General features: G+C 40.4%; 5 protein-coding genes across 5 annotated transcripts; 3 read left to right on the top strand and 2 right to left on the bottom strand.

The window, feature by feature from the left end:
* Window positions 1-5,808: 5,808 nt before the first annotated feature.
* Window positions 5,809-7,540, bottom strand: LOC310965128 (uncharacterized protein). Its single transcript, XM_083938546.1, has 3 exons — window positions 7,359-7,540; window positions 6,553-6,739; window positions 5,809-6,313 (listed from the first exon to the last, which is right to left on the bottom strand). The coding sequence occupies exons 2-3, from the start codon at window positions 6,560-6,562 to the stop codon at window positions 5,985-5,987; spliced, it is 339 nt and encodes a 112-aa protein (XP_083794672.1). The 5' UTR covers window positions 6,563-6,739; window positions 7,359-7,540; the 3' UTR covers window positions 5,809-5,984.
* A 740-nt stretch (window positions 7,541-8,280) lies between these two features.
* Window positions 8,281-24,637, top strand: usp4 (ubiquitin specific peptidase 4 (proto-oncogene); the record flags this gene model as incomplete). Its single annotated transcript, XM_083938718.1, has 22 exons — window positions 8,281-8,438; window positions 9,745-9,872; window positions 9,985-10,115; window positions 10,203-10,329; window positions 10,484-10,629; window positions 11,463-11,524; window positions 12,110-12,250; window positions 13,971-14,088; window positions 14,205-14,378; window positions 14,609-14,767; window positions 16,587-16,811; window positions 17,004-17,087; window positions 17,196-17,290; window positions 17,386-17,562; window positions 17,682-17,908; window positions 18,033-18,239; window positions 18,341-18,411; window positions 18,492-18,607; window positions 18,708-18,857; window positions 22,303-22,406; window positions 22,762-22,850; window positions 23,172-24,637. 22 exons carry the CDS (start codon window positions 8,281-8,283, stop codon window positions 23,292-23,294), a joined length of 3,012 nt encoding a protein of 1,003 aa, XP_083794844.1. The 3' UTR covers window positions 23,295-24,637.
* Window positions 24,638-27,162: 2,525 nt separating this feature from the next.
* Window positions 27,163-29,289, bottom strand: gpx1b (glutathione peroxidase 1b). The gene is made up of 2 exons (XM_083938808.1): window positions 28,998-29,289; window positions 27,163-27,873 (listed from the first exon to the last, which is right to left on the bottom strand). Exons 1-2 carry the CDS (start codon window positions 29,211-29,213, stop codon window positions 27,523-27,525), a joined length of 567 nt encoding a protein of 188 aa, XP_083794934.1. The 5' UTR covers window positions 29,214-29,289; the 3' UTR covers window positions 27,163-27,522.
* Window positions 29,290-32,431: 3,142 nt separating this feature from the next.
* fancd2 (FA complementation group D2) lies at window positions 32,432-52,098 on the top strand. Its single transcript, XM_083939872.1, has 44 exons — window positions 32,432-32,510; window positions 32,991-33,051; window positions 34,082-34,216; window positions 34,304-34,371; window positions 34,453-34,559; window positions 34,679-34,739; window positions 34,917-34,969; window positions 35,074-35,152; window positions 35,298-35,422; window positions 35,526-35,613; window positions 36,140-36,244; window positions 36,333-36,433; window positions 36,564-36,675; window positions 36,788-36,823; window positions 37,639-37,785; window positions 37,916-38,050; window positions 38,147-38,278; window positions 38,395-38,502; window positions 38,595-38,704; window positions 38,811-38,865; window positions 40,050-40,169; window positions 40,327-40,400; window positions 40,490-40,642; window positions 40,791-40,891; window positions 40,998-41,113; window positions 41,696-41,804; window positions 41,912-42,010; window positions 42,927-43,021; window positions 43,104-43,259; window positions 43,405-43,521; window positions 44,463-44,591; window positions 44,681-44,799; window positions 44,954-45,064; window positions 45,655-45,785; window positions 45,876-45,975; window positions 46,401-46,523; window positions 46,760-46,853; window positions 47,982-48,053; window positions 48,293-48,331; window positions 48,423-48,497; window positions 49,653-49,727; window positions 49,910-50,056; window positions 50,134-50,232; window positions 51,527-52,098. Exons 2-44 carry the CDS (start codon window positions 32,991-32,993, stop codon window positions 51,611-51,613), a joined length of 4,359 nt encoding a protein of 1,452 aa, XP_083795998.1. The 5' UTR covers window positions 32,432-32,510; the 3' UTR covers window positions 51,614-52,098.
* Window positions 52,099-56,897: 4,799 nt separating this feature from the next.
* On the top strand, window positions 56,898-129,250 carry tex264a (testis expressed 264, ER-phagy receptor a). Its single transcript, XM_083939654.1, has 4 exons — window positions 56,898-57,381; window positions 71,960-72,181; window positions 120,971-121,142; window positions 127,908-129,250. The coding sequence occupies exons 1-4, from the start codon at window positions 57,124-57,126 to the stop codon at window positions 128,270-128,272; spliced, it is 1,017 nt and encodes a 338-aa protein (XP_083795780.1). The 5' UTR covers window positions 56,898-57,123; the 3' UTR covers window positions 128,273-129,250.
* The last annotated feature ends 14,929 nt before the right edge of the window (window positions 129,251-144,179 follow it).

Below are 144,179 nucleotides of genomic sequence, written 5' to 3'. Positions count from 1 at the left end.
TGCAGCCAATGCCTGAGGTGTAAATTCCTGGCTCTCAAGTTATTAAGTTATTTAGTCTTATTCTTGCTTGTCCTTCTCACCGCAACTTCCAACAATTCCTTGCGAGGGGTTCCACAATATCCATCTGTTTCTCCATTGCGGTCACGGAGCATTTCTGCCTCCCCAGTCCTGCAGCTGACAGCAACGCTGCCGGCTGTTCAGTCTGCCGTAACACCCTTTCAAAATACGATTGCTGGGTCCAAACGCTCCGCTGACACCAAACAAACAACAACAGCCGTCATGTTAGCTCTGCTGGCCATTGAGAGGACACTGGTAAAGTCCTTGGAAAAGACAGCTAGTCTTTAAAGTGGCAGTCATGTTGGTGTGTTTTTATGTTACACTGCTACATGCTTTGTTACACATACCTTGTCTTTTGCTGTTTCATAATACATTTTCTTTTTAGATTTAATAAGAGTAGTTTATGGGAATGAGGGAAGATTACAGTAAGCATTAAGATAATTCTGAATGAGTCTACTTATTTGTTTCCACTTGATTAGAAGACCATAAGCATAATTTAGCTGTGTTTAAGGAGCAGGAAAAACAATTTCCATGCTCAAAACAGTATTGAGGAACTGGTTTCAAAAAGCAATATCTGAATCAAAACATCCAGATATTGAGTCAATGAAAAAGAGAGGTAGACTAATTAAACTTTAAGTTAGACCATGGTCCTTTTTTAATAAAAATTCGGGTTACATCTACCTATTTTGTTCACATTTTTTAATCTGAAGGAATCCTCCATATATATCTCAATTATCAAAATGGAGTGGCTGAAAAGAAGATGAATCTAAATGAAATCGATATTTGGTGTGACCACCCTTTGCCCTCAAAGCAGCATCAATTCTTCTAGATTCACTTGCACACATCTTTTGAAGGAACTCGGCTCGTAGGTTGTTCCAAACATCTTGGAGAACTAACTACAGATTTTCTGTGGATGTAGGCTTCCTTAAATCCTTCTGTCTCTTCATATAATCCCAGACAGACTGGATGATGTTGAGATCAGGGATCTGTGGGGCCACACCGTCAATTCCAGGACTTATTGTTCTTCTTTACGCTGAAGATAGTTCCTAATGACATTGGCTGTATGTATGGGGTCGCTCCCTGATGGTATTGCATGACGGATAAGTATCTGCCTGTATTCTCAGCATTGAGGACACCATTAATCTTGACCAAATCTCCAACCCCATTTTCAGAAATGCAGCCCAAACTTCTAACGAACCTCCACCATGCTTCACTGCTGCCTGCAAACACTCATTATTGTACTGCTCTCCGGCCCTTCGGCAAAAAACTGCCTTCTGCTACAACCAAATATTTCAACTCATCAGTCCAGAGACCCTGCTGCCATTTTTCTGTACCCCGTTTCCTATGTTTTTGTGCATAGTTGAGCCGCTTGGACTTGTTCCCACGTCGGAGGTTTGGCCCCACATATTTTTCAGCCTCCCACAGTCTTAATTAAATAATGGTGCTTCTTTATGAGGCAGCAGTGCAACCTGCCACAAATAGAGACAGATCCAGGAGCCTTCGACCTACTCTCTGAGCTATGACTGGAGGATATGTGACACAGGGATATGGATTTTGTCATATCTCTGTGTCACATGCAACAAAAGTACAACTGATTTGTGCGTCTGTTAACGTTAACTTACCTGAACAAGTTCAAGATCTAAAACCTTGTTGACTCTGTCCTCAATCAAAGAGTAGGTCCCATATTTGGCACAATGGCCAGGAGAGTCTGACCTATGAATGTCGCAAACAGTTTGATTCTACTTTAAGCCTCAAAAAACAATGCATACAAGATAATGCATGGCCGATTGATATGTAACGCATTTTTTAAGTATTGCAATTCCATATTAAAATGTATTGCCGTTTTTGTTTCCTTTTTTGATACTAGATCATGGAAAAAAGTTGAATCCTACGCTTTGAAATATCTCTAAATTGAAAGAGTAAACATACAAGTATTCAGAAATGGTACAAATATGGGACATTTACTCTTGAATATATCTCAATTGATTTCATAAAAATGCTTGAATTATACCTGTAGTCAACTATTAGATACATCTGGATGCTACCAGATGTCATACCTTTAGTCAACTTATTGTGAGATGTCCCCAGCTAAAATGTTTTAGTCATTGTCAGGAATGACCACACTTTTGATTTTAAATATGAGGGTGCAGGTTGCAGCCCTGCATATCGCGGACTGCCTGCTATTTCCTGCTAGACTAAAATTAAGCAACTGAATAGATTCAGGCATTAAGTCAAGAGATCTTTATTGTCCCCGGAGGGCCATTTGCGGTTTAGCCAGAATACACAATACACATTTGGGACAACGACACAGGAAAACAATCAATCAATTCAACAACAAACAAACAAACAAACCGCAACAGTGCCGCACTGGATAAAAAAGTGACCACAGTGCTTTTAATTGTTAAGAAGGCCAATAGCCAATGGAACCCAGGATTTTTTTAAAATCTGTCAGTCCTGCATCTGGCCACATTAAATCTGCGTCTTGATGGAAGCAGTTTAAATTCATATATTTCTAAAATCATTCATGAAGAATCATGATTGAATTACCCCCCCCCCCCCCCCCCAATCAGTAATACAAGTGAAACTGTACTACCTGCAGTCACCAGAGAGAATCAGTCCACCCCCCATCTCCTTCAGTTCCTTGACTATGCCAGCCTGCTCATTCTGCCAGGCCTATACGATGGTAGGGATTGTGTACAGGCGTTGATGGCGGAAGAAGATGCTTGCACTCATGCATTGAAGCCCAAACAGTTTCAGCATCCTTATGGTCTGGGTAGCCATGCAAACCGAAAAGTGGATGGCCCCACTCAGTAATAAGTTGTTGTTGTTCCGGTTCGCGATTCCCTCCCTGGTTGTCCAACTTCCTTGTTAATCCTGCGACACAGCCTTGATCTTGTAGCGGTCTTCCTCTGTCCTTGTCACCTCTGCTACCACCATCTCCTTCCTCTCTTTGCGGTTAGCCTTGGACGCAAAGCGTGGCGCCTCTCCCAATCCTAGCCCTGTTCTTCCTGCCTGCACTCTGCCCATGATCTCCCGGTGTTGAAGCTGACCGACAGCTTGGTCTACCTCGGTTTGGGCGTGCCGCTTGCGGCCAGTTGGAACCTTGGCATTTGCATTCCTTACGGACTCGTCTGTGGACTCCCTCAGCTCGAGTACCAACCTGGTCTTCTCTTGCATGTAGCCCAATTGTATAGATTGCAGTGGCAGCTGCAGCATGTTCTTTCCAAAGAGACCGGTTTCAGATAGGCACCGTGGTAGTCCCATCCACTTTCGGATGAACGAGTTGGCTTTTTCGTCCATCTAACTTGCGGTTGATGAGGGGATCTCGCTCATTTTCAGGGGCTACATTACCCTCCTGTAGAGTGTAAACTGGTAGCACCAAACCTTGTACTTCCCAGGGAGTTGGCTTTGATCAATCCTTGCCAGGCCATCAGAGAGCTGCTTCATGACTGATTTTCCCATCTGTTTGTCAGATAGATCTGCATTATACTGCCTCCCCAGGCTTTTGATGGGTTGCTCTGATAGGAGTGGGATTTCTTCCCCTCCAACAACAAAGATGGTGTTGTCGTTCCTGACTCCTCTTCTGAGTGATAAGCTCAGAGACTTGGAGGGCTTGATCTTCATTCTAGCCCATGACATCAATTCGTCCATCCTCTTCAGCAGTCTTGATGTGCATGCTGCTGTCTGAAGGAGGCTGGTGACATCATCCATGTAGCTCCTCAATGAGGAAGCCTCTGACCAGTTGGCAGTTTGATTCCTCCAACAATTTGCCTTGCCCCAATGAGGATTATCTCAAAGGCTGCTACAAACAGTATTGGAGAAATGGCACACCCCATCGCAATTCCTACTTCAAGACACTGCCAACCAGTGGTGAAGTTATGTAGGGAAAAGTACATCTGAAGGTTATTGAAGTACTGTGCTACCAAGTTCTTGACGCAGGTGGGCATGTGAAAGAATTCCATGGCATAGTTGATCAGCTGATGTGGGACTGATCCATACGCATTGGCGAGGTCAAGCCAGATGACATGCAGGTCGGTCTTCTCCTGCTTGGCCTTCTGGATCTGGTCCCAGATCATGGTGGAGTGCTCTACACACCCTGGGAAGCCTGGGACTCCTGCTTTCTGGCAGTTGGTGTCGAGATAGCCGTTCTCAAGCAGGTAGGTGGTCATCCTTCTGGCTAGCACTGAGAAGAAGATCTTTCATTCTACGTTCAGCAGGGCAATGTTTCGAAATTGGCTGATGTCTCCGGAGTCTGTTTCCTTGGGTATGAAAACTGCAACGCTCTTTGCCACTCAGATGGAATGAGTTGCTTTTTACAGGCAGTTCAGATACCATAGCAGCTCTAGTACCTCGGGGCAGTTCTTACAGAGCTTGTAGGGGACACCGTTGGGGCCTGGTGCAGATGAAGACCTTGCTTTCTCCACGACTTGCCTGACTTTGCTGAGCTTGGGGGGCATGAATATGTTGAATTGAGCTGTCGGCTTTGCTGGCTGAAGTACGTATCCTGGACTTCCTAAGGGGACGCTCCTTTGGGGATCACAGTACTGCTCCTTGACATGAAGTTCCAGCTGCTCCCTGGTGGTCTCAAGCTTGCTGCTCTTCTTCTCCTCCAGCAGTTGTCTGGTGTGCTTGAAGGGATCCCTGGAGAAACTGGCTCGCTCTTTTCGCTTTCGCTGGTTGCGCTTGCGGATGCGTTCGGCTCTGCGAAGCCAAGCTAGCTTTTTCCTGACCTCCTCCCACAGGACTTTCAGATCCTCTGCGTTGGTTGCCTTCTTCCAGTTCTTGCAGAGTTGTCGACGCCTTTGTACTAGTTGGAGGATTTCCCTTTCCCTCCTTCCCTTCTTTCTCCCGGCAGTCCTCAGTTTTGGGGCAATCTTACCAAACCTTGCAGGTCTGGTATATGATGTCTCCAATCAGGTTCAGCTTCGTCCCAACACCTCCACGCAGTGATCCCTCCAGGGTCTTGATCAGGTCCGAGTCCAGCGCGCACCATGCTTCTGCTTCGTTTGCCTTCGGCCACTTGAGCTTGCTCCTTCTGGCTGGTTCCTTGGTCTCTGCGTTTGGCTCCGTTCTGTCTAAGGTGGTGGGCACTGGGTCTTCATGCTCACGTGGGGGCTCATTCTCCACCAGGGGACCTTCCTCTGTGACTCGTGCCTTCAGCAACATTGGGTCCTTCGGCTCTGTGGTTTTTGCCCTGGCTTTTGGTCCCTCTTGTCTCACCTGCTGTTGCAGTGCAAGGTTGCTTTTGGTCCTTCTGTCCGCACCTTTTTTTCCCCTGGTGGATCCGTAACCCTCTGAACGTGGTGACTTTCTCCCATCCACATGCATACCTTCGGAAGGATCTTCTCTATACAATTACTGGATTTCTGGAGTTCTCGTTGTCCGTGTCCATTGCCATCGTCACCGTGTGGTCTGTCCTATTGGACCAATCTTTCATCCCGCCTCTCGGAGGGCCCATGGGTTGTTTTCCTATGTGTTTCTTCCTAGTTAGGTTTGGGTGTCTCTCACGAGAGACTAGTGCGTTGGGTAACTAGCTGTTCACTCCCAGTGCGGTCTTTCCCTGCTGCCATCCAGTCTTTCCTGGTTTTCCTCCAGTCTTCCCTGGACTCCAACTGCCCTATTCACAGTAGTCATTGGGTTTTCCAGAACTTCAGTAATTGCACAGGAAGATGTTACCACCTGCTGGGCATTGCTGCCTGTCGCACCTCCTCCAGTGTCCATGGGTTTAGCCACAGGGTCATCCGCTGCAGGGTCATCAGCCAGGAACCACCATTCTTCGACATTTCACCCCTTTGATCCTGGAACGTCTCCTGGTGGCGGAGCGGTGACAGGGACGTCTCCCTGTCCCCCCTGCAGCTGATGGCTGTTCTCCCCTGTACCTGTTATCTGGGGTTAGATGTTCTTCCCCCAACACCGATCCTTCCTCCTTAGCCAGAGCCAAAAGCTCCCTTTCTCAGCCTCCTCTGCCAGATCCTTTGTTGCCCTCCTAACTTCCTTCCAGCTACTCCTGCTTCCCTCAAGTGGCGCATGGTCGACAAGCCCAAGAAGCCTCGACATACGACCTCCACTGGGTAGATGGCAGTCTTCCAACCAGCTTTCCGACACTCATCAGCGAGCTCTGTGGACTTGGCCTTCTTCCGTTCGAAGGCGGCCTCAATCCCCTCCTCCAGTGGTACTGTGAGCTCGATGAGGTGCACAGATCTTGCCTTGGTTGACCACACAACTATGTCTGTCCGGAGGGATGTGGTGGTTATCTCTGTGGGTAAGAAGAAGAATAAGAATAAGAATTACTTTATTTATCCCGCAACGGGGAAATTGAATTTTTTCACTCTTATTATTAATCATGTTACACACACACAGGCCCGAAATACACACATGCACAGACAGGACCAACTGGCTTTGGCACACAACGAACAAAAAAGAAAAACACTAATTATTGCTGACTAACACAATTTGGCAATACACATAATCCAAAATTAAAACAAGAACTCTTACTTGAGGACATGGAGAGTTTCCTGCAGTGGCTCTTCTGTCGACCCTTAACTCATCATTTCCTCCTCTGGGCCCAATGACATATCCCCAGGTTGGTCCATGAAAACAGAGCAGGACTCATCATCATTGTGAGCAGGGCTGGGCAGTGTCTGTGTCCCCACATTTACCATCCTGAGCTGTACTTGGACAGCTAGGATAAAAAGAGTTTCACATTGTATTATATACATTATATATATTACATTATATTGTGTAAACAAACGTGAAGCCATACATTTAATGGCTACTTGATTAGCTACACCTGTACAGTCTAATGCAAACCAACAGCCCTGCTATAGAAACCTTTACAAAGTTTATAACGTAATGTTCTAAATGGCAGTCTGAGATCTGTTAATTCAGTTACGTTGAATATTGAGGTGATAGTTAGCCTGAGTGAGTTAGTAGCAGTGAGTTGCGCCAGCCTGTATCATGTCTTGATTGTATAGATATTATACATCATTGTAAATGTGTTGACATGCACTAATGTTAAATATAAGAGCAAATTTGCACTAAAGTGTATAAATACACTGCCTATAGTTCCACAATGATATAAGATTGTAACCATTAAACAATAAAAAAAGATCAATATATGGCGCCAATGTTGTTATTGTAGCGTCATTATGAACAACACGGTAACATTATTAGCTAGCTAAGTTAGCATGCTCTCTGAGATGATTTAGCTATCTGACAACAATACACACGAAACCATGTGTTGCTTGTCATTATAGCAATCAGTATGCCCAAGTTAGCAAATATAAGGAAACAAAACTTACGGTGCACAGTTCTTGTTTTCGTGGAGCTGATGCTCTGACGGATCCATGACCTTCACTTCCACCTGCGGCGGCCCCAAGAGCTGCTGCTGCTGAAGCTGATAAAGCGACCGCATGTATTGAAGGGGCCGCACATGTTTTCAGCCTCACCCTGTCCTTGCTTCGAAATCCCATGCTGAATTCCATCACATCCCCAGAATCATAGGCTTCCTTTCAAAAATGAGCACCGGAAACGATTGCGCTTTTCGTTGCAGATGCCGCCACAAAGTCCTGCCCCTTAGCCTGTACACAACTGATCCAGGCACGAAAACTAGCTCTATTCATTTTCCTGTTAGGAAAACGATGTCCTGTCATGTTGGAATTTGTGCATCCTGCACAAACACAATAATTCACCATGAAGGAAACGCGAGAACTAATTCACCGAGTCACAACCACTAAGACTCACTATCAGCTACTACTGCGCATTGAGCTAAGGCAGAGTCAAAGAACGCGACTCCCTTCTCCTACGTAAAATGACGCGTTTGACGTATGATGTTAAATTTTTTTTATTTTTTTTTTCGAGGCACTGCTCAAAACAGCCACTTTTACCTCTGATTTAGGCCCATATGTCTTGTAAACCATATACAATCCTACATTTACTTATGGCCATTTTCAAGTATGGTTAACTGTAAATTTAGTTAAAAAAAATTAACCTGCAAATAGCCCTTTAAAGACTTCTCACATCGTGAGAATGATCTCATTTGTTTTTTGTTGTTGTTATGAAATCAATATGTACGTTTATGTTTATGTATATGTAAAGCTCCTTCCTGTAACGTTATTTATTTTGTAATGTCGTTATATTATTGATAATAAAGTTTGTTTAAAAAAACAGCTCCCGACTCTGCTCATAAATGCGCGTTCACGTTAAACCGGCACAGTCAGTTGCATGATGGCCGAGGGAGGCGGACCCGAGCCGGGTGGCGCGGCGGACTCAGACTCAGACTCGGACCCGGTTGCCGCACAGATGCCAACCCCTTCAACCGAAAATCAAAAACACAATATTGGGGCACTTTTAAAAACACCTCTAAGAAAGGGTGATGAATGGTAAGACTTGGCAGCGTTACCTGGGAGATTCAGCTAAGCGTTAGCTTGCGAGAAACAGGAAATGCTAACGCGCTAATGCTAGCACGCTAACGGCACCGACGGTTGCGAGTCTGAAATCCAAAGCTGCTGTGCTGCCAGCTAATGTTTAAAAGTTAGCACGCTAGCTGATAGCCTGTCCGACTTAAAATGTTCCTGTGTAGAGTGGTGCCTGTAATAATGTTGGTCGTAAACAACTAATCAAGCGTAGCTTAGCTAAGTGGCTCATTTGTACGGTATTTAAACGTTAATGCCTGTTTAGTGACAAGTTAAGGGACATTGGCTGATGTGGTGGCTAGTTAGAATAGGCCCTGGATTCAGATGGTGTGTTCTCCTGCCAGTCATACCGGCTGGTAGCTTATACAAGTAGTAATCAGGAAATGGGCCCTTTTGACAGGAAAGCTTTGCGACGTGGTTATATTGCTTGTGGTGGCATGCCAGTCGGAAGTTGTCAGACAGGTTTTCTTAACTGGCCATTTTCATGTGTTTAGCTAACATTGTTTCAGATCATAAAGACTACTCAGGCCTGGGCATGATGGAGTTGGGTGTATTTAAGAGGCTTCACCACAGCGATAACATTTTACAGCAGAGAAATGTCGGATACGCAACTCATTTCAGTTGCTTTCTTTGTTGAAATAAAGGGGCACCTAGGGAAGAATATGCCACTTTATGTCTGTCAGCTGCTCAGCCCACATGTTCGCATAGATGTTGGAATTGGTCAGTTACTGCCTATAAATAGTGTTCCATGATATGCAGTTAATATGAACGACTACCCCATGGAATTCAAACTGACCTGAATGGTTTTCCAAAAGCACCTTAAAACAGTTGCATAGCTTGGGGGTGGGGGGGGTTTAAATGTCATACACCTGATTTTGACTGAGAAACCACCCATTTGAGGCTATTGCATTAGTTTTGACAGTTAGTCGTCAAACAAAACAAGAGTTCCATGACTTCAGCATCTTGTCATGTGAATACTTGCTAACAAGCCTATTAACTAAAGCAGATTCTCGCTTTGGAGGAGATTAAGTCAAACTAGCTCGCTGTTACTATATCTGCAAATGCCAAGGCAGTTTGGTGTTACATAATGTTCCGGGTTGGCATTAGAATGAGTACAGTGTCTCTCCCAACCTCACACATTGTATCATCTATTGACTCTTTTCTGTCCTTGCTTGATATCATAAATATATGCAGTTATATTTTCAGAAGAATCAATCAAGTCTCCAAAGTGTGATATGTTAGTCATTAACTGTTAACAACCTATTTGTTTTAGGTATCTAATAGACTGCCGGTGGTTCAAACAATGGAAGAAATATGTTGGATTTGACAGCTGGGACATGTACAATGTTGGAGAACGTAGCCTCTATCCAGGACCAATTGATAACTCCGGGTTGTTCTCAGGTACTTTGATACATTGATTTGCTTGCTCATGAGAACAGAACAGATACCACATAGAGTTTAAAAGAATTGTTCTTCAGCTTCTAGTCATCATTTTTTTCATGTTTCCTTAAAGACCAGGAGACTCAGGCACTGAAAGAGCACCTTATAGATGAGCTCGACTATGTCCTCGTACCCACTGAGGCATGGAATAAGCTTGTCAGCTGGTATGGCTGTCTTGAGGGCCAGAGACCCATCGTCAGGAAGGTAATGCTGTTGAAGACTTTAAAAAAAAATGTTTTAACCTCGACCATTCATTTATGGATTGGGATCCTAAATGTCGTTCTTCTCCAGGTTGTTGAACATGGCATGTTTGTCAAGCACTGCAAGGTGGAGGTATATTTGCTGGAGCTGAACTTGTGTGAGAATGACAACATGGACAATGTTGTCACGCGCCATTTCAGTAAAGCTGATACTATAGGTGAGAGTCTACATGAATGTCCTATGGATTCAACATTGCATTGGAAATAACAATGTAGATGTCATACACTGTCAGATATGAAATGTGTATTGTGAAACAAAAAAAAAGAAGTAGAAAAGATAATGAGCAGGCCCTGTAAATCTCTCCTTTCTAGATACTATAGAAAAGGAGATGAGGACGCTGTTCAATATCCCATCAGATAAGGAGACACGGCTCTGGAACAAATACATGAGCAACACCTACGAGCAACTGAACAAGCCAGACAGCACTGTACAGGATGCTGGTCTCTTCCAGGGGCAGGTAGTGTACAGCTGTGCTATTCAATTAACCTTCAGATCAGTGATAGTCTCTGTTCCTCATTTCTTTTGAAGAACATCATGGCTCAGTAACATACTGGTACCCACTTTGCATACATTATTCAGTTACCAACATTGTACAGAATAACAGGAACTCTGAGAGTCTATTGCAATACAATAAAATTAGCCCTGCAGATATATATTGTTACGGTTATAACATGTAAGTCTTGTGTCAGAGAGGTCACGTTTGGGGTTATGGTTTAGATGTATGATCGCAGAAGTTTGTGATGGTGTTGTATTGCAAGGATAATTTAAGGTATCATTAATATCTTCTGTTCCCGTTGGGAATGGGGGAATGTGGGCTGGACTGGGTGCACAAAAAAAGAATGACATCTTACCATACACCATTCAATTCAATATAGCAACACCACAAACTATGGCCTTAAGTGTTACTGTAGAGATGAGTTAATACCTTCTAACCAAAAAAATGAGCGTTGAAAGTTTTGCTATTCCATTATATTGAATTACAATAAACCGTACAGGTGGTCATGCTATTGGGCCCATACTTGTACTTTGTAGTCACAAGTTGCAATGTGAAAGGCATGAGATAAAGGTTCAATTTATCACATCAACTATTGTCCCAAATCTGTAAACTAAAGGTCAAAAACGGATCAATCGCACACTGAAGTAAGTTCAGTTGATAGACCTACCTGCAGCTGCTAAAGCTTGGCAGCACACGTTTAAATGTTGGTATTAAATTTAAGCCTGAAACATGATAGCTCTGACATGAAGGTCAGTTGTGCCAACCTGGCTCTCATTCAGCTTGTTTACCCACAGGTGCTTGTGATCGAGCGGCAGAATGAGGATGGCACGTGGCCCAGACAAGCCTCCCATCCCAAGTAAATTAATAACTTGATGTTTTTGTCCTTCAGTATAAAGAGGAATTGTATCCTAGTATAAAGTTTTAGAACATTTAAATATAGATGTAAAATCATAGACTGTATATAAAGATGGATTGCTTGGACAGCTCCTCAAAAGTGAAGCCCAAACACATTAATCGCACCCTGGTGGCTGGTTGGAGTATAGGTCCTAAATCCCGCCCCCTCTGTGTTTGCGGATGGGACGTAGGCCCTTTTTTCTAATAACTTTGGTTTTAAGTAGTTACTTGATCCTATGAAAACGGGGTGAAATGTCATGATTGACAACTGTTACTGACTCACGATTGGTCCGGCAGGTGTATGGACGGGACTTTGATGATGTGCCCGAGCTCTGCTGCGCAGACTCTGGTTGCAAAATTAAAACTTGGTGGCGCCTGTTTTGGGATATTTTGGCTTCACTTTTGTACAGTGGAGGTAGTTGAGACGTGTTGTCCATCTTTATATTCTGTGTGTTAAAATGATGTCCAAGTTTACACAACATTGAACATTTGAAACAATTGCTACTAATGTGCTTTTCTAAAACATGGTTTTGCTCTTGGTCACCAGATCCAGTACAACCGCATCCAGGAATTTCTCTACCTCCCCAAAACTCTCCTCCAACTCAGCAGCCAGTAGCTCCTCAACAGTAACCAATGGAGACAGCAGCTCTGGATACACACTTAACAACAGCACCTCCACTGGAAACAGGCAAGAGTCCTTCACTGTTTTCCCCATGCACAGTACCGTCCTTTACCTTTGCTTTATGTGGCACAGGACTTTTCAGTGAGAATCACATGGTTTTGGAGCAAACATGTAACAACCAGAACTTAATTTGACTTATTGTTATTTTGTACCAGTTCCACTTCCTCAGCTTCTGTGGTTTTTAGTTGGTACATCTCCAAAGATTATTTTTATGTCCCGACGAAACTTTCTCAACCAATATTTCTTGTGTGTTGAAGATATTTAAAAGGAGATAGTCACACATTAAACTTAACTAAACACTAAAACATTTATTTAATCAGTACATCAGATCAGTCTAACTCAAATCTAACCTTCATCAGAGCATGAGGTCTTTTTTGAAAGAAGAGATCATCTCTTGTCTGTTACACACTACATAATTAAAACAATGTGTGTTCTCTACCCATAATATCGTCAAATTCTTATCTTACAGTACTTCTGCTTTTCATTGCTTTCATGTTTGTCAGTATTTCCATTTGTAAATCTGTTTTGCAACACCGTGTGTCACCCAGAAAAGCAGTGCCTGTCAACAGCCATTTAAAAGTTATTTTGCAATGCAGGGATATACGGTATGCTGGCAAATGTAACCTTCCAGTTGAATTGTCAAATCACTTCGATTGGTTTTATTAATAATATGTATTGGAAGTAAATTAATTGTGGATCATTACTAATACTTTGCTTAAAAGTACTAAGTAGTTGCAGTGTGAAAAGAAATTCTGTATAGAAAAAGAATATGCGTTAAGATTCACCGATAATCGTTTTATAATTGCATCGCAGCCCTCTTAATCATAATAAAACTGCGAGGTGCCTAGAGATTCCCACCCATAATATAAGGTGTACGTAATTTGATATTAAATGCAAAATCAAAGTTTTGACTACATTTACATGTGTGATAGAGACCTCATTTAACTAGACATAAAACAAATCAGTTATTTAACTTTTTACATGAACTGCCCTGGGCTCCTGTGATCATGAGTTTTTGGGCCAGTATTCTTTGTGAGACAAAAGTGTGGTGTTGATAGCCCAGGCGATATTACTCGTTACAATTCACAGAGGTATGCAGTGGATAACCTGTTTTTAAATTTGATATTTTGGGACCATATTTGAATATTTTAAACATGAGTGCAGGGTTTGTACAGGTGCTGGAAATCCTTGAAAACACTTTAATTTTAGCGGGGTGTATTCAAGGTTTTAAAAGGGGTTGGATTTTGAATAAAGTGCTTGAAATGTATGTTATATGGGATGGTATATGTGATATAACACAGATAAAAGAAGATCTTCATCTTTTAGAGACTGAAAATAAGTTTTTCTGACATTTTTACATGCATGCATTAACTTGGATTAACAGAATTCGTAGTTGGGGATTGTATTTCTGTCGATCTGTTAGTCGAGTTAGTTTTGCTTTCATTTTGTCGTCCTTCTGTAGAAAGCTGTCTCAAAACATCATGTTGGATGTTTATGGGACGATGACATCTAATTTATGTGATGAACAAGTGCAATGATAACTATACTGAAAACTGAGTAAACATGTAGTTTACCACAGAGTAAGGTGCTGAGAAATCATGAAAATGCACCTTGAAGTGCTTGAATTTTACTTTGGAAAAAGTATAGGGACCCTGCATGTGGCTGGCTGCATCACAGGACAGTGTGTTTTGGGATGCCCATGGTAACAAGTCTGCTCTTTCTACAGACTGGGGGGCTACAATTCATACAGCCCCTCTTACAACTACAGAGAATCACAGTCACAGCCTGGACTCTGTGGTCTCAGTAATTTGGGCAACACATGCTTCATGAACTCTGCTCTCCAGGTAAAAAACAAACAAACGACTAATGCTATAGTTGCATCTTCCATTTAAAGAAGGTCACTTGCCATGTTTTGGGGGTTTATGTTCACTTAATCAACTTTCATTCCCTGTTCTTTCAGTGCCTGAGCAATGCATCTCATCTCACAGAGTACTTCCTCAATGATCAGTACGAGGCAGAGATTAACAGAGAGAATCCCCTGGGAATGAGGGGAGAGATTGCGGAGGCCTATGCAGAGCTGGTAAAGCAGATGTGGTTGAGCCGAAGCAGCTATGTTGCCCCGCGTACCTTCAAAGTAAGTTGTCAAATTATTTCATCTTAAGTGCATGTGTACAGATTAACCCCTTCCCAGGTCAGTTTAGCCTGACATTGGAGTGTTTTAACCCCCTTCTTGACAAGCTCGCACGACATGGTTGGTCAACATGGCCCGGCAGCAGCCTGGTGAAAATCAAGGGGTTAGAATATATCCCTCACATTCTTAGATCTCCAAACAAAGTTTATCAAAGCTCCCTTTTTTGTTTCCAGACCCAGGTCGGACGATTTGCCCCCCAGTTTTCAGGCTACCAGCAACAGGACTCGCAGGAGCTGTTGGCTTTCCTGCTCGACGGGCTCCACGAAGATCTGAACCGTGTCAAAAAGAAGCCTTATCTTGCTCTGAGGGATGCAGAGGGACGACCAGACGAGGTATACTACAAATACATAGAAATGGTGTGACACTGGTTTTCAAACTTAAAGACATAGATTTAGAAATGTAATTTTAAGCAGCTTACAAAAACGCAAGGGAGGTATAAAAAATACAGTATAGGATAACCAATAAACTCTTAGCTAAATAAATACAGAAAGTATATACTGTAAACAATAAACTCTTGTAAGAATACAGGTAACATAAAATTCACGGAAAATGAAATCCGATAAGTTACAAGGGCTGGTTAAACCTGTTGAAGAAGTCGTTCAGGTCGTTCGCCCTCTCAGTTGTCTCCCCCTGTAGCTCTGGTCTTTGTGTTGTGACCTGTGATCGTCCTCACACCTTCCCAGACCTCCCTCATGTTGTTTCTGCTCCACCTTTCTCCTGTAGCTGTCCTTAGCTTCCCTCACACAGTGTTTCACCTCCTGCTATGCTGCCTTCATGGCCTCCCTGTCCCTGCTCTCCTGAAGGCAGCTTTCTTCTTGAGGACAGCCTTCGCGCGTTGCCCATGGCTTGTTATAAGGGTTACAGCGGACAGTCTTGACAGGGGTTGTCACCGGCTGTTTTTACGTCCGGGGGGTATACAATGGCTGTAGGTGAACCAGGTTGTGATATGACTTCCCCAGTGGGAGGAGGGGAGTCCCTCTGTATGTATCCCTTACATTAGCATACAGGAGGTCTATTGTCCTGTTTCTGTTGGGACGGTCTACAACCTGGTGAAAAAAGCCAAAGTAGAATCCAAAGTTGCATGATTAAAGTCCACAGAGATGATCATAAATGCCTCAGGGTGCTGTGTCTGCAGCCTTTCAGTGACTGAGTGGATCTATTCACAGGGCTGCTTCCGCTCTTGGAGGGATGTAAACACCGACGGTGATCACTTGACTGAACTCCCTCAGCAGATAATATGGCCATAGGCTAGCAGCTTGACGTCCCGGCAACATGAGACTTTCTTTACTCGGATATGTCCTGGGTTACACCAGCGGTTGTTCACATACATGAGCACCCACCTTTGCTTTTTCCGCTTGCTTTTGTGTCTCTTTCGGGTCTCACAGCAGTGAATCCCCGCAGGTCCACGTTAGCATCAGTTACGAGGTGGTTTAGCCATGTCTCCGTAAAGATTAAAAATCTGCTCTCACGGTGGATCCGCTGGTTGTTCAGCGCAAACAGCTCCTCGATCTTGTTCGTCAGCGAGTTCACATTCCCCATGATTATGGGCGGAATCGATGGCTTGTAGCGCCTCAGATTCTCCGCTCGCTCTGCCTTTAGCTTCGCCCCTGCCTTGCAGCCCCTGGGTCTCCTCCTCAGCTCCGCCGGGACGGGGTGTCGTATCCAATCTTGTCCCTTTTGTGTGTAGAGCCAGCACTTCCTCTCTTGAGTAATTGAGAAAACTGGCTCTTCGTTGCATTTTAAGGTTAGAAATATCCATAGGATATATATATATAAAACACACAATCTCTTCAAAAGAAGAGTAAAAAAGTGGAAAAGAGAGGTTAAAATAAGGTAAAAGAGCTAAAAACCGGAGAGCTACTGGAGAGGCAGCCATCTCCTGCAGCGCCAGACGCTAAACTTTGGGCATTTTGAGCATAACTTTTCATAAAGGAACTAAAACGGCATTCAGAGGCTCTGTCTGATGCCTGAATATGGTACTGCTTGAATAATATATATATTGCAGCACTCCTTTTATGCATGTCTTTTGATTTATGAAATTGGCTGCTTTGATGTACATTATTTTATATTTCTGTTATACTCAATATATCACTTTTATAAGGTTTTAAAATGGCATCAAATTAAAAAAAATTCTGTATTGTTGTATTACAGATTGTTGCAAAAGAAGCCTGGACGAACCACCGCTTGCGCAATGACTCTATTATAGTTGATATTTTCCATGGCCTCTTCAAATCAACTCTGGTGTGCCCAGAGTGCTCCAAGGTGTCTGTGACCTTTGACCCATTCTGCTACCTCACACTGCCTCTGCCCATGAAAAAGGACCGTACTATGGAGATTTTCCTGGTGCGATCAGACCCTCAGTCGAGACCAACTCAGGTAAGGTGGAATTTAAGCTCTAGGGTTATTGCTCTACAACAACTACAATTAAACTAATGGTAATAAATACAACTAACGTTTTTAAAAACAGAATTGGCTTTGTTCTTGCAATTGATGTTTCTGAAAGCTCAAGCATTTAACGAATCTGCTCACTGACTTGGATCATACATCTCTTTCTTCTCTGTCTGACAGTGTCGAGTGGTGGTCCCCAAACTGGGTACAGTGACAGACCTCTGTAGCGCCTTGTCCAAACTCTGTGGATTCCCCTCTGAAAATGTTAGAATTATATCCTTTTATATTTCCAGCTCTACATTTTCTTTGTCTCTATCTTGGTTTGAAATGGAAGTAGTATGTGCTAACTTTGCAATTCGCTTCTATGTCTAGATGGTGGTGGCGGACGTTTACAATCATAGGTTCCACAAGATTTATAGACGGGACGATGGCCTCAACCAAATCATGGAAAAAGATGACATCTTTGTGTATGTCTTGTTGTTGACTGAAAGATGAGATGTCACTGTGGGTTCTGTTTAATACTAGGTGTGTATAATGTGTGTGGTGTTGTTGTTATTTGCAGGTATGAGGTGCAGGAAGAGGACAGCGAGAGGATGAACCTGCCTGTATATTTCAGGGAGCGCCACTCGAAGCATGCTGGCAGTTCCACCATGCTGTTTGGCCAGCCTTTACTCATCACAGTGCCCAGACACAACCTCATAGCAGACGTTCTTTATGACAAGATTCTAGAGAGGATTGGGTAAGGACCTACTGTGCGGATTGTAAGGAAGGGAACTACATGCCAGTGCAGTGACTGTTAAAAAAAAAGTGAGCTCTCGGTGCATGTGCTCGTTAACCAATCTCCGTTCCCTGTTGCAGGCGCTATGTAAAACAAACCCAGAGCCCTAATGGTGAAAGTCGGGCCTCAGCCTCAGCAACCTTTGCCAGTTGCAGCCAGGCTCCTGAATGTTCCACATCGTCTAGTCAAAATGCCACTCTGGGTGGCTGTGGCAGCCCTCTGTCAGATGGGGCCTCGTGCAGCACCAGCTCCAGTAACGGCAGCAACCACTCAGGGACCTGCAATGAAACTAACGGGGTATATGATGGTAAGCAGCTACTGTTATCTGTCGCCTGATTTAAATAAATGTAAAGGCAACATTGATTAGCCATGCAAAAAAAACAAACAAACTCCAAAGTGATGAGATTCCATTTTTTTCTGTTCGGGTGAAGAGGAAGCCATGGATCACAAGGTGAGTCCAGAGCCAGAGAATGGCCAGTCGGAAGAAGAAAACTCTGACTTGGAAAACGGGTCTAAAGGCGACATAGTCAAGCAGTGCTCTTCGCCAGCCAAGCTCTTCACTTTCAGCATTGTCAACTCTTACGGAACAGCTAACATCAGCCCGCTGCTCTGTGATGAAAATGTCCTCAAACTGAATCGTCAGTGAAATTTTTTTTACTTTTAAACTTACAATTGCATCGATAGTTTTTTCAAAGCCATTGTGTGTTGACACAGCCTCCTTCGCCTCCTCTCTCTACAGCACATTCCACAGTGGCGATCGACTGGGACACAGAGTCAAAGAAGCTGTGTTACGATGAACAGGAAGCAGAGGTTAGTAGGTTCATCATCAGAAAATACTGTGACAAGATATGCAAACAGTTTGTTTATATTTGTATGAATATTGTATGCAGGCCTATGAGAAGCACGAGAGCATGCTCCAGCCCCAGAAGAAGAAAGCTACGGTGGCTCTGAGGGAATGCATCGAGCTCTTTACAACCATGGAGACACTTGGAGAACACGACCCATGGTAAGGGGTTCACAACTACAGCCTAGTTCAGTGTCAAACCACCACTTTTGTCTCTGTTTATCATTTACATAATAAAAATAATAATCTTTTTGTTATGCAGGTATTGTCCAACATGTAAAAAACACCAACAGGCCACAAAAAAGTTTGACTTGTGGTCGCTGCCTCGCATCCTCGTAGTTCATTTAAAACGGTTCTCTTACAACCGGTGTTGGAGGGACAAGCTGGACACAGTGGTGGACTTTCCCATCAGGTATGCAGACAGTATTGCTCATTAACTTTGTTACTCACTGACCTAGGGCTAACCTGAGCGTAACACAAAGTGCCCTCCCTTTTTCCCAACTACCAGAGATGAAGACGATTAGAGTTGCAGTCCAACACAAATTTATTTTTAGTGCAAGGTAGTTAATGTCAGGGTAAGCAAGGCCAAAATAACAAACAAAATATCTCTCCAAATTAAACTCACTGAACTATCCACCAGGAAATAATGTAGAAAAAAATACAGGAATCTTACCAGCCTCCCTAACACCAAACATGAGAAAAAAAGTTCCCAAACAAAATGGCTACTCACCCCTACCTACCAGGACTGCACTAAATAAAAATGTTTTTTTGCTCACAAGAACTTACCAAAGATTTACACTTGACAACAATCAAATCTACAACAACACATTCACACTTGACAACAACCAAATCTACACAACACAATACAGGGCAGCATGGTCTGGCTGGAAGTCAGGACAAAGGCAGAGAGGAAGACATCCTTTTTTAAGTCAGCGTGATCAGCTCCTGGCCAGCATCTCTCACCACCTGCAAAAAAATCAAAAGGGAAACATAAAACACAACAGGAGCAGCACCTCCCTCTGGCAGGGAGGATTAACTACCGAAACACACTCAAATACACACATCAAAACGTATACGACTTGTGCATAGCAAATATAGTGAATATATTTAAGAACAATGCTTTAGTCTGACGATGGGAGAAAGGCACGTTTTTTTTTTTGTCGTTTCAGACGTCCTAAGAAAAGATCTGAGCAGTCAAAATGTATAGACCACAGCGAAGGTGGACAGTCCTTGTGAAGGGCCTTTTTAAATTTTACATTGAACTTATTGAAGCCTAAGATTCACATATTAAGAGTTCTTGGCATTATGACTATACCAGGTGACTAAAATGTCTTATTTTTTGTGTTCATTATCAACATTAGTTATGCAGTTCTTCAGAAAAGCAGTGTTATTGAATGCAAAAATTGTAATTGATTATAATTCTCTAATTGAAATAAATTGGAAAATACACCTTGGGTTGTGACAAAATGAGCTGTAGGTGCAAATTATTTTATTATATTTTAAGAATAGTGTTTGTCATAGATTGTGCCAAAAGAACTGAGAAACACTGCAGTATCACTGGCATTTTTTACACGACGGGGAGCTGTAGTCTGAAACACAGAACAAAGTGACCTGAGGTATGAACGAGGAAATACTGTATTTATTGTACTTTCGAGAAATGGACTCTTGGCTCAGGGAACTGATAGACTCCAAAGAACAATTACACCTCTGTCCTTATCTGTTATTTAACCGACGTCTCTCACCTCTGCATGAGTCATTAACCTGTTTTCACAGGCACGTTTTTCCTGTCCATTTTATATTACAGTAGTTGTGGCTACCTGTCTCACTCTTGGTGCTGTGTACACCTCTGGGGTACTTGATCCATTAGAAATCAGGAGACAGAAAATTACTGAAATGCTGCTATAAAAAAAGTCACTCATGCTCACTAAAGCCACTTCCACATATGAACCGGATAATTGGGTCCAGGCGTAGTCTCTTTCACACATGCAACACACGGCAGGAGATTCTACCTCTCAGATGCGTTGTCATTTACTGTAAATACTCTGTTTGATTCAGACAAAGGGTGGTGCCTGGGTAGAGCTTACAGGAGGGAGGATATGACGCAGATAACACTGCATGGGCGGAGCTGGTTCTTAATTTTATCATCAACAGTCTCTTTTGACATTCTTAGAATTTGTCTGATGAATTTTGCATCTGTCCTCACAGGAAGAAGTTACCAAATCTCATCTTCTCTCCAGTTAGAAGTTTTCGTTGCCGTCTTTGTGTAAAACACCCTTCTTCCTCACCTTCAGAATCTTGTTTTCATCCGCTGTCCGTTGCAGCGCATGAGCCGCTCTATTCACATATGGGCTCGCTCTGAGGTTAAAGGGTCGTACCAGGGAGTTGGCAGGGTAAACTACATTTCATGCCTGGTCCAACTGAATCAGACATTTGCGTTCTCACGTACATCTTGGGTCATTACTAACTTTAGGTTTAGCAGTGCATGTGTGAAAGGGGCTTTAAGTGTAATGTACTCTCCCGAATTTCTGTCTTGATGGCTTATTTGATGTATGTAAATGCCGAAAAAGACCATGGGATGATTTTGCGCCGGAATTACATTTACACTTTCACAAGATCACCTATATTACTACTTTTCTGGTCTTAATTTATTATTCATGACTCGTATAAAGCAGCCAGACACGATTGCCTCTGTGCACTTTCTGCAGTCTCTGTGAACACTCTGTTCAGGTGACTCCTCCCCCTTGACCCTGTTCTGCAGAGCCCACTCCGTTGGCATTGGTTACCTTCCAGAAGACCTTCGAATGCAGGAGTCATCCCAAAGGGATCGATAAAGAGAAGTCTAATTCTGACAACAATGCTCCTTTTTATCTTATTCTTGGCCAAGACACGGTTAAAAGTGAAATTCACAAATACGTCTGTTTTATGTCCACGGCACAGCACGCCCAAAAAAATGTATGCTTCTGATTGGAGCAATCTAAGGTGTTACAACCGTCCCCTGTTACAACTGTACCTGGTCTCCCCTACTACGGAGTATTTTTCAAAGGTGGCAGTAATGAAGTGCGCACTTATACAATCATATCAGCCACAGTAAATATGAGATGTGGCCTAAAAATCCACGGCAAGACGTTTGTGAATCTGACTAGAGAGTCGGCTCCTCATAAGTGCGGACCAGAGAAGTAGTTCTGCTTCTATCCGGAGCAGTTAGCCGCTACGGGGGTCAGCTGCAGTTCAAGACGGTGTGTTTTCCTCCTTCACCGGCGAGAGACCCCTCCCGCACAGGCAAACACAGACACATACACAACACGGCAGTAGCGGCTCGCTTTCACGGTCCTACCTGCGTGGTGCAGTAACGTAATCTTTTTTTAACACTCGTGTGATGTGTAGTAACGTATTACGATCCTCTAGTTGGCCAGAAATCAGCCTGTCTACCCAATTTAGCCTGGTGCTTGGGTCTTGCTAGCAGCATGACTATGTAGGGAAGTCCGGCATCATCTACGTAGATAAGTTCATGAAATCGCTAATGGTAACCAAATCCTAGCGTTCAGAGCTGAGCACAGCTGAGCCAGACAGTGGTCAGGGCTCTTGTCTGAATGCATGTTCACCATTGTTTGATACCTTGGTGTCTTTTAACATGACTATACAATGTTATGAAAACATTTATTGGTCAGAAAAGACAGAAAGCATAATAGGTCCTCTTTAAGGTTGGCTTTAACCTCCACTAGGCCCATATTCTGTATTTTACATTACATGTGACTACGGATCTAGTTTTTATTTGTTGGCAGTTTTAAGTTTAATAACTCAATTTCAGTGTGGTGCCATTTTACGTTTCGGTGACTAATGATATTTTATTTTTTCAGGGATCTGAACATGTCCGAGTTTGTGTGTGACCCTAAGGCCGGCCCCTACGTATATGACCTCATCGCTGTGTCAAACCACTATGGAGGAATGGGAGGGGGTCACTGTAAGTCACTGTTTATTATTTTCTCTGTCATTTTTATGTATTGAATAACACTTTGCCTTTTTATTTTCAGCAGGTAATGCATCCACTCGCTAGTTCTTATGCCAACATAGTTTGTCAGTATTCACACCTCTACACAACATGTGTCAACAGATGGTATGCTGAACAACCGTTCAGTTACATTTTTAATATGGCCAAGTGCGTTACGCTTCTTTGTTCTCTGTCACAATGTTAGGTCTTTTGTTTTTAATATTTGCTTTGACCATTCATAGTGAACTGGTGTGATATTTGTATCTCTTCCTGGACGAACGAATGAACTGAATAGCTGTTTTTTTAACACTTCCTTTCCCTCTAACAGACACAGCTTATGGCAAGAACAAAGTGGATGGAAAGTGGTATTACTTTGATGACAGCAGTGTCTCCTCTGCCTCAGAGGACCAGATTGTGGTGATTAAAATCTTTTTTTTTATTTTTTAATAATTATAGTAAAACAAAAAGTCCCCTTACCCATCCTTATCCCTCCTAGCTCCGATATACTACAAAACAGTTGAAACCCATAATATGCATATTTCTTGCTAAGATACGACACAGACACAGTCCTTATGAACTAAGTTTTCAATGACCAAGTGTTATCCCTTGTGTGTTTTTTAATCATTGACTGATTGATGAAGATAACCCTTCAGCCTTCTTGTCTTTCTGTCGTTGGTGTCGAGTGTCCCTGTTTTGTTTTTGTTTGTAGTGTAATCCTACCTTTGTCAACCCTTGCAGACTAAAGCAGCATATGTGCTGTTCTATCAGCGCAGAGACAAGGAAGCCCCTTCTGAACCTCAGCCTTCGGCCTCGCTCGGAGGACCCCCAGAAGCAGCCGATGACCACATGGACACAAACTGAGGAGCCCCCGACGCGAAGGGACACGCACTGAAACACCTACAGCAAATAGAGACACTCGGATGCACATACAAAGCTATTTTAGTGACAGAGGACTCCACAGATTTTGACATTATTAACCCTACCATCCCCATATTTTCTTTGATTTCTGTATCGTATGTTTTCAACTAGAACCAACAACCTTGTCAGAAGAGTGACCCGAGAAAGACCTCCTCCCAGCGGGCGGTCTACTGATTTCTGATTCTAGTTTACTAGTCTGGAACTAAAGAGGAGTATAAATGGATATAGATCCTCTCACTGGATGAGCAGAATGTTAGAAGTGCCCTCAAATGCGTAGATAAACAAATGTTTTTTTTTCTGTTGCCCACAACAACAGTCAGAAATATTAAAAAAAAAAAAAAGCCAAATGCACATGTTGTTTCAACCAAAGCGTTCCAAGGTTTTTATGATAAAAAGTACCAACTGTTAGGACATTAGCAGTATACTGGCATTGTGCCTAGATTTATCCCTGATAATCTTGCTGTATTGAAGTAAAATGCGATTTTTAGGTAGGATGTGCACACAATACAATACAAAACATGCCATGCTCGTTGAAAGAATCCTGTGACCTTATTTCACCTGTGTGTGTAGAGTGGATCACTGATGGGATCCTGCTGCTACAGACGAGCTGTGGCAGTTGTGCTACTGGCCTGTCGGGTCTGTGTTGCATCTAATCCACAGACGGTATGTCTAGTTTCAAAGTGTATAAGATCTGTATCTTGATATGAGTTGCGGCAGAAGCAGCCTGGCTCTTGATCAGCCATACCCCCCCCCCCTTTTTTTTTTTTTTTTTTTTTTAGGGGGAAGCACAGAATGGTGTTGTCTCTCGGACCCTAAACATAAGGAGTCCTACCCTGCTACCATTATTTGTTTTCCCTTTTTTTGTAATCACAATGCAAAAGCGGCCTTTTGATTCCTGCAACCTGTCTAAAGAGGAGGCACTTTGAATTCTCCATGAGTACATTATCTACCTGCTTCTGGTGTATCTAGAATGACAGAATTGTTTGATTTGGCCTTAGCATTAAGGGTTATGGTCTGTCATACACTTCCAGGTCATTTTAATGTGTCTTATAAGCATTTTTTGATTGCTGCCTGTTCGGACCCCTAGCTCACCTGCAATGGCTTGTTATTATTAGTATTGTACATTAATGCAGCTGTGTATTAAAATGGCTATGTTATTTGATATCTTCAAAGCACACTGGGTGAAGCAAAATAAAGTGGTGCTCTTATTCATGAAACTTGAACTTGCTCCTTGTCATTAGGAACAATCTACACGTGTCATCAGACTCCCGCTGAGTGCAGGCATGTGGATCCAGTAGTTTTCCTTCCAGTGATCATTGTACACCACTCGGCTGTTAGGTAAAATAAGGGGAACCTGTTTCTGTTGGTAGCATAAGAGAAGAATCCCTTTGCTTTATCTTACTGGGGTGTTTATAGACAGAATTATCCAGGAAGCACAGTTATAACAGGTGTCTTGTATGAGTGTGGCCGAGTATAAAATACATTAACTTATGCTCGGTCTCATGGGTTTTCTTGTGAAATCAGATGGCAGTTATGACTTAATGATCTGTTCCCATAATGCTTGTTCTGTGGCATAAATTCTGCACTCATGCTGTTGCATTACAGCATGTTGATATAAAGGGCCTCCAAGTGTCCTTTTTGCTGTTTGTCGTTCAGAGATGATTTAACTAAATATAATCATTTAAGCCTATGCTTAGAAAAGCTTTACATCATATGTGTAATCCTAGGTGCTTGGTTGAAAACAAAATCTGGCTGCTAAAATGCGGTGAATCTTGTTTTCTCCCTAAATCACAACGGCGCTTCAAACTCAAAAATAACCGAAGATATGTAAATAATCATACTTGAAAATAGGTGTATAAATTCTTGTCGTCATATTTATCTTATTGCTGATATCCACAGTATTTGTTTATTACTAATAAATAATTGAATTCAAAGTACAATAAAGACTGGAAGCCTCAACAAGATGCTTTGTTTGGACTATTTACGTGCATAAAAATAGTATATGTGTACACAAATATAATATCCAAACGGGGGTCCCCAGTTTGCAGAAGCAGACAGAACAGGCATGAAAGCTAAGCAATGTACTGCTGTGGACAGGGGCAGCAGCGAGAGGTGTTACTGCCACCTAAAAAAAAATCCATTTCAGTGTAAATGTATGCTATGCTTTACCTTGCTGTCAGGCAGCACTTTCCTCCAGTTTTCGCATAAGTTTCCCCCACTCTCTTTCAGCCGTTCGGTCTCCCTCTGAAAAAGTTCTTCTTTTTCTGTGTACTTCGGCTCCTCAAGGTATTGAATTATCTCCACAGTAAACGAAGTCAATAAGCCTGTGAATGTTCTCATTTGTCCAGGTCATCGTTATCCCCAAAGCAATTTCAGTCAAAAGCAACTGGACTTGGTTATTTGTCTAGGAAGACGTTTCACCTCTCATCCAAGAGGCTTCATCAGTTCATGTACGCATCTGACCAGGCTGGGACTGGTCCAACTAACTGGTGTGGAAATCCAGGTATAAACTCTCACAAGACCGATGATGTCATTGGAACCCTTTGTGCTCCAAGTGCCAACGACCAACGTTAGAGTGGCAGTCGTTGGTGGGAAGTTGGTTTTCGGCTTTGTTAGTGCTCTATTGAGTCTTAACAACAGAACAATAGTTATTTGAGGTTAGATTGTTGAATCTCCTGAAGGGATGAAAGGGCAGCATTGTAAATTGGAGATAAGTGGTGTCTCAGAACTCCTTCTCTGTTTAGCGATGGTTTCTCTACTTTTACATAGATGGCTTCTTTTACTCCTCTTTCAAACCATCTGTTCTCTCCGTCCAGGATGTGGACATTGTTGTCGTCAAAGGAGTTGGCTTTCTCTTTGAGATGTAAGTGGACAGCGGCGTCCAGGCCTGAGGAGTTAGCCCTCCTGTGTTGGGCCATGCATTTATGCATCTTATGAGACAATTGTGTGAAATGTTATAGAGTAGGAATTATTCAGTTGTGGCCAAAAATGTGTTTTGTGAGGTCACAGTGACCTTGACCTTTGACCTCCAACATCTAATCACTTCATCCATGAGTCTAAGTGGACATTTGCGTAAAATTTGAAGACATTTCTTCCAGGGGTTCCTGAGATATTGTGTTTGCAAAAATAGGACGTATGAGGTAAAATTACAGGTTTTGCCAATGGAGTTTGGTGGCTTTGATGAGAGGATAGATAAGTGCTTCAACCCCTGCATAATCACCTGTCTGACAGCAAGGTTAAGTTGGGAAAATATTCTAAATATAGTGTGCACTTGAACTATATACTGCATATATAAATGCCTGTCCTCCTGTCTGCTTCTTCAAACTGGAGGCGTGTTGATCGCTATCCACTGTAGGTAATACCATGGACTATAGATAAGTGCCTCATACAACCCCACAACAACAAAAAAAAACTAGCCCTTTAAAGTCAATGGTAGTTGTGAAATTACAGTTGTGCTGTATTTCAAAATTGTTACATGCAGGTGATGCAACCTTAATTACATGCCATCATGCTGACTGACTGAGAAATGAACTCTGATCTGTGGTCTGCTGTAGGAACTGGTACCGCACAGGTAGTAATCACACTATTACTTCAAACCCGGGATTATGTTACATAAGTGATGGATGGATATTTTACCCATCATAACTTTCATTTTAAGGTTACATGCGAGGGGGAATAAAAAGACGTTTTCATATGGGACCTTAATAAAAGATCATGTTTTTCAAAAATGCTGTTTTTAAAATTCAACCTGTACCATGGAGTTTGAAATAAAATATATCTTTTAAAAAAAACCTAGGATGCAGTCAGGAAATGTTTGACAAATATATTTATTGCTCCACTTAATGCATCGAAAACACAGCTGGGCTTTACATGCACACAATGCAGCTGAGACATTCAGCCTTTTACATTCATCAGATACCCTCCTCACAACTAACTTGGTTTCAGAGGATGCCTTCATATAGTAAAAGAGCAGAACACAGCCATCGTTTACAATAGAGCACAGCTGGTCTGGAAAAGTGTTTTACACCATCTACAGAAGCTATGGAGGGAAAAACAATGAGCCCAAGGATGTTTCCCCCTTACGAACTAAAGGTTATACGTATTGTGCTGAAAAGCAGGTACAAGTAGAATCTGTAGGATGGGCGAATAACATGTTGGAGGACGGGATTCATTAGTTCGCCTGGCTGAGGAGCTTCTTGATGTCTCCCTCGATGTCACTGGTGAGGAACCTCCTGCTGTAGCGCTTGAACGGGACTCCATCCGGCCCGATAAGGAACTTCTCAAAGTTCCAGGCCAAGTCGTTCCTGCAGACCGGACTCCAGATGATTAACTTGGGATCATTAATCAGGGTGGTTGGGTCGTCGCTGGGGAAAGGGAGTTTTTCCCTCAGAAACACAAACAAGGGATGGGCATCTTTCCCGTTCACATCCACTTTCTCCAGGAGCTGAAACTTTGGCTCAAAGCCATTTCCTGGACGGATGTACTTCAGAGACACAAGGATTTCTTCATTCTTGCAGTTCTCCTGTATGGGTTGATCAGAAGATTGTGTGATTATGTGACATATGAGAAGTTTTCTTTGATACAGTCTAACATGGCATTACATCTATACAGACATTTATTACATCATTATAAGGAAGTTTTCTGAAGTAATCAGCAGAGGCTACTGTCACGAAACAATAAAGGTTTGAAGTTAAAACGTGTGTGACGGAAAATTTGACTGTCTTTCAGCAGTCGAACGTTACAATTTCAATACCACTTTGCATATTACAATATCATGAACTTCTAAATTGTTGAATATTTATGGCTAGTAAATCATTTGCTGCTTTACAGATCAGTAATCTGATGAGAAAACCATTACACAATTAACTTTTGATTTGCCAGGTTGTTTGGCTACAGGTTGACTTCAGGATCACATCCCTTGTTTGACTCAAAAGTTGCAACAGGGTTTGCTTTATCTTTTTATCTGGCTTTTTATTAAACAGAAGAAACCACTCCCCCTTGCCTTCCTGCTGATTGTTTGAACCATTATCTGTAGCTGATAGTGTTGCCATAAAAACTGAGTTGATAAATAATATATTTGTTATTGTGTTTATTATAATGGTGGAGCAGAACAAATTGCACAAGTAACAAGGAACAGCTTGCAACTAGTAGGCCCATTGTTACAGTTGGGTGACCAACTGACTCGTACCACCATTTCCTCATTTCTAAATATCCCTCATTGCTGAAACTTCTCACCGTCAACAGAAAAATGTTCCCTTGAATTTCAGGTTTACTTTTTTAGTTGTCAACCATTGGATTAGATAATGTGGTAATTTACTCAGATAATACTACTCTCTGTAGCAGTTAAAATGTATGAGACTAAAGATAAACTTGGATATAAACAAATTGCAAGCATGTAGGCCTATAATTAGTTTTTTTTCTCTGATAAACATTTGTTTTCCTCAAAGTAAGCAAATTATATTTAGTAAACAAATACACATAAAAAAATACATCAATAGAAAACAATGTAAAACATTCTTGCATCAAGCATAAGCTTATGTTTAAATAGGCAAAATAGAATAAATACAAACTAAATACATAATATAACCCCATGTGGGTGTGAAAGTCGATGAGCAGTTCTGGTGGATGTAACGTTATTTTCCTCACCTGGTGACCGAACTGGTTGCAGGGCACTCCCAGGATCACGAGCCCCTTAGCGGCGTAGCGCTCGTGGAGCTCGTTCATCTGGGTGTAATCCCTGGTGGTCGTACCTCAGAGAGACGCGACATTCTCAATGAGGACAACTTTGCCCTGCAGGGAGGAGAAATTGAACGGTTCTCCCGTTATTAGTTTGGACGTCAGGTTGTGAAACTTCGTTGCCATTCTTGAGATCTAGAGTATTATTCCCTTTGAGGTACAGTGTCCACTTCACTTCCGATCGACTCAGACTTCTGGTTTCTAGTGCCTTGAGACAACCTTTGAAACATGGTCAAAGATGTTGTATTTCACTTTCAAGATAGTTCACACCCTGCAGCCCGCGGGACGGCCGGTGTGACTGTTCCACTGTACCATCACATTAATATGGAGTGAATGGACCGAAATGTAATAATGAATCAAATTGATCAAATAATAAAATATATTCTACATAGAATGTTGGACTTACTATGTTGACTTACTATGCTAAAATAAGTCAAATTATGAGTTAGTATCCTAACTTTCTACTACTAACTAACTAACTAACTAACTAACTAACTAACGTTCTACTTTCTAAGCCCTAATAATCATATAATTATAAGTATCAGGACTTGGATATACCAATTAATTTTTAGCATTCTGTCTCATTTTTTTATTAGTTAGTTAAAGGTTTAATATTGAGAATGGGTATTCGTGTAAATTTGTATTTTATTTTATTCTTTTGTTAATTTGTATCCCTTTATTTTTTTCCATTGAAGGGCCAAGGTGCCTTCCTGCCCAGGTTGAGTAGTAGTCAACTACCTACTAGTAGTTTATCTCATGACAGGGGCAGTTTACTAATTTATTTGCTGCTGCACTTTAGTTTGAAACGCGCATGTTAATATCTTTTGAAAACAAAACATTAATTAAGCTCGTGAATAACGACGGTACTGGTCTAATGTTATAATTAAACCAAGCGAGGCAAAGACGGAGGCAGTGAAGCATCTTGATCAACGCTACACTCTTTGATGTGACTGCGCAGGTACAGCGCTCTGGGGTCGTGCCCATAGACATAAAGAGTAGACGCCTCATCGAACGTTGGGCCTATTGGCGCTGACGAGCGGTGGAGCCGCCATCTTGGCCCGGTCGCCCGCTCCACTCAGTGTAAGGACAGGACACGGTTCAGCGTATTTTAATATTCACAGTAGGATTAGCAGTAATAGAATATTCTGATATATGATATATGTGATGTATGATAGGTGTTTTGCAAACACTATAAATATAAACACAACAAGAGAAATCATTTATAGAGTATTAATAGGCTATATTTCATACATGAATACATAAATCTCTCTCTCACTCACTCTCTCTCTTTCTCTCTCTCTCTCTCTCACACACACACACACACAAACACACGCACGCACACACACAAACACACGCACGCACACACACACACACACACACACAAACTCAGAGAAAATTAAAATACATATAAATCAAGAGTATCAATACAATTAGGTCAGAGAGAGAGAGATGACATTTTGGACACATCTAAATACAAGTCAAACAGACACACTTTCATTTAAAGCACTAAAAAAAACAAGAGCCGAACCCTATATGTTTATAAATATTCAGAAATGATCCATGCTCTGCCAGTCGCATAGTCGTGGTAGTGGAGAGGAGAGGGAGGGTCCACATTTGAGCGAGTGTGTGTGGTATAAAAATATATATAACATTTTGTTAAATCGATCATTTTCACACTGTTTTGTTCTTGCACAGTTACCAATTTGAGTGTAGCTCTAATTGGTAAAGAAAGTGATGTTGTAGGAGTACTTTGTATAGTATCTAAAATGACTGTGTCCTTTGTTTTTAGGCAAGGTCTAATTATGTGAATGTCTTCTTTATTACATATTTTAATTATGTAGTAATTGTATTTAATGTGCAAACAAAAACACGGGGCATAGTTCAGTAATATCCATTTTAAATTATACAAACCATTTAAGATTTTTCCTTAGTTAAATAAATGTATGATTTTTTCTTTTCAGACTGTTTCAACTTCTGTGGTACAACTGAACTAAAAAAGCCTGGACCCATCAGTTCTGGTTTACAAACATGTGACGTTCGTCCTGCTTTAAGTGGAGATGTGGAGAACCAAGTCAAAATGTATGGGACATTTAGTTCAGCTGTGAGAATATCGGGCACAGAGTGGAAATACATGTTCACGCCTGCCTCGTAAATCTCTAATTCATTCTTTATAATAAACCCCACATCATGTTGCTCCTGTTTGATGAAACAGTTTAACAGCAAAGGATATTGGTCAGATTCTGTCACTTCTCCTTTGATAGTCTAAACTTTAAAAAAAAAAGTGACATGACATGAAAAATTATCTCATAATTCATGTCAATGTCATGTTCAATATTTAAAAAAACAAAACTGAGAATATCTGAGGTGACCTGAGATGAACTGTCTCTGAAGTGTCTTCCTCTCATGAAACCACAGCACATCCTCCGCTGACCTACTGCTGGAAATGTGCAACCATTTACACTGGACCACATGTACGACAACCCCTCTCCTCCCTGCTTCTCCTTTCATATCTACACAGGCACACACACACACACACACACACACACACACACACACACACACACACACAGGCTTGCACACACACATCTGGCCGGGGGTAAATTAACTAACATTCCCACAGAGGCTAATCTCCACGCCTCTACTGTGACAAGATAATAATAATAAAATAAGGGACAGCAGCTCCTCTGGCAGCTAAATATGTATCTACCTGCCACAGCCTGAGGGACTCACTGTAACATTCAAAAATGCATGGATTTATGTATAATTGTTTAAAATTGTACTGTACCGTACTGATTATGAATTGTAATATTGTAATATTAGATTAGAGCAGGAATACGCTGCTTAGTGCTCTGGCATCTTGTTCCTTCTGCTGCTCAACTCAGAGGCTCAACGAGTCACTCATAGAACTGATCTGGGAGAAGGACCGATCCAAGATGGCGGCCGCATTTCTCGCGGCCCAACGTTCGATGCGGCATCTACTCTTTATATCTATGGTCGTGCCTGTTTCCCCACACGGCGTATCCCGGAAATAGTCTTCGTGAGCAAACAAGCCTTCAGAGCTCTGACCCCGCCCACCAACGGCCCACTGTTAGGTGTTAACCAAAGACTATAAACACAGCGCGGTGCTGGGAAAGTTAGAGACCGTCTGAAACACGATGTCGTTGTGCTGCTGAGAGACGGATAACTTCGAACATCTCAAAATATATTTCATAAAACAGACTAACTTTTAAATGAGTCAAATATTAATCATAAAGCTGCTTCATCCGAAAATTCTGGGACCTTTGGAGCATTTATGTATAAACTTTTATGTGAACTAAACGGAGATGATCCCTAACGGTTGATGACGCGCACAGCAGTTTGGCGCGGGAGGTTGTTTTGTAACTTCTGTGTGTTGCTCGTAAAATAGCCGTCTGTCTATCAAACGTATGTCTCACTTTTATAACTTTTATCATCCTGAAAGCTAACGACATGACTTCGATATAACGCCACACACTAGTGTATGAGAATGGCATGTTTGTGTTGTACTGGTTTACTGGACTAGCTTAACGCTGCGCTGTAGCCGTCGGCGAAGTCCACTTAAAATACATAACGTTAGCTTTTTTTGCTACTGAATATAATAGAAATACTTTATTAATCCACAGCTGGGAAATTGCAGTGTAACAGTAGCATTACACCCAGACACGTCGAAACAGTAATATAAGAATGCAATATAAACTATATCTGAAAAAGAAAATGTATAAATAAGCGGTCTAATCGTAGTGCAAATGTAAACATAATATAAGTAGCAGTGGACAGATTGAGAAACACATAAGGTGCTATTGTTCTGAACAGTTTGACTGCTGGACAGACGTGTATGCCAGCCTGGTGTAGCTATTAAAACACTTGTCCCTTGTGTTTCATCAGATGATGCGTAAGAAACGACGCTCCTCTGTGGTGGAAGGAGAGGGAGCTACTACGACCACTAGTAAGTTATCACCACGGCAGTTCATAACTTTGTCATTAACGTCACCGTTTTTCCCACTAAAGTTCCCCAGCTTGCTTACCAGGGAGATAGCTCCCCAGCTCCCTGTTACAATAACGTTAACTAAATTATTTACATTGAGAGCAAAGTAGGATCAGTGTCACATGACTAACACATAATCTCACAGGGCCATTGCCTGTTTGACCTCACACTGACATGATTACACCATCATGGCTTAAAGTTCTCAGGCACTATGCTTGATTTCAGGCATAGAGCGTTTTTTAAAATTAATTTAATGCTTAATGCAATACATTGTACACATTTCCTTTCATACTCTAACCCAGGTGTTCCCATCCTTCTCCCGGAGGGCCACTGCCCTGCATGTTTTAGGTTTCTCCCTGCTCTAACACACCTGAGTCTATTAATGTGCTTGTTATCAAGCAGATGAAGCTGGTCACAGGTTTGATGATCATTAGACTCAGGTGTGTTGGAGCAGGGAGAAACCTAAACCATGCAGGGCAGTAGCTCTCCAGGAGCAGGATTGGGCACCCCTGCTCTAACCCCTATTACTATACTAGGCAAACACACTGTCTCATCACCCTCATAAACTGATAACACCATTTCTAGAACGTTATCTATATGGGAAGCCCAGTGTTAAATTCAATTCAATTTTATTCATAATTGCCAAATCATAACAAAAGTTATCTCAAGACACTTTACACATAGAGTAGGTCTAGACCATACTCTGACTTATTTATGATTTACAGAGATCTAACAATTCCTCCTAGAGCAGCAACAAATCAGACTTTCTTTAATAATAATATCTTTATACAGTATTTATCCAGCAATCTTGTGCAACGAGAACCTTCCTTTTAACAGGGTTTTAACACCAGCTCTATGGACGATGGCCATCTGTCTTGACCGGTTGGGGAAAGAGAGAGAGAGATAGACGAACACCAAAAACAGAAAGACACAAGACAGGGTTCTTGGCTGGATACTGTTTTATTAAAGTTTTATTCTCCTTTCTCTGTAGAGGCAAAGAAGAGTCGCAGAACTGGGCGCCAACCAAAAGAGCATGCTCAAGAAGAGCCAAATGAAAGTGTATTTGGTCTTTTTCTTCGAGAGGCAGGTGTCACCTTGAAACAAGGCGGCACATCCAATGAGATTGGTAAACATTGGTTTCAAAAAAACATACCAGGTCAGTGAATGAAACCAGTTTTTCCAGTTCTGATATTTTGGATCTTTTCCCCTTTAGCTGTCGAACAAGTAGTTTTCCAAAAAAGGATACAGAAACAATTACAGAAGAGTCCCAGATACCCTGGGGTAAGCATAAACACCGTCACTATACAAAACCGAGAGATATAACCCTGAGATATTATATTCCACTAACATTTCTTTGATCAGATTGTTCAGGAATTCATCACTGGATTGGAGTCCCATATTGAGGACGCTGAGCAGTTTAGGAACTGCCTTCTTCCATGTGTCCCACAATTGTCTGATCGAGACTCTAGGTAACTGTTATAAAAATACAAAATGACTGAACTTTAATTTATAAAGGGCACAGCTATGACCTAGTACAAGCTTATGTCTGGGCTTTGTACGATGTGACACGTTTTCTTCTGTGTTGCAGTTGTTCCAGCTCATTCCAGGAAAGTCTGCTGCGCATGCTGTTGGGGATTGAAATGCTGCAGGTCAGAATTTCTGCGTAGATTCTGCCAAAAACTGTGTCGCTTTTCACAAAGGATGTCACACAGTAGAACAAATTAAAGTATTTTTCTGCTCTGAGGCATGCAAATATGTACTGTGCAAAGTGTACATGGGCAGTGCATCTTTCACAAATCCTTAATCTACTTTTCTTTTTCCTGCAGACCTTCATCATTAATACCTTACTCGAGAAACTCCCTGAATTCATGTTAGATGGGTCAGTATTTCGTGGGAGGTCACTTTACAGCATCTTAACCATTTCACACACACTTTTTTTCCTGTTATCTTGTGTTTCTAAATGTCTTGTTCTTTCCATTACAGTACTGGAGATGGAGGGCACAGTATTCCTCACACAATTATTAACCAGCTTAAATGGCTAGACCGAGTTGTGGACAGCAAGGTAGTAATTTCTGTGTGAACAGGTCACAGACATTAAAGTTATTAAACATGTTTTTATTTTTTAGAACTGTAATGTGCTTCTTCTTCATATCAGTCACCACTAACTTCCTGATTGTGACACATTTATTTCTGCCTGTTATTTACAGGAGTTGGCCACAAAGCTCATGGAGCTTGTGTCAGTAGCATCAGTGGAGATTCAGCGTGACATCATCACAAGTTTACCAGAGATACTGGAAGACTCACAGCACAATGATATAGCCAGAGAGCTCAAGTATGTACAATAAATCTCTACTACAGACCTGTTCTTGTACTGTATGTGTGGCTTCAGAGTTGCTGATTATACTTGCTGCTGTTTCCATCCCTGTTCTCTGTAGCGTCTTACTCCAGGAGAACACTCAGCTGACTGTTCCCATCCTGGATGCCCTCTCTAGTCTGAACATCAGTTTCCCATTACTTACTGAGGTAGAGCGCGCACACACACACACACTGACCATCACAGTCTAGTGATGGACAGTTTGTGAAATTCTGGGTGGATACAGATAACAAATAATAATAATATTATTATTATTATAATAATTAAAATAACAATTTGACCAATTGCTGATGCTGATACCAATGTTTTTTTTTGTTTTTTTTTACCCTTTTTACACAACATTTAGCCAGCACAAAAATTGATGCAACACAGTAGATGAACATAATCTGTGAATATCATCTTATTTGCCGAGTCAAATATCAGCTGATACCGATGTTCGGACAATAAGTTAGTGCATCCCCATTAAAGCTGTGACACCACAACCGTAGTCCTGACTACTTGTTTAAAGTCATAGTTTCTGAATACGGGCATTTTGATACTTTCAAAGTATTTATATGGCACCCAGACCTGCTTTTCAATAAAAACGAGATGGAAATCTCTTTTTACAATATGGGACCTTTAAAGGCCAAGTGAATGTCACTGTGTGTTGTTACTTATTACTGTCTGCTCTCTTAGGTCCGTGGAGCCGTTATGGCCACCTTGGCTGCTGTGCAACTGGAGGACTTACCTGTGGTGGTCAAGTTCATCCTGCACTCTGTCTCAGCCTCTGATGCATCTGAGGTCAGAGCTCAGTCATGTCCACAGCATTTTGCATTTAAAAAAGATAACATAGTAATTATGCTCTGGCATGTGTTTTGACCATGTGTAGGTGGTGTGTAATCTTCGTAAAAAACTGGAGTTGGAGCAGTGTGTTCTCCCACCTGTGCTGCAGGCCTCCCAGAGCCGCATGAAGAGCAAAGGATCAGCAGCGTAAGACAACACAGATTCCATTTCACTCACAACTATCAGTACCTTTATTCAGGAACATATTCTGAAGTAGGCCAGTCGGTTGATGTTATATTCCTGAAGATTTAATTTAATAAATGTGTTTTTGGAGCAGGTCCGCTTCCCCTACAGTAGCTGGTAGCAGCCAGGACAGCGTTGCATTGATACTGGACGGCATCAAGTCAGCAGTACGATTCCAGAAAACTATATCTGAGGCTTGGCTCAAGGTGGGGAAAAATTAATCAGTATTTAATAATAAGTAATAATGATGCTTTTAAATAACAGTCTTCTCAATGTGAGTGTTGCTAACTGAACTTTTATTCTGCTGTTTTTCATTAGTCAATAGAGTCTGTCGATGAAGAGGAGGACCATAAGGTGAGTGTCATCTCCTCAGTTCAGGGAATCCCCAGTATACTGTTCTGCTGCTGCGTTCAATTCCAAGTCAGAAAACACCTATTTAACAGCGTGGGGAAACTCTAGGCAGTATAGCCATTTCAAGCAATACCAGTTGATGGTTTATTTTGCCACATGTTCACAGATGGAAGATGGACAGTACTGTGTGTACGACTCATTTAATGAGACCCAATTAAGACAGAGCTGCTAATAAACAGTATAGTTCTACAGCTTTCACTACTGTTGATGGTGGACAAGCCTTGTTGGGTTGTTAGGTTGGTGATGTTCATCTGACATTCCATCTCAGACTTCAGGGCAGGCGTTACAGTCTAAACTTCCACCTGGGTACTCAGACTTTATCTAGTTCAACTGAAAAGCACCACATTCTGTACCCACACAAGTCTATAAAATTAAGAACACGTGAAAAAAATAGCAAGGAATTTGTAACATTTTTTAAAGTTGTAAATAAAGTCTGGGAAATTATTAAAATGTTTTTTTATCATTTGGTAGCATATATCATACTGTTTACTAAGTATCATCTTCAAGACCATTTTAAATTGAAGGAGATCCAGCCCTATTATGTCCGTGGGGATGTGAATCTCATGCTGTGTTTATATTATCGGCGACACAGCAACATGCTACAAGCTATATCCAATAGAAGCTGGTGACATGTAGCCACAAAGTGACGGCCAGCAATTGTCACTGCATGACATTGCTAGGCCGTTTTGAGCTTTAATAGCTCTTAGTGTGAACACAGCATATGCATCTCTCCCTTCAAATGTGCTCTGCCGCGTCAGGTTCTAGATGTGCTGGTGCTTTTAATCCTTCACTCCACCAATGCCAACCATAGCCGGCGGGGGGCAGAGAGGGTGCTGAAGGTGAAAGTGAGGACCGGACTGATTCAGGAGGCTCTGTTCCAGAGGATCTTCAGGGACTATCATCAGGTTGGTCAGTCAGCGGAGGTACAAGTTTAGATATATAGACAATAGCACAGTGCACTTTATTTTTTATGCTGATGTAGTCATGCGTTAGTTTTTGAACAACAAGTTGTATTAATTAATGATGATACTCTAGGTCATGCGAGGGTATTTCCCCTCTATCCTGGCTCTGGCTCAGAGCTTGTTGCGCTCCCCTGACCCCTGTGTGGTGCCTTTTGGAGGACATATGTACCGGCACTCGTTCACCGCTTTTGACTCTTACTGCCAACAGGTGGGTTTTTTTTTTTTAATTTATTGTTTTTTTTAAATGTGCACATTTTTCATGCAGCCAAGTCATTTTAATTCTGTCCTTTATTGTGGTTTATAGGAGGTGGTGGGCTCTTTAGTCACCCATGTGTGCAGCGGTGTGGGTGGAGAGGTAGACATGGCTCTGGAGCTGCTCTGCAGCCTGGTTACAGAAAAGCCCTCAGAAATGTCCCAGTATGCTGTTTTTGTGAAGGTAAGGAGGTGATGCATATATCTGCTATTGTAATATATTCTAAATGTTATATGTTAGCACAATTGATGTATGTATATGCAGCGTGTAGCCAGCAGATGGTGGTGGTTGTGTTACAGGGAATCTTGGACTACATGGACAACCTCACACCCCAGCAGATCCGCAGACTCTTCCACCTTCTGAGCAGACTGGCCTTTGGGCAACAGCAGCGGGGATCTCACATCCAGGTGAACATGAACAAGATAATTCAGGCTTTTTAATTCAGCTTGTCATCCTCTCACCCGCCGACCTCCATCTCACGTTCTGTTCTTCCCTTCAGGATGACATGCACATAGTGATCCGCAAACAGCTCTCCAGCACTGTGCCCAAGTACAAGCGTATTGGCATCATTGGTGCTGTAATGGTTGTAGGCAGCATGGGGGCTTTAAGGTAATCGCTGTTAGTCACAGGAATAAGAAGTATTTTTCTTGTTCATTATGTCGCTTTATCTCTCTCTGTCTTGATCACACTCTTTGCTGCCCCACCCGCCCTCCAGATTTAAAGTGAAGGAGTCACAGAAAGGGACGTTACCCCAGGAGACACTCAGACAGGTATATTAGGCATTAAAACAATCCCAATGAACAATGTATGTATGTTGCAAAGATATTTCCATATGATTTTCTCATTGATTAGATTTTTATTTTGTTCATTTTCATTTCAATCACATTTTACTTGTGGCTTACAGTTATTATATTTTTCTATTTGTGTCAAGGTAAAAAAAAAAAAGAAAAGGCAAAAGCCTGTGGCTAAAATTCTTATTTTGCATTTAATTTGGCTTTATTAGTGGATAAGATGGCTTTGGTTTATATTGGTTGATTCGTGTACCCACATGTCTTTCCTTTACAGACATACACACTTTTTTCCAGTTCATGCAGTTGTTTCCATGCAGTATAAATGTTGTATTTGCCAATTCTAAAATAGTGTATTTGAAAATTTCTGCATACTTTGGTCCCTAAACAGTCTAAGAATTGGATACATTTTGGTCTGGATGGAAAGCTGAGACTATTGCGGATTCAATGAGACCAATTTTATTCATGTTTGATGATGTTCGTTCAGATCATTACATCTGAAACTTGACCTCGCTTATACTTTAGTTTTCCTAAAATGAGATTTAAAAAAGGTTGCAATATCTCATCTAAGACTACTCGATTCTAAAATAAACCATACTTATTTTGGTCTAATTATGATCACAATTATTTAACATGATTACTAATTGACCTACTCTTTTAACAGTGTATTTTCTACCAACTTACTTTGAATATAATTAAACTGAAAAGTAAATGTTTAAAAAGAGAGAAATTATATGTATATATATTTAAATAAATAATATATAAATAACACATACATTGTAAGATCAACTATGTTGTAACATTATTGCACTTCCACATATTCAATATATAAAAATAATACCTAAAAATAAACTGGATCAGATATGTTGTGGTGCTCTGCCACATCTTACTGAATACTCCTAAAGATATATTCAACATATATTTAACATATTCCAGTCAGGATATATAACAAAAGACAAAACAAGAGCATCATTGCGAAACAAAACTTGCTAGACAAAATCGAAATTCAAAATAATATTTGATTAATTACCCAGCCCTACTTTGTCTTGCTTACAGTATTGCAATAAAGTGATTTATAACCCCTGTATCATGATTTGTATCATATCGTCAATCACTGCAGTTGTCTGGTTTGTAGATAACAGGTATGTGTGTATCGCCTGTTGCAGGTGACAGCCTTGTTGGAGCTGGTGAAGTCCTGCAGTGAAAGCTCACCTGAGGCGGCAGCACTGTACTTTGATGAACTGGCCAACCTGATCCTGAGCTCTACCCTAGACCCACAGGTGCAGGTGTGTCTCAAACAAACATTTACCATTTTCCCTATCTTAATAGCCCCATATCTCTTAATTTTTGACATAGCCACATTTTTTGACATGCATACAATGTTAAGACGCAACTAAGGCACAAATAAACATTCCAGTCCTGTTATTTTCCTCCTCCCAATAGGAAATGATCGGAAAGAGCGTCCTAGATGAATTCCAGGAGGACTTTGTGGTGGATATAGGGCCAGAAATATTGGGGTTAGTGATGGACAGCTGGCAGCAAAAGAAATTACTCTATTTAAATATAGTAATAACATTTATTCTTAGAACTACTGTCATGAATCCAGTCCTCACAGTTCCCTTCCCTTTACGCCCCGTGTGATGTACAACCTCGAAGACGATGGGGGTCAGGAAGGCATTGTCATCAATCTGTTGCCTCTACTGGCCAAAGATGTCCAGAACAAAGGAGAGCAGCAGAGTCAAACCTTGAAGGCACACAAGTCAGTCAAATGCCACCTGTAACCAGTTCTGATGAGTGACATCAAAAAATATGTAGTCAATGATATATTTCACTTGCCCCACTTTTATTTTACAATATTATACAGACATGCATATATTTACCATGTTTCTGTATTTTTGTGGGGGCAGGCGAGTGTCTCCTCTCTGTCTGTCTCCATTTTTCCGCCTCTTGAGACTCTGTGAGGAGAAGCAGCACGAGGGAGACTTGGAGGAGATTGACGGCCTGCTAGGTGAGGAAGTGGAAGTTAAACGTTTTTCCTAGAAACAGTTTTGGTCTCCTATTTCTATGGATGTAAAAATATGCGTTTGTGTGTGCTTACATGTGCTGGAACACAGGCTGCCCTCTACTCCTAACAGACATGGATGTAGTGGAGAAAATGGAGAGTCTGTCAAAAACTGAGAGGGAATTTCTCTGTACTTTGCTGTTTCACACCATCAACTGGTTCAGAGAGGTAACTGCATGTGATTGATTTGATTTTTCTTAAAAGACTTAGACTTCTCCTTATTGATTCTTTGGGGTGACTCACCCAAAGAAAAACACAAGGGTGGTATAAAAAGAAAATACAGTAAGGGATAACCAATAAACTCTTAAATAAATACAGAAAGTATAAAAAAAAAAACAGTAAACAATAAACTCTTAGTTAAATATATATGAAGTAGATGTAAGAATACAGGTAAAATAAAATTCACGAAAAATGAAATCAGATAAGTTAAATGTAGAGTAAATATAATGTATAAGATAAAATATGTGACTGTGTATGACAGAGATGAGCAGTAAGATTAAATTATTGCACTTCAGTGGTGGATGAAGTTATTGCACAAAGAAAAGAAGATAAGTGTCCAGGTGTGTAATAGTAGATTATTAACTGTACAGTGAGTGGCTCCCACTCCTTCTGTCCTATTTATTTCCTCCTGCCCCCGAGAGAGGACTTGTAGAGGATGATGTCCTGAGGGACAAAGGAGTTCTTGAGCATGTTGGTCCAAAAGCAGGAGATACGGGACTAAAGCCTTGTCTTTCCCCTGTTTTGTGATAGGTCTTAAATGCATTCTGTACACAAAAAGAAACCGATATGAAGATGAAAGTGATGACACGTCTACAGAACATCACCTACCTCCAGACGCTGTTGAAGAGAGCTTTAGCAGGCAAGTTTTTGATCCATCAGTACTGGGCATCTCAGAATTTACTAATTTTCTCTCAATTTTAAAATGTTAAAATAATATATTATGATTTTCTTCAATGTGTGTTTTAGGAACACCTGGCTTTGTTCCACCAGTTGCCAACTTTGACGGAGAAAGCACAGATGCAGTTATACTTAGTTCTGCTGCTCCTGTAAATAAGGGAAAGAAAGGTAATATATGTTGTATCCTCTGAATAAGGAAATAATACATAAATACCTACTTTTTTTAGTGCAATAAATTAATATATCAGTACATCTACAAAATTTCCAATATGTTTACATGTATTTGCAATTATTATTTTTATTTTTGTATTTTACACACCCAGTGATAAAACCAGATAAATGATAAAACTAAAATAGAAAAAAATCAAAAACTGTTACTACATATTCATCCATATAAACACATATATACATTCATACACACGTATAAAAAGACATATTGTACATATAAGCAATTTATGTAAAAAAAACTAATGCAAATAGTGGGCAATAAAAACCCAGGAATCAAATGAATAACAAACATAAGAGGCAGTAAATTCTAAGAACAAGTAAGCTGAAAACAATATAATATGTGTAAGATAGAATTAAAACTAGAGACCATCTTGCAATGGTCTAAAGTGGAGTTGTCAAGGCAGCTTCATTACGTTACCCTACTTACTTTGCCTTTGCTCGGGTCACACACACACACACACACACACACACACACACACACACACCCAATGCCAGTGTTGCTATCAATGCTGGAAACAAAGGAAGACACAAATTATTTTTTTACTTTCAAATTGTTGAAATGTATTGAGTCTGCTGGAAAGTGGACCCCAGGAAGACTAGTGAACTGCTAAGGCATAAGCTAATGGGGGATCCTTTAATAAAACAAATAACCATAAAGATTGGAACAGATGGGAATAAAACAAAGGAAAAGTGACAATTAAAGGCAATGCTGAATAAATCATTTTCCAATTGCTGTTTAAAAAGATTAAATCTAGTTTAAATAAATTCACGAACACATTTTTGGGCATATTGTTAGGATGGGAATGGCCGAACAGTATTTCTTAAATGAAATAATTGTTCACTCACGTGTTTTTAGACAGCAAAGGGAAGAAGAGGAAAGCCCCTTGTAAGAATTCCTCAGAGAGCAGCTCTCAGCTTGAGGAGATGACCGAAGCAGACAAAACTCAGCAGGTAAACCTTTCGTAATAGTCTTGTACGAATCTCTCTTTTTTTATGTATTCAAGCTAAAAAGTTGATTCTGCTTGTGCTAAAGGAACAACCAGAAAAGGAGAAAGATAAGGAGTTCCGGCACGGTGTCAGTCTGGTGTCCTACAGACAGTTTTTTAGGGAGCTGGACATAGAGGTGCTTAATGTGCTGCAGTGTGGATTGCTGTCCCGCTCACTACTGGACTCTGAGCTCCACACCAAGGTCAGAAAATAAATAAGAGGTTTTGTTTTATTTTAAAAGAGAGCAGTTTCATGTAGTTTTATTCTGTTGCACAAATGTGTCCACCACATGCATCAATACACAGGTTTTTGGTATACATCTCCTCCAACATTCTTACATGATTAAGGTACAAGAGGAGGTTCTGCTGGGTCCTGCTGAACTGGTGTTCCTGCTGGAGGATATGCTTCGTAAACTGGAGTTCAGTCTTGCAGCTGGCCCTGCCAAGAGAACCCCTTTCTTTAAGGTACAGAACCGGCGATAATTCAATATGATAACGTTGCACAATATAATTACGTCATCTAGATTTGATTGATTCGATTTGATTTGAATTGATAACAAGCACATAGTAACTCAAATTACACAGGAAATTTGATCTGACATATTTTGAGGCAATATAATTTCAAGATTTCTGCTTTGTTTTTACATCACACCTTACATTACCACTCTGTTATGTTCATTTTGCACTAAAGTTCTTGATTCATTGAGAATATACTCAATACTTTTCATCATCGTTTCATTCATTCGTCAAGTATTGAATCCACACAGGAGTAAACAGAAATAGGCTTTACCATGTGGTTATTTCATACAGACTATTTATTTATTGAATTACCAGAAAACATTTATTTTTTCGCAGTTATTCAAGCATTTATTATATAGGGCAGACAGGAAATGTGCAAAGGGCAGCAGGTCAGAGTTGAACCCGCTGCCTTGAGGACCTCCAGCCTCTTTACATGCGGCGACTGCTCTAACCACTCAGCCACTGGCCGCCCCAGGACAGAAGATTTTGACCTTTCATGGTCATCTTACAACCCTACAATATTAATATCACCCAAACCTCTGTTTTTCATAATTTCTATTAGTTATTACTTATTCCTCTCCCTACCCTGTCTGTCTCCCACTTTTCTGGTCATTACTCATCACTCATCATAGACATACTTCACCTTACATATCATGTTACCCTAGCAAATCGTTGTGTTGTACTTGTCTTAATGTCCTAATGTCTGTATGATTTAAAACTGTCCAAGTGTCCTGTGTGTGTTTTTGTAATGTTATATATTGCAGGTCTTTGAAATCATTCACAACTGTTTTTTGTACTTGTTTTCTTTAATGCATGTAAATAAAATGAAGGCCTGCAGAATGTACATTTTCCGAGACTGAAACTTAATGACATGTTTTTTTTTGCAGGGAAAGACCGATAAAAGCGTGGGCTTCTCTCATCTACAACAGAGGAGCTCCGAGGATATTGCTTCCTTCTGCATCCAGCTGCTGCCCACCCTCTGCTCACACCTGGAGAACTGCCACAACCATTTTCAGGTTCAAACAGAAACAATCTGTAGATAAGAATGAAGACTTGTAGATTCAAGAAATAAAATTAGTTCAGTGTTTGTTTAAATTTTTCCCAGGCTCTGCTGTCAGAGAATAATGGAGTTGTGGACGGACCTGCAACGGAAGTTCAGGAGCACCAGCTGATGTCATCAGGCTACCAGCTGCTCCTGCAGGTCCTGAACACCACCTTCAGCTGGTGAGGAGAACCAGGCCCGCTGACTTTCGTGTCACACATTAAATCTGATAATGCTATAAAATGTAAGAGCAGTATGCCTTTGGAAGAGTCAGAGGGTCTGGCTTCTGTTTAGTTTTGTCTCTGAAATGTATCCATGCATGTGTGAATTTATCAGGTCTGGATTCAGCCAGCCAGGGCAGCGGAGCTTACTGAAGAAGGCTCTGGGAGTTTTGGCTGAACGACTTAAGGGGGGAGGTGCTGAGATGACCCTAGAGCAGCTTGTAAAGTGAGTGATATTGTTTAAGAGCAGCAGAGTAACTGCTTTATATGATTCAATTGGCTCTGGTAGCCTCTCACTGCTAAAAATCAATGACAATATTCTCCAAGTAACTAAATAAAGAGAGCTCTTAAAATACAATTGAAAAATAATTAGTTAAAGATATATATATCTATATGTATTTTAAGAGCTCTCCATTTATATATAAAATCATGCTCATTTTCAGGTTCATACTTTATATTCATACATAATATTTATACTATGTTAATATTTATACTCTGAATATACCTGTGTTCACCCTCTGTCTGAAATGCTGCTTTTGGCGCCTGTCTTTTTAAGTCATGTTCTTCCGCACCTGTGCTCTGGCGTCTCTGCACCATCATTGCGGATGGGGAATGACTGTAAAGGCACTGTACCAACACTTTCTATATAGAGTATAGTTGATGGTAGTTTAATAGAACAAGGGACATTTGCATTTTGTTCTCAGAAGGAACTCTTAATATAAGAATTTTCTAATAATGTCAAGTGCTATCAATGCTTTAATTTGTGTTTTTTGTCAGAATCAACTGTGTCCTTGCTCCCTGTTCTGCTCTGTTTAGACACAGCTTTGAATACCTGGTGAACTTCCGCAGTACAATGCCAGGTCTCAGCACAGCCCTGTGTCTCTCCCAGCTTCTGTCCACTGTATCAGAGAAAGGAGGGAACCCTGCTGCTTACAAGGAGCAGACCGGTCAGTCCGACATATTGCCTCACTTGAATCAAATAAAATTATCAACTGTCCAATGGTCTGTGATGATTAATGCCTCATTTTTCTTTCTAGCTTCCCTAGCAAAACGTTTCCTGAGCCAAGAGTGGGTGACAGCCAGCGGAGAGAAGGAGCGAGGGAACAAATTCAATGAAGCAGTTCACACTCTCCTAAGGTGCGTCTGCATGCCAGACATTGCCATCTTGCACAAAACAAAACAAAAGCTGCATGCAAAATTGATGGAAAGCAACCAAGATGCTTGTATTAGAGCCCAACTTATACACTGGCAATGAAGTAGATCTCATTCATATCAGTATATAATGGCTAATAAGTAACAATATTGTTGTTTTCTGTGTGTTTTGTTTTTTACAATACAAATTGCTTAGGGAAATTACCTCTGGCTCTTTAATAAAAGTTTATTCTCCATGCGATGCAGTAGACCGCAACATGTAGTGTTAAAGCAGCTAGAAGTCTTAGCAAATTTATAAAGCACACTGTGTCCACTTAACACCTTTTATTATTATTATTTAAGCTATTGATATGCTTGTGAATAAGCATCTAAATGTTTTAATTTGCATTTGTCTTTTCTCTTCTCTGCAGAATTTACCTGGAGCATGTTGATGATGTACTGAAGGCAGTGGAGGAAATAGCTGGAGAAGGAATCCCTGAGCTTCTGAATGCATCAAAAGATGAGAGCTCTGCCTCCTGGCTTACACTCAACAGGTAGATCCTCATCACCGTCAGTTCATTGCGCTTAGTTGTCTAAGAGCAGATTGGTAGGTCACTTGTGAGTTATTGATTGTACAATAGCTTAGATTGCAGTTAGATGAATCCATGGGCTCATGTCACGGCCTCACACCAACTAAGACAAATCAACAATAATCACAGTAAAAAGTACATTTATTCATATTGTTATTATTGTGTTGTTAATTCTTCCGTTCCTTACTCTTATTCTTCAGACAAACATTCCTGGTGTTCTACAAAGTGTTGATGTCAGAGCTGGAAAAGGCCATCAGGAAGATTCCTGCTGGCAAAGCCAGTGACAACACCGAGGTCAGCCACTAGGTGTCACACTTTACACTGTGTTCTCTTGCATACAATATACACTTGATTTATTCTGAAATGTTATTTTTTATTGTTCAGAATATGATAGAATATCCACTGTGGCTATACCACTGCTGTACATGTTTTCTATTAATAATCTAGGCAATACAGATTAATTTTTTATTCACAAAATAATAATCTGTATTTTGTGAAAAAAAACAGTGAGCAAAATTAGAGAACACTTTCAGATCCCTCCCAGTTATTGGTGTTAATCTGGCACCTGGTGACAAGTTACTTAATTGTTGGACACACTATTTATTTGGCAGATACTTTACCCTGCGATAGCAGGTTGTCCAGATGAAGGCCAAAGGGATGACTCAGCCATTGCAAGAGAGACTGGGTCTTCCAAGTCTGTGATTTCAAGAATATTGAAACTTTACAAGGACACAGATTAATTTAAGTCCCTCAAAAGAGAGATCTAAACCCCATAGAGATCTCTGGAAAATTCTCAGCAACAAAGTAATGTCTAAGAAACCCACTACAGTTAGTGAACTGTGGAAGAGACTGAAGACGAATGGACCAAGATCAAACCAGAGCAGTGTGAGAAACTAGTGATGTCCTGTGGGCACAGATGTGCTGAAGTCATTCAAAGCTGTGGCCTCTACACGTTCTATTCATTTATGAATCATATAGGGCTGAGAAAACATTGTTTAAATCTTCTCTTCTGACAATAATGGTTACTGTTCTCTAGTTTTGCTCACTGTTTTCTTTCACAAAATAAAGGTTTTTGTTGAAGTGCCACAGCTGATATTCTATCTAATTCTGAACAATAAAAAAACAACTATTTCAGAATAAATCCACTATTTATAATTAGTTCTCTAATTTGATGTCCAGTGTACCCTAAAGTTAAATGTGCCACAGAACACTACTACACATTAACTTAAAAGTGGCAAATCAACAGTTGAATTAATACAAAATGTGTTCAAACTCTGTGAACTGAGAATATGTCTGTAGTGCATTTTTGTGCAAAGCTGTTTCTCTTCAACTGTCCTTTTCAAATAATTCACACGAGTGAGACCATACTTTGTGTGTGCATGTTTTAACCATAAAATTGTGTAACCCATGTCCTCCTTTAAGGCTCAGAGCGAGAAGCTGCTGACCTGGAACCTGGCTGTCAGAGATTTTCATATACTGGTCAACCTAGTTAAGGTCTGTTAACATGATCTAATGGCTATAAATGTCTTTTTGTCTATTTCCAACATTTCGCCAAGTACTGGTTCATATTAAGATATTTGATGAGGGGTGATTTTATAATATTTATCAATTAATCTCATCACCTGTATCCCATCTAATCTTTCGTAGATGTGTTAGTCTTTAATAAATCTGTGTTTATGTGTTTCAGTAAGTTTCAGTTGCTCACATATTTTTCCTCTAATCTCTTCGTACAGGTGTTTGATTCTAGGCCAGTGCTCAATGTGTGCCTTAAGGTGAGTTTGCTGTGCGCGCTGTAAAAGACATCATTTTCAGGTGACGCTGCTGTGACTTTGTATTTACTGATTATAATCTTGTTATTGGTAGTATGGTCGCCTTTTCCTGGAGTCTTTCCTGAAGTTGGGGATGCCACTACTGGACAACAGTTTCAAAAGGCACATGGTATGCATTAGATATTGTTACTTAATAAAGCTAGTAAATGTCATATTAAGTTAAATATTGAATGGTGAAATTCAAACAACACAAAACTACGGTGCACTTTATCAAGGAAGTTAGAGTTTAGACTTTATTGGACAGCAAGTAGGAAATTTGTTTCCACAGTACTGTACAATCTGACACACAAATTGACAGAGGGCAAACACACAATAAACTAACAACAAACAACACCATACTGAGACAGTATTAGAACTCAGGCCTGTTGTTTAGAGCCCTTATGTTTGCAGGGACCCTGCTTCTCCCTGAAGCCCTTCTGCACCTTAGTGTTTTGCACTTGCCCTGTTCTTGATTTGATTAAAGCTACATATGTTAATATACATGCCCAAACATTCAGAAAATATTGTATTAAAACCATAGACTGTATAAAATATGGACATAGTCTCTGTGGTGTCACCCATAGGTTTCTGAAGAGCCGTTGTGAAGTTCACTTTAGCCGGCTTCAGCTGTCACCATCCTGTCACTTTGTCTGCCTCCAGCTAATACAAAAATAGGCAAAAAGGTAGAGCTGAGGCAGGCCGAATAAAGCTCAGTCTATGCTTGCCACCTGTGATGGCACCCACCCTTCACTCGAAGCTGACGTTCCCTTAATTATGCATAACTTTAAGTCTTAATATAATTTAAACAGATGGGTTTTTTAAAAATTCACACCTACGTACAGTTTTCATGAGGAGGGAAATTCGCTATTAGAGACTAAAACTGTTTTTGGTATCAGTTTATATCTGCTGTAAAGTTGGGCATTTTAACATGGGACTCTATGGGGATTGACTCGCTTTAGGAGCCAGCCTCAAGTTTAGGGAAGTGCAGTTTTTGGCATTATTTTACAGCCCAAGAGGTTGCCGCTTGATTAAAACGAATTGTTTTAAGGTACAAAAGCATTAAAAATGTCATAGTACTTAAATAAGATTCAGTTTTGAAGTTGATTCATATCTTGCGTTATATGTAAGTGTACATTTTCTTTTTCTTCCCATTCCCTACATCATTCAAGCATAGGTTGGCACTAGAGCATAGCTATGCACAGAGAGACATTCAGTGTTGTTTGGAAACATGCAATGTGAAGTGCTGCCAGTGGGCTGACTATGAGTGATACATTGTCTTTTCAAGGAAGATGTCCAGAGCCTCCTTAAAACCTTCCAGCTCAGCACCCGGCAGCTCCATCACATGTGTGGACATTCTAAGGTAGCTACAGATCACACAGCTTCTAGCTTATTAATTTCTAATGTCTTTAGGTAGAGCCATCACTCTGCATGTACTGGTGCCAATCTTGGAGTACAACATAATTGGACAGTCTGGATAGTGCATATGTTAATCCTCAGGTGCTCTGTAACTAAGTAGACTTGTCAACATGTGTTGGTGCTCAGCTTCACCAGGATACAAGCCTGACCAACCACGTGCCAGCCTTAAAGAAGAGCCTCGAGTTGTTTGTTTACAGAGTGAAGGCCATGCTGACGCTCAACAACTGTCAAGAGGCATTTTGGATTGGCAACCTGAAGAATCGCAACCTAAAGGTACAACACTACTGAATTTTTACTATGCATCTGTTCATATTTGAGTCGATCACTTAAAGGAATAATATATATTGCAGGGTGAAGAGATTCTTTCTCAGCGCTCACAAGGAAGTGATGAGGATGATGAAGAGGGGGAACAACGTTCACCACTGCCTCAGGAGCAGTCAGACAATGAGGTACCTGCCATTTCCAGGCATTATGTATGAAACAGGATTAGGATTGCTTCCCAGTAGATTTGGTTCTGTGACGGCGGCAGCCGGGGGCATTATGTTGCTGGTTTGCCCTTCCGTCCCATTGTTGTGAACACAGTATCTCTGGCACCCCAGAAGGGATTTTCTTCAAATTCGGCACAAATGTCGATTTGGACACAAGGATGGACACCTTTTTTTGGCAATAGCTCTAGAATTCCTACGCTAATTATAAGTTAATAATGATTATTATTTCACCCAAATGTCTAATAGGATAAAACCATGAAGTCATGCCATTTCATATCCAGAAGGTTAAACTTTACTGTGGCATCATAATGTGCAACACTTCTCTGGCCATTCATTTTGTCGGACACTGAATTGGTGATACTAATCTTGATATTGTGCTGATTGTTTAGATTTTCTGTGATGCTGGGTTAAAGATTAAGATAGGTTAGTGTGTGAAGCATCCATGTTTCACAGAAAATACACTTAATACATTTTTTATTAAATTACTTCAAAGTCTTTACTACGTGTTATGTAATTCTTGACAGTTTGGATCTGCAACTTTACCAGTTGGTGGACCCATACAATTACAGGGTGGTAATTCTATATCTATATCACACATAACAACGGAGTATAACTATTTGTATTAATACATTTTGACATGGAGAATGTCATTTTGAGACAATATGACCCAGAGTTTACTACAATCAGCAGTGACTTGACCAATAATTAGTTGCAAGAACTCTAAAAAAACTAAAGAGACCAACAGATGTTAGGTAAATCTTTGACAATGTGTGCACACTTATTAAACTATGATAAGTATAAACTGTGGTGCATTTCAAAACAACATTCTTGGAGGATTTTTTGAGTTTCTGCGACATCCAAAAAAAGTGTACATTGTAAACAAAATGAAAACCGAATAACATACAAGTATGCGTTAAGTGGCTGAAAAGATTGCCGAGGACCACAACACAGGTTTTATTTGAACGGATTAGCAGCACAGTAATAATACAGTGAGTTACATAAGCCAGCCAAAGAACAGGCTTCTGCTGCTGCTGAGTCAGTCATTACTTTGTGAAGTTCAAACCATGCAGGTCATTTAACAGGCAGCTGAAACTGTGGAGGGACTGGGCTGATAAGATAACTGTTGGAAATCTAAAGCAAGCTAATAATTAGTGGCAGACAGAAGTGTTATGTATAGTTTCTCCATAAAGCTGCTTTAGGTCCACAGTTTTAATTCAGCATGTTTTACAAACGTTTCTCTTGTGCTTTCCACCAGGTCCAGGAGACTGACTCTGAGGAAAGTACGAAGGTCAGCAGAGAGGAAGATGTGGATCAAGACGATATTACTGACGACTCTGACTGACAGAACAATAATCTGTTGGTTTTTAATTTAGAACTTATGCATTTGGTGTCAAACCCCCAATTGTGGATCACCTTTTGAAGTTTCAAATGCCAGTTGCAGTGTCGTTACATTAACTCTTTCCAAATGTGCTTAATACTGCCACTCAATAATAATAGATCAATAATACCAATATACAGCGTTCCTCGCTCCTACCAATCTGTTCAGCTACTTAACGCATACTTACATGTTATTCTGTTTTCCTTTTGTTTACAATGTACACCTTGACTTATTTTGTATGCAGAACCTCAAAAAATCCTCCCCGGTTGTTTTGAAATGCACAACCTTCTTGTATTTCAATGTATGTGGCAATAACACTGCAAGCACATACAGGCACATTTCTGTTTAATATAAAACATGCCTAATAATGAGGTGCTTTCACAATAGGCAGGGTTCTGGGGATGTTGAATGCTTTATTCTGTTTGTTTGCTGACAAAATAAAATATTGATTGTTGCATGATTGTTTTACGTCTGATTTGTGTCAGTCGTTCCTGAAAAATCCCATAAAGAGGGACAGCAATGATAAGCTTACGTTTAAAGAAGGCAGGCTATTTCTATGATACTCTGAGGTCCTGGAGACTCATTTGTGAACATGTAAAAAGAGGATTTGAAGACGGCCAAACTCTTTATACACAAAATTCAGGATTTATAATAACACATTTAATGGCAGGAAATATATGAATATACAGAACCTTCAACCCCAACATAATTATATCATACTCCTCAGTTCTCCCTTTTCAGCGTCCTTGTTAATATTCATGGAAACAACCCAGAGTTACTAACTGGCAACACAAATTCAAAAGGCAAGTTATCCTGCGATAATAACCCTCAATCCCAAATTTCAATTTAATTTTATTTATAGTGCCAAATCATAAAAAAAGTTATCTCAGGTCCCTTTACAGAGTAGGTAAAGAACACACTCTATGACTTATTTGTGATTTACATAGACCCAACAATTCCCCCGTAGAGTACGGTGGCAACGAAAACCTTCCCTATAACAGACAGGAACGTCGGACAGACCCAGCTCTGTGGAGGACGGACATCTGTCTTGACCGGTTGGGGAGGAAGAAAAGGAGAGAGAAAGAGAGAAAAGACAAACAGATGGACAGAGAGACACGCTTCCAGAGATGCAAGCAACCAAACAGTAACTGTAATAATATCTATAGCAATGTGAACACGATCCACATGCCATGGCAGCCAATACATATCACACAATCCTATAGCAGCAGCATCAAGCAGAACAAAAACAACGAAATCAGCTTTAAAAATAACAACACAGCCGAGGGCTCGTAAGCCCTAGCTGAAAGCTTTGTCAAAGAGGAAAGTTTTAAGTTTACTCTTAAATATGGGGACAGTGTCTGCCTCCCGAATAACACTTGGGAGTCGGTTCCACAGGAGAGGAGCTTGGTCGCTGAAGGCTCTGCCTCCAATTCTACTTTTGGAGACTCTAGGAACGACAAGTAGCCCTGCATTCTCAGAGCGCAGCGATCTAGTCGAGTAATACGGTACGGGTAATGAGCTCTTTAAGATACGACAGAGCCTGAACAATAAGAGCTTTGTAGGTAAGGAGAAGGATTTTAAATTCTATTCTGGGTTTTACAGGTAGCCAGTGCAAAGAAGCTAATACAGTAGAAATATGTTCTCTAGATTTGTTTTAGTTAGTACACGAGCTGCAGCATTTTGTACCAACTGGAGACTCTTAACAGACTTATTGGAGCAGCCTGATAATAAGGAGTTGCAGTAGTCCAGCCTAGTAGTAACAAATGCATGGACTAGTTTTTCTGCAATCTTTCTAAGACACAATGTTCCTAATTTTTGCAATATTACGCAGGTGAAAATATGCAGTCCTTGTTGTTAATCTAATGTGAGAATCGAAGGACATATCCTGGTCAAAAATAACACCCAGATTCCTTACTGTGGTGCTGGAGGACAACACAACATCATCCAGGCTAACTATATCTTTAGATATTGAGTTTTGGAGGCCTTCATGACTAAGTACGATAACTTCAGTTTTATTTAACATCAGAAAATTGCAGGTCATCCAGCTTTTTATTATCTTAATGCACATTTGAAGTTTATCTTACCTATCAGTTTCTTCTGGTTTGAACAAATATAATTGTGTATCGTCAGCATAACAATGAAAATGTATGGAGTGCTTCCTTCCTATTTCCTAAGGGATGCATATATAAGGTGAAAGAATCGGTCCAAGGACAGAACCCTGTGGGACTCCGTGATTTACTTTAGTGTGCATGGAGGATTTGTCATTAACATGTACAAGCTGAGATCTATCCAGCTTAATGTGGTTCCTTTAATGCCAATCAGATGCTCCAGTCTCTGTAGCAGGATGCAGTGGTCAATAGTGTCGAAGGCAGCACTAAGATCTAGTAAAACAAGCACAGAGACGAGTCCTTTGTCTGAAGCTATTAGAAGGTGGTTAGTAATTTTTACCAGTGCTGTCTCATTGCTATGATTCATTTTAAATCCTGACTGGAAGTCCTCAAATAACTCATTATTATGTAAAAAGTCACACAGCTGATTGGCGAGGTTTTAGAGAGAAAAGGAAGGTTAGATATAGGTCTATAGTTGGCTAGTACCTCAGGATCGAGACTGGGCTTTTTAAGAAGAGGTTTAATTACAGCTACTTTAAAAGACTGTGGTACATAACCTGCTGATGAAGACATGTTAATCATATCTAATACAGGAGTGCTAACTAAAGGTAACACTTCTTTAAGTAACCTAGTTGGAATAGAGTCTAGGAGACAAGTAGAAGGTTTTGATGCGTAAATAGTAGAGGCTAGTTTGTTAAGGTCGACTGTAGAAAAGCAGTCCAAGAATACATCAGGTCGTACAGTTGTTTCTAAGGTTCCTCGGTTTGAAGAAAAATTGGTGGCTAGTGAGTTGATTTTGTCTCTAATAGTTATATTTTTGTCATTAAAGAAGGTCATGAAGTCGTTACTACTGAGGGTTATAGGAATACATGGCTCAGTAGAGCTGTGGCTCTCTGTCAGGCTGGCTACAGTGCTGAAAAGAAATCTAGGATTGTTCTTATTCTCCTCTATTAAAGATGAGTAATAGGCTGCTCTGGCATTATGGAGGGCCTTCCTATATGTTTTTAGACTTTCATGCCAAACTAAGCGAGATTCCTCCAATTTAGTGGAACGCCATGTACGTTCCAATTTTCACGATACTTGTTTTAATTCACAGGTTTGTGAGTTAAACCATTGAGCTAACTTCCTCTGTTTCATTATGTTTTTTAAAGGAGCAACAGAGTCGAGTGTTGTTCTTAGTGAGCCTGCAACACTGTCAACATGATGACCAATTTCAGAGAGACAAACATTAGTGCAGGAATCTTGAATATTAGGATAAGGCATTAAAGTAAATGCAGATGGAATCGCTTTCTTAAATTTAGTTATAGCACTATCAGATAAACATCTGGTGTAGAAACTTTTGCCCAGAGGTGAGTAGTCCTGTAATATGAATTCAAAAGTTATTAAATAATGGTCTGATAAAATAGGATTCTGTGAAAAGACAAATAAGTCATTCATTTCCACACCATAAGCCAAAACAAGTTCGAGGGTGTGATTAAAACAGTGAGTAGGTTTATGTACACTCTGACTTAAACTAATCGAATCTAATAGAGAGATAAACGCAATACTAAGGCTATTATTATCGACGTCCACTTGAGTATTCAAATCTCCTACAATGATTACTTTATCAGATTTAAGGACTAAATTTGACAGAAACTCTGAGAATTCAGATATAAATTCAGAGTACGGACCAGGAGCATGGTACACTATAACAGGTATAATTGGCTGCACAGTTTTCTAGGTTGAATGTGAAAGATAAAGAGAAAGACTTTCAAATGAATTATAATTTAGTTTAGGTAGGTTTAGGGTTGATTACAAATGCAGCAAATAATCCCTACTGGCAAGGACAACTGGTCAGAAATTTCGAGCGTGCTTGCAAACAAGTTTTGGATCATATTCTTTGAACTGACATACCTGTATCTGGCTGTTCAAAGAGTTATTATGATTGTATAATGAGGGTCTTCAAATTTTGGACCTGACCCAAAACAGAACAGATCCATGGAAAACCTAGCTGAACCCCACAAGCATAGATCTGAAAAAAACAAAAAAACAACCAATCAAACATAATGCAAAACAATTAACAAGCATTTATGGTCGCAATACATTTTTACATGTTACTTTACACTCATCGCCTCACGCACGGTGTCAGCTGGGTTCGGGGGGTGCTGGTTGTGAGGGACAAGTGGTTGAACATGGATGGATGGATGTTACTTTTCCCTGCAGTTTACAGTCCACATTGTCTGTCTTGCATCAAATATCAATTTTTTCCCAGGCAATGATACACCACATGATCTAACTGGGTCAAAGCTGATAGCAGAGCCCTAAAACAATTACACTGAAAACAATTTAGACCTGGTCCAACGCGTGGGCAGATCCTGGATGCCAAGAACAGAGTGCACCAGTGATACACATGCAGCTGTGTATATATCAGCCTTTTTTGGTAGTTTTCTTCCCACTCATAAACAAAAATATATAAATGCACTTGTAAATGTTGTCTGGCTTATAAAAACGGACATAACATATTTCAGCGAGCCCTTAAAACTTTTTGCTTTGAAACAACTTTTTTACTAAATGTATGCTGGGTTTACTAATCTGTCCAACTCTACTCGATTATTCTCAAATGTGTTTTCTATGTTTGCGTCATATTTTGTCCTTAATAAATTCCCATAGTTTGGTAAACTGGAAGTCAGCAGAACTTTAGATTTTTGTTGGTTGAACAACACCTTCAGTGTTTGACTCTACATGTCCCTAAAAGCAGCATTGAAACCTGTCAGACATCCTCTAGAGGACGAGAAACAGTGAAAGAACAAAGCAGTTGAATGGAAATCCCAGAAAATCACTGCTTTTTGTTACAATCTATATCATCATTCTGCAGCTTTTGGGCTGAACCATAATAATGAAAAGAGGGGGGGGGGTCCATAAATGCCAATGCTATGGTCACTAACTATTGTTCAATTTATCAAGAGAAGTACTATTCATGTATTATTTTCACCATGTAGATTCAATCATTTAACGGTGTGATTAATCAATGCAATGTCATAGTTCTTTGAAAAAATGCATTCGTGTCACCACCCCTGCTTAGACGACAATGGTCTATCCGGGAAGCATGTTCGGTGTTTGGGGAAATACCGTAAACAAACTGTCTTTCCTGTCAACTTGAACGTGTTTCCTCTTTCGCGTGAGGTTATTGCGACTGTAAAACACGAATGTAACAGCCTCTCTTGAATAGCCACGTTTTTTGTTGTCGTTTAAAGCGGCTTGAACCACAGTCCCGGTGTGTAGCCCGGAGGAGGTAGCTTTTTTTTTTTTTTTTTTTTTTAAAGCTACCATAGATATTTTTTTCCAATTGCATTGACTGCAGCAACTGTACCAATTTGAGAAGAAACCATGTCCGATTTAATTCTGGTGCTCCTGTTGGTCGTGCTCCTGGTGTGTCTGGTTATGACAGTGGGTGGCTTCCTGCTGTACTCGGGACTACTGTGTGACGTGATTATTAAGACCGGGCCACCTCCTGTCAGAAATGTCACCATTGCTTATAAGTTCAAAGAGGGATCCTACAAAGACTGCGGTGCAGCCTACACGGAGAGCTGCAGCATTGGGCCAAAGCTGAGCACCGTCGGTGTCTTCTACGATGACCCCAAGCAGGTGAGGGACCTCCCCCCAGGACTCAGCCCCTGTTAGTTTAACTACACACTGAGATGTTTACACTTGACCTCATGACATAACCGCACATGTACTTTGCTTCCTGATAAGATGTTACAGTTGGTGAGATATGCTTTGTTTGACCTGGCCAGAGTCTTAAAGGTCACAGAAAAGGGGTTTATATGATATTTCAGTAAAGTGGAACTACGCCCATTTTCAAACTTCCTCTTATTCCCATGGTCTAAAACAGAACCAAGCATATTCGCAGACCCCAAAACTCTCTCCCAAATCCAAAAAGTGCTCAAATTAAAGCAGTGATGTAATCGAGTGTAACTGCTCCATAGACCAGATGTTCGCAAACGTTTTTGTCACAAGGCACACCTCACACATTAAAACAAGTATTACCAAGCAAGGCACACCTTTACATATTATTCTTTGTAAATCATATTAAACAAAACTAATTTTAAGACTCACCTGACCAACAGCCAACCGCAGCCATAGACAATGCATTGGGAAAGATGTTATAGATGTCACTGGGAGGAAGTTCTGAGTATATTGGTATACTTTTTGTTTCAGAACTGAGAACACTACGATAGAACCGGCTAAAGCTCAGTTAAAGAAAACAAACTAAATCAGTCTCCCATTCATTGTCCATGGATCAGCTCTAGACTTTATGCATCTCTGGTTTAGTAGAGCGTATTGACAAATTTGGGTTGAGTTTTCCTATAGGCCAGGGAAATATCATTGGAGTTCCCCTTCCCAAATGTACACTATTTTAGTGAGTATCTTATGAGCTGTGATAGTATTATTATTATTTTTTTAAATTCATGTTTAGTTTAATTTAGATTCCAGAGTGGGTTGGCTCATTTCACTTTTTTTTGCAATACAAAAACAACACATTGTGAAGGCAGTTGTTTCATTCTTAATAAGGTTGATAGGTTTTTTTATTTTTATTTGAAAGTGTAATATATTAACACCTGCACTTTATCCCGACAGCGTTCACTTTTATAAAATAGAGCTAAGTACATTTTGCCATGTTGTCGATGATGTTTGAATGTTTGTTTTGTTTTGTTTTGTTCTTTGTTTTTGTTTTATGCCTGTAAAGTATGTTCTTTATGAAGAAATCATGCACTGTGCAGAAGACAAATTTCCCCACAGGGACAATAAAGTTTAACTTAACTTAACTTAATGTTAATACATAAATAATAACACAAAAAAAAAAATCACAATTTCTCAGAGGGAAGGCCTCTTTTAATTGCCTCTATTGTCCATATCAATGCTCCACAACTAAAATGTATTTCACACTATTATATATAACAAATAAAAGCAACAAACTGTCAAATTTCTGCTTTAAAATTGACAAAATTAACTAAATAGTTATTAAAATGGTTGTTCTTTAACTTTCTGCCCACTAACTTATTGAAAAATCAACTTATCGTTTAGCTCTACAACAGTGAGTTTCAGTTGGTTTCTAATGGGATTGTCTGTCTACTGAGAAATGGTGCTGTTTGAAGGTCTTGGAGATGTCATATGGAAGTGTAATGTGCAGTATAACTAATGTGATTCACTCTAATTCAGCATGTAAGGGGTTAAATGTACAAGCAGCCCTATGAAGGAACTGAGCCTGGATGACGAAACCAGTCAGCTGTTCAATGCCACGTTGCACTGTTGACACTTTTTCCCCTCTCATCTGTGGCTCCAGGGTGCTTCAGCATTTCTGTGCCTCTGACTCAGAGGTGGTAACCAGACCCCAACCAGAAGGGCAAACACAGCCTCTTTACATGTGTCTGGAGAGAGCTGATAGATGTCTGTGTACACTTTTTTTTGGCCTAGTCTAAAGGGTTATGAAGTAACAGTCACAGTGCACATGCAAGAAGCAGTGAATCTCCCTTTGTCATTCTCCTAATCCAATACCAAATTTCATATAAACGGGTCATTCCTCAGATGAGATCTGCTGTTGTCTCCTGTTTCATTTCACATTCTCCCCGTTCATCACGAGTTGTGTTTTTAGTCAACAAGATATGTATGCACAACAGCTGCTTGTTAGGCGGGAATGTTTATTGAGTTCCCAGCTGATGTGGGAAGAGTATACACACGATAAAATTTCACAAAGTCAGAATATAGCTTATTTATGTCTTAATCTGTGACTCAACAACTAAATGAACAGTAAAATGTGGTTTGCCCTTTGAATAGATCTCTGCTTAGGTTGTATTGTGACTGTTCTGCTGACATTTGAGTGTTGAGTTTGTCATGGTTGGGTGAGTTAAGCCATCTGACAAACAGTATGGCAAAATAGAGGCTTTTGGCACATCGGCCGTGCACAGTGCATAGTAACTCAGTCTGAAAAGTTGACCAGGTGCATATGATTAGCATTATTAAAACAGCTTATTCTTATCCATTGGGGAATAAAGAAAGTGGCACTTTGTACTTGTCTTTATGCCTACCCCTAGTTTTTCTGCAGCACACTGTCCTTTTTTTAGGAAAGGCTTTTAGTGGAAACTCTGACTGTGAGTCATACTGGTGGAAAATTGTGGCAGAAGGCTCATTGAAGAGCTTGTGGAACTTTTCTGCTGGTGTCGGAGTTTTCGGAGAGTCTGGAGGATCATAAGGGGCCGTAAAAGGGTCTTATGCACAAGTCTCTGCAGGGCAGATATATTTCTATACTGATCTGATGATGACTCTGTCCTGGAGTCTGAGTCTATTCTGGCATAATCTGAAGATGTATTGACCTCCGACCTCCTTGTGGAGATAGATTTGTCATCACATATCGTCATTGACTTAACTTTTAAGGAGCCTAAACTGAAAATGTCTGCAAATGCAAAAGCATTCGACTTCCAGACCATGGAAGTAGTCTTTGGTAGTTTTTCCCACTGATTGAGAGAATATAACCCCAGTCAAATCAAACATTTCTACATGAAATAATGAATTAAAGCAAAGGGTGTACTGATGATATCTTACTGTAAGATCTGAATTCTTGACTGTCTCCTGCCAATCCTAATATCCTTTTTGACATGAGAATTTGTTTACCTTCTTTGTTTACAAAGGCCAAGAGTCTGATTACTCACCACCAGTCACATGAGTACATGCAAAACGTGAGCAATGCCATTTGGCTGAACACTGCTAAAATGGGATTTAATAGTGTTACAACTTATTTTTATGTGACTCAATTCAAAACTCTAATGCAGCAATTAAAGAATGAAGCAGTTTTAAGGGGATTAGGAAGCAAGCTCTCATTACTACTTTTGCATGATTTACCGTGGACTTGGCAACTTTCTTTGTTTATACTGGACCTAAATACTTAAGGTGGCCTCTGCATCCACTATAAGAAGCAATAAATGTTTATTCAAATCAGACTACAGGGAAGTATTCATAAACCAATTAAAATGTATTTATTCAGAAAATATTGTTTGGTGAGTGAACATGTACTACAGCCTCCACCCTCTAAGCTTAGCCAAGCTCTGTTTGCTTATTGCACATGACAGCCACTAGATAGCAGTGCTGGCATTGAAATTGAGTTTTGTAGGCGGTGGGCACATCCTCAAAACCACATTGATCTTTTTGTACTTAGTTTATTACTATGGCATATGGTGTGAATTAGCCTCTTATAATTCACTCAGTCAAATATTTATGTAATTATATTAGAATAGAATTTAGGATTGCAAGCTTACACAAGTGACTGTGTATTCATTGATCACTGTGTCACTGCTCTTGTAGTAATTTCAGTCATTTGCAGTATAATCCCTGTTTAATAACTGTAATGAAAGACAGCAGGACTCTCTGTCCTGAGGAGCAGAATTCAAAAGTAACCACAACAACGGATCAAATTAATCAGAGGATGTGAAAAGAGCAGGCTTCTGTTATATGTTTGGCCAGTCAGATGGCTCTCTGGACAGCTATTTGATTTCTCTGGTCTGCACTGGTTTACATCCTCATCTTACTCAGTTGAGGTGTTTGAGGCAACACCGATTAGCCCTACATCTAGTTGCTCTTATGTCCATTCATGCATGTATGCTTATAATTGCCATAACTTCTCTTCACAAAAGCCTGAGGGATTTCGCAGTTCAGCAGTTTTTGCTCACAGGTGTAAGTCACCCACACAGTAGTCTAGTTTACTAGATGTACGGTGCGGGTATAAAGCATTCTTCTCCCCTCCCTCTACCTCCGCTATCTATTTTGCAAGGGCACCGTTGCTGCATCCGGGCCTTAGCGCCACCCAAGACAATTGTGATTGGTCTGATTGGTCCCCTATACTAGAATGTTAAGTTGTGCAGCCAGACAAGACTCCAGCACACACACAGCATTGTGAAAATAGGTCTGGCAATGCGAGACTATTGGGACAGTTACCCACAATGCTGAGTTACCTCAGGCTCTGCTGTAATGGGGCTTTGACACAAGTATTGAACAAATCTCAGTCTGGATAAAATACAGACTAAATCACTGAAATCCTACGTTGTAGACATTAGTTATGTTGTAGAATGGCAAGACATTTATTCAACCAGTATGCTGTCTGTAGCGCAGAAGATCAGCGTTTGTCCATACTTGGTAGAACTACACAGGAAATGCAGCTGCATCTGACACCGATAACATGTGTTTTTGTATCAAGGCTAAACTAGAGCTGCTGTTCATCATCTGATCTTCTGAATTCCCACTTTGTTTTAGCTCCTGAGCAAACCCACTCGGGGCTCCCCATGGCAAGCAGGAGAAAATTAAATATCATGTGTAGACGACATATATGGGAGTGGCAGTGAAAGATGAGGCGAGGTGCGAAACTGCCTTGGATGAGGAGTATAAATTGGTAGGAGTCTGACTCACCTTGAGAGCTTTGCGATGCTCCAATTCATCAATCGGAATTTCAGATCAGAGCGCGGAGCATCGCTGCACTCCCAGTCAGATTTATTAGCATTTTACTGCCGCTTGTCTGTCTGTCGACAGCAACAACATGAAAGGGTGGCTTCTGGCAAGGAGTTGCTGCTTTTAAAGGTGGATATAAAATGAGAAATAAATACGCTGATACTCAGAAGTCTGGTCCCCCAGCTCTTCAAGTCAATATTATGCAAGATTGAGGACATGGCAGCTCTCCCTATAGTAAAGCACCCCATTAAGGTTTATGGACATCTCTACAGTGAGTGACATACAAAAAGAACTAAATGGGGAGCTGCATTTTTATCTCGCAACACAACTGTTGAGTGTATTTAGGATGCCATTTTGATCCGTTTTAACAGACTGTGTAGAAAGAAGGACATTTCTCCACACGCTGTTGATGTTAAGTTTTGTCAGTGAAACAAGATGGTGAAGAATGTCTTTAAATCCTCTGCGCCATCAATCCTGTGACACGTATTGGCTTTTCAAACCGTGTTATGAAGCGCAGGATATTGGATTACACAGGTGAATATTTATCAGAACTGTTCACAGAAAGGAGGTGGAGAAAGAGAGTTAGAACATTTGCAGAGAAGGAAGTAAGCGTATGCAGAGGAGGGAGGAATTAATTCATATCTCCCATTAGAGAACATAATCTTCCTGCTCTGTGACATCTGGCTGGAGGAGTGCCACACTGTGTCCAACTGGCCAAGGAGTGGTGAACCAACTCAACGACTGTGGCGAAAGAAAACTGAGTCCTTCCTCCAGCAGGCTGCTCATCCACGGCAGTAATTATACATGCCAGAACTCCCAGGATGCCATGTGTAATTACCAGCCACCAAGTCTGAGCACAGCCTAAAGGCACAGCGGTGCACTTGGTGAAAGAGAGAGACCAAAAAAAAAAAAAGATTTCCACTGGCTCCTTACTTGAGGGGCCATTTTGGCCCACGCCTCATCACTGCAGTTATATATATTCTGAATTGGGTGCTAAAGGCATATCACCATATTGTCATATCACCCAACTCAAGTGACCTAATATAAGGTTGTTTAAAGTATATACTTTTATACTTTTTCAACGCCACATGTCTAAAACTATATGATATCCACATTCTATAGTATCGAAAGTACAGAAGTTATTAAAAAAAAACAGATTTTCAACCCAAGGCTGCACAGATGAAACAATGGGGAATGAAACCAACTGTGTCAGTATGTGTCCATGGATTTTCTGTGTATCAGCTCTGTGTGCAGGTTGCACTTTTTGCTGTGGTATCAGGGGTATTGAGTGTTTTTTTTTTATACTAGCAGTGCTTATAATTCTGATATTGTAACACTTTGGCTTAATATTGTATCAGTCAGTGTTATGTTTTTTTTTTCTTGCTCCTCAGATTTTAAAATGATCCTCACCATTACTTTGCTCAGTCAGTTTGCTTTAACTGCATTTGTTTGGGTAAGCATACTTACTTCATTGCAATTGCTGCTCCATTAATTCAGCTGCAAACAGCACATAACAGCCTACCTGTGGTTCCAGTGCTGTGCAGCTCTATTAGTTTCAATTTCCCTCCTGGTGACTCTGTCTCTGCTGCCTCTTCTGTCTGTGAGGGAGGGAGAACATCTTCCAATCAGCTGAGATGGGTTATCGCTCTGACACACTGAGGCAAAAGACTGCTCTTTTTGAGAGATTGCTTATCCCGTAGTCTTTGGTTCTTCTTGCTCCACATGTGTCAGGTTCTTTGCTTGCTCACGGAAAAGCCCTAAACGCCATCTGTCTCGGTGCTCCAGATATAGAAAGAAATACTGTCAACTGCTGAACAGAACAGATAGAGAGAAGGCAGTGAAGCGTATTGTTTGTATGATGCATTTATCATATATGTTTGGACTGTGGGTGAATGTTTTCGGGGTTATAATGTGCCCTTCACAAACTTGATTTTCTTTATGAATGCTGCATTTGCTGCTTATCATGCTTCAATGCAGACATTGATGTGAAGACAGCATAGAAGTCCAGAGAGGCTCCAAATTTGCAGATTAATTGACTGCAGTGCAGCGCAGGAGCCACAGTCTCTTTACTCCATTTTGGCATAATGAAGTAAACCCAGTTTGCCAACAAAATAGGGGTGTCACGGCACTCCAAATCTACAATTCAATTAGATTTTCAATTATTTGATAATAAACTTTTTTTCAGCACTAAAGGCTATGCCCTTGTTAGATTATCAAGTCATGATTCATAAAGAAAAACATATTTTCTTTCAAATTCTTCTTTAAAAACATGGCATCAGGACTTCCAGTTTGGCTGAGATGGCGTAGACACGCGTCGAGTCTCTTCCCGCAACTTTTGATAATTTCACGTTTCAGGACCCCAAAAGTTACTACAAATAGTAATCTTGTGTCTTTAGACGGATACACCACCGAAATATGCAGATGTATGCGAACAGACAGACTGTAAAAGACCAGGGGGTGAAGGCTAGCACTTCAGACGAGGCATGCGGCAAGATTAGCATGGTTTTACGGTGCTCACCTCTGGACAGAGCACCGTACAGCCCTCTCCGCAGAGTTCAAAGCTGTACCATGTCCATGCCACAGTGTCCGACCACGCTCAGAAGATAGGCTCTTTCCAGGTAAATGCATATCTACAAGACAAGTGTCTGCTAACACTGGAGTCCCGCAGCCAGCGCCATAATCTCTCTGTAATTGCCATACCTGAATCAGTGGAGGGGCCGCGGCTGACAGCCTTCTTCGTGGGGAGCTGCTCATGGAGGTTTTCGGCGAAGGCTTCCTGGAGGCTGCAGTAAAGAGGCTCCCACATTGCCTAATACGAGGATTATGCACCTGAGGTGGTTGCGGAGCGCCAAAAATACCGAGAGGTAATGTCGGAGCTTTATAACCTGGGCTTCAGAGCCGCGACAGGCTTGTCATCGCGATGAAGGACGGAGGAAAAAAGAGACTTTCTTCGGTCACTGAGGCAAAAAACTTCATAACTTCCACCCGTGCGGAGGAGAACTGATGACCGCGGACGGTTGTTGATTTCATCACAGACAAGCCACTGTCACGTTGTCTGGATGACCGTGTACTAATGGTGGAAGTCCTGGCAGACTGCTGATGTCTGTAAGAGGGTTTTGAGCGGAGGTCGCTGGATTGACATTTTAACGCGCTGTGGACATGTTGATTCAAGATCCAGTGTTTTCTGATATTTCTATCTTATAATTCCTTTTTTTCGTTTTTCTTTCTGTCCCTGCTTACACTATTGTGTGAGTTCGGATTGTCTTTGATCGACCTTCGTGCCAAGTGCTGGAGGCTTGTCCACATGTGGATTTTGGATCGTTGCTATATATTTTCTTCACAGCTCTATTTTCTTTTATTTCAAAATTTTTGTCACCCACCGCCACAGGGTTATCTGAAGTATTCTTCACCGACGCTAAACTGGCTAAGATATACCCTAGTCAAAGTGATGCTTTTAACCGCTGTAAGCAGTCCCCAGCCGACCACGCGCACATGTTCTGGACGTACCCAAAACTTGCTGAATTTTGGTCCGATATATTCCAAACCCTCAAACAGGCATGTAACACAGATTGAAACCAGATCTGACTTCTCTTTTTGGGCTCCCTCCGTCTAAAAATCTGCCCATTACTACACAACGTGTCGTGGCCTTTACCACCCTGCTCGCTAGACGTAACATTCTCCTTAAATGGCAAAAATGTTTCTCCACTGACTCATAATAGTTGGATATGTGAAATTTTACAATGTCTAAGGTTAGAGAAGTTAAGGTTTTCACAGAGGGGATCTTTGACAGCATTCCACCAAACCTCGGACCCACTGCTGACTCTTATTAGTCTTAATGTCACTCCTGATGATGCAGAGTACACTTCCTAGTGCTCGCTTTACCTATCTACTTATGTTTTATGTTGTTCAGGTGCTTGGTTGGTTATTGTGACCGTGTCTGACACGGGTTGTTGGGAGGGACGGCGGGATTCATGTTGTTTTTTTTTTGTTTTGTCTCTGTTCTTTTCACTTTAAAGCAGACAATACGACTGTAATGCTTTTTCTTGTGTACTTGTCTGCAAAATTACATTAAAAAATTTGAAAAAAGAAAACATGGCATCAACTGTGATATAATGGCCATCATTTTTAGGAATGTACCACACTAAGGTCATATGATCATATATACTCATATATTTAAAATGGGGGAATTGCCAATCCTGCTTTCAATAACTTTAATTGAGCGCTCACTTCAACAAGAACATGAAGGGAACATTTTAATTTCAATTATACTTTTTAGTTGTTGAATACTACAAGGGAGCCTTTAAAAATAACAAATAAAATGGGAAATGTATTTACTTATTTGAAGTTCTTTTTTAGCTCCCTCACACTGCTGCTGTGTTGCCTTCACATAGTTTATATGGTTTGTTGAAAGAGGGAGCGGATGTTCTGCTCTTTCAATGTTAATCGCTCCCACTCTGCTCATTAAGCTTTGCATTTTGTTGATAAGTCGCTTGGAAGTTGTGTTTTAATGAGCGTGGTGATGGTCCTCGGTCAGACGGAGTATGGTATGCTCAATATTATCCTGTCTTTAAGCTATAGTAGGTGCAGAGTATTGGCTGCTTGCCTGTTTGCCTTGTTTGTCCCTATCCTCCCCAACCTGCCAACACTTAAGAAATGACCATTTGTATACAGGGCCAGCACTCAAACCAATGCATCCCAAGATAGCCAGGAGAGAAGACATGCAGGGCCAAGAGGAGGAAAGATGAAGAGAGTAAATCCTCATTACGTGTCTGCTAATAAAGAATTACCTCTGTCAGCCATACCTTTTTATTGTTGGAGTGCCCTCATCCATCAAAAAAAGGCCTTGTAGCCTCAAGCAAAGAATTGCTTTTGAAATTACTTTCTTTCCCAACAGGTCCTTGGAGACCCGGCTTAGGGGAATCTGGTAGAGATGGGAATGGCACCATTTGTGAGGGGAACCATCTTAGAGTCCCGTGGGCTCTACAAAAGTTGGCTGTACATGCCTTTTTTTCACCCGATTTAACGAGCCTGCTTAGCATAGGGAAATATAGGAAATAAATGTTTGCCGTACATGAAATCAGCAGAGAAATATTCAAATGAAATTAAACAATTGTCTTGCAGATAGCTTCAATGTACATTCAGTTGAGTTTTAAAGTCACTGTTAACTGAATTGTTTTTCTGCAGCTCGATACAGAAACACAGTATTTCAGTGTTCAGTAATAAAGGTGAAACCTTTACAGTGTACCCATTATCTGACTCTCTGCTTCTCACCCAGGTCAATCAAAAGCCACAGTTGGCTTTCCTCAGTTTCCTGTGAGAAATGGAATCACACGCTGTCTTTACAAAATAAAGCTTTGGCAGTGGCTGACTTTTGGTGTGCCACTGCCCAGCGTGGACAGTGCCTGAGAATTTCTACCTTTTCTGGTGTCAGAATTTCAGACACAAACAAAACAACTTTGGAAGACAAGATAAGTCAAGTACATGGAGCGTTGTTCCACTCTTTCCTAATTGCCTGTAGTCTCTGGGGTGTGTTATCTGGAGGGAAGCAGAGATGAGATGCAGTCAGGGCTGCTGTTTGTTCTTGCCACTGTGTGGGATGTGAATGGTAGCTGGAGCCCTGAATGATATCATTAGTGAACTACTGGTTTGGCTAACACACTCTCTATCAGTGCAGAGAGCATGAGGGATGATGAGATGGTAAGATACTGAAACAAGACCGTGGAGGACAGTTGTTATCCCCTCTGTGTTTGAATGGTTATTGTTGCGTCTTATCATAGACCACCAGTGTTGACAAGCAGTAGCTCTGTACAGGAGGCTGGTTGACAGCCCATACATTCTTTTACGTTAATGTAGGAAAGAGGGTGTTGTTGCAGACCAAGCCCTGCACATAAATCCCTTTAGATTACAAGATAAAGAAAATACAATTCAGTTTATTAAAAAAAGGCTAAGAAACCAATGCCCATTATATTAATAAGGCATATAGGGCTGGGGTACCATTCAATATTAATGCAGCAATGATATGATCAGATTGTTATTGTTTTAACAAAACTGTGTAATTATTGACTACAAGATAAATGTGATGAAAACATGTGTATTCAATCTTATGTTTTAATTGTATAAAGAGTGTTGTTCAATGCATCTTTATTTATGTAGTTTTCCATACATTTGACATATCTCGACATTTAGGCTATAGAACAACAATTAAAGGGATTTTTAAGGCTGTACTGAAAGCACAGCAATACTTAGCTAAATCTTAATGTCTGCATGCGTTCATGCTCACAGTAGCAATGTAATGATGTCTAGCAGGCGTAATGTTGACAATGTACGCCATCTTAGTTTGGAGTGTAAGCACGCATTTGCTAATTAGCTAAACAAAGTACAGCTGAGGATGTGGGGAATGTCATTAGTTTTTCAGGTAATTAGCATAGACTGTATAAGATATGGATTTCTATGTAGATTGATTTGCTTTTGGAGTGAGACTGGAATGGCCATTTGAAAAAACTGCATTCCTTACGCATTTGCTTGATTTTTCAGCAGCAGGGGTTGCTGCTTGATAATTGATCAAATTTCTTCCCAGTAGTTCCTTGGGAATTGCAAAGTACTTAATCTTGAGCAGGTACTTTCTAGAGGAACTCATTTTATACCCGAGTTCCTAAAAAGGTTATTTTAAAAGTTCCTGTGGAGGAAACATGCTCGTAGCTCTTAACATGGATTATGATATAGAATCAATTTAAGCCGTACCACCAGGCCCTAATGGAAAAGTTATTTCTGCTTTCATATCAATAATGATTTTTCCAAAATAGATGTCATCTTTCTCAAAAAAAAAACTCCACTATCATGTTTTTTAAAATGTGATTTCTTCAATTTATTTTACTTGGCCTTAATATAGATAGATCTTCGCTGTCACATTGCTGTAATAACTTACTCCGACAATGCAAACACAGCCGTTGTGACTGTCTGTGTTTGCAATGACTCATTGCTTCATTGTAAATAGATTTAGTGTATCTCATGATGCCTTGAATGAATAATTCTCTGTCCAAAGCAGGTGATCTGTGTTCTCTGGATCGCTGTCTAACATGGGGGTAAGGATCTCTGTCAGGTGACAGTAAAGATTATCTGCTCATACACAACAGGCACTGTCAGTCATTATTATTACCCATATGATGCAGACATTAAGAGGCACTGTGGGATGTGGGTGCGGTGATCAAATAGATTTATCTCGGCAGCCAACAACACTGAATTATGGCACAAAGTCTCCTGTATGAACAAAGTAGGACAGTTGGAAGAGTGCAGTGTAGTAGCATCACAATGCAGTCAAAAATAACCTTGAATGTGAGAAATGAGAAGGAAAAGAAGAGAAGGTTGTGGTGGTTAGATGTGATAATTGTGCGAGGACACCAGGGACATGAAGATGAGTGTTGCTGACTCCCATCTGTGCCCCCTCAGTGCCAACCCTTCACAGACGGCCACTGTCGCAGAGCAGAAACCAACAATCTTAAAGGACCATACCAAGAGTTTTGTATGTTTTATCCCCATCAGTATTCAGTACAGACCACATATACACCCCCCCCCTTTTAACTTTAAAAGTTGTCAATCCTGCCTTCCCGGCCTTCACTGGTTCCCAATTCTCAGAGCAATATAAAAATCAACCTGCAAAGAATTGAATTGGACAATCTGTCACAGTGAAGATTATGTTTGCTTTTGGTTGTGTCAACAGAATGTTATTCATATGTCTCTCAAAGTTTTTTTTTATACTGTACACGAATGACTTGAAACCAGTAGGGTTTTTTTTGTGTATTATTATTATCATATTTACCTGTGTGATTTTTAGTAATTTGACAAAAGCATCAGCTTCTCTCACTCTGTCTGAAGCTCTCCACACCAACAGCAAACTGTCTGCAAACATATGCGAGTGGGAGAATCTCATCTGATTGACAGTTCGCTCAGTGATTAAGATCTCTCACATCTGCATGCAGACATGTGGTCATATTAAGAGACATTATGGTGACAGACACTTTATAGTGAAGGAGACCAAACCTCCATGTCAACTTGTATCTACTCAAGTGTCATCAGGCAAAAACAAACAGAGGTGCTGTTTTGAAGCTATACCTACAAATCTGGGATTTTTTTTTAGCCCCAAATCTCCAATTTCTCAATATTTTGTACATTTATTAGTAGGCAAAGTTCGGGACTTTTTGTTAATTGATATCCATGTTTAAAAAATAGTATTTTTTTTGCATGTAGCATGTTGTAAAAATAAGTGATCCTTTCTGGAACACTCAACTAATGTGCTTTTCTGCATAGATACAATTTGAACTGGCATATATGTGATCTGGTTGTTGGATATCTGGAGTGGGATGTTTACCAGAGCTGGCAGCCCTCTGTCCAGTGACACTGAAAACTAGGGTGCAACGTCTCCACAAGTTTAAATCAAACAACGTCTATTTTTACTTCCTTGCGTGCAGTTTTGTGCTGAAACACCATCAACTGCACCAGAGATACACAGGTTACATCCCCCCAAGAACTCCCTTTCTCTGGGGGTCCCCGTTTGCTTTAATGACATATTTTTTTTATCAAAAATGATGTCATGAAAAATAAATGACACATGAGTAAGAAGAAATTGGTGGCCTGTGCATGTTTCTTTAATCAAATGCAGGTTTCAGCTTTTTTTGTGTTGTTATTTTAAGATAGAAAGTACTAATGTTCAGCTCACTGTAATGTATGTATATCCTTTATTTAACCATTTAATCTCTTTTTCAAGAGTGACATGGCCAAGAGGGCACCATAAACATTGTTATAACAATAAACAAATGTTGCCGAAGCCTGGGGCCGGTTTCACAAAGATATTTTAGACCGGTCGTTAGTGTTAGACCAGTCTTACAGTCAATTTTCTGCTGGATTAGTCTGGACATTTCAGAGTAGTTAAGCCTAAAAGTTAGCCACTCTGCCCCCAGATTAATTGTCGATGTAAAGCCATGGTATTTGGAAGAATTTAGATGTCTATCTAAAGTCTGTCTAGCAGTTAGATTTAAGCTAAAGTCAAAGTTTGTCTTTGTGAAACCAGCCCCTGGAGGGAAAAACAGAAATTAAACTTCAGCTTGGAGAGAAGCTTTTCAATATGCTTGGTAAAAGTTCTGATCAATACTGATACCTAAATACAGGATATAAAAATATAATACAAGCCTTATGACCAGGAAAAAACAGCATCAATCTATTTCACAAAATTCCAGACAATATCCAGCCTCATGTCACAATATCAGTGTTATATTGATATTACCAACATTACACCAGTGTTGTGTCAGTCAGCTCTTCTGTGATGTTACTTTTCTTTTCATACACAATCCAAAGAGCTCTCTGTATTTTAACCCCACAATTCACTAAATGAACCACTTACAAAATAAAGTTGGTTTAAAAGTTTGACACAAGTGCAGCAGAGTCTTTGAGTGGCTTATTTACAATGTTTTCTTTTACGTGGCCGATGTAAAAAAAATGCATTTGCTTGTGCATAAGAAACTAAAATTTAATAAATTGTGATAGATCGATTTATGTCCGTCTTGAATCCAACAGAAGTATGCTACAGTATAATACAATAGAACTATATGAAAAATGTCACATTGTTCAGAGGAGTAATGTAAATAAGTACGAGTTTCTACTTGTGTGAGGTGACTTACTGAAGGGTATTACGTGGATTTGCAAATTTTTCATCCATATTATCTCCCTGTTCCTACAGAGGCCAGCAGAAAAATGCCGTTATGTGGTTGGCAGCGTCCTGTGTGAAGGTGAAGAGAAGCCGGATGAAGAACTGCAGAAGATGTATGAGCAGTTTGGCTTCAAGGTGTTTTCTCTGCCTCAAGTGAGCCATGCTGTGACCACCAGCTTCCCCTGCACCACCCCTCTGTCTCACGTGCTGGGACCTTACAGGGTCTACCCCAGGCTTGCTTCCTACATCGAGGTACGGACAATATGCATATGTATATAATCTTAAATTAGTAAAAGCTGCAGTTAGTTATTCAGATTGATCCTTGATCTTATCAAAAAAGGATCCGTGAGTCATAAGTATATGCCATCACATTATAAAAAGTAAGACAGGATCTGTCCTCTTCCTGCTTTTCAGAGGACCCCCTCTCATTTGTTGTTTAATTCATCACATGCGCAGATGAGGTCTTTAAAGTAGATTAAGAATAGATGAAGTAGTTGGAAATGAAGGTATGTCTGAATCCCGCGGCCCATATGCTGGGCTCCATGTCCTCAGGACAGGCCTCAGAAAGCTATTGACATTTACTGATGACATTTACACACATGGATTCGTTTTGGGGCATCCCACTGCATGAATAATGCTCCCTGTGTGCCTGCGTGCGAGTGCATGCACAAGTGTGCTCGCATGTCTGTCCATCTGTTTATTTAAACCTCTGTCTGTTCACAGGCGGTAAAAAGGACCCATTTCCTAGGCAGAAAATCTACCGTTATGTCTACAAAACAATGCTTGCCTCTTGTGCTATTCTTTCTCATATTTCGTGACAGGGGGAGACAGGGTGTTCACACAAAACTGTTTGCTGGCAAAAGGGGTTGCATTTGAGAGCCTTATTGGTATTCCTCTCTAATTCTGTGAACATCTTTGTATTGTGGTTTTTGATTTGCCTGCACAAATCCAATGAATCATCAGTATGTGATCATGTCATTATGCCTTAGGTGTAGTGTTTTACCTCGTTGCATTGTGTCCTCCATCTGTCAATGTGTTGTGTCAAGCACAGGAAAGTTAAGGGGGATCCTGCTGATGCCGTTGCTCACTGGTTGAATCCTGCTTTGTCTGCACATCAAACCCATGCTAAAGATAGCCTTTGTATTGTAGGCAGACCATTACTGAAGGGTCTCAGTTTTTGTTGTTGTCACAATACTTGAATTTCTAACTTTTCTATACCTAAAGGAATCATATAGGATACAAACATATCATGCTTGCTTGTATCCTTTATTCCCCATGTTCATTTCTGGCGATTTCAAATACAAAGTGCTCTTTTCTTTGTCAACCGAAATCAACCTTGGAAGCTCTGCCATCTTTAATACACATAACACATAAACCACATAATTATTATATTCAACTGGAGACATTGAGACGAGAAGAGTGAGTGAGTGGAGGCGGGTCTATGTGGGCACTGCAACTGTGTAGGTCAACTTGCTGTTGGAGAGAAGATACTCAAATAAATTAGTATTGAAACTGTAAATAATCGATATGCATCGATGTATCAATATCTTTGTATTGTTCATTCTGGCCTTGTCACAGAACTTTCTACATCAGAAAGCTTAAATTCTTGGCACTGATGACAAAGTTCGGATTTTCTAATGTGTTAATTTGTTCAGAAAACAATAACTATACAATATAGAATTTTGAACATCAACACTGTCTTTTGTTTCTCAAATTAGGATTGGCTAATTCATCATACACTTCAGACTGCCATGTGTCTCTGATACATCTAGACACCAGCTGCTTCTTTTCACCTGCCCTGGGGGCGTTACACTCAGATATCACATAGTTGATGCTAGAATGGATGGTCCGGAGGGACGGTTGAAGGCACAACCTGGTCTTCTATGCCTTTGATTGGTTTACCCTGATATTCTCACCCTAACCTTAACCAATCTCACTCCTCATGTCTCAACCAAACCAACTGTTCAACCAACCAGAGACGGGTCATGCATTCGCCCATCCATCAGAACCATCCATTCTAGCATCGGCCATATAACTGTCCTACATCCAGACAGCTTGACTAACTAGTAGTTGCTAGTCCACTGACAAGGAAATAATCCCCCACCGGCTTCCCGCCCGGCAAACACTTACACTGTTTTAAATCCCTTTTTTTTAATTTTTAATTTTTTTTTTTTTTTACATATTATGCTTAAATAGTGGTATCAGTTTTGATCTACACATTGCAATCCTCAAAGAACAAATGTCTGGTCATCTTACCATCATTTACCCGCCGTCTCATCTTCTTTGCAGTTTGGTCTCTGCGGCCCTATGCACACTGTAACACCCGACATCAGAGGGCAGGAAAACTCTAACATGTGCACTGAGACAGACTAAACGTTCTGAAGGCATAGAAATAGCATCCCTTAATGTTAAAATTTAGCAGTATTCCCCTTAAGGTGCTACTGCTGTTACATAATCATGGCCAGTGGTCGGTGTGCAAGATGCACAGTGAGCCTGCAGCTCTGTCTGTCAAGCTAGATGATATCACTGTAGTGAAAGCATCAGTTTTTACTACCTCACTTGTCCGCCATGAGGCAGAGTGCTATGACAGGTTGTTAAGGACCTTTTACAGTAGATGGGCTAATAACACACTAACATCCAGTTTGAGTTGTGGTTGCCGAGTGCACTATGCATACTAGCTACAGCGAGGCTAATGAATAATGGAGCATGGTTTAGAGAGGCTTGGGAGAGGGTGGTTTGTGAATGCGCTTGAATTGTGTACCTATATACTGTATGTATGATTAATTAAGTAGGTTTGTAGTATAGGGGACTTTGAAAGCAGGGAGACACCCGTGACGTAGCGTTGTACTTGACATCTAGTAGATTGAGTTGATTTTTAATGGATCTATTGACAATATTACTAAACTATGTACAAATATAGAAATGGAATGGAAATTGAAGCGCCAATCTCCACGTAAGGAACAAACACCAGACTTTCCCCGGAGAATTCAGGGTTCATTTCCCGTTCATGTTCCTATTATGTCCAATGCTTTCCGTGTTTCCCCGTAGTTAAGTTGCAAACAAAATTTTCCTAACACTAACCAAGAGGTTTTAGTGCTTTAACTTACGTGTTCCCCGTGTTTAAAACAGTGTTTAAACAGTGACTAGGAGTGTCATGCTTTTGACGCACAGGGCTACCCATTGCGGTGACTGGGAGCGCCATGCAGGTTTTTACACCACAACTCCATTCGCTAGTTATTTGACCATTGTTTCGTATAAAAGTAGTGATTAAGGCAGCTTTAAACCTTGAAATTCTAGGTCAAATTATGCAGGAGGCCAGACTGGTCTAACTACCTGGCCCCGTGCCCATCTTTCAGAGTGTTTTCTCAGAGACTCTGGTATACCTTCTGGCCTCCTATAGAGCTTCATTTATCAGAGAGCAGTTTACTACCCTCTTTTCACTTGAATGCTTTCTCTTCGGTCTGACAGTGTCATCTCCACACCAGCTTACCTTGGCTTATCTCTTCAGTGCACAACACATAAGCTAATACACACACACACACATACACACACACACACACACACACACACACACACACACACACACACACACACACACACACACACACACACACACACACACACACACACACACACACAGAAGTATAATTGTAGCATTAAACTGACGTTGGTGATGACAGGTGCTCCCTGTGTTTAATGATCCATATGTTATTAATTTGCTGTGCATAATCAGAGGGTATCAGTGAATTTATAGGATCAGTAGAATGTCTGAAAATGGAAAATTGTACGCAGCAGCTATGTATTTATGTCATAAATAAAAGCAGTGGCTAAGTGAGTAGGTATGAACACAGGTTGCTTGGGACTGAACAACACCTAGTTTAAAAGCCCGATGGAGAAAAGAGGAAAATGAGCAGATAAAGGTGTAGCTTTCATGCTATATTAAAGGATTTGGTCAAGCTCATTTTGATCTTTGTGAAAACACCTCTTCCAGACCTAAAGAATAAAAGCAAACAACACTGTGGTTGTTATTTTGGTAGCCGTGTCAGACAAAACTCCCAATACCCCCTGTGAGCATAAATTAGTTGAGAAAGAGATAGCTCCCGTGCATTTAGTAATCCATTTATCTGAATCAAGCTTAAAGCATCATAAACATATCATTATGTTTTCCCTATTATCAATCCATACTGTGTCATGCCACATTTTTGTTGGCCTAGCAGGTCCCTCAGCAATATAAACCCCCATCGAATATAATGGGTTTATACCATCTGGGGTATTCAACAATTGCATGATTTGGATGTACTCTATCTATTGTTGTTGTGTATGGTTACTCACATTGTATCCCTAGAAAAAATATGTAATGGAAGGAGGAGGAATGATAAGCAGTGTTGACACAACAGTTGGTTTCAGCTCACAAATACAGAATTGAAAAAACTTTACTCCGTATCAGAATTTAAGCACAATTTACTGTTTTTTTCTTTTTTCAATTTAGTCTCAGAAAAGAAAGTCAAAGCAGTTTACCACGGTCATAATGATAAACAACAAGCCCAGTCTGAATTAGAAATGTCACCATATGGGCCCACCACCCACAATGATAGGTTTATAGGTTTGTTTGTTATGCCACTTGTGCAGCAGATGAAGCTGATAACACGAAGGTTGCCTCTATGTGACAAGACAGTGAAGAAGGGTCTGACTTATGTACTGCAGTAATTCGGAGCCTCCTTGGAGTCTTTGAGTGAGGTTTAAGAGAGGGTGCTGCCTGGAGACTTTAAACCTTAATATAATTACTGATTTACTGGCTGTACAGTGCTTCTCTCACACACCGGATGTCAAGCTCCTTCTATCTATTTTTCAGGGACACTGTTGCAGCATCCGGGGCTTTGGGCAGAAAGTACATTGTGATTGGTTAAAAGAAAAACAAACAATCCAGAGCGTGCTTTAAGGGTAAACTGGGAATAACCAAGGTCTTCAGCTCCGATCTCCAGAGGAATTTTTAGCAGGTTGTGGTGGGTTCTTGAACATGCTCTAAAGATGTGATCAGTTCTCATGGAACAAAAGCATTGGGACTTCCTTGGCTGAGATATACTGTAGTTTATCATCTCTAAGATCAAAATTAAAATTTCTGTTTGTACTTTCATCTATCTCCCACTGCGTTGAGGTTGAGCTTTGATGTTATTTGTTATTTGCTGGCTAAATGGAGGTGGCTCATGTGTCTGTTCTTACTTTTTTAGTTAGTGGCACCTTCTTGTTTTACCACTGCAGAGTACTCACCTCATTTCTGCTCATGCTTTATTCACCAGTCACTCTTCTCCATCTTCTTTGATGTTATTATTTGTTAAATTAAATATAGAAAATATGTTTTGCTTGTCCTCAGCATCTATTTTTCATGCAATGGCCTGATTAGGGGTTAGCCTGTGGAACTGCACTGATTTCAGGTGTATCCACTGAGGAAACAACTGAGATGTCCTCTGCTCTGATTCGATGGTTCTGACATCAATTCGGAACTATTTTCTAAGTTTAATTGTTTGCATTCACCTTTACAGGCATGTTTACTGTCAGCAAATCAGGATAGTGTATAGTTCTAGAAAACTCTATTTCTAGTATAGTGCATCACCTTCGTCTGTGTGTGCAGCTGATAAACTATATGCTGTCTGTCAGTCAACCAGCTGGAAAGTGAATGGGGAATCAGGGAACTCCTGTAAAACAACTGTGGCTCCACCACCCATTGTAGCGCTGTTTTGTCTCTCTGCTTCATTGTCTCTCTGCAACACACACCAACTGAAACCCACTTACAAACAGATAATTTATTAATAGTGATCCTAAATAATCTTACATGGTAATGAAGCCAATTGTTGTCCTCTCAATGTCAGGTGAAGAGAACCCGTCTCACATCCCAGCATTTCTGAACACCATGGCTTATATTACAGCTATTTCTCTGTCATCTATCTGGAGATGAGTTCAGGTACAAGGTTGAGATCTGTTATCTGCATAACAGATCTCAAATTTGGCTTTGGCTTTGTTCTCTAGTGCTTTGACACCCCACCCACAGAGGCCTCTGGGCTCATAGATAGTTTAGCTGCTAATCTCATTATCCATTCAGGACTGTTTTCAGGCATTGTTCAGAGATGTGTTTGATTCCTTTTTGCCCTGCCTCTCCCACCTGTCTGATTGTATAAAAGACATGATAATGTGATGCTAATAGGCTTTCCTTTCTTGGTTATTTTGGATGGATGCTGGTCCTCTTCAGCAGCAGAGAGGGGACTTAACAAGAGACAGTTGACATGTTATATTTTGATACTTAAAAAGTGGTGCATTAAGTGCAGTGAAATATTTTAAAGGAATAGTTTTTGGTTTCGGGAAATTTTACTTTTTCGCCTTTTACGCCTACAGTATTATGCTTTGTTAGATATCTTCATGTAGTTTACAGCTTAGATCACTTTACTGATATGGAACCAAAGAGAACTTCAGCATATGGTGCCTTAAAACTGCAAGCCATGAAAAAGCAGGAATTTATCTCACCTGGGGAACCAGGTACCACTTGAAGAAAAAGTTTTTCCTCCTCCCTCTCCTTTGTTTTTGCATTTTTTGCTGCCCATGTGTGAAGACACCATGTTAATCCTCATGAGGCCCTCATATGTTTTATATGAGCTTTCTTTCTATATGCTTCCACAGACCCTAATGCAGCGTTATTCGTCCACACCATCTGCAGTATACTCAGCCATTATGAGGCTTTACATGCTCCACCACTAACCCTTCCAGCTTCTTATGCGACTGTGGCAAGATTCCACATCTTTAATGCCTCGTGGGTTCAGAGTGCAGACTCCCTTATTTCAGCGAGTTCTGTGCAGGACGGTGCAGATTGGCAGCGGTTGTGGCTCAGATAACATCAAAGCGCAGAAAGCGAAATGAGTCAATAAGTGAAGTGTGAGTTTGTGAGCGAGCGTGCATCTCTGTGGCTTATTGCTTGGTGAAAATTTGAGTTAGAGCAGTGGGCACAAGCCCGTCTGCCCTCTGTGTGTTTGTGTCTGCGTGTGCGCTTTAAAATGCAGGTTGTGGTGAGAGCGGTTAAGTCTCCTTTATTATTAATGCTGTCATTCCACAGCATTGTTCCCTTCATTACATTTTTTATTGGTTAACACTCCTTATTCTTTGAGGGTTTTCAAAAATAATAACCTTAACATAACAGAAAGCAATAGTCCGGAGGTAGAAGCAGCCTCTGACTTGCACTTCTTCATATCATGTGTTTACAATTAATATGCCTTGTTATCCCCCCACTCTGGTATTTCACAGTCTGTGGAGGAAACACTTGGCTGTAGAGGCTCAAGGCTATATTTAGACACCAGTGACGCTCATGACAGTTTCATCATTTTTCTTCTTTTTCTTTCCTACAAAGAAGTAGGATGGGATGTGCTGAACCCATGTGTACATGCTGAGCTCTTCTAGAAATTTTATAAAAAGCCTTCTGTTTTTTCATCCAGAGAAACTAAATAGACTAGAGAACAGAAACCTAATAAGTGTATTTTCCAAAAAACCGAACTGTTCATTGAAGTTTTTGAATTACTTGCATCTTCCAAGAACATGTTGTAATCATTTAGGCAGTCCCAGGCTTTAATCGTTCTGCTAGTCTTGTAATGTCAGTCTGAGGTCCTTATTCTTAGTGACAATCCAGTGTTGCAGTAAGTGAGGTTGATAGCAGGCAAAAGCATTTGTGGTGTTCTTATTGATTCCTGCTTCCCTTTCGGCTCTTGGGTACTCTTCCCTCTGAAATTCCAGCTGGGCATCACGCCCCATGCTGCCAATTACACTGTGTCTTGTGAGCACACTCTGGCAGGTAGTGTTTTAACTGTCGTGTTTGTGACCTGTGCATATTTCTCTCTGCTTTCTCTTCCGCGTGTGATGTGAAAGCTGTTCCCATTTGGCTGGCTGTTAAATCATTTTTTTTTTTGACTGGTCTCAGTCTCACCTATTGATATGTGAATAATGGTTGCCATGGTGAAATTGTCACTAAGGCACAGCTTATTTGTGTTTTTTGATAGAAAAAAGCAAATGACATGTGCCTTTTGAGTGCATGTGAAGATTTTAAGAAATTCTGTTAACTTTTAAATATGCTTTTTAGCTACTGCTGTGATGAAGGATGAACAATATTAAATAAGACCATTTTCTTTCTGTTCTTCTTTCTTTCTTTCTTTCTTCTCCCTAAAGTAGCCACACAGACACGCTCTAGCCTTTGGGCACTTCCGTACCAAGAGCAGCTTCCCTCAATATTAAATAAGACCATTTTCTTTCTGAGATTAAAAATCATGCTTTGATCTGCCAACTAATAATGGTCTATTTGTATTTGTTGGCCTGTCCTGTTTCACCAGCTGAAATGGGAGACCAAGGCAAAGGGAGTGTTGAAAATTGATGACGTCAGATGGCAGAAGCATGGATAGTCCCTCTTTGAAAGCACTATTACTCTCTTTGCGCTCACATGTTCTCACACAATCGTGTTTGTGTGTGCCCTAGCTTGTTCTTCAGATTGACTTGATTTCAGCCTATTACATCCAGCTTAGTCGGCAAGGACAACTTGGCCTTTAAACCGAAGTTCACAGCCTTAAAAAGCAATTCTCTGTAGGAACGTTGGGCTCAGTCTAAATCTATCTGTTTGAAGTAGCAGACTGTGGAAGAGTGGGTTTGTGAAGATTAGGCTTATCTTGGCATCCTCATCCTTACAGGAGGTCCATGAGGCAGTACACTCAGCTTAAACATGGAGCAGGCTGCTCTGTGGGCATCTCAAAGAGCAGAGCTTGGAACAGTTTTATTTTGACCACTGCATTGATTAAAGTGCAGCATAATTGTGGCACTCTTGCTATCTGTTCACGGTTCATATGGTTTTGGCGAGGGGTGGCTGGACTAGTATGTGCTCTGGTCTCTCTGGGCTTTAAGATTTTGGCCTGATACAAACTCTAAAATAAAACACTGTTCTCTTGAGCCACGTTTGGTGGCAAATTGACTTTGCATGAGGTTGTGGCCTCAAAACTTTGCACATTCTTTCTAAACCACTAAATATGACGTACACTTATGTCGATCTGCTTAAGAACCACAATTGTGTGCTACAATATGTTCATAGATATGAATTAACCATTTAGCTAAAACTTGTATTGAGTGAGCAATTACTGCATCAAATTCAGCTTTGAAGATGAAAGATTTAAAGTATTCATGATGGCCAGCCATAGTGGGCTCATATGATGTAAATTCAGGTTGGAAGTTGGAACATAACATGATTTATAAGATGGAGAAAATAATAAGGTCGTATACGGTTTGCTGTCTACTTTAGTGTACAAATACTGCAGACAGAAAAATAGGACACACTATTGTTTGCATCAAAATCTATTTCACCTTTTATATACCAACAACAATGGAAGTCAATGGGCAAATAATAGTGTTGTAACTAGCACTTTTTTTGCACCGGAATAATCTAGAAAATGTGAGTATGTCCATGCCAGTGTTGAACATGCCCGTGGCATCAAATAATGTGTTAAAAAATGAAAACATTTACAAAATGAGCGAGACAAAAGGGAAGAGGCGGCGTTTGAAATGGTCGTCAGATAGTATCTGTTTGCTGTGCGTAATCCCTGGTTTAGCACTCATGCCTGCTTTACAAAAACCGTTGTGGATGCTCCAGCAGTGTCATCCCAGAGTTTTTGAGCAAGTCCATGTGGCTATGTTGGTGAGGGGTGAATGAAATCTGCCTCACTGTATTTTAAATTCTCTCCAAGTCTGCTCCACAAGCCTTGATCTCCATCTCACACATAGACCTGACCTCCAGGTCAGAAGCTTATTGTCCTATGGACTACATGAATCCTGTCCCCTCTGTCACTCAGTTATTCTACTTCTCTGACTGTCCAGCAGTGAAAAGGCCACACTTCCTTGCACTGCGGGTGAGCAAATATTAAATAGATGCCAGATTACTGAGAAAGACCCCTCTGGGTGGAACATACGGCAGCAAATCCGCAACCCCTCTGGTTGAGGAGACACAGAAGAAGAGGTGTCAAAACAGATCAGCTGTTGACATTTTCTAAATTGTGTGTTACACATATTGCTTTCCTGACTCAACTTTGTTGCTGTTGTTATGCTGCAGACCTCTTTTGTCTGTGTTTGTTTGTTCTCCAGTGGATGCATACTAAGATGCTGGGCTTATGTAAAGTAGCCACACAGACACGCACTAGCCTTTGGGCACTTCCGTACCAAGAGCAGGGGAAAGGAGGAGTAATATTATGTGGGGAGATGAGGCAAACTGTGTTTATGTTGATCCAGTGGTAATAATCTGGTAACACTATGCTGGGTGCTATATAAATGCAGCTTGTCCAACAATGATAATGTGGTTCTTCTTCCTTTATTTTGCATTATTTTTAATTATTTTTATTATTATATATTTATTTATTATTTTATTTTTATCATTATATTATTTATATTTTCCAGATTTAAGAAATTATTACTTTATTATACTATTTAAATGTATGAAACTAGGAGTGTTTGTAAAAGCCCAACTACCAAAACAAAATGTAGACTATTGCACTGATTTCCTGACAGCTCATAGCCCCATGTAGGTAGGTGCTTTATAATAGGCTAAGTGCTCACAGGCTGTGGCAGTGATTGACTGACAATACATGCTCTCTGATTGGCCGGGCCTGTTAGGCCTGGGCAAAGGAGGACTCAAATGCAGTCAGGGTATGATAAATGCAGGCTTTATTCCTTGACAAGGCTGTGGTAATGGCTGGAAGTACATGAACAGACGATATACTCTGGCAACAAGACAGGGGAAGGACGAGGGCTATATACACATGAGGGAGGGTGACACAGGTGGACACAATCAGGTAATCAGGGAACGCAGCAGACCCGTGACACAGGAGGAAGGGCAAGTGGCCGCGGTGTAACAGTGCCAGAGGAGGGTTTGTCTATATATATTTGGGATGCTCCCTCTTTTTATTCTGTTACCTGATGAAGGTCTAAGAAACAAAACATTGTACTATGAAATAAAGTTTATTGCAAGTAAATAGGACAGTGTAGGGGAATCTTCTCTCCTCTAAACTATCTAAATGTATGAATACATTAGTGTATGCTATGTGTGATATAACTAAAAAAAACAACAAACTAAGTAGTGTAAGAATAATAAAATGGTCTTGCTTTAGGCCCATTGAGAAGTACTTTATTTAAGGGTTTAGCTAAATTATTCTGCTGTTGACAGGTAGGTCACAAAAAAAAAAAATCTCACATTATTTTTTGACTCTATTGTCTATGAAAGATGTATAAAAAACTGTAGTACCATGCTCTCTGAAGCTGAACCTCCAGCTCTAATAAACAGAGTAGGAATAGTAGGTGCAAGACTACAGCATTCGCACAATGCGGCTGTGAAAGTGTGGAAAAGTCTCATGTTGTCCGTGTCCAAAGACATGTTAGGCAAGGCAAGGTAAGTTTATTTGTATAGCACATTCCAGCAACAAGGCAATTCAAAGTGCTTCACATATAACATTAAAAGGCAATGAAACAACATGTAAAAGCAGACATTAAAGAGAATAAAAACAAGGTAAAATAGAATAGGACAGGTATAAAATACAAGAATAAAAGTTACAGTGCATTGTTAGAAATTATGAATTATTTGAAGCGTCAAAAAGAAAAGTTTTCAGTCTTGGTTTAAAAGAGCTGAGTGTTGCAGCAGGCGTGCAGTTTTCTGGGACATTTCTCATGTCTGAATGATTCCTGTATTGTAGTGATGTAATATTTTAAGATAAAACACTGAATCTGTTATGATCAAACCTGAGCTTTTATCTCTTTTGTTCTCATACTGTATGTGTTGACCTGTGGCCACTTTCTCAATGCCAGCATCACTGCCCACTCACTGCTCTGGCATCTTATGAGGAATCAAAGAGGTTCAAAGGTCTTGCAATAGATGCTGTGTTATCTCATGTGAAAATAATCATCAAATACCTTTTCTGCCACTGAGTCTGTCCTGTCTCTGTCAGGCAGCTTCACAATCCATGTTTCTTTTGAACCTGTGGACCATTCTTGTAGCCTCCTTGAGAAAGGAAATGTCATTGGGCTTTTAATGGTATTAATATAGCAGTCCTCAGAGAAGCTACCAAAAAGAATATATAGAGAGTTCAGATAAAACCAACATAAAAGAGTAACTTCAATGTCACACCAAATATATTTCATAAAATAAAGTCCATCATGTGTTGGCAGGAAATGTCCAGATGTTTTACAGTTTGCAAAAGATAGATAGATAGATAGATAGATATATAGATGGATAGATAGATAGGTAGGTAGATTAAAAATACAACAGTGAGATACTTCAGAGAGTTTATAACACAGTATGCTATAAAGGAGGTAGTGCACATGTAAGGTGTTTAAAAGTAATTAAAAAGCAAGTGTCTTTAACATGTCTCCTCCTTTAATGGCCACAAACACTCCGGCAGTCAATTTCACCCCACCATAGCTCGAAGGAATGAACAGCTGAATGACCTGTGCCAACCACAGAGCCCGTTCTCCTCACCAGCCTGTCCCGCTGCATAACATCCCTCTTCTTGTTGCTGCCTTCTCAGCACGCCACAGCACAGAAGAGAACGCTGGCAACAGGTGAAAACACCAGCAGAGGTTTCTCACAGAGAAAGGACACCAGCGTCCTCAGGAAATAGAGCCAGTTTACTGTTGTGACACCAGGGTACAGATGTTCAGAGTTTTCTTTGTCTCGACTCGTTATGATGTTTGCTGAACTTTGTGACCCGATTTGTAGTTTTGATCCCATCTCTGGCAGATTGTTTTCCAAATGCCGTAGCCGTGCTACAACAACACATGACCTGATCCATCTATCTAAGTCACATTGATTATTCAATGATGATTCTGGAGTAGGCAAGTGTGCCAATATGCAGTTGTTATATAGGCCTTTAATGAACTCAGTAGTGGACCTTATTAAGCACCCAGCAATGGGGAGTCTGAATGCTTCAGAGAACAGTTTGTCCAATACCTTTTAATTAACCCGGTGTTTACTTGGACTGTCATCATCTCCTATACTCACTTTGTGTATTTCTTGGAGTATCACTTTCTTTGTTTGTCCGTATGTATGACTCCCAAATGGGGGAATATACTTATTTATTTAACTTTTTGTGGAACATGCCCTGACACCTGAAAATTAATTTCAACTACATTTCAATTTCGACTGACTGAGAAACATGCCCACTCTACACAGAAAGTACCCAACCAGCCGGGTCATGTTTCACTTTGGATTTCAACAACTACTAGAGAAACTAGTTGCTAAAACTCATTTTATTTACTACAACTATAGAAAGACGGACTCATATTAATCATGTTTGCAGCTGAACTTGGAGGCAAAGTTACCCATCAGCAGCCGTATAGTGTCTAGTGTCATTAAACACTTTTGGTTCTACAGCTTAAACTCAACATTCCTGCAGCACAACTTGTACACCAATTTTGACAGTTAATGTATTTCCATACTTAAACTAACCAATATGTTTCCCACTGGACAAAAAACCCCACTAACATCTGGCTATTGTCCAATCAGCAGTGATTTGTCAACACCCGGGTTGACAAATTTTTGCCCCTTTTCTGGAACAATGCTATGACCCATTGTCCCATTGTCATCTCAGCCACAAACTCTGTCAGTCTCCATTCAAGCAGCTCACCGAGTTTGAAGGAGAGACTGAATAAGTAACAGATATGAAAGAGGTAACCGCCATAACATTTTTATCTAGCCTCCATGTATAACTTGGTTATGTTTTGTTATGTTTACAGCCCCTTCTTGCATGTTTCTGTGGACTGCACTCTTACAGTATGTCACATTCTAACTAGCAGCAGCCTGGAGCTGCAGTGGGAACAATCTATGTGTAACAGATGCCTGGTGAGCCATCCCTCATTAAAACAGATGAGACATCAGTGGTATGCACTGTGCAGCCTGGAGAAATGCTTCATGGGTGCAAATATTGATTCTGTTTACTCTCTCCCTGTGGGATGAATGTTATAGATGCATGTGGTTGAATATTTGCTCTGATTAATGATCAAAGACTCAAGTCATTTAGATTTTGCATGTCCACAGAGGTCATTCAGCGCTGATTATTTACATTTTTTAATTTTTTTTAAAGAGTGCATTTATCTGTGTTCATTTTGAATATTAAAAAAGTAAATGTGGTTCAAATCAATAATATCAATATATTGGTGAAACATATCACATGTAGCACAAATACACTGTGTTTGTTTAGTTTTATTATTAAAGAGACTCATATTCAGGAACTAATTTAGGATTTGCTCTGTCTTCATTTTTCTGAGCTTGCTCCTGCAATATGATATTGTTTACTTGTTTCCTAAAGTGAACTGTGTTTTTTTAATTGCAGTATGAAAATGACAACATTTTGATGTTCACATCTGTGAAAATAGATTTTAAAAAGGAAAAGCAACAAAACTTTAAGCATTCATCAATGGTCTGTTTACACTTTGGTTCTATGAATTAATATTTATTTTTAGACATTAATAAAATAATTCACTTTTTGTTTTTTCTGAAAGAAAGAGCTCCTGTTGTTCACTGAACTTGTTTTTCATCTGACACTGCCTGTCCCTCTCTGGAGCTCTTCTTGCTTCTCACCTGTGTGTGAAACTGCTAAAGGCATGCTTGAGAAATGAATGGTGTTGATTAAGAGACTGTGTCAACATCATCTTCTGCCTGCTCTCTGCATCTTAACCAGCTCCTCACAAGAAGGCAGCGAGCTCCTGAGAGAGCCAGGAGGCACATATCTTTATTTGTGAATGTAGTGAAGCATGTCATTGATGACGTGTTGACATGAATGTTGGAAAAAGGGTTTATGCATGTATGGGCATGTCACTAAGTGTGTGTGTGTGTGTGTGTGTGTGTGTGTGTGTGTGTGTGTGTGTGTGTGTGTGTGTGTGTGTGTGTGTGTGTGTGTGTGTGTGTGTGTGTGTGTGTGTGTGTGTGTGTGTGTGTGTGTGTGTGTGTGTCTGTGTGTCTGTGTGTGTGTGTGTGTGTGTGTGTGTGTGTGTGTGTGTGTGTGTGGGGGGGGGGGGGTGGGTGTGTGTTTGTGTGTGTGTCATTGTTTAGCAGTGTAGAGCTAATGTTTTCCATGTCACCAAGTGTACAAGAAATAAAACGGGGCACAGAGATGCGTGTGAGCTGCTTGATTAGATTAGGGGAACAAATTGATTGTAAGCATGTAGTTGTCTCCATCGGAAAGTGCCACTGATTGCGGAGGCGGGTAAGTGTGCTGTCGCCTAATTCGATCACTCAGCAGCTAATGCGATCTGCGTTACGGCAGCTATTGCAGATTGGAATTAATGTGCAAATAGGCTGAGCAGAAATGGAAAGGTGGAGGAAAGTTAGGCGGCTGGAGATCACACACAGCAATGTGATCAATAAAAGTTACAGAGTGATAGAGGCTCAAGCACTATCCATTTACCCCCTCTGGCTGACTGGTCTATATGTTCTCAGAAAACAGATGGGCAGCTTGACTACAGTCAGGACGAGACAGATTTCATTCATTTGCGTTGAGTCTTTTCTGAAATGCAATGGTAACAACATTATCCTAAATTCTAACCTATAGATTTTATCATTAATTTACTGAAATAATAGCTAAAAAAAAAAAAAGAAATAAAATGCCTTTTTGCAACACGCTAGATAGATTTAGCCTCGTGAGACCATCCTGATCTTGCGAGCTTCATTGTATTTTACTTGCAGATCAGTCTGGTAACGTGGGACGGAGAAAATTTGGAGCTGTGTGTTAAGCGAATATCCAATCAGCGTTGGTTTGAGGCTGATTTAGGTGTGACACTATTGGCAAACTCGTCCTCTAGTCTACCAAGCAAGCAGAAGCAACACATGCAATTATGACCTGATCTAGACACATTTTCATTTTCTCTTGGATCCTTCTGGAATATGGACCTGGCACCTGAAATTGTGCCTTTTATCCGTAAATTTCCGTTACAGTACAGACATGTTTCTGAGCTTTCCCTCGACGCTCTGTTTGTATAGCATATGCTTCGTGGATCTGATTGCTTGATTTAGCCCAATAGACAGATGGTTTATCCAATCAGCAACCAATATTTTAGCCCCCTTCCCAAAAGATTTCCAAAGGAGAGTTACCAGATGGATATGCTGAGCAAATGCAAATGTGAATCATGCAAATCAATACATCTGGTGGAGTCAGGTTAAAATAGATGTGTTCTGTTTTGAAAAATCTGAACACACTACGTATATACCTGTATAACAGTAACCAAAAGGCATAAATTTACATTTTATAGTTTAGATCCTACTAATGCCTCCCTGTCTGTTTAGATACCATCAATCATTAACAATACATACATTCTACATAATTTTAAAATGCCCGTTTTATGTTGCAAAACCTAGGTTATTTACATCACCTTGCAGTTTTCTTCTCTTTTATTGGTGCATTGCTGCCCTTTACAGTGCATTAGCACCACCAATTGATACCTCAGCACGTCAGTCATATTTAAAGTGTGTTTGTGTCCATCCTTGGTCTTCAGGCGTACGTTGAAAGAAAATAAAGGAAATCCACTTCTCAAAACATTTCTCAGCAAAACTTCCAGGACGTGAGGCTGTCAGCGACACACGCTTGCAACTGTGTGAAGTGAACTGTGCTTTAGTGTTTCTTAATAGCAGATTTTGCACGGGCAAACCAAAGACAAATTTCTGCCTTTTTGCCCGCAAAAAGTAGATAATAAAAACATCACCTTTAAAAACATGTAAATCCAGGGGCAACTTTTTAAACTTTTCTCCATTTTTATATCCATGTAGTGCCTAGGTCCCTTCTTGCTTTCCTTTAATCAGTTCTGCATCAGAGGCTAATTACATCGTAGAGAAAAATTTGCATATGTTTATTGATCAATCTGTGTTCACTGGTAGAACTCAGATTTACCTCATGAAATGGGTGATAGAAAGGAAGAGCTGGTTATCAGAGTGATAGTACAGGTCCTGTCGGTCCCTTGTCCACTCCCATTAACTCCTGTCACATTCACTTCTGAACCCAAATGCCACATTAGCATGCCTGAGACCCAGTCCCACAGTGGCCTCTCACTGTCAGCTCTCATACCTGCGCTGCCTGTAGAAATTCTATTCAGACAGAGCAGCTGCTGCCATCATGGTTTATGCATTTCTTCACTCTTCATGTGTCTTTAACAGTATTCAGACAGGCAATAAATATAATACAGTAGAAAATGTGTGCAGTGTAAGAATGGTCTGTTTAAAGAAAGATCACTGTTTCTATGTAGTTCTGCCAGCTTGACTTAAGAAGACAGTGAAGGGCTGTGTAAGGAACAACCTTGTAATCACAAAGCATAAGACTGTGGATTTAGGTTATCTCCAACAGGCATGAGAGATATTTGTGCTATCTGATGGCTTTTGTGCACCACCTTTGATGCTGAGTACCATTGTAATGTGTCACATTGTGTCACGACCGTCAAAGAGGGCCTTTGTTTCTGAGAGGACAATGAAAGCTGTGCTTCATCTTTCACCTTTCACCGCTACAGCACCACTATCAAAGCCGAGGCATGTGACGGTCAGCGGTATCATCCAGCTGGGGGAACGGGCTTTGGCCATAAGGGGTTTAGTGGTTCTATCAAACAAGTATGTGCTACTTTTGTTACCTTTCATTGTTTTATTCAAAGAGGTTTGGAACCATAACCTTATTTTCACACCTACTATGTTTGTTAACTTTCAACCATATGCCTTTCTCATCTGCGCTATTGTAATAATGTGGAGCAGAGCAGTAGCATAGTGGAGTGTTACATACCCCCCACCCCCCAATATGGCTAACAGTGTTTTATATATGAAATGTGTGAAGAAGGGCCTCAAAATGTGGGGAATAGAAACCTTAGATATGATTCCTGAACACAGAATGAAATACATTTAGCCCAATATTTGCCTTGCATGGAAAACCTTGACATGAAAAATGCCACATTAGCATGCCTGTGACCCAGTCCCACAGTGTCATCACACTGACAGCTCTCATACCTGCGCTGCCTGTAGATGTCCTATTTAGACGGATCAGCTAACATCATGCTTTGCACAGAAAACCTTAACCTGAAAAAATGACCATGAGTGATTAACACTGATATTAGGCTGATATTAGGCTGATATTAGGCTGATATTAGGCGGTGTTTCCATTAGGGTAAAATGTGGCTGCTCGGAAAGTTTCAGGGCACACCCTCTCAAATGGCCATTCACTCACCGTGTATTCATTAAAAAAAAAGGCCAGAGATGACGTATCACTCTGAATGGGATCCGATCGCCGGTGATCAGCTGATCAGTGTTGCAGCGGCGCGCTGCTCTTTCTAAAAGTGATAAATACGGAATAGTTACAGTTTGATTTAAGGTGGCCCATATGGTTTACAAAGTCAACTTATGTTCAAGAAACATAAAAGACAACACTCACAATTTGAGGCGCTGTAAAAGTGTTTGTTGACAGACAGGCTTGCACCCGACAGTGTCTGCACTACCACACGTCACACTCACATCCCGCCTAGAGCTACATCCAGTCAGCAACTGGGCTTCTCTCAGGGTAGAAAAATGGCCCTGCTCTCTCAGGGCGCACTCACACTGTCCATCCGTACCGTGCCCCAGGACGTTTCACGGCTAAAGTCTAGTTCGTTTCACCACTGTGACTACAACCTTACCGCTCCTAGGAGTGGTATGCACGCATCGCGTTGACGTCAATGCGTGTGACGTGTCACGGCGTGATGACGTATAGGCAGGCAAGAAGCATTCCGCTGAGGCCGAGGTAGTGTGAGTACAAATGGGACTGGGGCGCGGGGGGAGAGGGAGGGAGGGACAAGTACCCTAAAGCACAGGGCCCGGTACGGATGAACAGTGTGAGTGCGCCCTCACAGGGCCAACAAACGGCCGCTCAAACGGCCACTCGAGCGACTCACATGCAAACTAGGGGCGTTTCGGAAAGATAGACCCGCCTCATTCCGGGTAGTCAAGCCTAATGGAAACGCACCTATTGTAACAGTACATTTAATACATTTTCATTGAATATTGCTCATGCAGCTGATATTTCTTTGGTTTAATATTGAAGATGACTGAAATGATGGCTTTAATTTGCCAAGAAAGCCTTGCAAAGGGAATTAGCCCAGGGATAACATACAGTATATAAGGATGTGTGCAAAAAAAGAAGATAAACACATACATGCTCCTTTAAGTAGCACTCAGCCCTGGCACCAATGTTTAATCATTTAGCTGGGGGAAGAGAGTGGAAGAGGGGAGGGCTTTTCATCTGAGGGGCAGATGTGATATTTTAACATTCAACATGCCACAGGTTATGGATCAGCAATCTAAGACACATCCCTCTCCACCCCTGCCTGCCCTTCACTTTCCTCATAGATCTTTTCTCGCCACTGCGAGCACTGCATTTGCCCTTATTTGTCTGTAAGGTCCCCTCTTGTGCCCACTCTTGGGCAATTTTCTTCTTTGCCTGCACGGGCTGAAAAGATTAGGAACATGAGGAAAGGTTAATGTTACACGGAAATTATGTCAAACTGCCCAGTGAGCCCCCTGAGAGAAAAATGATTAAAATTGATGTTTTCACATTTGGCACACCTACACACACACACACACACATACAGGTTAAATGTATACGTGGGATGGTGATGAATAGAAATGGAAGAGCTTTAAAGATACCTTATGGGAACATGGATATTCGAATTGATACTGTGAGATACAGTAAGTGAACTTCCAGTGCTTAGGACATCTACTCTGAAAGGAAAACTAAGGAGGATCAGGTCTGTATCTGCTCTTGCTGTTTATAATGCAACCCGTGTTCTACCAACAACTAGATAAACACAGTGCCAGTGTCTTAGTGACATGCCTCTGTCAACTATATCGGCAGCAGTGTAATGAAAAATTAAAGTGGTATACACGCTTGCGCCTGGCTGTGGGCATTTTACAGCTGATAAAATGCTTCAAACAAACCAACCCTTCTGACCTGAGGTCCCTCACAAATGCCGACTGAGTGCTTGTACCTCTGTGTACTGAAGTGAAGACACATAACAGGGAATCTCAATTTATTAATGCCATTCAGGAAGCCGTCACTCAGAGGAATGAGGCAGAGCAGGGCAGGGTGTGAAATACCATAAAAATCTTCATGGCACTGAGTGGTTTGCTGAACAGCATGGCAGGAGGTGATGGGATGCACCCGAGTGCAATGAAGAGTACCACATGAGCAGAGGAGTGAAGAGTGTGTTTTGCCATGTAGACTGCTAGACATCCTCCTCCTCCTCTGGTGTCCTGTGTGTATATTTATAGCTTCTTATATGTATGGCTTATGGCATGTAGCTCAGCTACTGAGTTCCAGCGTGAAGGAGAGGACACACTTAGCAGCAGGACACCAGTGAGACGTACTGCCGATCAGGGACGATTTCAGGCAGATCTGAAATCAAGTGGTTAACGTACAGATGAGCCCCTGAATATGTGGCACAGGTCAACTTGGTAAATAATACAGCTGTGACTGAAGGATAGACTGTCTAGAAAGTGCTAGTGGCTGCTGTAACCATCCCTCCTGTCCTTACTAAACCCGAAGAGAGGTGGTTAACCACATTCACAGTTTGTTCTTCTTAAATTAATTGACAGTGTTCCAATTATCTCCATTCTGCCCACATTGGGATCGTAGCGTATATTGGTTAGATGAACAAACTGTCAACAAACATGTCTTGTACCGATTCAAATAAATGAATGGCTGTTAATTATTTTTAAAGGTCCCGTATTGTAAAAAGTGAGATTTACGTCTTTTTCTTTATTATGAAGCAGGTTGAGATGCTACAGTATGTAAATACTGGGAACGCAACAAAATGCTCAATTCACTGAGAAATAAGAAATGCACACAGTCTGTATTCCTAAATTGTGCCTTTTAACGAGCCATCAGGACTTCCTCACTGTTGTAATGTAAAAACTGTACTATATATAGATAGAAAGTCGTGCTGCAGTGCTGTTACAGTCATTCCCCAAGTGCAATGATGGCACAGAGACACGGAGAGAGAGCAGATGTGGAATCCAACCAATTAGAGCAGACTGGGCTTTTTTTTGAGAGGGGGGTCTTAAAGAGACAGGTGCTAAAACGGATTTCAGACATATAGTGAATACAGATATATTCAGAGAGACAGTATGAGAAAAATAATTCGTTTTTTAAACATTAAAAAATGTATGCATGTAGAAATGTTCTAGTACAAACTCAAAATACAAGCATGAACCTGAAAATGAGCATTACATTGGACATTTAAATCACAATTTCAAGGTACGATTTGCTCTCTACTGCTATTACTTGTTGTACCTTTTGCTGGGCTTTCTGAAGCTATCAGGAACTTCAGGAAGAGGTAGAGTTAGGTGACAATAACAGCAGCTAATAAATATATTGACATACAAATTGGGATGTGAAGTTTACTCCAGCACTGTGTATGAAATGAAACAGACCTGAATACCTGTCATTCTAGTCTTTTGATGTGTAATGATGAAGCCACTGTGTGTGTTGTCATGCTGATGAATGATGGTCAACACATACACTAGAGATCGAAGTTAGAGAACAAATTTTTAATACTTGATTTATTCTGAAAAATTGTTATCTAAACCCCTAGAGAATCTCTGGGAAATTCTTGGGTACAAAGTAATGGCTATGAAACCCACTACAGTTAGTGAACTGTGGAAGAGACTGAAGAAGAATGGACCAAGATCAAACCAGAGCAGTGTGAGAAACTAGTGATGTCCTGTGAGTGCAGACGTGCTTAAATCATTCAAAGCAAGGGCCTCTACACTTCCTAGTGTTCTCTAATTCTGTTCACTGTTTTTCTCACAAAATAAGGGTTTTTGTTGAAGTGCCTTAGTTATTTTAAAAAACATGCTTGTACATCCACAGCGGATATTCTATCAAAAAATGAGTAAATCAAGGATTAATAATTTGTTATTTAGATTTCCAGTTTAATTTCATGATATACACTGGATATATATATTGGGCAATATGTTGATATGTTTTGCACAAATATTGGTGCTCTATGAGCCAGAAACTGATAATATCAGAGATAGAGAGAGCTTCTGTTAAAACTATGTGTATATGTGCAGGGCTGTACCGTGCGATATTTATATCGCACGTGCTACATCAAAACACGCCTGTGCTAAGCATTATTCTGCCCTGTAGAATTGGGTGCTATGGGCAGCTAAGGCCACAAAAAAAATCTTGTTTGGAATACGACTATCCTTCCTGGTAGTTGTAGTAAACTGTGGTCAATGATTAATGTTATGTCTTGAATATTGAATGCAAATTCCCACAATTCCTCACAGTTGCAGCTTTTACCCGCGCTCTGTCCCATGCGGCTGGGTTGGCACCGGTTGGCACACAGTGGCTAATGTTACTTCCACATGAAGACATTTTCCAACCTGTCCACGTTGAGAACACGAAAGGCACTAAATAAAAGAGACCCCAGGCACCGCAGACGATACAGACAATAACGTAAATGAAGTTAACAATGACCCACCAACACCAACTGAAAACGCAGCAACAACAAAAGTGAAAGCTAAAACGTACAGCTACAACACATCCTGGCTCCAGATGCCTATATCACTCTTCAAAACCCGGTGTTTCGGTTTAACTGGCGGCCTTCAGCTGAAAGCGTCAGTGGGGCGCCGTAGTGACTACAGATGTTTAAAAGAGAAAGAGAACGCGTAGCTGTCCTCCTGAATGCCTGTTTGTTTAGTCTTTCATCACAATATTAAAACATAACATTACCGTGGCTGTCTGATCCTCCCCTGGAGTCTTGTTTGAGGAAGCACGTTAGTCGTGTTTTTATTAAACGGTGCTTGTTGTGATGGAAAACAGGAAAAGAGCGAGCTGCTCTTCCGGTAAATTAGTTTACCGACAGACGGGGAAATCTCCTGATCGCCCGGGCAGACAAAGCAGCCCTTGAAGAAGTCATTTAAACGTCTGTGTCTGTCAAGATGAAGACTCGAGTTAAAAGTTTTGACACGTGACATGTTTTGAAAAGCGATTCCTTGCCGGTGCTGCCACCATCTGCTGGCTCACGCCATTAAACCAGGAGAAATACACGTTAATTATTGATGTCTGCTAAAGGCAAGTTTACGTTCCAGTCTTTTTGACTATGTAACGTTAATGTTTCTGCGTTATTAGCTCTAACCATTACACTGCGTTTGAGAGGTTAGAGGAATGTTTATTTAGTTAACAGGAAGAGCTCGCTGACATTAAAAATCCCTTTTTTCTCAGTGCCCTGAGACAGGCAGTAGCAAACATAATGAGCTGCCAATACAAAATACATGACTTTAATACAATAAAAATATATCAAAAAACAAGTGAAAACAGGCTTGTGAATATTCTCATTTGTCCAAGTCAATGCCTCCAAGTTATTTCAATTTAAAAAAAATCCTCCAATGAGAGCAGGACCTGAAGTTTCAGGTGTGTCTGTAATTAGTTCCAGCCAAAAAGAGCAGCAGACTTTGTTTATTTACAGTAGATTACAAGCTGTAAATATGGTTGCACTCCGACTCTTTCTCGTGTGTGTGAGTGTGTGCGTGTGTGTGTGCGTGCGTGCGTGCGTCATCCATACAAAGATGTAACATTCATTGATTCTTTAGACTGGCTGTGTTTTATGTTAAATATGCCACGCCTGTTGCGTAAAATTTAGTTGTTAAAAGTGTAATAAGGATGCTTCTTCCGTAAAACATTTCTACAAGTTATTATTCTACAATTGTATTACATTATGTATATATGAATTACACTTGCTGATGTTACTGTGAAAGTGAAGAGCTGCATTAATTGTCCTCTGTAGAGGTGACAGGCATTTTTAGGGTGTGCTACAACTCTCCTGTGTCCTGTGCTAAAAAACATCATCCTCTGTAGCACTAGTACTATGTGCTGAAAAAGTTAAAGTACAGCCCTGATGTGGGTGGGTTGCTTTTCTTTGCACATGTCTGCTAATTGGAGAGAATGTACTATAAATAGTGTTTTCTTGGAACCTTTACGCGTCGAGTGGGATGTTTGAATTTGTTTCAGATACATTCCTCATGTCACAATGTAATGTGTGCGCGCACATACGTGTTATATCTCTCATCACTTCATCTGACAGTTTTAATCAGGCAATGATCCGCAATCAAGGATGCTCCCTGTTTGCTGTACATTAATAACGTGACATAACGGCATTGTTCTGCCAGTGTGGAGAACAGAACTATCTACTGCGCCTTCATTCATCTCCCTCCTGTCACCAGCACAGCCTTCGCTATGAGAAATACTTTCATATGGATCCACTGTCCCCTGAGACTTGTTGGCAGCTTACTTATTGTTCTCCATATTCTCATGTCTGGGGAACTTTTTCATATTCCGCTGAAAATGAAGATAAATTGTTTCTCTGTTTTATGTGGAGAGCAGGGAAAAAATTTACATTTTCTTCTTCCCCTGATTCATTTGCATATATGCTCATTTTCTGTGTTTCTCTACCCATGGGCAATTGGGCTGTATGTTTTCTGTCTAATTTAGCAGATATAGTGTAAATATTCAAAGAGGGGCGCGTCTGCTTATGGCTCACCCTTAAGTTTCACATCACATATATAAAATGTCACTTGGTGATTAAGCATCTACCTTTATTTCAGGTGTCTCCCCAGAAATAAGTAGTATGGTACTCTCAATGTCATGAGTGTGCATTGTCAATATACAGTATGTTCTCTATGTTATACTAGAATTACATAAGAATAGGAATTTTACCTTTTATTTATAAGTTTGAGAGCTTGATGTAATGTCATAACACTGGGTCTGGTCCATGGGTAATTAGGAGCATTAACAGGAATTAAAGCAAAAAAAAATTTGTATGGGTTTTTTCTGCATTTTTTATTTGATTTTATTTAATTTTTGGCAGCCAGGCTTGGAAATTATCTCTAAAATGTTTCATCATCTCACTGGTATATTTAACATCATTTTTTTTAATCTCTTTTACAAATCCTATTAACATGATGAAGCTGACTCAGGGGAAACCCTTTTGTTTTGTCGAGAGACTGAGAATGAAACCATTAGCCAAATTAATTTCATTCTTGTAAATTTGTTGTAATCTGAAACTAAATGCATTCCCATTTATAAGAACAACATCCAAAGTAGCGATCTTCTCTTTGCTAAAGGAGCAATTAGACCAAGTCTAAGTATGTGAATACCCGACAAATGCAGAGAGCAGTTCTTTCCAGCTTGAGCAAATCCACAAACTGTATAATGACCGCAACACTTAGTGTATTGAGAATGTTGCCCCTGGTACACAACTAAAATGTCCTCAAAATCACTTGTGAACAGAACACATAGCTGTGCCTTGTATCTGCAGGGAGCAGTTTCCTTAAAGAAATAAATAATAGTTTTCAGCAAAATAAGTCATTATTGTATTGAGCCTGGAGAGAATATTGGTAAGGAGGTTGGATATGTCCAGTGTTTTTTTTAATAAAGAAAATAGAACTTGCCTTATTTGTAGTACATTGCTATTATTCTCATGTGTCTTGTGTGATGGTCCCACCCAACAGCTCTCTGATCAAATGGATTGAATGTTGGGTGATCATAAATGAAGTGTGTAGCAATAAAATACTGCAGGCTCCTTAAAAAAATAAATAAAAAAATGACCTATTCATGGATTCATAGTTTTTAATAGAAAGAAAACACCTATTACAAATGAGGTGGTTATAGAAACATCTCAATAACATGTTTCTTATTCGTTTCTCATTTTGCTCTTTTGAGACAACTCCTGTGCTTCAAAAGACATTTGGCAGCCACTCCACACTCCCCCCACGTCTTCTGCAATCCCTCAGATTATCAAAGTATCCGGTCTCCATGGAAAACAGAGGGGGATCTTTGGCAGAGGCGGTTGCCCTGGCAACAAGCTCAGTTAAGTCAGCTGCCCAGAGCAGAGGTAAAACTCAACTCACTAAACCACAATACTGAAAGTTGGCAGGCAGTTGACAGGTAACCTACCTGTCATGACCCAGCGAGACATCCAGGGTGAGAGTAGTGTGAAAAACCCTGTGGCTTAAGAGGGCAGACTACCACTGAGAGATCTTTGCACCTCTCACTGTGATGAAATACATGTGAGGTATGGCACTATCGGAACCATACGTTTCACTCCTTTACATTCTCCTAGAAACAGTATGCTGTAATGACGACTTCCTCATTAAAGGTACTGAGCTTTCTTTCTCCTGGCAAGAGACACTAGCACTTTTGGTATTGAGAGTCAAACATACTTTAGCAGTGCTTTGTCTTGTCTTGATCACATCATGTCTTGTGTCGTGGGCTGCTGAGCTGTTCAGTTTTCTTCACATTTCTGGGCAGCAGCGTCTAAAGAAGACTGTCAGGCTGAAGTTGGTGCCATATGTTTCACTGAAAGAAGCAGTCAGTGTTGACATTTCCAGCATCTATGTTCCTGTCAGCCCCAGTAGAACATTGTACAAAAAAACTGTACCTGTCAAGCTGCAGGTATCGCTTTTTCTAGTGTGCTACAGTGAAACTGTACTGTTTCAGTATTTATTATTTTATTTAAAAGGCCTTGCATTGTATGGACTGCCAAAGCCTGCATGCACGCTAAAGCTCAATACATCTGCCAGGTAGAGACAATTTATTGATTCTCTCTTGTTCGGAGCAACCAAAATATTTTAGAGTAAATAATGCATGTAATTCATGAGGTCTGGCAGCCCTGCTAGTGTTGACTTGAGCAGACCCTCTCAGGGCTGATGGTGTTTTATCTCAACTGAAAGCAACTTTCCTGCTGACATATAGACCTGTCTGGGTCCCTGAGGGACCCTGCGATCCAATTAGTAATTTGTTGGGAGAGTGAACAAGGAAAGACCTGAAAGTCCAAGACAAAAATGGCATATCAAATGCAGCAGCTCAGCCCTTAATGGACAAGTGTCCATCTCATCAGTGTCACTGGAGTTAGTTCTCCTGGGTGCTTTTAAGTTAGCCGACTGCCTCTACATCAGGAAATGCTGACTTTTATTACATTTTGAAGTAATGCAGCATCATCAATATATGGGGCAGTGTGAATGCAACATTTTAGAAATATTTCCCCTTTTTTAACTAAATCAACAAAACTGTTCAGGAATAAAAAAAGAAACCCATTAAAGGTGGAGTCAGCGATTCTAATCCGATACACTTTTTGTCAAACTCAGCGAATATATCCCCATCCTGTTCTGTGTGTTCGCTGAAAATTGTCTAGTGTTCATGTACCGCTCTGGTTCTGTAAATGAGAGACAAAGTGGCTCGATCCGAACCAGACAGCATATTCTGTTTGTGTTCGTGCACAGGATCCAGGGAAAGACTGTGGAGGTATAAAGAGAAAGGCAGTGGGAGGGAGAGAGAGGGTAAAAAAAAGTGGCATTGATGAGACGGGGTGTATTTGTTTGGGTGTTAAATTTGAATAACAACCTTTTTACAGAATTGCTGACTTAGCCTTTAAGTACCAGAGCATAAAGTAATATATGTGATGTATAGCGTTAGTGTCACAAAAGCCAGTGTGTATTCAAAAGGAGAAAGGTGAGTGAATTTCAAGGAGGACCGACAGTAGAAAGATATTGGAAGGTCAAGTTTTACCTCCAGGGACAGCCCACAATGAGTACCTATCAGAAGACGAGTGACAGTAGCTGGAGAAACATTTATGACTGACGGACATAAATAGTCATGGAAAGCAGTGAAGTATACATTGTAGTGGAGTTTTTTTTCTCTAACACAGGGCTTCTCTACTGAGGAATTTCTAAGCTATAAAGTTAATAATTTCGACTCAGTGAGATGTGGCCAAACTGAATGAGAACGGGCTTTTGGGTTAGACCTAAAACTGTCCTCTGGAGCAAGGTGATATGCTCTTTAGAAAAAAGAGTCTGAAAATATGAATATATTACAGGGGTTACAAAAGGTTGGATGGAGTTCCTTTGTCATTTGTGTTTTTTTTAAACATTTAATTGGGCCACAGATTAATATAATGATAGGACTATAATAACTTTTTTTCAGTCAGATTGTACCACATTTGACATAAAGCACTCCCCTGAGTCCCCAGCAATACACCTGCCAGGTGTGAGGTAGATTAGATGAACTATTCTCGAGATATGCGTACTTCAGACACACAAAGACTTTTTTCTTTATAGTGAGATATAAGCTTTCAATGTAATGACGATACCAGTAACATTACCAGTACCCTTAAAGTGATATTGATGCCAATAATGTTCTTATCTTGATACCTTTTTTCCCTTCTTCAGTCATCACCATTTCATATGAATGGGAGCATTCAGTTGTGTAAAATATCACCACCACTCCTCCCCATCCGAATTATTTTCATACAAATTAATTTTGAAAGTGTTTATGTTATTAAAATATTTATTAAATAACTGCACAACACTGTATAATGAAGTATTATTTGCGCAGTGTAATTTTAAATGTAGCTGCTGAGGTAGTGGGCTTACCATGCTTTGCATTAAATTGAAGCATGCTTGTGGGGATTGGCTGGATCTGGGTGCAAAAAGGAACAAATGCAGGCATCATTTGACTGTAAAGGTTTTGATACTACTCTGTACTGGGTTATTTAGTTTGATATCTTGAAGGTATCAATCATTGTCACCCAGCCCTAAACAAGGGGCTTTACAGTCTGTAAAGCATAGTAGGGATCGTCCAATATGGATTTTTTTTAGGGCCGATGGCGATTTCTTTTTTGTCAGCCTTAGCCAGTGACTGATACGGACTGCTGATGATCTTGAGCCGGTATTGTTTGGTACATAATAAACGTTAACATAAATTAAATTCACATACATTCAACTACGTATAAAACAGATCTCTCATCATTAATGTACTTCTTGAGTGGGGTTTGCGCTATGATATCACTGCGATGGCAAGGGAACTCCGGCCCACTCCAAGTAGTGAGAGAGCGAGAGAAACACTCACGCACGTCCAAACCTCCAGCAGGGTGGTCACTAAATAAAACTCCTACAACACCACGGAACAACGTCAGCATTACATAATCCTATGACCAGTGTTTGTAACAGCTACCATATAAATACATATAGCCAAGATGGCAAGCAGTTTTCTGGACAAGGCATTCGGCATTCCCGTTTACCATTGTCTTGAAGAGAATGCTTTCAGCACTCTACTGTTGGGGGAGGGCCTCTGCATGGTCTGATAGTGAACTGCGGCGTCTCCAGCAACAAAGAGCTGCCTGTGGACACCTGTCTGTAAATGGAAAAAACTAGCGGCGAACGCAGCAGCCCGCTATCTAAAGCCTAGTACACCCTCTACCCTTTGACCCTCCATTCAGATATGGAAAAACCTAAAAGGTTTGACATTGTCACCTTTTTCTGAATGTACCAAACTAAGGTGACAAGGGAAGAAAGACTGACTTTTGAGATGTGAATTCTAATGCTGCCAGACTCGCATCTGTATGAAGCAGCCGGTCAGCCTAATGAACGATAGTAAACTACATGAGACTTTTTCCTCCTGATATTATATTGGTATTGCTAGACTCATCACCACCCACTGGTTCCACCATCCCACCAGGAAAACTCCCACTCCTCCAGATGGCTTGTCTGCCTCTGATTGCCAATATCCACAAGCGTTTTTCTGAACAACTAAACAACCAAAGTGGTAGCATCAAAAGGAAAGCAATTTTCAATATTAAAACAACTAAAAAAATATCAGAACAATACCTTGCCTCCGTAAAACTTGACTGAAGAAGCAATTGTGCCGCTTTCACTGTGTTTCTTCCTCTGCTATTGTGTTTTGACCGAGAGAGTATTGGAGCAAAATAAGTGCCTTCATCGTGAAGAGTTGGTTTAAACCAATGTTTCATTTTATCATTGTAACAAACCTAAAAAACTGAACTGGTTAGCAATGCTTTTGTCTCATATCTTTCTTATAATGTAATAGGGCTTTCCTTCAGTCTGACAATATCTACAGAATATCATATTACTATATACTATCACTTGTCTTAACCCAAGTCACATTCTATGTTATTTCCACAAAGCTCTTTTAACTGTTTGATTTGTCTTAAACTTCTTTCTTTTTCTTCTTCTCTGTAAATCTGTTCTTCCTGTATTGTTGACATTCCTGCTCCATCTTTTTGTCTGGGATCCTTTTTTCACTGCACCCATAAAACACAGTCATTAGAGCAGGATCAGGCTGAGAGGAGCACAGAGGGGGCATTCAGATAGGAGCTCTGTCAGTAGAAGGGACAGTTAATTGTTACCATTAGGCTGCCGATGTGCCAAACTGAAAGAGCTCTAATAGAGGATGGCCTATGGCCCTACAGCAGCAGGGCTACAGCGACTTGAACCCAGATCCAGCAGCTTCTGTTTTGGAGCTCCCTCCCTGTGTTTTTCCCTGCTCTTTGGGGATTGAGGCGTGGAGTTGAAACAAATTGTTATCTTTGGTACCTCTTAAAAACATGCCATTAGTTGAAAGAGCAGTCCCAGTTTCCTGTTTTCTTCTCTCTGTTAGACCCGCACTGATTGTGGCCATGGAAATAAAACAATTTTGCCTTCTTGATCACTGCTCTCCTGGCAGTATGTGTAGTTTAAAGGGGTTAATTAATGACTCAAACAGAATAAAACTCCTATTATCCACTGTACTGTGCCATAATTAGATATTGGCAATACTGTTGCTTTGAGGACTATGAGTTTTGAAAGGTGTCACATTGGCTCATGTTCAGAGTTGAGATTGGCATGTACACAGGAAATTATCTGCAGAATATAGATTTCATTTAGACTTCAACCTCGTGTTTCAACGCACTGATTTCCTCATGAACTGCTACACATGCAAGGCAAAGTTTATTCAAAACATGGTGTTAGCCAATGTCTCTTGGATTCTAATCTTTTTCTCTTGTAATCCTTTCATTTTTTTCTCTGCTTTATGTCTCCTCTGGACAAAGGGTGTACAGTAGGTTTTAATATAGAGTCTACTTATGATAAAGTTGTTGGCAAATCTATGCATGCTTTACTCATAATTGTATTTTCTTTAGCCATGTTACAGATTGGCTCTAAGGATGACAATGTCAGTCGATCGGTCAGCCTGTCTTTCAATCACTCTGATCTCAGGGAATTCATTAAAATTACTTTGTTTTTAGGGGAATATCTTAATATATTAGATGACTTACCATGACAAGAATTAATTGTAACATTGTTGATCCTGTTTATTTTTCATCTTGAACCATCAACACTTTGCCTTATGACCAAATCAGAACATTTGGTCTCACTTCCTGGCTTAAGAACGGGACAACATGGTTCACGCACTAACTCTGAACCAGAGCTTTTCGGTTTCAACTCTCATTGCAAATTTTCAAGGCTGCATGGATCCATTTGATCATCAACATGACCAGGCAGAGCCAGTGAAATGCTTTAGATTTAGTTATCCATTCCAGTCCTTACTTCAGCCTCATAGTTATAGTGGTTTCTAGTTAAGGAGATGCCATGTTGAGCTCTAAGACACAAGAAGGATTTGAGGTCTTAGTGTTCTTCTCTGGGGCTTTTAAATCGCCCACATGCCCAGCAAGGGGATGGAGGGGAAGAATTGTAAAAACAGGAGGATGTGGACTGTCTCGGAAGAAGAGCTGACACTTGACAGTTGCCAGTCTGTGTGGTGGGGTTTTTAGAAAAGCATGCTGTCTTGTTAAAACCCACAGAATTTTATTTTCAATTATGCTCAGTGAGCCAAGGTTACCAAATATATCAAATATGTCAGGTTGTATCATGGAAAAATATGTTTGGGCATTAAAGGATGCACAAGACATCTAGAGTTTTATTTTTGACACAATGATGCTGGTAGAAGAAACATGGCATCAATTAAATATTGAGACATACATTTAACTTTTTACTTTAATGCAAATTAATAGAATATTTGAAGAGAAAATTGAGGTCTCAGGGGTCCTTCTTTGTTGTATTCCTGTCAGTTGCGTTTAATTTTGTGTGTGTCCCATGGCTACATGCTTTGAGCTGGTGTATGCCCTCTTCCTCTGTGAATGCCAAGGATGGGTACCCATGGTTTATTCATAGAGAGGTGGTAGAATGCCTGATGGCTCATTTATAGGGCTACAAGGCCAGGCTTGCTAGGACTCTGTGAAGGACAACAGATGAAGTTTGGGAGGAATGACTTTCATCACCCATTGCGTCTGTTCAATTTCTGTACGACGGTATTTTCTTGAACTCACAGTTCTTTGTTCTTATGTGCCCTGCCTATCATTTCATTACTTGGCCATTTTCTCTAAAAATCCAGTAGAACTCATTACTGCTACATTAATCACATTGCTGCTACATTAATCACACCTTTTTCCTATCCTTGACGCAACACTTTTCTTCTGCTGCTGCCTTTCAGAACTTTTAATTATGTCTGGACAAGATGCACGTATAGAAATTGATTGACTGTGCATGTCTCCCTCTATTAGGATGCTACAGGAACATAGACAATTCTAATGATCTCTCCTTGTTTGTTTTTTTCCCCGCCAAACTTAAAAAAATGTCACTTCTGCAGACTAAGCCCTCTTCACTTGACAGGTCCGAACTGATTCACTGATAAATTCTCAGTCCAGCTAAATGCCTCCAGGTGTGCTGCAGCAGTGTGTACATGAGAAGCCTGCAGGAGAAAAGACTACATAGTCCAGTCTCTCACTCAGCCGCTGTCCACATACCCTCCTCCTAATTGTATCTCATTAGAATAGAGATGTGAATGTCTCTAATGGTAGACTCTCATATTTAGATCTTAATTAGAGGAGAGAATGTGTCTGCCCGTTTTTAAAATGAATTACTATTCCTGTTCATGTATTTCTATATCCTCCTTTCCATGCAATGGTTCACTGGATTTTGAAGCTTTAATGGTCAGGAATAATTCACTGCAAACCTCTCCAATGGTTTTCTTAATGGGCTCGTGCTTTTGTGTTGAATCACTTTTCAGAGGGAAATCTTGCACCTGCTGTAAAGGCACTGTTTGCTTTTTATTAAGTGTTTACTTTAGGCCTTAAAGGCACATTAAGTTTCCTCCTCGAAGGCTGAGTTGAGAGCCCCTCGAGAAACTCTGCATCTCACTCAGCGGTCACATGCACTCAAGGAAACTGGTTATCCTTGTTGTTCTGAAGTAACCTGATTTCTTGAACATCATGTAATTGAGAACCAGAGTTTCTCTGAACTCTGTATGGGATTACAAGAAACACAGTTAGCACAGCCTGGTTTTGACATGTAAATGCTTTTATGCAAGTCTAAAAAAGTTGTAGACTATTAAGTCAAATAATCCGCAGTAAGTCAAATAATCGAAACAACAAAGAGGAAGAAAAACTTTTCAAGTTTCAGCATTGTATATCACTAATACATTTCAAATATACAGGTCTTGTTTTAAAAACTTTCATTAACATAGAGGTTGTACTATACCTCCAATGCTAATGCCAGCATGCCAACATGCTGATGTTTAGCAGGTTTACCATGTTCACCATCTAACAGCAATCTAACATTTACTAATCAGCACTTAAAACAAATTATAGCCAAGGCTAATGGGAAAGTCATTCATTTTGCAGGTCATTAACTTAATTATTGGACAGATTAAAAATATAACCGTCATCTCTGAGTGGATGTTTCTTCTTTGGTCGGAACACAAATGCATTACTTGGAGTCTGACAAGCTGGTTTTGTGATAAATGTGATCCCGTGATTCTCGCATGCTCTTGAAATATCATGAGAATTCAGGTGCTCTGCAAGATAAACCATGTACAGCATGTCTGTGCCAAATTGCATGGCAATCCATCCATACAGTTGTCAAGGCATTTCATTAAAAGCACAAATGTCAACCTCATGGTGGTGCTACATGAAGAGTCATCGGCTGATCAAAGCCATGTAGACAGATCTTTCAGTTTTTGACTTCCAGTAATCTGGTTTCTTGTGTGGATATAAACGTGTTATTTGAGTCCTGTTGACAATCAGCAGTGATTTGTGAGCCACATATAATTTTAGTGGAACAGAGCATCGACAGTATATTTCACAATTTATTTTTATTTTTTATATCTTTTATATCTTGTGTGAACAAAAGCTCACAGGTGATGAAAATACTCTTATTGACCTCTGGAGACCACAGCAGCTGCTGACAGAGTCACTATACTATAAGTTCATCATGGGTTTCTGCTTATTGATTGCACGGGTGCATGGAGAGGTTGCAACAAACCCATCGCCCGGCCTTCTGCTCGCCCAGCTCCACAGCCTTCATAGCAATGCCATTTTAAGTCCTCAGATCTCTTCTATCCCCACCCACAGCTACCTTTGCACACTTTCACCAGGACATGGAAGCAAGATGGAGGAGGCCTGGGCTTGCTGAGATGGATGCTGAAAATAGCCCCACTGCAGGCAGAATGAAAATACACTGTTCCGGGGAAGTGTGTGACCATAAGGGACAGTCTGAATTGGACACCTCCATCGAGGTGTGAAGTAGAGTTTTTGTCTCTTTCCACAGATAGGAAGGGGAAAAGGAGGTTATTGCGGGGGTTAGGAGGGTAGACAGAGTAGCTGTAATAGTGCAGTGGGAGTAAATAGACCAGGGGAGAGAGAGAGAACTCAGGGGACTGTCACCAATTGTCACCATGAGTCGCCCAGCTTTCGTATTAATTCTCCTTTTTGTGTGCCTGGGGACCAGGGTGAAAAATCATCCACCTATAAATAGATGTGTGTCTGAATGTGTCCTGAAGCCTGTGTGTGTATTGATGGGTGTGTGTTCAACACAACCCATTGTGATTAAGTGGCTTACACCCATAGCTAGGAGCCGGGGTCTTTTTCCATCTTTCCTAAGGGTCCATGTTAGTTGGAGGCAGTCACTGTGAATACAGGGCTCAATGAATGTTATATCTTCCTTTCATTATTCACCCCTGCTACTCCACCATATCCCAAGTGTCTCCCCTGAGGGGGAGGTGTGCTGTCACAGATTCTTCATGCTGCCAGAACAACACCTTTTTCTGTTGTAGGATGAGTAGTTTCTTCAAATGATAGTCAGGGACGTTTAAAGGAGAAATCTACCTTTGGATGGTCTTTTCGCTAATATCAACCTGTGATGCTGAGTTGTAATTTAATTTTTGGGTAAGCGTAATATCCCTTAAGCTTCCTCATCATCTTCATGAGACGTAGCATGAACTAGTTGCTTTTGATCAAACCTGTGAGCACCGGTCGACTTCCGGTTTGGCAGAGATGGAATAGACACAGGTCGAGTCTTTCTCCCGCAACTTTTGCTAATTTCACGTTTCAAGACCCAGAAAGGCACTAAAATAGTAAAATTCGTCTCGTTTGACGGATACACCACCCAAATATGCAGATGCATTCGACCAGACAGGGCTCACCGCACACTCCGAGAAGCCTAGGCCAGGGCAGAGAGCACGGGCAGTCATCATCAGGCTGCACGGATACCAGGTGAAGGAGAAAATCATAGGCGAAGCCGGCGCCAGGAGAGGCAAGCTACAGTACAGAGGTTCCCCCATCGCCATATATGAGGACTACGCACTGGAGATGCTGGAGCAGCAGCAGAAATACCGAGAGGTGATGTCGGAACTTTACAACTTGGGCTTCAGACCAACGCTGCTGTTCCCTGCCAGGCTGGTCATCACGATAAAGGACAGAGGAAGGAAAAGGCTCTCTTCGGTCAACGAGGCGAAAGCCTTCATAACATCCTCCCACACGAAAGAGACCTGATGGCCGCGCGGTATGTTGATTTCACCGCAGACGAGCCACTGTCATGTTATCTGGATAACATGGATGGAGTTTGTGTATTGCTGACTGTATAGCTGTGCTTTAACCAGCCCTGGACTGACCGGAGTTTATAGACCGCAGTATTAATAGTTAAAGTCCTTACGGACTGCTGATATTCTGTCTGTTAAAGAGTTTTGAACAAAAATCGCTAAATGGACATTTTAACGCCCTGTGGACATTTGAGATCCAGCGTTTTCTGACATTTTCTGATGTTTTTTTATTTCCTGTTTTTTTTAATTTTTTTTTTATTTCTCTGCCTGCTTCTACTAATATGTGAATTGAGATTATCTTTAGTCGGCCTTCGTGCCAAGCACTGGGAGCCCGTCCACATGTTGATTTCAGTTCATTATTATATATTTTCTTGATAGCTTTGTTTAATTTCGTTTTGGATGTTTATCACCCACCGCCACAGGGTTATCTGAAGTATTTTATTTTTTGTGACTCGTTCGATCGAAGAGTTTTAACGCAGCCTGGCACTTATCGAAGGTGACCTGCACCAGTACAGCATATGCATTCTTGCCTATTTATCTTGTTTGATGTGGAGATACTGTATGTCTACATGGCCTGTAGGCATCTTGACACCCTCTGCTGGCTGATTTTACTGTCACTGTGTGTTTGGAATCAATATATACATAATTGGACATATTATTAACTTTATATTATTATTATTATTATTATTATTATTATTATTATTATTATTATTTCTATGCGACTTACAGAGTCAAATACTGTTGGTTAAGGGAGGAGACCCTGGAAGCTCAGTTTAGCTGTAAGTTGAAAGCTGGAGAGCTCAGATGTTTTTTTTTCAATGAGAGAACCCCTCAGATTGGTCACAATGTTATTGTCTTGTTCACTTTATGTTGTTTTGTTGTGTTCTATGTGTGTTTGGGTTCCTCCCGCCTCTCTCTTCTTCCACTACTACAGAATACTTTGGGTCATGCAGTGTCATTCTAACTTTTTATTATTGTTCCTATGGCTAAAGCTGTAAATACAGGTACTACAGTGCGTCTGATTTCCTGGAATACTAAGGGAATGAACAACGCAATCAAAATCGGTATGGTCCTGACACAGTAACAGCACCTTAAGGGGGATGTGATATCACTACAGTAAATACATCTCAAATCAGCTGACACCTCACGTATTAAGAGGGCGTAGATGAGTCACTTATATCAATCCAATTTTACAGATAGAGTTAGAGGGGAAGCCATCATCATTCACAAAAGGGTCCTGTTTGAGCCGACAAATGTAATCCTAGATATTGATGCCCATTATGTCATAGTTTCGGGAACACTTCAGAACACACCAGTGGTCTTAGTTTCGGTTTATGCGCCCACCTGGGATGATCAACAGTTTTTTACAAGGCTATTTGTAAAAATCCGAAACGCTAACCGCAATATCATGGGTGAGGAATTCAACCTGGTGCAGGATGTGACTCTCGACAGATCCTCCCCTTCACAAATTACACTAAATCAGTGTACACAGTAAGAACATTTGCATCACAGTTGGGAATTTCTGATCCTTGGAGGTTTAGAAATCCCTATGCTAAAGCTTTCTCCTTTTTTCCCATGTACACCACACATTCTCCCGAATTGATTTCTTCTTACTCGATAACAATCTCCTCGACTGTGTGAATGTGTGTGAATATCACCCAATAGTCACTTCTGACCATGCTCCTACTACAGATGACATTAGTTTTCCATGGGATCCATGATCACCATTGAGGTTCAGTTCACACTTACTGTCGGACAGTAAGTTCAAAGATTTGGATGCGACCCAAATCCGCTCTTACATAGAGTTTAATGACACCCCTGATGGCTGGTGGAAATTGCAGAGGAACTGGTGAAACTCGATGTTGGTGCATGAAGCGATCAAGTCTACGCAAAACAGGAAATCTCTTGGTCCCAATGGTCTTACAGTTGAGTTCTTCAAGGCATACTCGATGCCTTTTAGCCCCGATCCTTGTGAGAATGTTCAATGACTCCTTTACTAAAGGCAGACTGCCAGCGACCTCGTATGAGGCATCTATTTCATTGCTCCTGAAGAAAGATAGGGATCCTACCTCATGTGGCAGCTACAGACAGGTCTCACTTTTAAATGTAGATTGTTAGATCCTTGCTAAGGTACTCACCCTCTGCCTACAAAGTGTGATGTCATCTTGATATTAGGGAGACACCCATTCTTCAACACTAGAATGCTGCTCAACATCATATTCTCACCTGGGTCGGACAATCCCATGGTCGTGGTGGAGCTAGATACAGAGAAAGCCTAGAGAGCGGGGTAGAGCGGGGCTTTCTATTTTTCATTTTGGAGAAATTTTGATTTATTTCTAATTTTATTTCTTGGGTTAAACCTCTGTATGTAACCCCCTCTGCATCTCAACGGTGGCTGTTCAGAATATTTCCCTCTCAAACATGGGACCAGGAAGGGCTGTCTGCTCTCACCCTTGTTGTTCAACATAGCCGTCGAGCCATTAGCCATCTGGCTTAGAAACCAGAATGAGTGTGAAGGCATCACTCATTTTGGTACAGTCCACAAGCTTTCTTCATAGGCCGATGACCATCTCTTGTTTATGTCAAACCCTACATGCTCCATCCCCCCAGTTTTATCAATCCTGGATCAGTTTGGGCACCTATCAGGGTATAAGTTGAATATTCAGAAGAGTGAGTTATTATTTGTCAACAACTTTGCGAGATCACTCCCACAATCCATATTCCCCTTTAAAACAGCTGACCCTTGTCAGCTTTTGTTCAAGTATTTGGGGGTGTTTATCACCAGCTCCTTCAGGGACCTTTTTCTAAAGAATTTCAAGTCAGACTTGTCTAGACTGTCCCTTGCAGGCCAGGTTAATCTTATTAAGATGGTAATTTTACCAAAATTTCTGTATCTTTTCAAGATCTCCCAATTTGTCTGAACAAACAGTTTTTTACTAATCTAGACCAACAACTTAACGCTTTTATTTGGCAGAATAAACCAGCCCGTATCAAAGAACATATTGTTCAGCTCCCTAAACCTGAAGGGGGACTAGCACTCCCTATTTCCCCCCACTACTTCTGGGATTGCAACATAAATAAACCTTTAAATTGGCTCCGTGGTGGAGTCGCAGATGCCTGTCCGCCCTGGGCTCATACTGACATAACATCTTCCTCCTCCTCTCTGCATTCTACAATTTGCTCACAGCTCCCCATAACCACTCATAAGGTTTCACCTAATCTGGTTGTCGCCAATAATATTAAAATGTAGATTCAGTTCAGGAAGCATTATGGCTTGCAGAGGGTTTCGATCCTTGCCGCAGTTTTTAATAACTATGCTTTTCTCCCTTCTTGCACCGACCCTGCGTTCTGCAGGTGGTCAGGTAAGGGCCTCAAAACACTTAATGACCTGTATGACGAAGGTGTTTTTACGTCCTTTGCATCTATGTCGGAAAAATACAGCCTGCCTAATAGCCACTTTTTTCGGTACTTTCAAATGAGACATTTTATCCAAAAGCAATTCCCACATTTTCTGAACCCCTCCCCCCCGAATTTGAGATAGACCAATTCTGTGAACGTACAACACAAACGACTGATTATAATAAGATCGCTTTTCTGACCCCAGTCCCCACTGTCTCACCAAAAAATGCATGGGAAAAGGATTTGGGGGTAGACATTACTGATGTCCAGTGGAGGGACATTCTAAAACTGGTCCAATCAAATCGATTTGTGCCAGGCACGGCATGTTACAGTGGAAGGTGCTTCTTAGAGCCCATTTCATCAACGCTAAATTGGCTAAGATATACCCTAGTCACAGCGATGCTTGTAACTGTTGTAAGCAGTCCCCAGCCGAAGCTTTTTGAATTTGGTTCCATGTATTTCGAACCTTCATACAGACTCTTAGCACAAATTTGGAACCAAATCCCCTGAATGCTCTTTTTGGGCTTTCTCCGTCTAAAAATCTGCGAAACATGAAATTTTACAATGCCTAAGGTTAGAGAAGGTTTTCACAAAGGGGATCTTTGACAGCAGTCCACAAAACTTGGGACCCACTGCTGACTTTTATTAGTATTAGTCTTACTGTTACTACTGATGATGCTGAGGACACTTCTTAGTGCTTGGAAGGATGGAGATCGGTTATTCGGTTACTTGGTTGGTTATTGTGACCGTGTCTCACATGGGTTGTTGGGAGTGATAGCGGGATTCATGTTGGATTTTTTTGTTATGTCTGCGTTCTTTCACCTTAAAGCAGACGCACTGTACAACTGTCATACTTTTTTCTGTGTACTTGTCTGCAGAATTAAATAAAAAACAACAACAAACAACCTGTGAGCATCGGCATAGCAGCTCGTTGGTTACCTTTTGTCTACGCAGCATCAGGTTAGCCAACATTAAAAGGGAATCTCGGTTTTTTTTCAACCTTGTGCTCAATACTGGAACAATTACAAGAAAGGTTTTTGCCATTAGTCACTTGCACAAAAACACACTGGAAAAGAAGTAGGAAGTGGCTTATGAGTCATGTGGAAGCATAACAAATTCTACTATTCTTATTTTTCACTTTTTTATTTTCACTTTGTTTAGTATTAACACAATTTCAATATTCAAATCTCAGTTATCTGATAAGCATTGTGAAATCTCTTGCATTGGTTTAGGAGGTTATTTACTCTTACTGTTATTTCCACTGTGAAAGTTTTAGAGGAATCACCTTTGTGTGTACAGCATTTGCCCAATTTTCTTGTCAATCTATGACCATTGACTCTGATGAAGAGTAAAGCTCTGCTGACTTTGCTTTAGTTACAATAAGATAGATGGAAAGACGAGCTTCAGTGCAACAGAGGGAAAGGTTTGTGTAAACATCATGCATTTTGGCATGTTGGCTTATAGTACAGTTAAAGAGGTAGTACTGGTTGTCTGTCTTGTTCATAGACAATGCCAGGAGACAATTGTTGGAAATTGTGAGGATCAGATATGTAACCTTCTGTATATAGAACAGGACCACCATCCCATCCTGCTACATTGTCTTTAAATGAAATTACAGCCTTAGATTTTACTTATTCTCATATAAATCCTCCATCATTGATGTCCACCAAACCCCAGGAGTTGTGATAAAGTGTTGCAATTAGCCTTTTTGTTACCTACATGTTTTCTCTGCCTTCCTTGCCTACTTCTATTTAAGTTAGTGATTTTCTAAATTTCCTAAACGACCTTCCAACATCTCCTAGACAACTACACAGAACCTTCAGTGTCCAGCTGAGTTGTATGTGTTGTTGGACAATGAACAGAGTAATGAACAGGAGTGAAAGTTAAAGCATGGTGGTGCGTTTCTGGTTGAAACAAATTAGCATTTTCCTTCATGTATGGTTGTTGAACAATCATGCAAAACATGATGGGTAAAACAAAAGACACTGAAAGATTTTCAGCAATTAAATCATGTCATGTTGTTGCAGGAAATATTGCATGATCCCATGAATGATGAAAATGCTATTACATCTGGATTTGCTCCTCGGGATAAGAACAAAAACAAACACAATGGACTCTGGAGGAAGGATCCATTGCCATTAACACATTAACCCATCAACATACACTATTTAGGTTTTATCCTTACCTCAGACACACTAATGTGCATTTATGAAAACAAACAGAACAGAGTGAGGTAAAAATGTCCTCTTTGTCTGGGTCAATGTCCAGTCAGACCTCCTGATATTTGCTGCAGTTTGCTGCTGGACTTTGTAAGATTGCTGGCCTGTTCAGAGTGAGATTCTCCATCGGCCCACGTCTCTTTTTTTTCTGGCAATCAGCTAGAAGAGCCACTGAGATGAAAGACATGAAAAGAAGAATGAACCTAATGTACAGATCTTTGAAAATGGCTGCTTGATGTTGGTGTCTTTCAAGCCACATCTGGAGCTGGAAGATTGTTTGTGTAAGTGTTATTCATCAGACCTGAGAGGACAGGATATATTTCAGCTGAAATACCATATACAGTGTCAGAACTGAGCTGTTATGCTGTACTTATGGCCCAGTTACTTCATGGCCATGTTTATATTTCAGGGTTAGTTAAGTGATGCAGTAAATCGGGCTCCAGGGGTGTTGTTATTGATGTTTACTTTCCTCTTATTGGTATTTCTATTTGAGCAGCTGCCAGAGAGGTCAAAGACACTATAAAGCCCCATGAGATCCTCCCCTATGCCTGGGCATAGTCTGTTTCTGCATCCTTCAGCCCGCCTTCCACAAACACACACAGTTCACTACTTAAGACACACACACACACACACACACACACACACACACACACACACACACACACACACACACACACACACACACACACACACGCACACACACATCAATATACACACATAAACACGAATCGCAGTGTGAGCCTTTTCCCAGACAATCATCCTAATCATTCCCGATTAATCCAGTGTCTAGTTACATCACCATGTAATCAACTTCCCAATTAAACAAAGTGCCTTTAGCAGCACTAATTTCTTCCTTAAAGTGTAACTCTGAAATTGGACCCCACAGTCTTTTTTGACATGAATATACATCAAATAAACCATTGTGACAAGTTTTTTGGGTGATCACCTATTAACAGAGAAATCCCGGACAGTCATTAGCCATGCCTGGCTGCTAGCGATTGTTCGCGATTTAACTGAACAACTCCCTTAAAACCTCACTGATGTGCAGAATGGCCTAATGCAACCAGCAAACTTACAAGAGAAGATATCATGGTATAAAATCTCAGGCTGATGACAAATTTCTCACATTTTTCCTACATGTCATATAGCCCAAAGAATACTAAAATGATAAATGTCATTTCAAGTGGTGCTTGGAGTTGAGATTTTACCACCAAGGCTCACAAACTAAAGTGTACACTCTGTGATTTTTGTAATTCGAATGCTTTCTTACCCTGAGAAGCTGTAACCACTTACAGTAGTGGAACCAGGTGGTGTTTGGTTGAAATTAAAAACCTGAATACCTTAACTGCTTGATTGCACATAATAAAAAATATTCAACACAATTTATCAATGATTTCTTACTGGTGCGACACCATATGTTTGAGAATATTCTCTTCCAGTAAAAGACGATTTGCATGAGGAAATAAAATGAAGAATATTTTGTATGATAATAGGATCACATATTCTCCATCAGTCACTTATTCTCCACCAATTTTAATGTAAAATGTTTAATAGACAAAACACTTAAGTGCTGCAAGGTCATTACTTATTAAGAGGAGGTTGCTTCACAGAGAATGAGGGGCCAGGACTGAAAGTGACTCATTTTGTAGGACCACAATAAGGTTAGGAACTGTGGGAAATATTGATTTAATGATGCTGATACCGATTGGTTGTTCACTTGCTGGTTCTTTGACCAAGTGATAGATCAGTGATGACAGAGTAAGTGTGATTGAGTCTGCTCTGAGGCAGCAGGGACAAATGGCTGACCTGGTTTAGACGGTTGAGTCCCGTCTGCCTTCGTATCCTGCAAGACAGCACATTTCAAACACAGCAGCTTCCGGAGACAGACGCAGGTTAAGAGGAATCATGTTGACTCCATGATAGGCTATAGGGATATAGATGGCACCCAATCAGACAGCAGCCATGGAGGCAGGGACCAGAAAAAGGAACAAGGAGGAAACCGTACAGCACCTTGTTATATAATTAAAACACCCAAGCCAGGAGCGAATTTTGTTTATGAGAGGACAGTTAATCTGCCATTTCTTTATTCATTTACTTGGTGAGAGGAAATGTGGATTACTGGACAGTGAAATGTAACTTCAAAAGATGTAACCTGCTTTGATCTGCTCATAATAGATGTTAGTAGTGTTTTTATTTTTCTTTGGTTGTCACAGAATAAAGAATAATAGATTTTAGATTGATGTAATTACAGTACGTGTGACATGAAAAGAGCTCAGTTTGTGTCCTTTATTATGGCAGTTGAGAGCAAATTATCATAGTGACTTAGATAACAAACATAACCAGTTTCTTCTGAATCTATTGTTGCTAATGACATGTCTCTCGCCTTTGGAAATAATGCTAAGTTACCATTGTGGGTAGTTTGCTAGTTAGATGGACATGCTAATGAAGGGAAGAAGGAGTATGGCTTCAAAGGATCCTTTGTACACTTACAATTACAGTACGTTACAATTGCTAAGCTATGATTGGACCACATTTTGGGGGGCAGGATTTAGCGAACAGGCAATTGGATATAATACATTTGAACACAAACAATATTGTTCGCACAAAGACAGTAAGGATTCTAGTTGGTATGAAGGAAATAGAGCCATTTATGGTGTCTAGAGTGCAACATGAATAAAAAAAATATTTTTTCAGAGGTAAATTTTAATAAATGTATCAAATATTACAGTTAATGAGTCTATTATGTGTACCTGCTTATATTTAATTATTTTTTTCAGATAAGAATGCAAATAAATATATATAATGTGCTTGTATGTTCAAAAGAAAGAACATAATTAAAATGCCCCTACTCCACTATCTATACTTTTTCTACAATTTCTAATAAATGTTATCTTAATTAAAGTTGTAATATTATTTGAAGAGGTTGTATGCTGGTCTGGTTTACATGTGTAGGTTATCTGTACCTTTTTGCAACAGTGACACTGTTCCAAAACACATAAGGAGTTGGGTCAGATATGTATAAATTATTGAAGCAACTCATCATGTTAAAAGTAGAGTGAGTGATAATGAAGAACCTATTCACATGTGGAGTCACAGAGTTCTTTGAAATACATCAAAGGGCAACACTCTGGATATCAAAAGAAAGTGGAACTGAAATTAATATTATAATTACAGAGTAAACATTGGAAAATACCTGCAGGGAGGGGCACCTTTTAATAAATACCTCTGTTTTGAAGAGAGTATGAAAGAGAGATCCAAAATACCTCAGCACGTTCTTGTCAGCTCTCATGCTGACAGAACTGGTCCTTTCAAACTAATTAATAGCATAAATATGTTTGCAAAGGTCTCAGTTGGGTAAGAAAATACACAAAGAATCAGTGATGCAGAAATTATAGCTTGAGCCAACGCCACGAAGCAACAGACGGCAGATCTATGCCGTGCGGCTGAGCTAAAGCCAGTTTAGGTTTTGGTGAACCATCATAAGCAAGCAAGCTAACTTTAGCTTGGTAGCTGTAACTTGCTATGCTGAATAGATCTGGCATTGTTTGCTCTATTACATTAGCTGATAAGCTAATCTGCATGCCGTAAGCCAATCAGATCAGCCCTGGAAGTCTGGATGAATTAGCTGACGTGATCTACTCAAGGCACTATTTTGCGGGAGCGTTCCTATGTTCCCTGGACCCTCTGTTCCGTGCTTTGTACGTCACCGTAGAACATTGGACTGTTTTTTTAAAAAAAGGTCTGATGTTCCCTGCTGTTATTTTTTACACAATCAGTGTCAAATAACCTGTCAAATAGGCTCATGTAGACCCTAACACTACCTCCTAACCCTGCCCCCAACCGTTACCGTAGCCGTACCAAAATGCTGAATTAAATCGAAGGCAGAGGCTTATGCGACTGGAGAACATAGGACCCTTCCGATGACCCCTATTTTGCTATGTCAGCTAGCTTGCAATTTAACTACATTAGCAAGCAAGCTAACATTAGCCTGCTTAAATCACAATATATTTTACAGGTCAGTGTTTCGTCTACAATTTTGATCAGCTGCAGGTGAAAGGAATCCATGCATGCTGTGCCTTCACTACACCCACTCTGCAGTGGCCAACAGCCTGCATAACCTCAGCCAGCGAAAACCCCAGCACCGGGGGTCTGATCCTGGCCCTGAGTCTGACTCCCTGATGGAGCAGCAAACCTGTTGTTGCCGTTACAGGTCAACCGTCAACTGTAGGTCCATCTCCAGGTCGCTGCTTCAGAATGTATAATGGAAGAACAGCATGTGTGGACTTTTGTTGATGTTGGCTGACTCCATTCAGTTGTCACTATTTACTGTAGGCGAGAGGTGAGGGACTCGGGAGCGCACAAAACGTCACATCCCTTGGAGTTTCCCGGGAAATCCATCCCGAAACCTTTACATAAAAGTCAATCCATAGTCTGATACAGACAAACCAAAAAAGTTAGTGAAGCTCTTACCAGAGTGATGCATAATCCAGTGACAGTCTCACACTGTCATTGAGTGCTGGGAATATTCATGATTTCATTTCTACCAAAGATAATATGAGGTGATTTCCTGACGAGTTCGTCCTCCCTGGATGATGTTGTGTAAATCAGTAAAATCACCTGACGTAGTCTCTGGTGGGAAATGTGCAGTCCCTGCTGGCACGTGGGTTAACAGAGAGAATATGATAATTAGAAACAAGTTACTGTTTTAACAAGGTAAATTCTGCTGTCAGTAATGCACACATATACTAGTACACATCTTTCTCACATGCACTTTTCTTTCTCTCATCTGTGACAGTATCCCTTGGAGACGTGTGTGTGTGTGTGTGTGTGTGTGTGTGTGTGTGTGTGTGTGTGTGTGTGTGTGTGTGTGTGTGTGTGTGTGTGTGTGTGTGTGTGTGTGTGTGTGTGTGTGTGTGTGTGTGTGTGTGTGTGTGTGTGTGTGTGTGTGTGTGTGTGTGTGTGTGTGTGTGTGTGTGTGTGTGTGTGTGTGTGTGTGTGTGTGTGTGTGTGTGTGTCTTAAGTAGTGAACTGTCTAAGTCTAGATTTCCCTGCTCATTATCGGAGGAGGTTCAAGGAGATGGGCTCTCATTTGCATAGGCAGCCCTGGGGCTGGAGCCCCTGTGTGTAGCAGCCAGGTGATTCATACCAGCTCCCACAGTCTTATTTTGCTAAGGATTAGATTAAAACCAATCAATCAGCCTAGATCACCCTGACCAGGGAAAATGGGTCAGGTTACTGGCGTGAGACCATCCAATGGGGTTTTTGCCCTCTTAGTGTAGCCCAGAATAACCCAATGGCAATATTATTAATTATGTACATTCACTTGAATTTAGAGACCAGGCATTTATGAAATCCTAGGAACGTTCACGCAGCTTGGGGCAGACCAGCATGAGCATTAAAATTCCTATAAAGAGAGTTATATTACATAGTGGATGTGATCCAAGTGGATCTGTGTGGAAAGGAAATGTAGGAAAAACCACAAGAGATCCCAAACAAAGACAAGTGTAACACTAAAGTACTACTTAATGAAAAAAGACTTAGAGGATAGAGAATTAGAGGAAGTACAGTTTTAGAGATTTGCAGAAACAGCTTCTTAAAAGAAATGGAAGTTTTTCCTACTCGTCACTTTAGATTTTACACGTAAGTATTGAGCTTGAAGCCTTTTTTCTAAAGTAGAGGGTATTACATTTTTCATGTTGAAAAACACAAAGTTTGTAGAATATCTGCAGCTAGTGATAGGATCAGTAATAGAATACTAGACAGATAGATACTTTATTCAAGTATAATTTTAAAGCAGTTAAAATCAAATATTATGTTATGTTATGCATCAGTGATAATGTTCCACTCTTGAGGCAGTTTTTCTGTACTGTGTACTTCAACTACTGTAGCAAATAAAGGGGATTGTTGATTGTTTTGGAGATCTTAGAAATAAGAATATGAGTGCTATCCATACAGTATGTTTTGTAGGGCTGCAACTAACAATTAATTTCATTAATAATAATCTGCTGATTATTTTCTCAAATATACTTTTGCTGCCATTTTGCATGAAATATTCACGATTAATCAGAATAATCAATTATCAGAATAGTTTGCGATTACTTTTCTGTTTATCAGTTAGATTTTTGCGGAACTTGCGTTGTTTGAATTTAATCTACTGGTCATGTATTTCTGCATGGTATCTCATATTAAAACATTTCTGTGTCACTTTGCAACCAATCCTAGCTGAGACCGGCCTGTGCAGCTCACCCCGGCCTCCTCCTGCTGCACTGTAACAGTGCATTGGAGGACTGACGTCTCTGCAATCCCCTGAGAAATATATGAAAGCACAAAGCAAAATTATGCAAGGCTAATGTCCTCTTTAGAGAAAATATGGTATAATATTTATAAAGTCCCCACTTTTTACACACACCACAGGAGGGTGCAAATGTAGACACGTAGATGTGGATGGTTATGCAACTTTAATGGACTCACATGGGTGGGCATATTCATATTAATGTGCCAAAGACATAGTGTTATGTCAGCAAAATGAAGACATTTTAAAGCTACATATCTCATATATTCTGCATGTCTGAGGTATTCTGCCCATCTAAAACCATCACAGTTATCTATCTCAAATTGTATAAGTTTTTGAGTATCAAAACAGTTGATAAAGCAGAATTGCAGGACCTTTCATAAGCGCACTGCCTGAATTTCTACTTAAATGTTCTGATCTGCTTTTTCTTATCACTGATTTCTAGTCACAGCTTATAATAACTTCTGTGTTTGTCTAATTTTCTTTCAAATCCCAGCAAGATGCAATTGTGAAAGGTTAACACATTCATTAGAGCGACCTGTAAACGTTTGTGAAGGTGTTGCACAAACTTCAGATAATATTCAGGCTTCAATCGGGGATTTTTGAGCACTGCTACAGCGTACAAGCGGTGTTAAAATGCCTTTTGTTATCAGTGGTGGAAGTAACACATTACACCTAGGCCCACGCTTATACTGTAACAATATATTTTTAGAGGGAAAGAGCACAGATATGTTGTTTTTTTTTTTTGCATATGTCTTTCTGTCTGTCGCCACATTTTGTCACACGATATTTCACAGGTTTGTCGTAGAGGTCAAAATTAAGGCCTAATTAAAAAATGGATGTGGTACGAGCAAGGCACCGGACGTAAGGGGTAGGTAGTAGTGAAGGGACCATTGCTCCCCCACTTTACGTACCTGGCCCAATTTGGCATCGCAACTGGTGCGACCCCATCGCAAGATGGTCAATAGTTAATTTGACTTTTGATTATGAAAGAAGATTCAGGTTATTTAAATGCTTTCTATAGAAATGAAATTTACTGTTAATTTGGACCTAAGGGGTTTTGTTTCTAAAGTTCTTTGACTTGTTTACAAGTTGACATATAATGCAATTTATTTTGTACCCTAAAGGTATTCTTTAATTAAACAGTAGTATCAGATACCATCATAACCCCCAGACCCTCCCCACAATCCCTTTTTGTAATGTAATGCAGTAACGTATACATAGAGTTCTTTTTAACTTACCAATTTTGTACTTTTATTTAAATACATTTTTACACAAGTACTTCTGCATTTAACTGCGTATGATGTTCTAGTACTCTTTCCAACTCTGCATGTTATACATCTAAACCTGCACGTTGTCTCTTTTTCTTCCGCAGGACAGGAAGCTGTGTGCGTTTCCAACTATTGAGATCTGTAGCTCAGATGTCATCAACTACATGGTTCCACTGTCTAGACAGACAGATTTCTTTGTCCCAGAAATGAAGGAGGAGGTGAAAGCAGATGTTAAAGAAGAGGACTCTGATGAGGACAGGGGAACCGACATTACAGGTAATGTTCGAAATAATTCAGTCATTAGGAAATAATTGAAAGCATCAGCCAAAAATCTCCCCCAACATAATATCAAACAGAAATGTCTGTATTTCACTGGAAAATAACTGATTCATCCAACGTGTTATTTTGTCATCTAATCGCAGTCTAATGAAGCATGCAGGTAGAACCACAGGTTTCTGCTCTATTGAGACTATAGCTTGTCTCAGTTTGAAGCAATCAAAGAGGAAATGTGTAGCAACTTTTAATTTGAACAAAACAGCACTGACCCCCCTTGTGCCCCTCACTGAGGACATGAGATATATATGAGGCTCTGTAATTGTTCTGTCACAACAAGTGTGTGTCGTCAAGTGCAATCTTCTCTGCTGCTGTTACTCTTTCAAACCTACTGGACCTGTAGGCTGGACCCATGGCAGTATTGACTTTCTCATTGTACACATCACTACCGAAACGAATGGTGTTGCTTTGATGCAGCAGAGTGAGGTGGAGGTGGGCTAATTTACATCAGGTGCGGTCTACCTTGAGCTCAGATCATGTAACATCCCTTGTAACACAGCTTAAATGTGACAGACGTATCAGGAAGAAGATCAAACACGATCTGTACAAGTTAACGGGTCTGTGGCATGTTTAGATTGGTGCTGCCATCAAACAGAGTGGCACTGCCTGAGACAAGTAAGGGCTATCTTACTGAAAACATGCTATCTAAAGAAACAGCACAAATGTCAACTGTGGTGCCACTAACATTATGTTGAACATCAGAAGAGTCACGGCTATTTACAACTTTAAATTAGTTTGTCAGTATCACCAGACAGAGACAGCGTTTTAATTATTGTTTGCTTTTATAACAAATGAGAATGTTCATCAGAACGGACTAAAATGCCAGAAAAAGTTTTACTACGGTAATTCACATAAAATAAGTTGATCTTGCATGTTGTCACACACTTTTAATCAAACATGGAGCTTCAAACAAACATGGCCGTTGTTGACAAGAGAATATGTGTTTATTGGCTGTGAAGTCTAGCTTCTCACAGAGTTCCAGAAATTATATAATGTGAACATGTACAGCTCATGCAGTATAATCCCAGAGTTAAAGCTATTCTTACCTTTCTGGCATTTTTAGACTTTTCTTTTCTAATCTTAAAATGCTCCTGATAAGCGTATGGCAAAGTTAACCTACTACTAGCGAATTCAGGGTAGGTCGATCCCCCTCAACTTCGATAGTAGGAGGTTCCGCTTTGACAGGCATTCCAGTGCCATAGGAAGTCCGAAACTTCAGACTTCCATGGCACTTTAACGCAGCTTTTCCCTCTCAACGCATGTGCCGGGGAGGAGGGGGCGTCAGAGGTCAGGCAGGGGGAAGAGGGTAGCACTTTTGAGGGAAGCGCTGAGTGCTTTAATGCAAGAAAGGTAAGAATTGCTTTAACAACGGTTAGTAAAAAACCTGCAACAATGGTGGTGGTATAGGGAGGCAAAGTCCCTCCCATTCTGGAGGACTTTATTTCACAAAAAATATGTAATTGTCAATTTAAAAGATAATGTTTAACAGTTTTACAACGAACTGTTTTTTTTTCCTTGCAAAATGATCTTTTAAATCAACAAACATCCTACGTATGTGTAATTCATGACAATTCAAACATGATCAAAACTGAATTTGTCTCTTCCAGCTCACTACAGTACATATTTGTATTGAATTAAAGTCCCATGGTGATCAACCTGAAGGGGAGTGACTTTGCATCTTTATTGGGAATCTCTCCCTTTTCACTACCTAGTGTCCATAGCATGGATAAAACATTTTGCTAAATGCAATGATGCACATTTCATAGATGTGCAGGTGATGGTTATGCAACACTGTGCCTGTCACAATTATTACAAAAAAAGTATTATTTATAAGTTCCTGAAATTTAAATTCAGTGCTCGCTACTGAATAGAGTAAACCATGCAATATAAATTTTCATCAACAGGTTCGTATGATATCTTACAAAATATGACTATTCTATTTTGTGAAACAGTGACTGGAAGTGGACTGTGCGGTTAATCTTAGGCAACAAAAGGTGATCGTAAATGGATGAATTACACACGAATTACAGTGCTTTACCTTTCGTAGTTATATGTAAAATAGTGGATGAGGACAGCCTGAAACATTAAGGTTTTATTGTGTTGGCAATAGAAAATGAATGAATGAGGGAGTAAAATGAATATCCTTATGAAAAAAAAATGTGATTGCTTAAACAAAAGACATTTACTGCAGTATCCAAAATCCCATGGTGAAATCCAATTCATATTCATCACATGGAATCAAATTAGTCCAAATGAGGATGGTTACATAAGCACAAGCCTTTGGGATCACAATGCAGATGATTGGCTGTAAAAACACTTCACATACTGTATGCTGTAGGCTCTGTTTCTAGGTGTGTATTCATTTGGAAGCACTCAACACTCAGGGTCTCTATTGTTCACAAGCTGAGAAAGAGCTATTGCGTGATTGGTGGTAGCAGAAATCTAAATACTGTAGAGTTTCAAGAGGGACCACATTGCAAAATGTTACTTTATCCAACTTTATACTGTACAGCTTAGGGATTGACCAATATGGATTTTTTTAGGGCCGATGCCGATACCAATTTTTGTTCATCAGCCTAAGCCGATGACCGATACGAACTGCTGATTTTCTTGAGCCGATATTTGGAGCCGATACTACTTTTGCTCCTTCAATTTAAATCATAAAAATGACACAATGATGATAACAAATGTTACGAGTCTCAATTTAGAAAAAAGTAACATTTATTGAACTTTAAAAAAGGCGTCTCCAGCAACACAGAGCTGTCTGTGGATGCCTGTCTATAAATAATGAATGGGAAAAATCAGTCGGCATCGACCGATACGATATACCTAAAAAACGCAAATATCGGCCGATAATATTGGCTGGTCGATGTATCGGTCTATCACTAGTACAGCTGTACCATATATTGTACGTTTGCTGTTACCACTTGTAAAAATTGGATTGTAAACTGATCTTAGTTGTTCCTTTGGAAAGTTTTGAAGGCAGGTTAGAGGGTTTACGAATGTCTGTCAATTTATTGAACTTTCAGTTTACCTATGTTGTGGCTGGTATATCTGTGTGTTTTGGATTTTGTTAGGGTATTACATGAGTTTTGGGGCTCAGTAGCCACTGTCAGAAATTGAAATTGTGTATGTGTGTAATCCCAGACACTGCTGAGCTTCCTTAATGAGAGGCAGATCAATCAGTGGAGCTGAGCTTTTTGTCTGACAAGCCTCTGGTGAAAATCCTGCACCGGCACCTGGGAGATTGCCTTCGACTTTTCATCCCTCAACTCCACTGTCCACATTATAGACTGTCTGGACCATAAACTGTGCCTGCACCCAAACATTTGTCCCGCTCCTACCATCACAGCCCACTGAAAGCAAGTAAACACCCAAACAAAATGAAAACACTATTATGATAATCTGGTGATCACAGCAGCCACTGTTTGTGCTGTGAGAAGCTTGTTAATCTTTTGATGACACAAACCAGCCTTGGTGTAAAACGGGCCAGTGGACTCCATTCTCTATCGTTTTCTACCATTCATACCACTGATAAATGGTCTCTTCATCGCAGAAAGCCACAGGGGACTTATTTGAACGAACTAATTTACAACCTAACAAAGTATGGCAGGCTTTTTAAACTTGTCAACTAATTTGAAATCGGTAATTGTACATAAGCTTTTAATTAACATCTTTTTGTTTGTATTAGCTCTATAATGACACATCATTCGGTAATAATGCTCAATTAAGAGACATTGAGTTTGTTTGCATCCACCTTTTTTATGTGCTAGAAACATGAGGAAAAAGTCAAAATATGCCACAAAAAAGTACTTGACTGAGGTGTTAAATAAAGCAAAATGTTATAAAGTGCAGTGGAAATGGAATAAATTATGACATGAAAAAATGTGACTTAAGAGGACGAACGGGAGTTTGTTAAAGAAGGGCCCAACAGTTAAAAACCCACTGAATATTTTGCTCCATTTTGAAATATAGATTAAATATGTGCAGACCGTTGATGAAATGAAAACAAACATAAATGCCAAATTGACATCATATTTTCCACATTGTTTTTCGTTATTTGAGGTTAGACCGGTGCTCTTTTAATTTCATCATCTCTATCTGCGCCCTTATCTCCTGCAATGATTTTGTGGCATCCGACTGGAGAATTATTGCCACCAACTGTTCATCGTGATGCGCCAAATGTTCGAAACAAACTCCAATGACAGATAAGACAAGCAGCTGCTTCAGTTTTAAGAAACAGTTCAGAACATAGTTTTTCTAGCATCAATTATCAACATTATCAGCATATTTGTATTACTGTTATCTTATCTGTTATATTATTATTATATTATTATTTCTTGTTTTCAGACCTGTGTTATTGATTTATTTCTCTAGTAAAACACTTTGAGCTGGATTTTATGTCATGAAAGGTGCTATGTAAATAAAATGTGCCATTATTATTATTATTATTATTTTTTTATTTTTTTATTATTATTTATGAGGAGTACCCTTAAATGCTTCCTCCTCCCAGCCCTAATTTGTAAACAATAAGATCCATCTACTGTATCATCTCTTAACTTCTGTTTATGCATGTTATTGTCACACTTTTCTCGACTCTGATTCTCTAAACTCTAAGCATGCCTCAGCCCTATCTGTCTCTAATTACCTCCTTAAAAATCCTCTCCTCTGTTCTAGACAGTTGGAAGAACAAGACCTTGATTTTCTGCTAATAATCCCAATGGGCCCAATTTAGAAACTAATTTAGGCAAATGTTATCTAAAAGATTTTCAGAGGCACAGCTGGCTTCAACTAGGGTACCAATTTCAGGACTTGCTTGCAGCTGCAGAGGGGGTGAAAGTTGTCCAGTGTGTTGAGGCTCTTCCTCGGGGGGGCTCTCCACCCAATTACCCTAAATAGACCCATTATTTCCCGTAAAATTCCTTTAAATTGTAAAATTAGTCTCTTTGGAAAATTCCTTTTAAGGCGACATGCAAATGAAATATAAATCTTTACTTGCACTGCATCTATATTCATTTTAAAGCAATACATCAGTCACATCACATTCACACCAGACCTGTTCCACTGAAGACCATCCCCAGTGCTTTAGTTTGGACCTGCTAGCTAATCAACAGGCCCATAAACAGATATTATGAATAATAGAAATGGACTTCCCATATAAGATATTCTTTACTGCAGACAGGATCAGATCTGCTGGATGTGATAATTAGATTGATGAGTGATGTTGAGATTCAAATGAATAAAAAGAAATGACTGACCTCTGCGAGGAGCCCAGAGACTCCCTGTTTAGTGTAATTGTGTGATGTGTGGATGCGATTTATTTGGAGTGTGAAAGCAGCAGGATAATAGCTTGTGTTTTAGTGCTCTGTGGGATATTCAAGTCAACTCGAGTTAGATTTTATTTGTGGAAGACATTTTATATGGAGGCTGTTCATGTCAAACCAAATAAGATCAATTAGGTCCATGCAAAAATAATAAAAGTGTTAATATGTTGCACAAGGACAGGAGAGTCAGAATGTTTTCAAAACAATAAAACAAGTCATGTATTGGAAAAACTAACCAAGAATATGACATAGAGGATTTAAGTCTGCTTTTAGCAGATCAAGCTGTTATTTTTTACACACCTTAATTTATTTCAACCTTCCTGTAAGATGGATTCATATTAATGGATTTTCACATTCCCTTTTCAGCATTATTTAACTTCTGGTTCGCTTACACACAATCACCAAAAAATAACAGCCGTAAGATGGCAGTTTGGTAACAGAATCATAGATCAAAGGCCAATTAAATTCAGATTTAGGCTGAAAGCATTAGCAAGCCGATCATGTGGGTAAAGAAATCTCCATCAATTAAGCTAATGGACATTGTTCATGATGATTTCAGATGCGCTATGTGCTGCGGACAGCAGAAGCAAGAATATCCCCTCCCTGCAAAGCTATAGTTAGCTGTCCTATAGCACACTACATAAAATGGAATTAATGTATTTGAGTTTATATGAAAGATTTTCTCTCTCTTTAATAATCTGGTGCCTCTGAGCTAAGCAAGCACATTGACTCCTGATGAGATTTACTAACCAGGTTCTTGCTGAAGAAAGTGGGGTTGGTATCATTATAATAAAGTTACTTGAAGATACAGATCTGGGGAGTTTTAAGTGGCCAAAGAATCAGAAGTTTCATAACACAAATGTTATTTTACTGAGCTGTGTGTTAAGGATGAAAATGCATATACGCACATCTTTACACCCTTGCATCATCTTTAATAAGGTTTATTACAAGGCGCACTGTTAATGATGGTTTCTGTATTGACCTTCTCTTTGCCATGTTAGCAGCATAAATATGCTCTATATGGCAATTTCTGTCTAGCAGTTGATTGGTTCAGGCTATTATATCTCAACAATGATGTTGACATTTACTGGATGGGTTGTATGTAATGGATGTCATCATCTAATCATCTAATTCTAATGACTTTTGCATGGATTATCATGAAAACTGGTCCATATATGTATGGTCCCAGAGGATGAGAGAGAATGATTATGAACAGGATCCAGAATTTTGTGCTACACCCCTGGCAGTACAGGGTAATTAAAACTTTTTTATTCAGTGTGCTCTTCTGAATTGTGTTGGTAGAAGTGATTTCTTAACTGCAATCATTTTAGTTTGTTTTTGCACACACTCCCTTTTTGTCTTTCTCTTTCTTGTGTTGCTGCAGGTGCAGACTCCCACAGTGACGTGAGTTCAGTGAGCGGTGGCGTGCCCTGGGACAGCAGAGAGACATCCCTGGCTGCTTCCACGGCTGCCTCCCTTGCATCTTCCCTGCCTCTAAGGGAGGTAATGGATGCAAATGAAGACATTAAGCACAGGGACAACAGCGATAGAGGCTCAAATGAGTCTATGGGCAGCGGCTCGTCCTTTGAAGAGCTTGACATGGATCAGGAGGAGCAGGAGGCAGGAGAAGAGAGGGAAGAGAGGGGAGATGGAGAAGAGGCGGAGGTCCCTGAGGGTGAAGACGGAGCTAGAGAAGCAGTTGAACTGGTGGCTGAGAAGAAAGAGCCCTTTGGGGATGGAGAGGAGTAGGGAGGGATGCTGAAGAGATAAGAGATGAGGCCATGTGACACTGGCATGCTAGGGAGTTTCTCAGTTGTTGCTGGCTATCTGTCATGTAATCTTGTTGGTGGATCTAAAGCTGTTCATGCCATGACCAACATGTCGTATTTCTGCGCCTTCTAATTCTCTTTTTGAAGCCTGTACTTTTTGTTATACTGTAATCTCTTTTTTGAAAATATGATTCTGATCCTATATTTAAACTCAGGATAGAACAACATTTGGTTAAGTCTTCTTGAGTAAACCTCATTTCCTCTGCACATGGTGTGCAGCAATTGAGAGGCGAGATTTGTTTAACTCGATATTTCATTTCCAACTGTAATCCTGTGTGAATCCCCACCATCCTCTTCAGATTAGAAGTGACACTTCACTTTAGATTAACATCAAAAGAAGGACACTAATGCCAGCGACCCTGGATCATCATACAGCATATTTTTGCTTGTGTGTTACAGTTGATATTGTACCCCACTTTCAAGGTCATGTTAAGGAATTTAAATGTAACGTGTTGGTGTGCATTACTTTGGTGTCTTGATATACAGTCACGATGGGGTAAAAATGTGTTGCAGCTATTGCTGTAGAAACTTCGACTGACCTATTTCAGTGTTCTTCTTCTTCTCTTTTTTTTTTTTCAATTTGGAAAATAATCTATCACACAGGTAGAGTGTGAGTCAGAAAAATTTCCATCAACACCAGTAAAGTAATATCACCGAAGCCTCCAAGTCACCATGACTAGGATTTAAAATGTAACTCAAAGATGAAAACCTCTCCCCTGGGATAATGTACAGAACATTTTATTGTCAACCTGTGCTCAGATAATTTCTTTAGTTTTTTAACGTAATGTTATCTTCTGTAGAAGGTTTGTTGAACCACCCTACAGTTCTGTTTGTAGACAAAATTCACTCTCTTACAGAGACTAGTTGTGATGTGGTCGTAGGTTGAAATTGTTGGGACATTGGTAATGTACAGCACATTGCTATGGTTGTGTCTTTCTGTCTGTAATAAAATTTTAAAACGAAAAGTTCAGGTGACAGGAGTCAGTTGTGCATAGATATTGTTGCACACACAAAGAAAAATCACATATCCTTTCAAATGATTTTAATGTAAAGCTACATCATTATGCCGCATTCAAACTGAAAGAGATAGACGCAATAGAAAGCAGCGCGATTTCGTACAGCATTGGACGCATTACTCACGTTAGTTAAAAGAAGTTAGAAAATTGATCTATATTTGTGTCCAACACCTTTAACGTGTTAGTTGTATATATTGAACTTATTAGCCAAATCCGAGATGCTGTGGTGGGCAGGCAATCAGAAGGGAGGAGGGGGTGATGAGGGGTGCGACTAATGGCCACAGTATCAGCACTACATGTAAACAATGGAGGAGAAGATAATAGTAGCGGTATGCGGGCATCCAGAGCTGTACGACCAAAGCTATGGTTATCTCCATGGTTGATGAGAGAAAGGAACATCAGATAAAAAATGTTTATATAGGCGGGTTCGCATTACATCAAATTGCATGGCATGTTTAGCACATTTGGTGCGATGGTCCAAATATGATCCAAACATGATCAAGCAGTGCGCTGCTCACTTTTCTTTTTCATCGGGTCTATGCTAAGGCAAAGACATCAAATTCAAAAGTTGAATAAAAGAACAAATAATGTCATAATTTATCTTTCAGTGCAAGTTGAGAAAATCAAGCAAAGCTGTTTAAAAGATTTTCTTGAGGGAGCATATTCCCCTGGCAAACTTAAAATGTTTAATCAGTGTGCACAAAATTATACAAATGCGGGTTGCCTTTTGGGGAGCACAAATGTTAAAATCACAGAATGTTATTGTATCTGAATTCTGCCTGTCACCTTGGCAGAAGCCATGTTAATCTGAGCAGCATTTGAATGAGAGGTTTGGCATTTGTGTTGCAGTTTATTTAATCAGCTGTGAGTAAAGCCGACGAGGAAGAATAGGCTCCAACAGGCAATTGATGTTTGATGGACACACGTGTTCTTTAGCCAGTGGTCCTTAATGAGCATCATGACCCACAAATAGAACTGTTTTATTCAGATCCAGCACCATAGTAGGCACAGTCCTTTTACTGATTAATGCACCATCAACCAGCTGCTGCTTAGGCCAACATAATGGTGGACACTGGCTTAGCACACATAGATCATGTATTACAGATATAACCAATAAACTGATGCAGTCATTTAGAAACAATGTCTTTCTTAGATAATTTGTCTAAGGAAGAGAACAGATACGTTTTCTATTTTAACTTATCGTTGTGAATCACGGGGCGTAAAGTCGTGGGGTGGTGACCCTCAAAACTGCTGCTGTGGTAGTTCCTGCTACAATAGGCGTCTCCGGGCAGAGGTGATTCTAGAGTGTGTTGGGGGCCCTAAGCAAAAATTCACGACCAGCGTTCATCACCATTTTGATATAAATAACAACAAAAACAAATGCTCCATGTAAAAGAAAAAAAAATTCAACAGTGAACATTTTAGTTTTTCAAAATATGAATATAAACATTTTAAAAAACATATCATTCTAACATATTTACACTACTGTTCAAAAGTTTTAGACAGGCATGAAACAATTCTGTAAACTAAGAATGCTTTCAAGAATTGAAGTGTTAATAGTTTATTTTCATCAGTTATAAACATGCAGTGACTGAACAGAAGAGAAACCTAAATCAAATCGATATTTGGTGTGACCACCCTTTGCCCTCAAAACAGCATCAATTCTTCTAGATTCACTTGCACACATCTTTTGAAGGAACTCGGCTCGTAGGTTGTTCCAAACATCTTGGAGAACTAACTACAGATCTTCTGTGGATGTAGGCTTCCTTAAATCCTTCTGTCTCTTCATATAATCCCAGACAGACTGGATGATGTTGAGATCAGGGCTCTGAGGGGCCAAATCATCACTTCCAGGACTTATTGTTCTTCTTTACGCTGAAGATAGTTCTTAATGACATTGGCTGTATGTATGGGGTCGTTGTCCTGCTGCAGAATACATTTGGGGCCAATCACACGCCTCCCTGATGGTATTGCATGATGGATAAGTATCTGCCTGTATTTTTCAGAATTTAGGACACCATTAATCCTGACCAAATCTCCAACTCCGTTTATCTCTCTATTGGATTCTATTGGTTTTAGTCAGAGTGTACATAAACCTACTCACCGTTTTAATCACACCCTTGACCTTGTTTTGGCTTATGGTGTGGAAATTAAAGACTTAATAGTATTTCCACAGAATCCTATTTTATCAGACCATTATTTAATAACTTTGAATTCATATAACAGGACTACTCACCTCTGGGAAAAAGTTTCTACACTAGATGTTTATCTGATAATGCTGTAACTAGATTTAAGGAAGCAATTCTATCTGCATTTAATTGAATGCCTTGTTGACAGTGTTGCAGGCTCACTACGAACAACACTTGACTCTGTTGCTCCGTTAAAAAAGAAGATAATGAAACAGAGGAATCGCCGGATGGCGGATCGGTGTCGCATCCCTGCTCCCAAGTACAAACCTGGTCAGAAGGTTTGACTGAACTCTTGTGACATTCCCCTTAATGTCACCTCTAAGAAGCTCTCTCCCCAGTTCATTGGTCCCTTTGAGATCGAGGCAATCATCAACCCAAGTGCAGTTCGTCTCAAGCTCCCTGTTTCCCTCAGGATTCAGCCCACGTTTCACCTCTCCCAGCTGAAGTTGGTGTCCACCCGCAAGCTTTCACCCCATACCGTCGCCCCACCACCCCCCTGTACCGTGGATGGCCATCCGGCTTTCACGGTCAGTTACCATACTGGACATGCGATGCAGAAGACAAGGCTTCCAGTACCTGGTGGACTGGGAGGGTTATGGACCTGAGGAGAGGAGCAGAGTCTCTCGGTCCCTGATTCTGGACCCGGCTCTCATCAGTGACTTCTACCGGACTCATCGTGGGAGGCCCGGTGGAGCGCCTGGGGGCTGTACTGTCAGGATCCCTGTCCTGTCAGGCCCTTCCCTCTTCCTTTTGTGTGAGTTTGTCTCCCTCTGTCTGTTTTCTCCTGCTTGTGTCTTTCCCTTTGTGTTTGTATGTCATTGCTAGTAGGCATGGTCCCACCCAGCTGTGGCTCATCAGCTCTTCAACGCTGGAGGAATAAAAAGCCGGATGTGGCTCACATTCGGCGCCAGACCGTTGTTACATTTACGTGGTATTGTGTCTTCCTTGGTTGGCTACCATTTACTTATGATCGTGTTCTCATTACGTGTTGCGCTGTTCCTTGTTAGTTGTTTCTTTGTTTCTTTTCTTTGGGCCTTCGACACTAAATAATAAATATTTATTATATCTATTTATTTAACATAAATTTTAATTGTTATGCTGACGATACCCAATTATATTTATCAATCAAACCAGAAGAAACCTATCAGTTGGATAAACTTCAAATGTGCATTAAGGAAATAAAAAGCTGGATGACGATGTTGAACTCAGATACAACTGAAGTTAATGTACTTGGCCCCATAGGCCACCGAAACTCAATATCTAAATATATTGTTACTCTGGATGATGTTGTGTTGTCCTTCAGCACCACAGTAAGGAATCTGGGTGTTATTTTTGGACATCTTCAGATTTTGAAGGAAAATTAGCTTGATGTGTCTTTCATCTGCTGCACTAAGTTTCCCTTGGTCAATCACTGTGACTACGATCCTCAACCATGCCCATTTCTTTGTTCTTCAAAAAAAGTTTGAGCAGCACATCTTGAAACCCCAGTGTGCTTTGAAATCAGTGTTTGGAGAGACTTTGCTGATGCAGTATAACTACCTTGTGTCTTGTTTCTGTGCTCAGTCTTGCCATGGTGTATGACATGTGACATGAAACTGTCTTCCACAACCTCATCTCAGAGGCCTAAAACTTTTGAACAGTTGTGTATATGAAGAGCAATAAAAAAAATAAAAACAGAACAATGAAAACTTGGGTGGAGTCGGGCGGGACCACCATAGTTGGGTCAGGTCTTGCAAACTTTGTGCATTGTCACTGCTGTAGTTTAAAGTTTGTTAGCCCTCAGAGCCCCCCTGCTGGCCTGGGGCCCCAAGCAGTTGCTTGCCTTGCCTGCTGGCAAGTCGCCTCTGTCTCCAGGACAACATTTGGTCATGATCTCTCACACACACACACACACACACACACACACACAGACTCACAAGGTGAAAACAATACCAGTGTCGCTGTTATGGTTGGTAATGAAACATCATCTCTTATGGCCATCTAAGAACAATTCATTACACAAATTAGTAACATATCACTCTAATGAATAATTATCTGACCAAGTCAAGTTTTAAATACCTTGCATAACAGTGTGTCGGAGACATTTTTGTGTTGTGATTGTACTTTGAGATTGGTAGCAGTACTGTCTAAAGAAGTGTGATCAGTCTGCAGGGACAGATGCCCTCACCATAAATCTCTTGCACTTTCAGTTTTAATCCTGGCACCATAACCTTTGTCCAAAGGCAAAAAAAAATAAATGAAAATGAGCCTGGAAGAGACTTGCGATGACACACTGGGTCAACACCTGATTTAATTAATTGTGAAACCCATAGGGGTGTCATGCAGCTTTCAGGGCGCGGAGATTATTGCCTTCCCATGATGTTAATTATTAATCTCATTACAATGCACATGGAACGAGAAAGGGGGGGGATGTCTCAACATATAAATTTAGATTCTGGACCACTGCGTGTCTGAAACTGTTTTATACAGGAAAGGGTCGCAGCTCACCCTCTTAAAATGCGTGTCGCCCTGCGCGCATCGCTGTGCCATCTGGGACTGACCTCACACTCTCACGCGCCCGTGTCACAACTTGTTTGCGGATCACAAAGAAATCTCCCACCGCTGAAGATGAGCAGTCTCTAAGGAATCGGTATTTCAATCTGTACCCCACCCTCATGACCGCTTGAACAAATATAGGGAGCGACTCTTAAAGCTTCTCCACATCCGATCCAGCACTTTTACAAACTAGAACAAAGCGGATGAAAGAAATATTTTTTCCATCAGGCTCTATATATTACATAATGTGTATTTGCGAGGAGACAGGCTCCGGGGCTGTTCATGTGTAGAGCAAACTGCGCCTTTGTTCAGGTGTCCAAACCTTCTGAGAGTTGAGGCTCTCTCAGGTTTGGTGGCTCATCTGCAGCAAGATCATTTCAGAAAATATTACCAGTTGCTAAAGATTTTTTTTGTTGTTGCATATAACCTGCTCGAGTAACAGGTAGATATTTTTGTTTTTTTAACTTTGTGCTCAGATTTCTTGAACAGTTAAGCCGATAATCTGGCATCCTATCAGGCTCGTAAACGTCACATTTTTTCTAGATTGGTCTTTAAATTTATATTTCTTTACAGTTCATGCTGAAAGTGACACGCCTTTCCCCCACCATCAAATTAATGAGGTGGGCGTCAGTATTTGTTTCAGAAATGTGACTTTTGAACCGCTGTCAGCCGGATCAGACCTCCAGGTATCTGGGCAGGATCGTCGTTGTGCTTTTCTTTTTTTTTTCCGGCACCGCGGACAGCTCCTGGCACGCGGCTCAGCTGCACGCTTTTCAAACTTCAGGCAGCAACACACTCGCGTCCTTCCTTCCTTCCTCCCTTTCTTCCTTCCTTCTTTCTTGCTTCCTTCCTTCATTCATCCATTCATTCTTTCTTCCAGCTCCACTGTCTTTCACATCCACGCCGGTTCTAGGCTTAAAAAACCTCAATACTGCTGCAAAGAAAGGATATGCGTTGGCTTTGCACGATCCATTCATCGCATAGCAGCGCTGAAAACTGAGGAACCCCGCACAGGTAAGAGATGGATAGGATGTGCGTGTTTTTGTCTCGACTGATTTGTGCATGGATGCCTGAAGATGCATTTTTGTGAACTTTTACGGGTCGGTTCGTAAAGAATGAAATCTAGTGTATTCGTGTTTGAATTTTGTTGAGGAGTTGATCACACCTTTTATCTTTGTAGTTTACATCCTTATGAGTATGTTCGTGTTATTCCCCAAAAAAACAAAAAAACGAATGGTACGGAGGAACACATCAGTGTGGAATTTGTCATTTTGTGGCAATATTATTAGTGTATTTATTGACATTATTTGCAATGATTCGCCGTGTGATGATCGCATTTTATCTTATTTAGTTTACCACTTACATCTCTGGCTGCAGCCCTACTCGTTGCATATCCCTCCACATGTGCGAGGCTGCTGGCAAACTACTAAACAGGCGCTGCAGCACAAAACAACCGCCATATATCCGATCTCGCTCATTTGACAAATCACTGTATGATATAAAAAAAAGTTCTAAACACAACCGAGAAAGTCGATTTGAAAGTCAATAACTTGTAAATGAGTTTGTGTGCCACAGGGTGTTGGAGAGAAGGGTTCCACTACCATCACCATTTCGTTTGGTTTGTTTGCATGTCATATCAGAGTCTTGTCTCAATGATTCGAGGATGCTGTAAAAATGTATAATTATCATTACTGTCTTTATCATCTTGAAATAAAACAGAAATCCAGACTGATAGAATGCGTGCAGATTAACATCAAAATGTTGTAAATTAGCACTAGAACAGAGACATAGAGCACTTGTGGCTATAGATACAATTGATTCTGTGTAATTCTTCAGTTATCAGGGGTTTTACAATAAATGTATTAAACACTCTGGGACTAAAAATGAATACCCTGAGGCTCAACTATTTACAGGCTGTGTCGCTGGACAAAGTCATTAAGGGAAGCAAAATTTACTGTGGATGTTTCCTCCAGTCCCAGGGGTATCTCTGTTACATGCTCAGCAGATAAAGTTCATCCAACACAAAGATTTATAAAGAGAGAAAGTGTTTATATGACAATTAGTATACACTTTTCTAAATAAATATATATAATTGTATTTTTTTCAAGCATGAGAATCTAAAATAATGTGATGAATAAATAAGTAAAGTGAGGAGGTGAGGCGTGTGGACCTGTGCTCCCTCCACAGCTCAGATCTGATTGCAGTCTGCCTCACCTGTTACTTAATGCTGAGGGGGCTCGCTGCCAGTGTAACATGTGGACAGAGAACCCTGTTAATTGCTTTAGGCGCTGGATGATCAGAGCTGCGTGGGTATAGCAGCTAGGGGATGCAAAAAATGAATGGTTCACCACATCACCAACAGCCTGGTTTGCACATGTAAGCTGCAACTTTTTGGTTCCATGCAGAAACAAAAGTTGTTCATGTGCATGCAGAATTCTCCCTTCCCTTTTCTCCTGAGGGTAACTGAGAGGCAAGAATACAGTGTGGAGATCGGTAGAGATGGCATGTGAAGGCGAACATGTAATATTTGAGCATGCACCATCATCTTTTAAGACAAAGAATATTTGTTGATTGACATCATCAAATCTCTGGATGGGAGAAAAATCTTATCCTTGCAAAAGATGAAATGCAGAGAGAACATTATGAATGGTTAATGGTTTTCTTCCCCCTAATGTGCTTAACAAACTGAACCGAAGCCGAGAGACAAAAAACGCAATACAAACCAAACCGCAGGCTTGTCAAAACATTCCACCCCTAGTAGCAGCATATTCAGAGTTTTGGGACAAACAATGCAAAAGATATTTTCACTTGTAGTAGCTTAACTTAAATGCCTGATCTTCCCTGTACAAGCAAGGCAAGTCTGTTCTTATAGTAAGCCAAGCAAAGTGTTTCAAAGGGGTTGAATGTGTGTTGCATTAGCTATCAGCTACTAGTGAATTAATCCCTACGTGATGAATCACTCCTGTCCTATCAAAAAGGACAGCTTAATAGCTTACTCTTCCTTATAGTCATGTACTTACTCACACATGTGCAAGTGTTGAAAGTTGGATGTCTGCCAGTATCATATCACATAAAGCCTGCTCTATACTGTTCACCTGATGCCCAAAACATCTGTTAAATTAAATATTTAATATCCCTCTCCACCCCTGCAAATGTAGGTAATTATGTACAGATTTTTACTCTGTAAGCTCATAGTACATATGCTCTAGTGTTAATATGACACACTTGTGTGACTGTTGCATGAAAGACTAAATACAAAGAGACTATTACATATATGAAATGACAGAAAACTGTATAGAATGAATACAAATATTTTCAATATATATTAAATATGTATTGTTCTCTGTTTTTTTTTTTCTATAAATGTAATTTCAGAGGAAACACACACATTCAATTAGCCTGCAAATTCTGCTTACCATTCACTGACGATGCAGTCCTGATGTAATCGTGGTTAAATCACACATCACACTGTACCTCACTCAAGTAGAAAGATTTAAGCATAGGCATACTCAAGTGAAAGCACAGAGAAGCTTCCAATTAATAAATAAGAGGCATATGACTCAGATTTAAATGAACTGCTGCATTGACTGCAAATGACTCATTTGACATTCTTTGTGTATGTTTGAGAGGTTCCTCGGTGAGTCCCGGGTCAGCTGCATCAATAATATAAATTGTGAGTAATGATGAATTGTTGATTTCTTCTGCTTACAACTTTTACTGATATAAATCCCAGCTTCAGTAATATTGTATGGGATTAGTGTCACTGGAGGAGCAGTTGATTGAAATGATTTAGTACAAAGAATCCACAGATGTGTGGTTTCCACCTCTGTCTGAAAAAAAATGATCAAAATAACTTACTAACTACTACTAACTCATTTAAGATAATGTGTAAAGAAAAATAAGCTGCACGTTTGTCTTTGTGCACCACATATCCTGGTACCTCTATCGCTCTTTCACACCAATGACCACGATCGCACTGGGGTTATTAGACCTATGTACAACCCTTCTTTTGTGATACCAAACCAGAACAGTCAACATGGGTTAATCCCTGGCCATGACAATTCAGATACAACCTGGGTCACAACCTGGGAGCAATGCATACCAATTACCTGGTACTTAGCAACCCTGGTAATTTGCCAATCACACTGGAATCAACCCTTGTTCCAAGTGTCAGACCCAGCTCTGGACCAGGGTCACAAAGCCAAGTCAGTCAACTTGGGTTAACCCGTGATTGAGCCCTCAATGTGAAAGTGGTACTAAACACACCTCTGACAGGTATCCAGTCAGTGGAGCCCAAGTTCTCTTTACATCTCATGCTGCTAATGTATGTAAAATTATGTTAAATCGTCTTTAACCATCAAAACTGGTGGCAGATGATCTGCTATTGATGACAGGATTTGAACTGTTCTAAAAGTATCAGCTGTGACATTGATGCATTAAAGCAGTGGTTCCCAACCTTGTAATTCTATTTTTAAGTTATGATGCCTTGCAACCCCTTGTTGTCTGTAAATTGTGAGCAGCCCAATTGTTGAGTTGATTCCCCAGAGTGACTGTTGGGGGCATGAAAGGGTATACAGTACTACAGTATAGACCTTTTCAATGGAATTCCATTGCTAGGAAACAGCCTTGGTCCTTGTTAACTTCCTGTAGGCTGATGCCATCCACGTACACTGCAAAAGGAAATAAACTAGGACTGTTTTGGAATGTTTACTATTACATCTACATCATCTCATTACAAAAATACAAATATTAAATACATTCTGTTATTTAGTGATTTATCATTTAGGAATTGACTTGTAACCCACAAGATTAATCTCATGTATTAACTATATTTTCAACCCAGCAGCACAGAAGATCTATTCAATCACCACAGTTTCAAGATTAGTGTCACCAATTTAGTATCCAACCAAATGGATCCCCCTCTGTTCTTGAGTTATGGCGTTGAATAATGGACAGAAACATTATGATGTCACAGTGAAGTTGACCTTGCTCTTTCTGACATAAAACGTCATCACTTCATCTTGTTATACTAGTAGACAGTTGTGTAAAATGTTGTCATAATTAGTGTAGGAATTCTTGACTCAAAGTGACATTGACCTTTGATCCCCCAAATCTAATCAGTTCTCCCTTTAGTCTAAGTGGACATTTGTGCCAAATTTGAGGACATGCTCTCTAGGGGTTCCTGAGATATCATGTTCACAACAACGAGATGGACAGATGGACGTGCACACATGAGATCATAATGGCACTGGCCACGGCGGTCACCAACGCAGAGGTATAAAAACGTCTCAAACTCTTAATGAACAATTATTCATAATTATTCAGATTTTAGAGAAACACTTTGGAAGTCCTGAGGCTTTAAAGACTACACGTGTGCTTTGTTGAGTTGTTGAGTCACAAGATCCCAAATGTATTTCAGTGTTTGTGTGGACAGCAGAATAAAAATTAAACAATAGAAGAAGAATCAAGGGAATGAAATACAAAGACACAGTGTCATCCTGCGTTCTATTTTCCCCACACATATTACAATTCAGTCTAAATGCAAGAAACTTTTATTTTCAAGAACTAATTTAAGGGGAGTTGAAGCATCTTTTTTTTAATCCTTACTGCTCTTGGATATTTAAAAAAAATATATTTTCTGTATATGATTCAATTAAAAAAACATAGGAAAACTAAATGTGAGCTCTCATCTCAATAACTTTAATTCCCTCACTAATGTCTATCATCAGTCCACGAACAGCACTTCTAATAATGCCCCCCCCCCCCCCCCCCAAAAAAAAAAAACAAAAAAAAACAAAAAAACAACCCCCAACAACCTGGTGTTTCAGGCCACTTTACTAGTGTGGCGGTGTGATAATGAATAATGCAAAGATACAATAAAAACCTCTGAAACAAAGCACCCTTCATCCGTCACTGTTGTCCCGGCCAATCGTAGGCCTGGCAGTAATGATCTCCGAGAGACAAAGAGAGAGAATGAATGTTTGATGAGCACGGCAGAATGGTGCTCCTGGGAGGAAAGAGGACCGTTGAAGACATACAAGGGATTCCCCCCTTTACAGGTGGAGGAAGAGGAGGAGATGGAGTAGTGGGGGCTGGAGCGAGCTGTTTGTAAAACAGAAGCATAAAAACATGCAGTACATACGATGAATGACGTGGATTGTTTGATAATCAGGAATATGAGGGTTGTTTTCCTTTCCTGCAAGCCCCGAATTGATTCATGTCTTCCCTAATTGCTGCTTCTCAAAAATGTTTCCTCTGCTGATATTCAAACTTCAAGGACCTCCTTGCCCTTTAATTGCTACTTGTATAAATGACCTTATCAGAAAAGGTTGGCGGCTGTATTTTTGGGAGACATTTCACTGTTTTGCTGATATAGCTTCAGTGGATTTCATCGATCCAGTCAATCTTCCCGGCGGCATTAATTGAACTGAATTCAAATAATTGTGGTGTCAGAGGATTTCCTGTAAATATCTTCTCTGCCATCGCTATATATTAAAGATAATGCTGTGTTTTAAAATGTCCACATCGCTACAGCTTGAATGAGTCATTATGAGTAATCTCTCTAGGATCTCTCTAGGATCTCTCTAGTCACTAGTTTCAATCTCTTTGCATGTCCTAGTTTGACAAAAATGTGGTCAATACTCCCTTTAAAAAAGGGTTAAGTACTAGATAAAACACCTGGGAACTGTATTTTAATTTTTTTTATTTTTTATCAAACATTACTCAATCAGTAGACGGTGCACTTACTGCACACTATTTTTAGCTAACAGGACAGTGTTTGTGGAATTAACTCAAAATTAATGAGAGAATACGTATGTAACCCACTGCAACAGTTGGGCTTGCTGAATAGTTTTTGTAACAATGGCAGTGTATAATACAGAGAAATAAGCCACGATAGGCATACGCAGTAAGTAGTAGGATGTATTGTTGTCGGGGGATTTGTTAAAAGTAAGAAAAACCCAGAATATCACCCTCCTGATCCTATAACATATGTCAAGAAATTCCATCAAGTATCAAATATTCAATAGCAAACCATCACAGGCTTCTATTTGTCACATATGCTTCCAGGATCATGCATTGTTGGTGTTCAGTAATATGTAAGTGTGTGTGCACTCTTGAACCTTCTTTCCCATTAGCAGACCATTTTAAGTCTTCCCCCACACAGGACTATTCTCTTTGTAAGAGGGAAATGTGATTTTAGGGAAGCCTGACTCCCATTACCTTTGCTTCCTCTTAGCCAGCCTCCCAAGTCATTCCACTGGAGATCTCCAACCTGCTCCCCCAGGCCCGGGGCTGCATATACAGCAGATGACCTCCACTCTTTGACTCTTGCTATCGCCTGGGGGGGATATTACCATATTAATGCTGCGCTCCACTCCTGGGGCAAATGAGTGTCATAAAAAAATCAGTTAGGATAGCATCTTTTTCAGGCTTCACCCTTCTTTTCTCTGCTGCCCACACTCATCTTTTTCTTTTTCTTTTGCTTGCCCTCTCACACACTCAGCTATCTTTTTTTTTTGTATTTTTTTCGGCTCCAATCCACTCCTCCCATTCCTTCACACAGTCTGGTTTGAAGTGTGTGAGAAGCTGGCAGGCTTTAAGCTCTTGAATTAAAAAGGCCATCTGGTGAAGAGGGAAACAGAGATGGCTGCATAGGAGGAGAGAGGAAAAATGAAAGGGCATAGTTTTTCTTTGAAGTTAACGTGTAGACAGAATTCTGGGAGGGATATAACATCTGAAGTGTAAATATTGCTCGTAGCATCTGTCATTTATACATGTACACAGTATTTTGGGATTGCATCACGCTGATCAATTGTGTCAGCTCGAAACAGATAAATCTCAACAGTTCTATCACATCGTGTCAGAGAATCTAAACCCAAAGCTGTTCCTGCGCCTGCTAGTTTACACATTTATTAAATTAATATTTTGGCCATTTTGGAGAAACCCCTATTTGATTTCTTGCCAAGAGTTAGAAGAAGGGATAGATACCCCTCTTGTTTCTGTGTGGCAAATATGAAGCTAGCGCCAGCAGCTTGTTAGCTTAGCTTAGCATTAAGACCAGAAGACTGGGTCTCTGTCCAAAGGTAACAAAATATGCCTATCAACGCCTCTAAAGCTCACAAACTAAACATGTTATATTTTGTTTTGTTTATTCCACAAAATTATTATCCCTTACAAATCACATAATACAATGTCACAGCAGCCTTTTTGTGTCAAGATATAAGTGTTAGTAAGGGAGCATCAGAAGTACTGGTGTGCACATTTCTTAACCTTTGGACACAGCCAAGTTAGCTGTTTCCCTGTTTCAAGTGTTTATGCTAAGCTAAACTAACCTTCTGCTAACTAACCAGCCTCTAGTACACATGACTTTGCAAAGACATTATTATATATAAATATTTTCTAAAAGGAGTGTGCATGCTATCATAAAAGGGTGGATAATAGAGGGTAGAGAACAAAGGCACAGAGAAATAGAGAAATACAGTCCACTGGTGTGATGGGGTTCTCCTGTGGGAATGCAGGATTGGGGAGGAGACGGACAGCGTGTCAGCCAGAAATCCTTTTGTCACAATTCTCTCTTGAGGCTGTGTGCTTAAGTGCTTTATCAGTGATGCTGCCGGCATTGCCTCTGTGGAATTATATTCAAAATAAACACATTTAGTTAGCTCACAGCCCTGGCGTGTTGTTTCTTTCGCCATTTGGGCACTTATGGCTTGTGTGACAAGGTTTCACAACCAGAAAACACTAACAAAACATTAAGACGTTCTTGTCGTACACACTCCTTTGCTTGTCTGCGGTTGCCTTTGTATGCAAGGGAAGCAGCAGTGCCTTGGCCCATATGCGCAGGCGGTTGCAGTGGACTTCCATTTGTTGTCAAGCTGCTTAGAGATCAAATGGAAAGACTGATATCAACACACTTTTTTAAGTTGGAAATGGATCTTCGAAGTTTCACTGGTGGTTTAAGTAATGCAACTTCTAACGTCTTGTTTTTTTATAAAAAGACTGTGGTGCTGCACCAGAAACACCTCTAAAGCAGTACCTTTTTTATTATTAAACCACTACTAGACAAGTAAGAATACTGGTGGAACAAAGATAAGATATTAAAGAGAACAGAGGCTTGTATCATTCAGTTATTGTTCCATTTGAGATCTGTTTAAAAGGCAGAACACAAAAAAAAATAAAAAGGTCTAACTAGAGTCGAATCAGTTTGGTCAGTTCTCAGTGCAGGTTTCCCAGTTCTCCCCCAGGACCAAGCACCATGCATAGTCAGACTGGCCCACTTGTCCTGGTCTGTACTACTTCCTCTTCACCCTCTCCATCGACTGGCAAGTTTCCATGGAAACAACAGAGAGTGAGAGAGAGAGAGGATAGAGAGAGGAAGAGGAGAGAGAAACAATGTGGTGCAAAAATCTGACTCCTTTTGAGAACTATACGTTGTTTTAATAGGTGAGTCAGTACTTTGCAACAGAAAGAAAGAAAAATTTGTATTAATATCTGCCTGCTCTGGTTTCATAATCTGGCATCAATACAGTTAATTAATACTTGTCATCCTACTTGACTTGTTGAAACAGTGGATATGAGACAGATCATTCTAGCTCAATAATTTACTCCGATAAAGTTCTCTCATACTCAACACTCAAAGCCTAATTAGGCCTGTGGGATTTGTGGGGACTGACACCAGGCCTGAACAATAACCCTGCATCTCTTCTATTGAAAATCCATACATGAACTGCATCAGCGTGCAGTGTCTGCAGCTGAAAACAGTATTGATGCAAGGTTTATGACAAATTGGAGTAACTGGTTGCTACGTTTTAACGTAACGCCCTTTCAAAATACAATTTCTGGGCCCAAGTCTCCTATTTACAACAATGCAATTGTCATTTTACCTCTTTATTATCGATGAAAAGGTGTCTCACTGAAGAGAGAAGTGATCGTAATTGTTCACAGGGTCAGTATTTTGTTGGAAATATCAGACTTAACAGCCCCATGCCGTACAATTTTATTATTCAAGGTAAGAGATAGGATGGTAGTAAAATATATGCAAACACAATTATGTGGGCTTAAAGAAATCAAATTTATGAAAAAGTTT

This window comes from Echiichthys vipera (assembly GCF_963691815.1).
Source record: "Echiichthys vipera genome assembly, chromosome: X".
Lineage (NCBI taxonomy): Eukaryota > Metazoa > Chordata > Actinopteri > Perciformes > Trachinidae > Echiichthys > Echiichthys vipera.
The sequence above is the reverse complement of the archived record's forward strand: the minus strand, read 5'-3'. Positions and strand labels throughout refer to the sequence as shown.

Coding starts and splice junctions, on each gene's coding strand:
- fancd2 (XM_083939872.1), top strand. CDS start 32,991: ATGATGCGTAAGAAACGACGCTCCTCTGTGGTGGAAGGAGAGGGAGCT. Junction 34,372..34,452: donor AGAGTCCCAGATACCCTGGG/GTAAGCATAAAC, acceptor TTCTTTGATCAG/ATTGTTCAGGAATTCATCAC. Junction 36,824..37,638: donor ATGAAGAGGAGGACCATAAG/GTGAGTGTCATC, acceptor CTGCCGCGTCAG/GTTCTAGATGTGCTGGTGCT.
- tex264a (XM_083939654.1), top strand. CDS start 57,124: ATGTCCGATTTAATTCTGGTGCTCCTGTTGGTCGTGCTCCTGGTGTGT. Junction 57,382..71,959: donor TCTACGATGACCCCAAGCAG/GTGAGGGACCTC, acceptor CTGTTCCTACAG/AGGCCAGCAGAAAAATGCCG. Junction 72,182..120,970: donor GGCTTGCTTCCTACATCGAG/GTACGGACAATA, acceptor TTTCTTCCGCAG/GACAGGAAGCTGTGTGCGTT.